Source organism: Cervus elaphus, chromosome 16, assembly GCF_910594005.1.
Source record: "Cervus elaphus chromosome 16, mCerEla1.1, whole genome shotgun sequence".
In the NCBI taxonomy this organism is placed as follows: domain Eukaryota; kingdom Metazoa; phylum Chordata; class Mammalia; order Artiodactyla; family Cervidae; genus Cervus; species Cervus elaphus.
The window spans coordinates 37135975-37280153 of NC_057830.1; the positions used below are offsets into that span (position 1 = coordinate 37135975).

The window sequence follows — 144179 nt, forward strand, 5'->3', positions numbered from 1 at the left end:
AATACAAATTCAGATTTGTTAAGTCCAAAAGATACAGTAATTTTATTACATATAATTTCTCCTGTGTGCTAAAAATGTTAACTTACAGGACACAGTATTTGTATACGTGTAGAGGGGATTACGGTGGAGTCGTTCAATCATTTTTCATTGATGAGAACAGAACAACAAGGTGGTGGACAGATAAGCACTTGGGTCCTCTAAAATTCAAGGCGGTGTTATTACTGCTAAACCAAAACACACTACCATTCTGTTACTATGAATGCCTACTCATTTATCTTTTAAAAATAAAGTCCATCTGTTTTTCCCTTAAAGCTTCTGCAAGGTTGACACAAAGGTTCCTTCTACCTGTTAAAATAGGGGTACTCTTCATCTTTGGACAAGGTATCACCATTTAGGGAAAATGTAATCATATACATTACTAAATTTTTATTTGAGGCAGCTGTTGCAGTCCATTAAGCACTTTTGGAACACTGTACCTTTAAAGTTTGTCTTTAATATTAATTGCTTTGGAAAACCAAAAATAGAAGAAAGACATCTATGGCAAAGTACATTTCATTCAGATTTGACAGCAGTAAAATACATCCCCTCCCCAAAATATTAGTGCAGTGTCAATTTTGTCTACGTAAATCACTTGAGGATAGTTTTGTTATGGTATGACTTAATAACCAAAAAAGTTTTAACTTGTTTAAAAAGTTTGTCTTGGACTTAGTCTTCAGTAATGCAAAAATGAAATTAAGCACTGTAAAAAGTCTTTAAAAATGAAGTTCTACAAATTTGCTTCCCATTTACAACAGTTTTCATTAACAGATAATGAATTAAGTGTAGACACAATGTATCCAGTACCCTTATAACTACAATAAAAAAAATCTCTAGTAGCATGTATATAGATCGTGATATCTTTAGGAATACCAATATATAGTCAAAATATGTTCATACAGAACCAATACCTCTCCTCAATGTAAAAGAACACTTTTTAAAAATAATTAACAAAAATACCAATTAAACAGTGGAACCTCATTTCATTTCACTGCGCCCAAAAGTATGACACAAAATATTGGCTTAAAGAGGTAGATTAAAAAGAAAAAGGAAACCAGATTCTCCATTCTTTGTCACTTTTATTCAGTAGTAGTATTTTTTTTTTCCTTATTTTCAGTGCCAGACACGGCAAGGAGTGATTACAGCCAACTGTTATTAAAACATTTGTTCGCAACATGTACCCCCTTTACCACTGACCCCAAACTGACTCGTTTGTGTGCTTTCGTTCTTTCCTTTTTATACCACCACCAAGACTGGGTGGAGGGGCAAGGGGAAGAGAGATGAAGGGGAAGAGTCCAGGAGGCCAGAGAGGAGGAATGCTACAAGCCACAGTAAGAATGAGCTGTATTTAATTTAAAAAAGGGGAGGAGGGGTGTACCCCACAAATGATACAGTAATGAGGATACACAATTAAATCCCATAAGCATGACTGAAGGCTTTCACTGTGTTTGACGTCATCACAATGGAAGGCATAAAAAGTGGAGTAAATCAATGTTGACACAGTCCAATCTAGTCCATTAGGCAAGATGGTGCAAGAAGTCATTTAAATTAAAAGTGCCCTACCCTTACCTAAATGGCTAGCAGACATGGAGAACACCACAGGGAGGGATCCACAGAGCTTTCTCCATGTAGCTATGGAAAATGTGTTGTCGAATGGCACATTGTCAAACACTGGAAAAGGGGCGCCACAATGGACCTCTCTCTTTTTTAAGTACGAATGCTAGATTCAACTATCTCAACTAAGCAGGAAGTGGGTTCTTCTGCTAGGAAGGCCAACCCTAATTCACTTTGTCTTGAAATATATACAGATTGTTTGTAGTAGCTACAGCAATGATATTTTCCTTGGGGTGCCAGGCTGTGTGCAGTATTTTCTTGTTGAAGTCTAGGCTGTCAACACTGATTTCATCTTTCTTTCGCTTGCCACTTGCACACACTTTGCGTGGCTTCAGAACCGTGCGAGGTTTATTGTTTTCTCGTGATGCTTCCAGGGTTATGTCTCGCTTTGTGTTCCGGTCAAACATTCTGAAGAAATTATTGTAAGATCCAGTCATGACAACACTGGAAAAGGAGACAGAGCATCCAGTCAAAAAAGGAACATGAGTTTTTGGTGAACATTTTGCTGGTGAAATTCTGCCTAATGCTCCAAAGCAAGAGCTACTGCAAGCAGATCTGGGTTTAGGGAGAGGGCTGCTGGCACCAACCCAGAGACCAATCACTGGAATAAACTAGGAATATGGTATTAGTTAACTTGTTGTCTATTCATGACTCCTATCATGACTGCCCAAACTGTCACCAAAGTTGAAAGCATCCTCAAGTAAGGCCTGTAGGTAGTAGTGAATGGTCTTAGTTGAAAACATTTACAACCCCAGTCTATGCAGTCCTCCAGACCAGCCAACCAACAACAAAACACAAAACTGTGGTATACACTTCTAAAAAAACAATGCTTTATTCTGATTTACATTATAAGCTACTGATGTTCCCAGGACATGTCAGGTTCAGACAATAGCTTCTTATGAATGCTTTTAAGAAATCTGCTTCAAAGAATATAAAACAAGTAGCATATATCATTTTTATTAAAATAAATCACTTAACCTAAACACTAAGTATATTGTAAGCAAGTATTTTTGACAGATATTTTTATAATTTGTGTAGTTTAGACTGGCATCCCCATGTTACCTGCATTTGTGAGGTCTTAATGGATTTTAATGGATTCTGACACCTAGTCTATAGCTATTTAAAAGGTGTTGCTAGCCAACATTTCTATGGTATTCTTGCCAAAAATGTATAACCTGAATCTAATCACGAGGGAGTATAAGACAACACTCAAATGAAGGAAAATTCTATACAATGAATGGCCTGTGGTTCTAAAACAAGCTGAGATCATGAAAGACAAGAATGAAGAACTGTTCCTGATTAAAGGAGACAATGAGATGGGACAAAGACCACGACTGAGGGAACGTGTGCTATTTACAGGGGTCTGAGCAACTTCACTTTCACTTTTCACTTTTATGCATTGGAGAAGGAAATGGCAACCCACTCCAGTGTTCTTGCCTGGAGAATCCCAGGGACGGGGGAGCCTGGTGGGCTGCCATCTACGGGGTTGCACAGAGTTGGACGCGACTGAAGTGACTTAGCAGCAGCAGTGGGTTAGACAGCAGTGCTGCACCCATGTGAATTCTTCTGCCTTAGATGCCCGCACAGTCATTATATAGGAGAGCATCTTGCCAAAACAAGTTTTCATGTCAGGGAAACAGTTTCCCTATGACGGAAGATGCTGTTTAAACACACGAAGATGAGCTGGCGCAGCTGCGCACTGCACCCTGCTCCAGCAGCACCTTCTCCTTTGTCTCCCTGACGCCTCGGGGGGCAGTGGTGTTCAAAGGCGAAGCCTGCTTGCTCCTCCAGGTTTACTGTGGTCAGCCTACTACCTGGCCTCATATAACCACCAGATAAAAATAATTTAAAAAATCAGACAACAGATAAATGATTCAAGTTCTGTTATCTTCAATAGCAGCATGAAACCTGAATCATTTCAGGCTTCAGTGATAAAACTATTGTTGAATAAAGTAATGAATACCTTGAAAGTAGGTTTAGTGATTCCAGAATTATGTTTTCTTTTAGTATTGTCTGTTCTCCTGGAACATAATGAATGGTAAATAAATACATGGAACAATAGACTGGTTCCAAATCAGGAAAGGAGTATGTCAAGGCTGTATACTGTCACCCCACTTATTTAACTTATATGCAGAGTACATCACGTGAAATGCCGGGCTGGATGAAACTCGAGGTGGAATCAAGATTGCCTGGAGAAATATCAATAACCTCAGATGTGCAGATGACACCACCCTAATGGCAAAAAGCGAAGAAGAACTAAAGAGCCTCTTGACGAAAGTGAAAGAAGAGAGTGAAAAAGTTGGCTTAAAACTCAACATTCAGAAAACTAAGATCATGGCATTTGGTCCCATCACTTCATGGCAAATAGGTAAACAATGGAAAGAGTGACAGACTTTATTTTTTTGGACTCCAAAAGCACCACGATGGTGACTGTAGCCATGAAATGAAAAGAGGCTTGGGCTTGCTCCTTGGAAAAAGCTATGACCAACCTAGACAGCATATTATAAAGCAGAGACATTACTTTGCTAACAAAGGTCCGTTTAGTCAAATGCTATTGTTTTTCCAGTAGTCACGTATGGATGTGAGAGTTGGAAAGTTGAGTGCCAAAGAATTGATGCTTTGGTGTTGGAGAAGACTCTTGAGAGTCCCTTGGACAACAAGGAGATCAAATCAGTCCATCCTAAAGGAAATCAGTTGTGAATACTCACTGGAAGGACTGATGCTGAAGCTGAAGCTCTAATACTCTGGCCACCTGATGCAAAGAACAGACTCACTGGAAAAGACCCTGATGCTGGGAAAGACTGAAGGTGGGAGGAGAAAGGGATCACAGAGGATTAGATGGTTGGATGGCACCACCAACTCAATGGACATGACTTTGAGTAAGTTCCGGGGGTTAAGTGATGGACAGGGAAGCCTGGTATGCTGCAGTCCATGGGGTCACAAAGAGTCAGACATGACTGAGTGACTGAACTGAAATGAATAATACTGACAACCAAAACTGAAAAGATTAAGACTTATCCTTTGAAGTAATGGTACACATTTTGATGACACAGTAAAAAGGAACTGTACTATGGCAAAGCTGTGGATTATAACAAGCCTCATCACTCATGGTAATATGGTTAAAATAATACCTAGAAATTACCTCTTCTCTGCTATGAGGTATTGATGTAGTATCCAGAAAAACTGGTGTGTAAAACTGCAAATGAAGTATCTCCACCTAAATATTTCTAAAACCAATTTAACAGCAAAGTAACAAACACACTGAAATTTCACTATTTTAACTACTGGTATATTAAAAAGGTGATTGATCTGGTCCATTAAAGGGAAAAATTAAAATTTATATATTAACATTATATCTAGAAGTTTCTGGTGTATTTTCACATTTACTTAGTGAAACACAATGTTTAATTTTTATCTCCCAATACTGCTGTAAGATTTCAAGGAAACCATGGGGGAAATGGAGTTGGGAAATGTAATTTATGTCAGTCAAAAAAACACATCGGCCATAAGTAAATGTGGCAATCATACTAGGAGTGAAATAGTAAATTTCTTTCCTCTAATAGAATTCACATTTGAATAAGATGTTCAGTTCAAATTAAAATCAACTTACCTGTCAGATCCATTCCAACAACATTCAAATTTGTCAAATATGCAGTCATTTTCATACAGTGAACAAAGTTTACTTCTGAGGTATTCATGCACCTGGGGGGGGAAAAATTATTATACACACACACAAATGTGTACTTAGCTTACATCACACGATCTACTGCTCTTGAAAGTGGAAAATGATTTAACAAGTCTATCTTTTTAAGAAGGAATATATAAACACATGGATTGAGTGAAGTCACTCAGTCGTGTCCAACTCTTTGTGACCCTATGGATTATACCCACCAGGGTCCTCCGTCCATGAAATTCTTCAGATCATATACATACTTTAATCTCATTAAAACTCAATTCTCAAAACAAAAACTCAATTCTCAAAACAAAAACTCAATTCTCTGAGAAACAGTAAAGGTATTGAGCTCCCCGTTCCACCAATACACATTTTTCTTTCATACAACTGAGAAATATACCCTCCTGGGGATGGCACATTTACTCTTCTTAAGTTTGACTAAAACAGTAGGCCAGAAAATATTTAAAATGGCACAGATGAGACACTGATTAAAGAATATAGAGCAATATTTGAATTTTCCGACACTTGATTTTCTATTGTTGATTAAAAAACATACAATACTGTGGCTTTACTTCCTTTTTAACTACCATTTTGGGGTATAACTAACTGAAGCCTACAGTATCATTAAGTGCATATGTTATACACTGCATGATCCTGCCCTGATCCAGTGATAAATTATATGGTTACTTCACATATGAATCATGGAAATATTTGACACACTTGTTATTACTTCCACACAGTATGTGCTCAGTCACTCAATCATGTCCAACTTTCTGTGACCCTGGGACTGTAGTCCACCAGGCTCCTCTGTCTATGGAATTCTCCAGGTAAGAATACTGGAGTGGGTTGCCATTTCGTCCTCCAGGGGATCTTCCCGATCTAAGGACTGAACCTGCATCTCCTGTGGATTCTATATTGGCAGGTGGATTCTTTACACTGAGCCACCTGGGAAGCCCGTTTCTTATATAGTATCCAAAGCTAATGAAAATGGCTGTTTTTTTAAGTTCAATTCTATATTCACTAGTTTTTCACAAAGGGATCAACTAGAAAATAAATTGAAAAAGTATTCTTAGAAATGATACATTTCTGTATTAATATTAGTAAATTACAAAGCAAAGTTCCAAAGTATTTGTTGTGATCATAAGGGAAAAAAAGGAGTCTCTAGCTCACTGTTCTTTTTCATTTAAATGAGAACCTTAAAATGAAGTAATGACAGAAAAGAACAAGTACTTTCTCAAAGCTTAGAATTCTCTAGTCTTTATGAAACAACCTAACATCATTTTAAGTGTCTGTTTTATCTTTAAGTATAATGGAATGATTCAGACCACTCTGTGTGACATTTTAGGTGAAAATCTGTTAACACAGAGGATTTACAACATTTGTGGGTTAGGACCCACAATGAGTACGTGAGGCAAATAGTAATGTTAACATTACCCTTCAATCACATAACCGGTCAGCTAGATGCTTATACAAACTCAGTGGGAGTTGAATCTGCACCTGCTACAGTGAGTGTGATGTGACTACTCCAATCACTAAGCCAGGTCAGCACAGGTTAAAAGAAACTGCACCCTGTCCCCGCTGTGCACATCTTCATTCTCTTCTCCAGAATAAAGGGACCCACGGGAGCAGCTTGGCTGACGAGGAGAATCCAGAACTGACATTCTACGACAGATGGGCAGCTTCCAAAGCTGTCTGCTGGGTGCTCACAAGCCCCTCTGCTTCAGCTTAAGACAACAGTTACCAGCCAGTTCACCTGACTGGGCGACACGCCAGGGTTAACCTCTCATTCAGCTAGCACTGTCCACACTCTATCTGGGAGCCTCTAGCAGGCCTGGCCATTCTCCCCGCAGCTCTCCCCAGACACCTTAATTCCATCCTCACTTCAAATGTCAATAACAGTAGTAAAAAAGTTATTATTGAAACAAATTGGTAGCTTTACATTTTAATTGTAAAACTACATAGAAAACACAATCTATAAAAGTAGGTATAAATTTAACATAAGGAAAAGCAGTGCATTCATGGATCTCTGAAGGAAAAAGCCCAATGGTGAACACGCACTTTGTACTGGGATTAACACATATAGGCTATATACTCATTGAAAGAAAGAATTCCAAATACCTGGTATGTTTCCACAGGCCTGTTTTCCATATTTAAGTCCCAAATTTTGACTGACAAATAGTCTCTAGTCATCATATATCGACCACTATGGCTGAATTTTACATCAGAAATTGAAGAGATGATTTCAGAAAAAAAAGACCTGTTACTGGGATCTTCAGGTTCTTCAAACACTAAAAACAAGCACAATAGGTTGGGACCATCTGTAATTACTCTGGCCTGGACAAAGCATTTACATAAAACATCATTCACAAACTTCCTAGCAGTGAGCTAAAAATAGGCTAGTAAAGAACTGGAAAACGTCTCTAAGAACATCTGTAAGACTGTAACCTCCCTGAGAGTGTTTCTTAGGAGAATGAGGATGACCCAACACTGAAGCTGAAGAGGCAGAAGCACATTATGCAGCACAGCACGTCCCAGAGTCGCACGGCTAATCCACCAGAACCAGACTCGGCTGCCACATCTGGCATGTGTCAGGTGTGTGGTCCTACATACACCTCACTGACTTTGCCTGTACCGTCACCACGAGACACAGACCACCTTCGCCATTCCCATGCATACCCAAAGTTTTGAGTGGTCAGGTAAAATTAGTTTGATAAGAAGTATGTTAACAGTCTTTGTAAGTTTTTAAAAAATTCAACATGAAGGTAAGAATAATGCAACCCCTGAATTTCTTAACCTTGTACTCTTCAAACTTAAACGAGTCAAAGAAACCTCTTCTCAGGAAAAACTCTTCCTAGGAAGCCCAAAACAGGAAGGAAGGGGGTGGGGAGAAGAGAGAAGGGAGGCAGGGAAGAGAGGAAATGTTCTACTTGCAGACAGGACTGGGGAACCCAACCCAAGTTCCCAAAGAATAGCACTCTATTAAAGTACATCCACTGGTACTCAACAGACGTACCCCACAGACAGTCTTCTGTGTTCTTCCAGTAGAACCTGTAAGGTCTCAGGCTGAGTCAGGCAGCTTACCAAAAGGTACAGGAGGTTAAGACTCAGGTGCTGTGCTTAGCCGCTCAGTCCTGTCTGACTGGGCAACACCATGGACTGTGGCCCGCCAGGCTCCTCCACCATGGGACTCTCCAGGCAGGAATACTGGAGAGGGTTGCTATGCCCTGCTCCAGGAGATCCCCCCAACCCACTGACTGAGCCCAGATCTCCTGCACTGCAGGTGGATTCTTAGTATACTGTTTGAGTCACCAAGGAAACCTATGTACATGTAGTTACCATGTCTGAAGACAAACAGAAAATGTTATCATTTGAAAATAAACTTACGTTTAGAATGCCTATCACAGAGGGCGGATGCCCTCATGTCACATAACCGAATTGTTCCTTTACTGCTGCTGTATACAAATGTGTTACAGCTGTTTGGATGGAATTCTGCAGCTGTAATCACCTCTGTCAGCTCTTCCATATTGGCAGGCTTGATATCCACAATATCTGGAGAGCATTTTATTAAGGAATTTCCACTTAAAAGAAAGGTCAAGTATAATTTTATATTTCTCAGATCTACAGCTCATTCACAGACACACGTATTAATTCTATTTTAGAATGTAGAGGGGTTTTTTTCCCTGAGTATGATATAAATCCCAGAAGACATAAACAAAGATTGATAGGCCATCATCCTAAATATTAAGAACTTACCATATTTCCAAACAAAACAAAAGGAAAAATCTGCAAGGCAGCACAACGGGGAAGCTGCACACAAACAATGGAGCTGATTTACTTGATATTAAGAAGGTGCTTAAAAAAAAAAAACTCCAATAAGAATACATGCAAATCCAAGAAAATTTTGGAAAAGAGCAAAAAGATGGTTGAAAAAATATGAAAAGTCTACTAAGGACGAAAGAAGCAAATGAAAACAAGAGGCCCTTTCACTGACTAGACCACTAAAGGTACAGGAAAACAGGCTCTTCGTGTGCATTACAGGCAGACCTTGTTGCTTTGCTTTGCTTTACCGGGCTTCACCTATCAGTTCACTGCACTTCACCTATGATTTACTGCATTTTTTATAAATTGATGTTTTGTGGGAACTGCGCATCAAGCTAGCCTATCAAACACCATTTTCCTAACATCAGCTCAAACCTTTACGTTATTATTACATTTGTTTCAGTGATCTGTGATCAGCTCAGCTATCTTTGATGTTACTACTATAATTGTTTTGGGGTGCCATGAACTACACACATAAGGTGGTGAATTTAGTCAACTGCTGAAAGGACAACCAAGGGCTTAGAACATTACATAAACTTAGTTGATAAAGCAGTGGCAGGGTTTGAGAGGGCTGATTCCAGTTTTGAAAGAAGTTCCACTGTGGGTGAAATGCTGTCAAACAGCACTGCAGACTACAAAGAAATCATTTATGACAGGAAGAGTCAAAATTGATGTGGCAAACTTCACTGCTGCCTTATTTCAAAGAAAACTGCTAGAGCTACCCTAACCTTCAACAATCACCACTCTCATCAATCAGCGACCTTCAACGAGGCAAGATCCTCCAGCAGCATAAAGATTACCGCTCGCTGAAGGTGCAGGTGATGATCAGCATTTTTCAGCAGTATTTTTAAACTAAGGTATACACTTTTTTTTTTTTTAAGACATAATGCAACTACATACTTTAACAGACTACAATATAGCGCTAACATTTATATGCACTGGGAAACCAAGTAATTCGTGTGACTTAATTTTAGGGCAGTATTCACCTTATTCTTGTGGTCTGCAACTGAATCTGTAGTATCTCTGAGGTATGCTTGCACTGGTAGAGTATGAACTATAGTACAGTGTTAATTTTTCAAATGATATCTATTTGGAAAGATATACATTAATAGCAGTCATGATAATGGCCATTTATCAAGAACTTAAGTACTTAAAAACAAACATGTATATACATTTCTATATATGTGTGTGTGTGTGTGTATCTCGTAATCACAGAAAATTTCTAGGAGGATAACATAAACAATGAGAAGTATTTAGACCATCATGCATCATGACTTGTACGAATCCTTTTCCAACCTTAATGAGATACTTTTATAATTAAAAACACTTTAAAGATAATACTCCACATATTTGTTTCTGTTACAAGAAACAGCTATTAAAATTTTTTTTTCTATTTTCATAGGTACAAAGAGAAAAATTCGTTATAATTCCAAGAATCCAAGTTTTAAATTGATACATTATACCTTTTATCAAATAATTTCACCCAGTGTTAAATAACTCATACACAAAAAAAGTGCTATAAAATAATAAGCTACTATATAAGAATCAAAACACACTAAGGAGAGAATGAAGCTAATTCCAGTATGAGGATAACATGCCTTCTTTACCTAACACCAAAAAAGGAAACCAAATGGATACTAAAACTCCTGTCTGTTATTTCCAGATGCCAAAGATTAATCCGCAAATCATCTGCAGATAAATATGTTTCATAATCACTATTAATAGAAATTGAGTTGATGTGATATGTATGAGCATTGGCAAATATTCTTCGTGGACTGGCCTCAACCATTAGATCCATGGGCCGAAAGACTGGCACCTGTCAACAAGACATGAAAAAGAAGTGATTACAAAACACTCCATTTCTACAAGAGGACTGAAGGCTCAGGAGACTTCATTACTCCAGTTTCTGAGGTAACATTAAACAGCATAATACTACACAAATTTAGTTTTATAAAGCAACTGATATTGATTGCTTGAAGTGTTGACATGGGAAGAAAAATGAAAAACAAATATGCCTTCCTTTACAGACAGCAATACTATCAAAATTTGTAGTTTTTCCTAGTTTCAATCTTTTGTTTGAAAGACTTGCAAAGCTAATAAATGTTTATAATTTGCAAAACAGAAAAAGAGACACAGATGTACAGAACAGACTTTTGGACTCTGTGGGAGAAGGCGAGGGTGGGATGTTTCGAGAGAACAGCATTGAAACATGTATATTATCTGTGGTGAAACAGATCACCAGCCCAGGTTGGATGCATGAGACAAGTGCTCGGGCCTGGTGCACTGGGAAGACCCAGAGGGATTGGGTAGAGAGGGAGGTGGAGGGGGGATCGGGATGGGGAATACATGTAAATCCATGGCTGATTCATGTCATTGTATGGCAAAAACCACTACAATATTGTAAAGTAATTAGCCTCCAACTAATAAAAATAAATGAAAAAAAAATAAATAAATAAAGTGGCTAAAAAGGAAATCAGCCCAAAGCATCAAATTCTTGGTATTTCTCATTGCAACTAGAAGATTTAGTCCATTTTTACTTTTTTGATCTCCAAAAAAGTTAATCTTGAAACTTAACCTTCTAATAGCTGATAACCAAACCATAAGAACAGGAGAGTGTGGTGGCATAGTAAAAAACAAAACAAATCAAAACACAGTCTTGTGTTGAGTCCTGGTTCAGCCCCTGGCCACAGTGAGACTCGTCTGTAGGTCGGGATCTGTTTAAAATTTGAGTCTTTAATGTTTTCTCTGGTTACAGAATCTTGGGAAGCAGCAGAGTGTAATTATTCCTATTCATGTTCTGTTGAGGATCTAGACTATATAATAACAGTACAGAAGACTATTCATTGGAATCAGAATTTTTTTTTAACATGTACTTACACGTAGTGTAGTGACTGTAGTAGGATCTCTATACCTTCCATCTTCCTCTTTCAAGTTATACCCTTCCGGTCTTTTGTCCCTTTCACTGATTTTCCATAACTTTATTGTTTTATCTGGGGAAAAAATAAAGAAAGTCTTAAAAAATGAGAGATTAACCTTGACAGAAGAAAAACATTTTAATATCTATTTAAACATGTGATTTCATATCTGACCCAAAAGGATCCCAAGAATAAAATCCCTGACCTGACTTAATAAAACACAAACTTTTTACTACCAGGTGAATAAAAGCATCTGTACATATAAAAATAGCACAGAAATAAAAAATCTGTTTATGGCACTCATTAAATATCATTTAATATTAAAGTCAGGTCACAGCCAGGTCCCTACCCTTCAAAAATTATTATAGCTAGAGTGGGCGGGGGAAACTGTGTGTGTGTGTGTGTGTGTGTGTGTGTGTGTGATTATAGCTAGAGGGGGCAGGGGAAACTCTGTGTGTGTGTGTGTGTGTGTGTGTGTGTGTCATTATAGCTAGAGGGGGCGGGGGAAACTCTGTGTGTGTGTCTGTCCATCCCTTGGAGGAGGGCATGGCAAGTATTCTTGCCTGCAGAATCCCCATGGACAGAGCAGCTGGCGGGCTACAGTCCATGGGGTCACAGAGTCGGACACGACTAAGTGACTAAGTACATGCTTAGTCATATGTCTATACATGCGTAACGCTTAATATTAAACTTTTACACAAAAAAGCAAAGTCGGTTAAAATGGCCTAGGTGTCAGCCACTCTGTCATGTCTAGCTCTTTGCCACCCCACGGACTGTACAGCCCACCAGGCTCAGTTCTTCCTAGTTCACGGATTTCTCCGGGCAAGAATACTGGAATGGGTATCCATTCCTTTTCCCAGGCTATCTTTCCGACATAGGGATGGAACCTGGGTCTTCTGCACTGTAGGCAAATTCTCTACCATATGAGCCACCAGGGACTATTTAGAATAAAAATGGTAAGGTTATCTATCTCCCTTGGTCCCACACTTCCTAGCAGATGCTCTCAAAAACTCCACAAACTTCTTAACAGGTATGGATGGATCTGTTTAAAATCTTTCTTTTCCTCTGTTATATTTGTGATTCAATTCAAGTAAGTACAAGGGCCTGAAAATAGTTTACCAATTAAAAGCATACGTCCCCAAGTCCTTCAAGACAAAATTATTCAGGATCGAGAATATATAGTGTTTTTTACAATAAGCTTTGCCTCCGAAGTAAGTCTAGAGTTAGAGAAAAGTTGCAAAGAGCACTCAGTGTTTCCATATACTCTTCACTCAGTTTTTTCCTAATATCAGCATACATTTGTTAAAACTAAGAAATTACCATTCCATGTTACCCCATTCGCTAGACTTCAGACTTTACTCTGACTTCACCAGGTTTTCCACCAACGCCTCCTTTCTGTTCCAGGATTCAAACAACACTGTGTGTAGCTGTCAAGTCACCTTAGTTTCTCTGCAACAATTTCTCAGACTTTCTTATTTTTCTTCTTCCTGACAGTTCTGAGAAGCACTGGCAAAGTGTGTGGAATGTCCGTCCACTGGGCATGTCTGTTGTTCCCTCATGATCTGATTGGGATCACGGGGTATCAGAAGAGCTGAGAGTGAAGTACATGTATGCACAGTACTGACGTGACTTCCACTGGTGATCACTTGGTTAGGAAAGAAACTGCCAGGTTCCTCCACTGCACACTCAGTGTCTCCCCCTTGGAAATGAGGCACTAAATCCATCCATGTCTGATGGGACCAGTTACAGTCGGGCAAGCAGGAGTGTCCATCCACATGTTATTTGGAATTCTCTGTAACAAGCATCCTTTCTCCCCACTTATTTATTTACTCAATCAGCCATCTACATCACAATGGAATCAAGCACATTTATTTAACTCTGTGTGCCCAAGTGGCCCAGTGTAAAGAATCCACTTGCCAACACAGGAGATGCAGGTTCAATCCCCAGGTCAGGAAGATCCCCTCGAGTAGGAAATGGCAACCCACTCCAGTATTCTTGCCTGGAGAATCCAATGGACAGAGGAGGCTGGTGGGCTACAGCCCATGGGGCTTCGAAGAGTCAGACACAACTGAGCATGCATGCCCATTATAAGCTTAAAACTGCACTTACAAAATGCCACATCTTAATGGCCCTTCATAAACAAATGGGTATACCAGAATATGAAAAGCAGTGTACAGAGTACTTTGTAGTGCTCCATCATATAGAGACATGGCAGGACCTCCGCCAGCCTGGCCACCCTCTGCCCAGTGGAGAAGCATGCGTAGCACCACTGTGGGTGCCCCCGGCAGAGATGACATGTACACAGAGAACAATGGCCAGTTTACTGGCTTGTGGCTGACTATTGCATCTGACGCCTATGTAACTGGGGTTTTCAATTATACTGCAGTTAAGGTATATGTGTTTTCTATGTGCCATTTGGTTTACATATATTTATATAAATTAGGTAAAGAACGACAAATTTTAAGAGTATTTAACCTGTCCGCAAATCTATCATATAAATGAGCCATGCCTGAATTCTACATTTTGGGAGAAATTATCATCTAAAGATTATGAGGATGAACCCCCTCCAACACCACCACACACACGTTCCCATGATTTCTTATGGCCTGCTCAAATTTGTCATCCTTATTAAAGATCCAGATAAAGAAATCACAATAAACTTATCAAACATTTCAGATAAGATGTAATTAGTTTGTGGTTCCCAGTAATGTTACAGAAAAAAAAAAAAAGAAAGAAAAAGAAAAAAAATACTGGGTAAACAGATTTTTTAAACAAATTAAACTTCAGAACAAAAATTTTAAGATAATAAAATCTGTGCCTTAGAGTGTGCTAAAAACTTTTAATGGCATAAACAGAAGACCAAGAAGTACTACACAGTATCAGTGCAGTGCTTGTGAATAGGCAGGTTGGGAATTAAAAAAAAAAAAAAAAAATCAAAACTTTTATGCTCTACAGTATTTTTAAAAACTTTTCTTGGCTGTGCTGCTGGGCTTGCAGGTTTGTTGTTTTCTTTTTTAAAAAGATCTATTTATTTATTTATGGCTACACTGGGCCTTGTTACTGTGAGCAGGCTTTCTCTACTTGCAGCAAGCGCTTGCAGGGGTGGGGGCGAGGCCTACTCTCTGGCGTGGTGTGCAGGCTTCTCACGGTGCTGGTCTCTCTTGTGGAGCATGGGCTCTGGGGTGCTTTAGCGGTTGCAGCCCACAGGCTCTAGAGCAGAAGCTCAGTAGTTGTGGCACAAGGGCTCAGTTATTCCACAGCATGTGGGATCTTCCTGGACCAGGGAGCGAACTCGTGTCTCCTGCACTGGCAGGCAGATTCTTTACCACTGAGCCACCAGAGAAGTCCAGCGGTTACTTTTACCAGGAATTTTGGGCCTGTAGTTGGAGGGACATGAGAATAATCAAGCTCCAAAAACCTGCACACAAGAGTATGTACATATACTCATTTTCTGTGAAGAGGGTTATTAGACTCCTCAGAGAGAATTGTTAGAGTTAAAAAGTTAAGAACCACTGCTCTACCTGTTTCCTGACACTGTGAATACTGATATCCAAAGTGTTTCAGAAGCTCAGAGTCCCAGTATTCCCCTCACCACAGAGGGTTAGAACAGGGAAAACAAATGCTACCAAGTTTCCTTTGTAGATGTGTGGCTTTTACATACAATCCAAAAAGCTTCTTATTAATAAGCTGTTAAGACAACCTATTCACAAGTGAACTTTTATCAGTCATATGTTCAAAGACCCATGGTCAACAGATTTTAGAGCTGGATGTTTTTGCAACATAGAGAAACTGAAGAGAAATCTGAGAAAGGCAAAGGAGGTTAAAGAGAAAGAGAATAAAGTCACTTGAAGAAACATTAAATGAATAAAGTTATAAGAAGATGACTATGAAATTATTTAAGTAAAAACCATCTGGGAAATACTTGCATAGTGATGATCACAGAAAACCAATGCAAAGATGAAGATTAATTCTGATTACTCAAAGTTGGAACGTTTGCTCCCATTTTCCATCAGTCTCCCCAGTAGTTTTCTAACCTTTCTGTGAGTATAAAGACCCATTACACTATGAAGAGAGAAAGTACAGATATTATGCTGTCTGTCAGAGAAAACTATACCAGATAATATAGAGATACTGCTCAGATTTAACAGAAGTTAACATTTTTCCTATTTGCCTTCTCCTTTTCAAAGAATAAAGCTTTTCAGATGCAGCTCAAGTACTTCTCCTCCCATCCCTTTTCCTATTCTCAGCACTCCCAGATACTGTGGTATGTAAAATTTTGATACTTGTTACATTCTTCCACATTGGACTCTACTTTTAGCACATAAAATAATACAACTACCATCCCAAAAGCTGTGTTTTACTTAGCATTCATTAATAACAACAAAAAACCCCAAACATGTGCAATGCATTGTGTATTGCCCTTAAAAATAAGCTGTATTACTAATCAATGATTTTTCAAATTTACATACTCCTATTTGGGGAACACTGTTTATTCTGCCCACACAAAAACAGTACTTAGACTCACATGACCCCTGACCCAGTCCCTGGAATTTCCAGTGGTCTTTCCTCCCACTGAGCTCTTGCCGAGTTCAGTGTCTAGAAAAGCTGGGCTGATTATATGATGCCTTATTTATTTCACATCACAGAGGAAACCTGCATGGATGACATGCAGAGATATAAATGAAAACTGAGAGATGAAATGGGGTTTGCTTTCAAATAAGACTGAAAAGGCAGGGTAAGAAGTACCAGCGAAACACAGCTGGGGATGAACTGAGAACTGCTGAAGCTGGGTGTTTGGTATATGGGACTTCATTATGCTACTCAGGCTTGTATTTTAAAAATCCCCCTCTATAAAAAATAAAACAATTTAGCCTGTAAGAAGTGAACTGCCAAAATTACTATGAGCAAACACACCTCCTGAGACATTTACTTCCAAAGCAGAAACACATACTGCATGCGCGCTTAGTCGCTTCAGTCGTGTCCGACTCTCTGCGACCCTATGGACCACAGTCTACCAGGCTCCTCTGTCCATGGGATTCTCCAGGCAAGAACAGAGAAGTGGGTTGCCATTTCCTTCTCTACAATAATACATATTATTTGATGTCAAAGAGCAGTACCTGAAGTGCTATTTGAAAAAACTTAAAGTTAACTGTACAAATCTAAACTGAACCAAGATTAGAAACCGATGTACAACACAGCCTCCATTTACAATGCTGTAAATTACATGCTTAAATCATTATCTCTATGTATTTTTCTTTTAATAAGAAGAGAGGAAAATGCAGTTCATGTTATCAGCCAGTGGTATCATTTTGTGGAATGCACTTCCAAGAATTTGACACAGTAGGTGAGAAGGCCTAAGGTGGATGAAGCCAGCACTTAATGTTTTCTACTGTGTCAACCAAAGTCACCTGAGTTTGGATTCTGCAAGTGCTAAAGAATGGTGAGTTCTAGATGCTAATATCTGATTTTACTAATACCAAGAGGATGTGAAAATGGAAGTCTCCCCCAATCCTTGTTCCAGCATCAAGAAGCTTCTAATTTAAATTTTTACAGACTGGCTACCCAAAACACCTGAAGTACTCCTCAACCATGCTAATGACTCTCTCTTAGACCCAAATCCACAGGGATAAGCCAAGTCACAACTCAGGTAAAAATAAGAACAAAAGGAAATGACCCACTTCTTAACCTGTCTTAAAGGACTTTAAATTCTGATAGAGACATTATATAATTCTAACCTTCATTTAGTAACTCTTCCTACAGAAACAAGACAGTATGGCAATGAGGCAACTCCAGTTTGTGTCCTTCTTGAACGAGGATCAAGTAAGACGAGTGCTCTCCTAGAGTGTCCTGGAGTGGGGACCGTCCTTTGACAGTGTTTTGCATTTACAGTATGAAATACTCTTTGGAGAGTTAGGCACACTTAAAAAGGAAGCGGGAAGGAAATGAACACATACTGAGCACTCACTGTGTACACCAGGAGTCATCGGCTGTACTCACCTCAACCAGGTGGTAACGCAAACCCACCACCCAGAGTGTGCAGACGAGGAGACCTGAGCAGGGTCAGCAACCCGCCCAAGCCTCCTACGCCAAGAAGGAGCAGGAACAGGATCTGACCCAAAGCAAATGTAAATCTCATTCTTTTTACTACAAACTGTGTGTGTACTAAAGAACAAGGACACCTGAGGAGCTCTTTCTGAGAATTTAAAAACTGAAAGAAAATAAAAAAGGAAAGACAAAAAAAGAAGAGTTTACATTCTATATGGGGAAGAAATATTTCCAAATGTCTATCTCCAGAGCCCTCTTAACAATTACTCTTCTTTGAACAGGGGAAAGGAACCCACAGGACATGTGCACACAGCAGGTTTATGAAAAGAAGAAATGTACACTCACCGTTGGTAGACAATAAAAACTGAGCAGCATTTTTCTGGGGCAACCACCTAATTTTGTTGATCTTTTCTTCTATTTCTAAACTTTTCAAGTAGTCAAACTCTGGTTCATGGCTCTGAAAGGTGCTGTAAACATTATATTCTCCTCTGCTATGAGACTGGATTTTGTTCTAAAATGGAAACAAAAATATTTGGACCGGTTGAGAAATATTTCAAATTAATCAAACACTTAACCAGTTCTAACAGACCTTGTATCATCTTATATACAATTCTATTGTTTTTTGTATTTAAAGCTTCCAAGGAATAAATACAAATGCTTGAAAGATAAATCCCTTTACTTAATTAGGCCCAATTTATTAGGAAAAATGATATTAAAATATGGATCCTTTTGACTGCTACTTTACCATTATATATGACATACTTAATAGAGGACTACTGAGCATACATAACAAGTTTCATCCAAAAAGTAAAGACTAAATAAGAAAAACTCATCAGAAACAGCAGAAAGAAGGATGAGGCACACCTTCTTTCTCTGCCTTTCTCATGCCTGCCTTTAGGTCATTTCACTGCTGGAAAGCTCTTGAAGAGAAGAGCCCTCATAAGTGCAACGGCACATTTGACTCCAACCTCCCCCACTCAAGACCACATTTACAGGGCTGTTTTACTCACTGAAACCACATCCAACTCTACTCAGCAACAAACACTAACCCTCCTTAAATTATCTTTCTTAATTATGAGCCTAGCACACACCAATGATTTATTTCATTTAGTATCAGTGCGAATGAATATAATTTAAGCTATTGGAGAGAGACTACTTGTGAACTTCTTCAGTTAACACTAATATCTTAGCAAAAATGAAAACTGTAACCATTTCTAGAGTTTCACTTACTAATCCATCATCACACAATCAAAAACCTTTCCACCAAAAACATTAAATGTCTAGTTCAAAGAACCAATGTAAAAATAGTTTAAAAGAAAGGTAGTATTTATAATCAACTATTTTAAGTAAATATGAATTAACAAATGAAATGTTTAAGATGAAGTGATACTAAGAATGGCCTGTTGGTCATTATTATTACTCTCCTTATAAAAAGAAAATCTTACTGAATCATTATCTCATAAGCATAGGTTTTAGGTTGTTTTTTCCAGTAGCTTGATTATCTGGATTGATCATTCATGGTCACAGTTGTATTTGGATTAATTATTATTGAGTGCGTTTACCAATACTGAGAATGCAGAACACATCACAGAACATAATGCACACTGGGGATATGGAAAGGGTAAAATTCAAACTGAGAATCTTGGTCTCATTATAATACTCTTACACCAAATCTAATAACCCAACCCATTTAATAGCTATATGCCAATATCTCTTTAGAAGAAATTCCATATATCTTCCACTGAAAATTACTCAGCCTCAAAAAATTTGTCATATTATTCTCCAAGAAAGTTACAATCAACAGCAATTCAATTTTTAATATGAATGCTATTTTTAATGTAAGCAAAAGACTACAGTACTATGTACACTGGGTCCCAGAGATATACAGAGATTTAATAACACAGAATCTCTGCCTTCAGGTAACTTGTGTATATGAAACTTTAGTCAAAAGTAGAAACTAAAGTCCATATAATTCAGGTAGGCCTGAATTCAGACAAAAATGGAAGTGCTGGACCAGGATGGTCTTTTCACTAAATAGTTTTTGGTTAATTGGTTATTCATATATTCAATATAATAAAACAAACCCTGACCCCTACTACACCCACCTTAAGCCACTCATATAAACTGATTCCAGGTGAATCAGGAATATACCTGTAAATGCTTCTAGTACAACACCATCCAAGAGAGCTCTCTGCAACAATGGAAACAGTCCTCATCTGCGCTGTCCAATATGGCAGCCACCAGTCATATGTGGCTGTTGAGCACCAGAAATGTAGCCACTGTGACTAAGGAAGTGAAGTTTACATTTAACTAATTAAATCCTAAATAGCCACATGGAGCTAGTAACTACCGTACTGGAAAGCACAGATCTAAACAATAACGGGAATATATTATCTTCCTGGACCTCGGGGTAGAGAAGTATTTCTTTTACAGGAAAGAAAACACAGTAAGTCTAGAGAAAAACATAGATAAACTGAATTATATTAATAACCTCTACTTATGAGAATATCATTCAGAAAAATAAGACGGTAAGTCACAGAATTGCAGATACTTCCAACAAATACAACTGACAAAGGGTTAATATTCAAAAGGTGCTAAGCCTACACATCAGTGAGAAAAACAACAGACAATCCAGTAGAAAAAAGTGCAAGAAATTTTAGTAGGTACTTCACAAAAGATGATACCCAATGGCCAACAAACCCATAAAAAGATGCTGAAACTCAGTATTAATCAAGAAAGTACAAATTAAAACTATAACAAGACACCCTCATAATCTCAAAATGTTTAAATTATAAAATCACAAAGCATTGGCAAAGACGTGGAAGAGCCAGAATTTTCACACATTGTTCATGAGAATAAAATGGGCAGAACCACTTTTTACTATTGTTCGGTTGCTCAGTCACGTCTGACTCTTTGCGACCCCATGGACTGCAGCACACCAGGCTTCCCTTATTACTATGTTGTTGTTGTTTTTTTTTTTAACTATGTTATCTTAACAACTTTTTATTCTTTATAGCTGAAAACTGAACCAACCAAAACATACGCATCTGTAACAGAATGGATAGATTGTGGTACAGAAATACAGAAGACCACAATATAGTAATGAAAGTGAGCAAATTATTACACCAACAAAAACTGAGCAAAAAGGCCAGATACAGAATATTTAGTGTAGATTCCAAACAGTTCTAAAACTACAGGCCAAATTAAGTGTTAAAAAACGTATAAGGAGGAAAGAGAAAGGAGTTGCTTGGAAGGGGAATGAGGAGGGTTGATGGAAGTTGGGAAGTTCTGGCTCCTGACTGAGATATCTGCTGCATGATAATCCACTAGTGTTTTGTGCATTTTTCTGTGTATATTTCAACACAGTTAAAAAAAAAATAGCATACAAATTGTGTAGCCACTTTGAAAACAGTATGGGGGTTTCTCAAAAATGTAAATAATAGGGACGTCCCTGGCATTGCAGAGGTTAAGACTATGCTTCCACTGTAAGGGCCATGGGTTCAATCCCTGGTTGGGAACTAAGATCCCATATGCCACATCGAGGAAAAAAAAAAAGAACTACTGGATGATCCAGCAATCTGGGTATAAATCCAAAAGAAGTAAAGAGGAACCTCAAAAGACATTATTCAGAATAGCTAAGAGGCAGAAATAACCTAAACGTTCACTGATGGAAAAATGAATAAAGAAAATGTGGTAGGTGGGTATATGCACACACATGTGTATACACATATAAATTATTCAGCCTTTAAAAAAAAAAAAAAAAAAAGGAACTCCTGTCATAGGCTACAACATGGATGGACCTTAAGGACATTATGCTAAATAAAATAAAGCCGGTCATTAATGATAAGTACTGCACAATTCCACTTATATACATGGATTGTCTAAAGCAGTCAACTTCACAGAAACAGGAGGCAGAACGGTGACCGTCAGGGACTGGAGGGAGGTGGATGGCAGGAAGCCGCTGGCCAGCGGGCACAGAGTCCAGTCACACTGGGGGTCTGCTGCACGGTCGTGTGCATGTGGTTGGCGAGACTCTGCTGCACACATGGGAACTGCTGGGAGTCGAATGCTATACTTAATGCCACAGATAAACACAGTCCAGCACACAAAAACAAAATGAAAATTACAACAACACATTCAAACAGTTATCTGTGAAGTGACAGGTGAATGGCAGCACATCATGCAAATAAAAGTTAATGTGTGCACTGCTGCGCACCTATGTGCATGTTTGCGTAAGTAAAGGGCCTGACTGTGGTCTCTAGTGGTAGCGTCATGAATTCAAGTATGCCCCTGAGGTTCAACGAAACCAAAACAGAAAACAGCAGTAAAATCCAGTGGTGTTAGAGCCAAACAAACATTTGGGATGAGAATTAGAACTTCATTTCTTACACAAAAATAAATTTCAGAGGGAAGAATCAAATGTTTAAAAAGTAAATAAAAGAAGCTAAGAGAAAGTACAATAGTGAATTTCTATATAATTCTCAAGTGAAAAGGAGCTTCTAAGTATAAAAGTGAAAGCAAAGAGCAAAGAAAGGTTGACTTTTGACAAGGTAAGAAGAAAAATATTTAAAAGCTTTTAAAAAAGCATACTAGGGAGAAAAGTGCATCATAAGACAAGATTACTACCTTTCATGTGTAAAAAATGTTACTATCTTTTCAAGTCCTTAAAAATAATTAGAAAAATATTAACAGTCTCCCCCTTGAGACATGAAAAGGCCAACAGTTGGTAGCTTACCTAAAAAATGGTCAGCAAATATATAACTATTCATTGTTAGCATGCAAAATTAAAGAATAATGTTTTGCCTTTAAACAGATGAAGAATTTAAAAAATGATAATGATCACCGCTTTACTGATGAGAATATGGACAAAAATTATACACTACAGACAGAAGTATAAATTTACACAGCTTTTCTGGAGAATAATCTGTCAATACTTATTGAAAGCCTTAAAAGATGTACTCAACAATTCCACTTCGAAGTATAACCGAATGAAAGACAATGTACGCAAAGCCGTGTTAACACGGGTTATGGGCGCCAAGTCTCTGCACAGTGGGAAGTCCAGGCGTAACTCGTTCTTGGTCCTCTGAATTGTGGATCCAACCACCCATGGAGATGTGTAGGTTACAGTTAGCACAGGTGATCCCTGAACAGCGCAGGACTGCTCTCACATGTGTGTTTTAATAGTGAATACAACTGTACTATGTATCAGGGGACGCAGACAGTGACCATAAATTATACAGGGATTAACTCCATGTTGTTCAAAGGGTTAACTGTAACGCTTTAAAATGTTATAAAATCTAAAAAGGTTCAAGTGCTGATTCAGCCTATATAGCTACCCAGAATAATTTAGTTCTAAACCATGACACAGAATAAGAGCAAGGCACAGAGCAATTTTAATTACTGGGAATATTAAGAGGTAAGACTGAAACTAGGAATCGAGAGGACAGACAGCTGAACAAGAGAGGTGCTTGGACAAGTTAATGGCTATGAATGAGGGCTACAGCCCAGGTCTCTACACTCTCAAGGCTTCCTAACTCCAACTTTTCTGTCACTAAACTTGTACAAAGAAAACATCATTCCTTAATGGCTGTTATTAAAAAGCCTGAGGACCAACTCTTTTCTCATTACTATAAAGGAAACTGATTTTCTTGATTCATACCACTTAGATTCATTACTTAGAGGAGTTAAGACTTGTTTTTCATTGTGGATATTCATCCCAATTTATATCGAATTAGCTTTTTTTTTTTAACCCACTTGACTAGTTGTGCGATCTTAGAAAAGGCATTTAACTTAGGTCTCAATTCACTTATAAATTTGTAATAAATTGAGATGTAGTAAGTCAGCATAACATCTCTGTTATTTTACTGTGAAGATTAGTAAGATTTAGGGAGCTTGGCAGGGAGTGTGGCACATCAACTGTTGTTGCTAAACCCGGGTCAGAAAGGGGAATGCAATGGGCAGGGAATCGGGAGTAACAGCAAGGGCTCTAGAGGAAGAGTTCACGTCGTTGTTAACGGTATGACTTCTGACCAGTAACCTGTCTGAGCTTCTCCATTTCTTTATTGGTAAAAGCAGATTGCATTGCCAGGAGTTGCAAATCTAGGGCCCACATACTACTCAACTCTCAAGAGAACGCTACCCTGTCACCCTAAAACAGCAGGCTCTGTTCCTTCACATTAATAAAAAATACACTAAGCCAAGCCCTTTGTATACATGATATTAAATTCTATTAAAACAATATCGTGTGGCTGAGTCTCATTCTAGTTTTTCCAAATAATTTAGAAAAGGGAATACAAACATATAAACAATACCATCCAACTTTTGAGATAAGCATGCTAAAGGTTTCTTCTAAATCGTGTTAAGTTTTGGGAATACTACATGAAGAACAGAAAAGTGAGACAGAAATCCTAGTAAGTAACCAGAAGTGGTAGAAAACATAAAACAAAGGCTGCATAACAATCCAGAGAAATCAGTTAAGAACAACCATTCTGTTCACCTTTCTCCTTAAGTCTCTTAAAAATGTTAACCCTCCCCCAACATTTTAGCTTATATGTATCAAAAAGCCTCAGAGAAACCAGAAGGAGGTCTGAGCAATCCAAAGCCAACAGGAAACCAGTTACTTCAACAAGTGCTGACCACCTCCTATGAGCATCCCTAGAAATAAAAGATCCCTTAAAAAGTATGGAACACCAGTCTGGCAGCTGCTTGGGCTCTCCCTCCACATTACCATCATCAGAAAGAATATTGCCCCATCCACTTTGATGTCAAAAGCTATTATTTAGGCTGTTACAAAAGCACTGTAGTTTTGCACCTGTTGAACTTTGCCGTTTTGATATTGGAATCAATTCAGTTCAGTCTCTCATCGTGTCAGACATTTTGCAACCCCATGGACTACAGCATGGCAGGCTTCCCTGTCCATCACCAACTCCTGGAGCCTACTCAAACTCACATCCATCAAGTTGGTGATGCCATCCTACCATCTCAGCCTCTGTAGTCCCCCCCTTCTTCTCCTGCCTTCAATCTTTCCCAGCATCAGGGTCTTTTCCAATGAGTCAGTTCTTCACATCTGGTGGCCAAACTACTGGAGCTTCAGCATCAGTCCTTCCAATGAACACTCAGGACTGGCTTCCTTTAGGATTGACTGATTTGATCTCCTAGCAGTCCAAGGGACTCTCAAGAGTCTTCTCAACACCACAGTTCAAAAGCATCAATTCTTTGGCACTCAGCTTTCTTTATGGTTCAACACTCACAACCATACACGACTACTGGAAAAACCATAGGTTTACCTAGACGAACCTTTGTCGGCAAAGTAACGTCTCTGCTTTTTAATATGGTGCTAGGTTTGTCATAGCTTTTCTTCCAAGGAGCAAGCGTCTTTTAATTGCATGGCTGCAGTCACCATCTGCAATGCTTTTTGGAGCCCCCAAAAATAAAGTCTGTCACTATTTCCATTGTTTCCCCATCCATTTGCCATGAAGTGATGAGACCAGGTGCCATGATCTTTTTTTAAATGTTGAGTTTTAAGCCAGCTTTTTCACTCTCCTGTTTCACTTTCATCACGAGGCTCTTTAGTTCTTCTTTCCTTTCTGCCATAAGTGTGGTGTCATCTGAGGTTATTGATATTTCTCCTGGCAATCTTGATTCCAGCTTGTGCTTCATCCAGCCCAGCATTTCGAACGCTGTATACAAGTTAAATAAACAGGGTGACAATATACAGCCTTGATGTACTCCTTTTCTGATTTGGAACCAGTCCATTGTTCCGCATCCAGTTCTAATTGTTGCTTCTTGACCTGCATACAGATTTCTCAGGAGGCAGGTCAGGTGGTCTGGTATTCCCATCTCTTTCAGAATTTTCCAGTTTGTTGTGATCTACACAGTCAAAGGCTTTGGTGTAATCAATAAAGCAGAATAGATGTTTTTCTGTAACTCTCTTGTTTTTTCTATGATCCGATGGATGTTGGCAATGTGATCTCTGGTTCCTCTGCCTTTTCTAAATCCAGCGTGAATATCTAGAAGTTCTAGGTTCATGTACTGTTGAAGCCTGACTTGGAGAATTCTGAGCATTACTTTGCTAGCGTGCAAGATGAGTGCAATTGTACGGTAGCTTGAACATTCTATGGCATTGCCTTTCTCTGGGATACATCCGTAAATAAATGTGGTTATGTAATATACTATTTTAATGTGCATTTCTTGCTTTATGTTTTTCTCTGCTAATGAATTATTACTAAGTGTTTATTTTATATTTATTTTAGACTATGGAAATGATGTCAGACAAAAAGCAAATTCGAGCTATTTTTCTGAGTTCAAAATGGGTCATAAAGAAGTGGAGACAACTCGCAGCATCAACAACACATTGGCCTAGGAACTGCTAACGAATGTACAGTGCAGTGGTGGTTCAACAAGCTCTGCAAACGAGACAAGAGCCTTGAACATGAAGAGAACAGTGGCTGGCCATGGGAAGTTGACAATAAGCAATTAATTCAAAGTCATTATCAAAGGTGATCCTCTTACAACTACATGAGAAGTTGTAGAAAAACCTCCTTAACATGGACCATTCTCTGGTCATTCAGTATTTGAAGCAAACTGAAAGGTGAAAAAGCTCAGTAAGTGGGTAACTTATGAGCTGACCAAAAATAGTTGTTGTGAAGTGTCGTCTTCTCTTATTCTACACAACAATGAACCATTTCTCAATCGGACTGTGACATGCAACAAAAAGGGGACTGTATACGAAGCACTGGCAGTGCTTGGACCAAGCAGAGGCTCCAAAGCACTTCCCAAAGCCAAACTTGCACCAAGAAAAGGTAATGGTCACTGGTGGTCTACTGTTGGTCTGATCCACTACAGCTTTCTGAATCCTGGTGAAATGATCACACCTGAGAAGCACGCTCAGCAAATCAATGAGACACACCAAGAACTGCAACCCTTGCAGCTGGCACTGATCAACAGAAAGGGCCGATTCTTCTCCACAACACAGGCTTCAGAAGTGGAACAAACTGGGCTACAAAGTTTTGCCCCATCTGCCATATTCACCTGACCCCTTGCCAACCAACCAACCACTTCTTTAAGCAACTCAACAAGTTTTTGCAGGGAAACTGCTTCCACAATCAGCAGGAGGCAGGCAGAAAATGCTTTCTAAGAGTTCGTCAAATCCTGAAGTATGGACTTTTATACTATAGGAATAAACATACTTATTTGGCAAAAATGTGTTGACTGTAGTGGTTGCTGTTTTGGTTAGTGAATATGTGTATGACCCTAGTTATGATTTTATGACCCTAGTTATGATTTAAAATTCATTGTCTGAAACCACAATTACTTTTGTACCAACCTAGTACACACAAGCTGTGAAAATCAGCAAGAGGGGTGCCTTATTTCAGGACACACTACACAGAACACTGGGTGAAACTCCAAAGTCTGGACTCTGACTGTGTGATGCCTCCTGGAAACTTGATCTACCCTGTGCCTCAATTTCCCTGCATGCCCTGCTGCTATCTCAGAGACTCTGTCAAACAATCATTCAAACATGTTAGTTTAAAACACACACACACACACAAACAGGAGAACATGCTACTGAATCACCAGGCTGAAATACACTCGAACCAAATGAAAATCTTGTAAATGAGCACCCGGTTTCTTTGCCTGGGGAACAGATGGACAGGCAGCAAAGTGTGCCCGACAAGATGACAGGAAGGGGACCTGCCACGCCTTGAGAGTGAAGTGAGACAGAAAGGCAGGATGAAGCTGTCAAACTCTGATGTGCAAGGTCCACTGCTACCATAGCAAAAAGAGTGAGTGGAAACATTTAAGTCTCCAGTCAAGTGAATTTTAGCAAGGAACCCTGCCACTGCAGACATGATAGTTCAAACATCATTGCATTTTGCAAAGAGAACTAGCAGGTTCTAAAACCACTCACTTGTTAAGTGCCAGCATACCCTGGAATGTATGTGTAATAGCTGTGGTAGTTAGAAGCTACTGAAATTTAGGGATTCGAGTTCCAATCCCAGGCCTTTGCTATTAAACTCAGCAATGTAACTTTATATAAACTTGTGCTGAGATTTATCTAAACATTAGAAAAAGACTATCTCTAAGTTCGCTTCCAATTTTCAAACTCTTAACACTATTTTACAAACATTTAGCTAAGAATTCATAAAATCTAACAGTAAATATGTTGGCTACTGATATAAGGCACATACATTTATAATTAACATAGGTACTGAATGTCCTGAAGACAGCATAATATTAGAAGCTCCAGAATAAGGGCTTAAAAAATGTGGAAAATATATTGGGTAAAAGGCATCAAATTAACATTAACAACATCAAGTTTCAAGAAGGAGGATAATTATCATCTTTATTATTTATCACTAAAAATTACACTGAAATTTACACTAAGTAATTCTCAAAAGACATACTATTAATCTGAGGTTCTAGATAATGGATTTCTGTCTTCAACACTTCCATGCAGTTAAGAATGACAATTTATACTTTTAAATAACATAAAGCCCCCATTAAAAATGTAGGCTCAGAAACCCACAATGTAAAGCCCTTCAAGATGGAAATGCTCGGGAAGCAAACTTAAATTTAAATGTTTTTCTCCAAACACCTTTTGTTTTTAAAACAAAAAAAATACAGAATGCCATTAATTTCAGTAAAAAACAAAACCAAACCACAGAAGGGCAAAGAATGTCTACAGGAAATCCAACTCTAACTTCTAAAGAACGTTAACACTCACATTTTGGTGACTTAACGTAAAAGGTGCAGGAGTGCACCAAGGGGACATGCTGGAGCTCTGGGCTCTGGCTGTGAGTCTGGGTAACCAAGGGATCTCTTATCAATCTGCTTTCTCATTTGGAGATAAAGGTAAACTGTAATGATCTGTAAGGCTCTATTTCGACTCCAACTTTTCCTAGATTGTTATGGTCAAGTTTTTAGCTGCTTGAAAACAGGAACAGAAAACTGATTTTGCCCCCACTTCCCACAAAAACATCCTTTGTCAAGAAAACCTTGAGTCTTATTTTCATATTTCCTTCCAACCAATAAGAAAAATAATAAAAGGAGACATATTTAGTGCTTGTGCATCTTCTAATCAGACACTATTAATCATTTCTTTTAAAATTAAATTACCTACCTCACTGGGTGTTGTGAGGATTAATTCATTAGTGTTTGTAAAGCACTTTGAGATCCTCAGGTCAAAGGCGCTATAGAAGTGCAAAGTAGTAGTATTATTACTAGATTCTTGCTTATTTAAGGAATTTCACAATCCTTTAAAAGCTAACTCTGTGTTATGATTTAGACATCTGTTCATAAAGCCCTGCATTTTATCCACATTACTTTTAACTCTTTTTGAAGATAGTATAGAGACAGGGACAGAATGTTTGGAAGCAAATGATAAATTAACTTTGATCTACAAATGGAGGGGGAGACTAAGGGAAAATCTAGTGTGACAAATTTTGTTTAGTATAAAATTTTAGTGAGAAATCTAGTCAATCAGGTTCAGAAGTGTGCCTATGTTATACACAAAACCAAACCAACCCTACTTTAATCACAGATTCTGCAATGAGAAATGCCTTTCTTCAAAGAGAAAGGAAAACAATTTTCAAATCCACTTTAAAGAGGGGTAACTAACTTGTAAATTACGTACATTACATGTGTACACATGCAACTATCATTTAAAACCTTTATACTTAAATTGCAGTAACGGTATTAGTATAAACTGATTATCAAAATAGTTGAGCAGCTTTTTCCTTTAAACCAGGCTCCCACCCCTAATTACACAAGGCAAATTATACACTGAGAAGAGGTCAAAACAATTTTACTTTATGGAATTTTAGGAGAAAAAAAATGAGGGCCAAGGCTATAAAACCAGTTAAAATCTTGTATAACACACTTCTCACTCCTTTCTCTACCCAAATCCTCTCACAATTAAAACAACACACATATGGACACAGACACACAAAGTAAAAGAACTAGAGCTATTTATACATTCAATATTCTGCTTGATATACAACAAATTTTTAAAGAAAAATTTGCCAACATCCTCTGATGAGATTCTCCAGCATAAGCTGCAGTCCCAAGAGCCAACTGAAATTTAGATATCAAACTTTAAACACTTACCTCCTGCTCCTGCTGAAAGATGACAACTCTACCACCTTTATCTCCGGTTGCTAGTAACTCTCCAGAATGATTAAATTCTACTGTAGAAATTATATCTGCTGTATAATTGAAACAAACAAAAAAGACATTAGTTCTTCTCTCCCAACTCACAACAGAGTTTCTTACTAAGAACTCAGCTATGTTTTCCTAATATATTCCAAGTCTATATTCCAAGTCAACCTGCCCTCAGAAATAAAGTAAATCTAAAGTTCTTTCATGAATATTTTGAGTCATGAATATTTGGTTCACTCCTCCCACAAAACTCTCCCCGAAATAAACCAATGACACTATTTTTGTTTAAAATAGGCACATAACCAACAAAAAATATCAGTGCTTTATTAATAATTCACTAAATTCATGAATATAAAGAAATAACGCATGAAACATTCCATGATAGCACCATTAAACATTAATAATTATTGTGCTAATTTTTTCTTATATACTTCTGATAAGCTGATATACGCAAACCCAAAGAAGGTCTATAAAATTAAGACAGATATAACTAAAATGGGGAAATTCTTTAAATGCAAAAATAATTTCAGATAGAACTTTTAACAATCATAAATAAATAAATTCAAATTATGGTCTCAAACAAATATTTGTAAATAGAACACACTTATACCAGCAATGCTTTGTGCTATGCACCTTCAAAATGCACAGCTCTTCTTGTGGTTCCCACACACAGACACAGCAGGGGCTACTAGAATCAGTCATGTTACACACTCAAAGTCAGTGCTAACTTCACAGTCAAGTTCAAATGAAATTATCAGGTTTTTTTCCTTGCTTTTTGACACCAGTCATTTTCCTAAAGAAAAAAATCTAAGTTACAGAATTGGGCATTAAGATAAAGCAATCACTCTACACAATTCCCCACTGTTACAAGTTCTTCACTACTAAGCATTATGCTAAATTAGGGAAGACCCCATCAAACGCATGTTACATAAAAAAGCAAACTCTTACTATGGGCGAAGGGTTATTTTCTTGCCAACATTAGCTCACTGTAAGAATTTAAAAAGTGACTTTATATAATAATGGAGAAGGAAATGGCAACCCACTCCAGGATTCTTGCCTGGAAAATCCCATGGATGGAGGATCCTGGTCGGCTACAGTCCATGGGGTCTCAAAGAGTCGGACATAACTGAGTGACTTCACTTCACTTATATGATAAAGAACATTATATACTTTAAATTTTAAAACTTACTGACCAACATAGCACATCAATAAACTGACCAGCACTGCATTTTATCATTTTCATTTCAGTGATTTTTCCGAGTTGAGTCTGAGTCTGCAAAGCTTTCTTTGCTTCTTCCATTGTCTAGGTCCAAGGCACTTTATCTTTCTGGAACTCTGAGAACTTACTGAAAGTTATACATACTCTCCTAAGGAACTGTACACATTTAAGTACACACAAAAATTTGCATGTAATTTCAAAAGGTCTGGACAGCACCCCATCTCCAGCTTAAAACCTTTGGCCCAGACAACTCACCATGGCTGGTGCCATCAGGAGGAAGGAATAAATCTAGCGTTTACGCTACATGTATATGTAACACCAAGGTGTAAAACTGAATATACTGTACTATTCTATAAAGCCCAACATCAACCAGTACTTAAAAGTCATTCTATTAGGTGCTCTGTATTTACTTCTGTATTGAGTATAGTAAGGGATTAAAAGTACACAGTCCTTGCACTAAAGTACACTATAGCACAGTTCCAGAGAGGAAGTAAGCAGGGCTAACTATTGGACAGAGCAAATAGCGACATCTTACTTGTAGGTCAGATTCTAAAATCAGGGAATAAGGGGGGAAAAAACTCCCACACACAGTAAAAATTATCTTTAAATTCAAATCCCTCAGACAGGCACCACTTTGGAGATGCAAACTTTCTCCTGTTCTTTTAAGTCCAACTCAGCCAGTTTTCCCTACAGCATTCATACTTTGTATTTCCCATGAAATGAACTAGTTAATTTGGCTACAAAGTCATGCTATACCAAAAACTCCTGACCTCTGGACTCCAGTATATACTCTTGGCTTGGTAAAATGCTCACACTTCATACCAACTCCAGATTCATTCTCCTGTTCACTCAATGGAGTAACAGGAAGTCATATAGGCTGAGGAACCCTAGAAACAACTGACCTAAACAGCAAGAGGCTGACTGTCAGGAACCGACAAGAGCCAAAGATTTACACTATAAGTCAACCCACATTAAATCCTTGAGGGTGGGAAATACAGAGAGAAAGGCAAATAATTTTTTCATTTCAGCTATTTTTAAGGTATTATTGTTTTGTGACTATTTATCTTGCCAAAAGCCAATGAATAAACATAAAATTTCAGAAATAGCTAACTAAGACACTGATGCTTAGGTGAATAGTACAGTGGAATTTTATCTGGGGGACAGGTACGCAGATTCACGGATTCCTCACTGATTTTTTTTAACTGCATATTTCAGATAGGTAAGTTATTTTCATGACTTGTGTGGTGAAATTAAATAGGCACATGCCCAGGTGTTCCTTCCTCCTTCCCATCAAATGAAGCAGAAATGACACGCCGTGACTCCTGCAGGCTCGGCCGTCCACACGTGAAGTGAGACAGCCACGGTGCACATAAGCCCCTATTAAACCTCCAAGTGTATGAATGCTTTCAAAGTTGTTCTCAGTTGTAAAATGCCTAGATCTTACAAGGTCTTCTTGGGAATATGACATATAAAAAGGATGAATAACAGGGAGAATAAAATCAAATTCTGCTTTATAGTCCAAGAGAAATTTATCCAGGAATCCATTAAGGAGTACTCTATGAAAGTGAACTTTGAGCTGTATGTGCCTCTGCAGCACACTAGCATGCGAGGAAGGGGATATGGGTTTGCAACCACCCAAACCTGAGACCTCCAGCCTGGAGCCCGCACTTGACCTCAGAGTGCCATACAAACATTTTTGCTCTCAAGTATGCCACGATGTGGAAAAGATAAGGAAGCATGGCTCTAAAAATAGTGCTCCCATACTGTGAGTAGCGATACCCAGATGAGACTGGTCAAATACTGCTATCTTGTGTTTTTGAAAATAACAATAACCCTGCTCCTAGAAAATATTCTTCATTGCTCTGATTTCTATACCATTAAAAAAAAATTACACAGTAGATGATGGCAGGAATAGCACTGTTCAGCAGAAATCTGTTACCATACAGAGGTCCTGTATCTGCGCTGCTCAGTAAGCCACGTGTGTCTCCTGAATTTTTAAGTTTAGCCATATATGGCTAGGGGTTACTGTACTGGAGCGTTTAGGTCTAAAACATTACAGAGTAGACACTGACTTTTAAAAGACAAGAATGCTGAAGCTAAGAGAATTCTGAAACTTTAAACAGGTAAAATAAAACTACTGTGTACGCACACTCCCAGACTGTTACCTCAAGGAGCAGGCTGAAAATATGAATGTACTTTATGAAAATTCGGATTCCTGGATACTATTTTTAAAACAAAGTATTAATGAAAGCCTTGGAAACTTCTGAACACTTTACTCTTGAGATTAATAAAAAGGAAGGACTCTGGATGAGAACATCAGTCAAGGATCCTCTACTGTGCATTATATTAAGTCAACACACAGCCATTCTATGCACCTTAAAGACAGGGATCGAAAGGCACAATCTGACTGCTGGTAAGAAAACTTAACCACAGTGTTTTCAACCTGTGATGTGAAATTCTACATAGTATTAATAAAAACCAGGAAATTTATAACGTGTTATATAAAATGGAATTCAATTTCTCCCAACCTTTTTTTCCTAAACCATCAGCATCCAGGTTTCATCCTAAGAAGATGCTATGACTGCTTTCTTTTGGGGGCAAGAATGGTTAACTGGTGGTGGGGGGACGACAACAACGCAATTTCTGGTCTGTCTTTACTTCATCAGGCACACCACACCGTTTCCTTGTTACTCACCTTCTCTATTTCTTATGTACTCTAATCAGTGGAAAAGGACACAGACAGCCAATGGTTAAAAAATACAACACATTCAATATAAAAATCTCATGATGGAAAATTAATAGACAATATACATGCATAAATGGTAGTAATTAACAATAATTACTATATATTAAGTGATCAAATTATTATTAGCTCTGACATTCTCTAAATACATCAACTCCTGCACTGTAAGACACTTTATGGGTTACTCAGTGATTTTATAATTCCACTTGAGGACTATAGTTCAAACAAATTATCTGAAGAAACCAATTAAAATTAGCACCAACACGGTTATATGTGAATTATCTACATACAGGCATACTTCATTTACTGCACTTCCCTTTACTGTGCTTCATAGATACTGTGCTTTTAACAAATTGGAGGCAACCCTGTGTAGACAAAGTCTATCAAAGCTATTTTTCCAACAGCATTTACCCTCTTAATATCTCTGTGTCACATTTTGGCAATTGTCTCAATATGCCAAACTTTTTCATTATTATGCTTTTAACAGTGATCTGTGATCAGTGGTCGTAAATAGTACTATTGCAAAAAGACTACAATTTGCTGAAGACTCAGATGGTAGTTAGCATTTTTTTCTAGCAATAAAGCATTTTTCCAACTACGATATGCACATTTTTGGGGACGTAACTCTATCTCACACTTAGAGACCACAGCACATTGTAAACAACGTTTATATGCGCTGGGAAACAGGAAAATTCATGTGACTCTACTTACTGCAGTCGTCTAGAGCCACACCCTGAATGTCTGAGATGTGCCCATAATGAAATAAACGTATTTCAAACATCCAATAATGAGGAGATATAAAAGCAATCTTAGTACCTAGGTTGGAAAATTATGGCCTGCCAGCTATTTTTGTAAAGAACCTCTTATTGGAACCCAGCCATGCCCATTTGTTTACATATTGTCTTTGGCTGCTTTCAACTGACAACAGCAGGGCTGAATAGTTGGAGACAAGACTGAAAATATTTACTATCTGGTCCTTTACAGAAGATGCTTGTCAACCACTACTCAAGTATATTAACACAAATGAGTGCTGCGCTAAGTCGCTTCAGTCGTGTCTAACCCTTTGTGACCCCACGAACTGTAGCCCACCAGGCTCCACTGTCCTTTGGATTCTCCAAGCAAGAATAAATGAATATTAACATTAAAAGAACAAGTATGATTTATCTGGGGACAGAGACCCGATAAACTAATGTCAAAGCACACACTATCTACAGAAAGATTCACTATAATATGCCAAGCAGTGTACTAAATGAGCATTTATATATATATTCTCATTTAATCCTTATAATGCCACCGTGATAGAGACATCACTTTCAATTAACAGGAGAGTGTACAAAAGCACTGAGACATTAAGTAACTTGCCTTTCACACCTCTGTCAAGTGTCAAAGCCAGGAGTCAAATTTAGCAGGTGTGAACAATCGTATGTATAAGGAGGCAGCACAAAATTCTAGAAGTCACTGGATGATGAAGAAATAAATAAGTGTTCAGTTTACTGCTTCTTTTTTGCTGCCAAAATGCCTGTGTTCAATAAAACATTTAAGGTCAAACTACATCGACTTTACACTATTTACTAATGATCTCATTACAATTACTGGTCTGGCCCTACAATAAAACTAAGCATTTTTCCAGCACCTGCTATACTCCAGGGGCTGGGTGATCCAGAGTCTAAACTGTACCCTTTAAAGAGGTTTAATAAGCAACATATTATTAAAACAGATAAACAGCTAACCAAGAAAAGACTTAGTAAATGTTTAAAAGAACCAAAGAAGGAATATTGTAAGCATTATAAAATGAATTCTAAGATATAAAGACTGAGTAAATATATAAAGAAGCTCCCTTTATTCTAAAAATAAAGGGGGAGGAAATCAACTGGAAGAAACTGCTCACACATATGTTTAACATTCTGGATTATACAGTCCCCAAAGTTTCACTTGAAACAGTTAACATAGCATCCATTGAATGCTGACACACCTGATTCTGTTATTTTTGTCAATAGGCTTACTATTTTTTAATTTTTGCTGACTTGGAATTTTTATTGTTAAATATATATATATATAAATGAAACAGGAATGTGCAGTATTCTTTCAATAAAACTGTCAGGTCAGAAACATTTTACTTAACCCTAAATTCAACTTTATCTTTCTTCCACCCAGAAAACAATGCAAACTGTAACTTATCTCTCAAATTCACCTGCTCACAAAAACTTTACTTCACCCTCCCTGCGCTGTCACTGAGACATCAGTAGTATAAGCCGCCTATAAAAGCAGCTCATATTTATACACTGCTTGCAGGGCACTGTGCTCAATACCCTCAATACGGCTAGTCTTTAAAGCTAAGCAACAGAGAAGAAAATTTTAAAGGTTAATACTCACAAAATAATATAAACATTGTTACAGTAAATAGTTCTAAAAATTCAGGCACATTTGCCTTATGCATCACGAGACAGCATAAATCTCAAGACAAGAGGTTTGAAATATTCACACAGAAAAACATGAAGTTCACAAAAATTCTAGGAATAATCACTGCTTCTTAATATTCTACATTCTGAATATTATCTCAAAAGGGACTGCTCTGGGGAGAAAGTGAGTGTCACCGAAGACTCGCTGCAAGAGCAGCTGCCAGCATGGCCTTCTAGGTATCAAAGGAAACTTTCAGGTCTGGAAGAAAACAAGTTTATTAGCGAGTTGGCTATGCTGAATCTTACCTTTCTGCAAATAGTACTTAATTACCCTTAAAACTCTACCAAGGTAATCAGTCTTCTTTCCTTTTTGTTATATTTCAGTAAAAACAAAGAACATTAAAGCTAACTGCATAAACTGTCTCCACAAAGTACCCAATGAAAACATGAAGTAACTTTTAGCACTTCAAAAAGGTTGAAGTGAAAGAGAAAAATCAAAATTAAAAGTCTGTAATTGGTCTTCTGCTTCTAGCCATGGGGAAGCAAGACAATCTGGATTCAGCCTCTAGCTGGGAATGACTAGAAAATGAACAGAGAGAAAGTTCAAGGGATCTACAGAAATCACTTAGAATCTTTGAAGAGTTTAATACTGATTGAGGATAGCAGGGCATGGCAACCCACTCCACTATTCTTGCCTAGAGAATCCCTTGGACAGAGGAGCTTGGCAGGCTGCAGTCCATGGGGCCACAAAGAGTTGGACATGACTGAAGCGACCAAGCATGCATGCATGCACACACGTAATGGTATAACACTCCACAAGGCCTACAAAAGAACTATCCGGAAGCTTACAAGGTCTCAAAATAAACAGAGATCCCACTCAGCCAGAGGAGGCTGGTTGACAATGGTTTAATCGATAATTTGTGTCTGACTCTTGCAACACCATGGACTGCAGTCCCCCGGAATCCTTTGTCCATGGGATTTTCCAGGCAAGAATACTGCTGTGGGTTGCCAATTCCTTCTCCAAGTGATCTTCCTGACCCAAGGATCAAACCCAGGTCTCTTGCATTGCATGCAGTTTCTTTACCAACTGAGCCACCAGCCAGAGTAGAGAAATGTAATTAACAAGACATCAGGTGGAGCCCTCAGAAGAGTATCACCTCAGAGATCAAGTCAGCGCAAAACTGAATTCATCCTGACAAAGCTTCACATTGAAGAATTGATCTCAAGTAACTTAATTATGTGCAAGAACAAAACCCAACACTCAACAATGCAAATTCACAATTGTCTGGGGTCTAAAATCATCAGGAACATAAGAAAGCAGGAAAACGTAAGCCATAACCAGAAGAAAAATAAGCCAATAGAAACAGAACCAGAAATGCCAAAAATGACAGACGAATCATTTCTGGAAGACAAGGACCTTAAAATAGCTGTCATAAATACACTCCATATGCTTAAGACAAAGGAACATGTTAAAATGAAAAGTATACTATCTGAAATGAAAGATACATTGAATGTGATTAACAGATTAGATGCTGCAACAGAAAAGATCAAGAACTTGAAGGTCTCATAACAGACTCACAACAAAATGATACAGAGGGGAAAAGAACAAAGACTTGCCTTGCAGGAGAAGATCTAGTGTTCCAACATGCGTATCACTGCAGTCCCAGGGGAAAAGTTGGGGAATATTTGAAAAAACGACCAGCATGGAAGTGCTCCAGCATGATGACATTACATGCAGAATAATCAAACCAAGGTATACACGCAGCCTTACAAAGGTACACAGTAGTGGCAACTCAATCAATTTCATTAGTCTTGTTCTTTAGGATTTGACTGCAAAATCATGAAGAATTCCGACATTTCAAAGCATAATGTTTCCCTAATTTACAAAGTAAACTTTAGTATATAAACACATGCAAAAACAAAAATAGAGTTGGGTTTTTAGGCTTAGAAAATAGTTTTTTTCAACACCACAAACACGGCAAAATATTCTAAATAATGCAGACTATGGGATAACTTCTTCTAGTTCAAGACTGTCCTGAAAACTGCAGAATAGCTAGTACAATCAAGCCTATGCCTAGTAAATGCCAATAATGCCTTCACTCATTGGTAAAATTAGATAAAAAAAAGAATTCAATAGGACAAGAGTTTATATTATGTTTATATTTATTTGATAAAAGGTATGGTGAAGATGTAGCAGTCATAAATCTTATGCCCAAAGATTGTTACTTTATATATTTCAGGGTTACCAGGAGTAGAAGAGTTGACAATAATTGTCCAGAAGCTGGACAAATCCTTTTCCATGCCTGACAGATTAAAAATAGGTGGGGCAGGAGGCAGGGAAGGGGGGAAAAGAAGGGACAGACACATGAAAAATGTAACTGATACACACACAGAACTTTATACCAATACAAAATATATTATTTCTTCAAAAGAGCTTTTTTTTTTAATCTGAAAAACTCATGTTTACTGAGAGAGTCCCTTAAGGAATTCTAAAAACCACACTGTCTAAGCATAATAAAATTAGCTAATGATAAGTAACTACTGGTTCCAATCAACTACTTAGTAACCTTAAAACTGTAAGGACAGGGACAAAAATCAGTACTGCAATAAAAATATTTTTGAAGATTTACAGGAACATAAGTATATAAATATTTAAGATAGTATTGTTCTTCTTAAAAATAAAAAGATACAAGAATCACTATAAAACTAACTTAAAAACTGAAATAAAAAACCTGAAATCCCACCACAAGGAGTAACCACCATAGGTACTAAATGAACAATCTTTTAGCAAACTCATGCAAACTGCAAAAAATGTATCAGATGTATTCATATATGCTATGATTTCTGAAGATCAATTTCAGTAATGAAATTACAATTAAAATTAACTTTACCTTTTTTCTGATCACACAAATTACTACTACTTTGTAAAATAACTACTTTGTTAAAAAAGAAAAAAAAAAAGATAACCATTCACTCTTAACCCCACTTCTGAGAGAATTTCAGTCCAGTATACCCTTCCAAAGTTTGTTCACATGTACTTCCCGCGCTTAGTACCAAAAAAAAAAAAAAAAAAAATCTATTGTACTGAGAAAGAATGTTATCTATAACATATATATTTAAAAAGTTACAAATCATGCTTGATCCTGTTGGTGTAACATAAATCCATCAGAGCATCATGGAATTGGTGACCAGAGCTTAGACAGGGAGACCAGGTACAGATAGATTTTCTCATTCACATAACAGTAACAGAAACGAATGGACTAATCTCTACAAAGTAAAAAAAAAAAAGTAGTGAGGTTAGCACTACACAGTATTCAAATGACTAAACTTTTATTTAAAAACTGACAATGGCTGGTGCTGGTATTGAGTAACTGCAACCCTCCCATATAGCTGGTAGGAATGCAACCCTCTTGGGGGGAAGAAAAAAGGTTTTGAGTACTGCCAAACACAATGCAACCCAGCAATCACTACGTATTTACCCAAGTCAAATGAAAACTACTATTCATACAAAAAATCTGAATGCAAATGCTTACAGCAACTTTATTTGTAATCACCAAAAACTGGACACAACCCAAATGATTCTCAACTGGTGAATGAATAAACAATATGTGGCATATATCCGTACAATGAAGTACCACTCCACAACGAAAAGGAACAAATTATAGATACAAGCAGTAACATGAATAAAATTGAAAATGCATGATGCTAACAAAAAGAAGCCAGATTCAAAAGGTTGCACACTATATAATTCCATTTACCTGACATTCTGGAAAAGGTACAACTAGAGAGATAGAGGGAGGGTAGAGGCCAACTTCAAGGGGACATGGAACTCTCTGGAGTGACAGAACTGCTTTTTATGTTGACTATGGTAGTGACTATGTTTTTTAATTAAAAGTTGAAGAACTGTACATAAAAGGATAAATTTCACAGGATGTAAATTATACCATAAGAAAACAACAAAATCCTGGAATCTCAGACATGCCATGTGTTTCTTCTGTTTTACTTACAGGTTACAAAATGCTTTCCTGCTCCAAAACCTTCAAGGTCCTCTAAGGATTACAAGATCTGTGAAGTACTGAGTGGCATTCCATCTCCTCCATACTATGAACCCTTCCCTTAAGCATACCAACCTACTTCCTAGGACCACAGCACTCGCCACATTCTCCAGTGAAGCTCATGTTTACACCTCCCACATACATACTTATTCCCAGCCTCACTACCTCTTCTTTACCCTGGATACACTGTCTACCTTGCCTGAAATACCTTCCTTCCTCTCCTAGTTCCTTCAGCCCTTCCCTATGTGCCCCATCAGGGGAAGTTTTTTTAAAAAAGTATTAATTCACATTAGAATTCTGGTGAGGTAGAGCTACACCGGATGATTACAATCTACAGGTGTAATAAAAGAAAAATGCGATTTTTATATAAATAAATAGAAGCCAAATGGACTAGGAAAAACACTTGTATTTTTAGAAACAGTTCTTACAATGCAGCAAAACAATTCACAGAAGAAGAATACTAGTAAAACATAAGGAAACAGCCAGTCAAATTAAACTAAATACATTTTTTAATAAGACACCATTTTCTATCTCCTAGAGGGAAAATACAAATTGTTCATAAGCCTGCTATTTGCTCTATGTGCTCAGTCACTTTATACTTTTATCTACAATGCAGGTTACCTACCTACATTGTAGACAAAAGTATAAATTATTACTGTAGAAAGCTATTCCATAATTTATATCAGAAGCCACAAAACATTCATTCCTTTGGAACTTGATCAGTTCCAGAAGTCATCCTACTGAAATAATGCCCCCCAAATTTTTTAATGTATAGTCACTAATGCCTTTATAAATTATTTAAAATGTTAAAGAATATATGAGAAACATCAAATGTTCTTACTCTGCCAATGTCCTTTCACATTTTGCTCTAATCCTCCTCCATATTCACTACAAGCTCTGGCTCTTCATTAACCATTACTAGGCAAGAGCAACAAGACACCTGGGGAAACAGTCTCAGCTCTGCTATTAAGTAATAATTTGACTATGAGTAAGTCATTTAATCTTTATGAACTTCAAATTTCTTGTTTGCAAAGAAATATGGATAGATGATCTCTTCAGAGAATGTCTTAGGGCATGTACACAACTCAGATACTTAAAATCAACATATTTAAGGGAGGAAGAAAACAGAATAATGGGTGGAGGAAAATAACAAGCTTTTATTAGGATGCATGAACATCTAATATCTGAAATTAAAGACTGAAAGGACAACCTTTCCGCAAAAGCTGCATAGCTCTACCCAGGACCAGGATCTCTACTGAAGATCACACACTGACAAAAATGGACCCCAGACTTATTTCTTCTTTAATGTGGAACTAGTTAACAATAGTGATTTACTTCCAGTCAGTTCTAAGCTACTTGATGGTGAAATAGGAATGGAACCCAGACAATGAGGCTGCTCGGCTCAACGTGCGGGAGCCACTGCTGCCACGGGGAAGCACCAGAGATTCTCATGTCATCTGTCATCACACAACTTCAGGAAATGGCATCTTCCTCACTTTTACACAAAGTCAGAGACTGCTCAATACATATACACAAAGCGGCAAAGTTCCCCATTTTTCCAATGTCACAGAACAAAAGCTGAATAACACAAGAGTTAATTGAGCTGGATCTTTTTGGCTTCTGGAAGTTTATTTTAGCCTAATTTCGGATCTACAGAAGACTTGCAAAGACAGTACAGAGTATTCCCATCTACTCTCAAGTGGCTTCTCCCACTGTTTATATCTTACATTACTATGCTACATTTGTCACAAACTAAGGAATTAATACTTGCATGTGATTAACTAAAGTCCACACTTTTGTTCAGATTTCATTTGCTTTTTCCTAGTGTTCTTTTTCAGCTCCAGGATACTGCAATTAGCTTCCTATGGTCTGTGACAATTTATCAGACTTTTCTTGTTTCTGATGACCTTGACAGTGCTGAAGAGTACTAGTTAGGTACCCTGCAGCAAGTATCTCAAGTGAGATTGCAGTGTGTTTTCCTCAAGGCCAGGCTGCAATTATGGGACTTACTGGCAGAAAGATCACAGAGATGAGATACCATTTTTAACACATCGTAGCAAGGGGACATGCTACCAGTATGACCTACTGATGATAACCTAGATCATCTGGCCAGGTATGGTCTGCAAAGCTTCTCCACCACTCACTTCACCCTCTTAAGGTACTCCAGAAGGAAATCACTAAAGGGACTGAGTGTACATGCATTAACTAAGCTCCATCTACTTGAGGGGGAGTAGCTAAATTATCTAGAATTCGTCTGGGAAATTTGTCTCTTCCCCCTCATTTATTTATCCAACCAATCATTTATCAGTAGGAATTTACAGGTATTAATGTCATACTTTGGGTTATAATCTAATAGTATGTAATTTATTGTGCTGCTCAAACTGTTCCAGATTTGGCCACTGAGAACTTTTTCAGGTTAGTTCCTGGGTCCCTTTGACATTTTCCTATTCTTCTGCTTTTTGAGAAATTTTGGAATATTCTTTTTAATGTAAACTTTCAGATAGTCTTAATATCACCACAAATTAAAAATGACTTCTCTTTCATCCTATAGTTACATACTAAATTTTAAGAACTGAACTCTCAATTCTGAAGTATAAACATACTGAAAACAAAAGGAATAACTAAAAGAAAGATTAGCACCATAACTAACTCTCATCCTTGGAGTAAGTGACCATGAGTAAGATTTCTATATGGCCCGGTGGCACAGCAGTGAAGAATCCACCTGCCAACCCAGGAGACACGGATTCAATCCCTGGGTAGGGAAGATCCCCTAGAGGAGGGCATGGCAACCCACTCCAGTATTCTTGCCTGGGAAATCCCATGGACAGAGGAGCCGGGCAGGCTACAGTCCATGGGGTCACAAGAGAGTCAGACACGACTTAGTGACTAAACAACAACAAAGATTTATATCCTAGAACAGATTCTCATTTGGTCAGCTAAGGTTTTAGAAGTTAAGAAACTGTGTGTGTTAGCCAACAACCTGGATTTCTTAATTCTAATCTTCAGGTACTGTTTTTTTTTCTTTTCAGATGTTGGGGAGACGGGGTTAAAACACAGCAGCAAACTACTCTCTGTTACAGTCAGGGGCCTGCTGTCAAAACATTCTGGCACCTTAACAGCACAGAAGTGAATTCTCATTTTGATCCAGTTTCAACAATTAGAGCTCTCATTAAGAAGCATGTTATCTTGTTTGGAATCATGACCAATTTTTACAATCTTTTCTCCTCTATTCATTAAATACAACCTATATGGCAAACAGTGGACTTCAGGATTGGCCCCACATAGCTAACTAGAATATAATTCACCCAGATTTCTTCCCAAAGGTAACTAATTCCTCCCCAGTATAAGAAAGTATTTTGTTGGATAATGCAGCCATAAAATGCTAGTTTCTTGATAAAGGGTTGGCAAGCTTTAAGTATAGTTATTTCCCTTCAGACCACTATGATGTTTCTTTATCTCTGTTGACCTCTAGAGGGAGCTCAAAGTTCTTATTATATTTTCCCCTCAAGGTCAGGACACTCCTCCCACAAATTTGATGTGTTCAAAACTTAAGAACATTTTATTTCAGCACTCCGAAGGGAAAGCTAAGTGTGTGGCATCCCCTTAGGATTGCTTGCTTCTCAGGGCTGAGTATGACAAGACCTGCTCACCCGCTCCTGGGGTGAGCAGACCGCAACCATTTCTTCCTCCCCCTCCCTGACTCCTCTCTCCTGCCTGGCACTGACTAGGGCAGATCACTGCCGTCTGAAAGGCTGTGAGCACTCCTGCTGACGCCAGTGCACCACCTCCTCCCTCCAGCCAGAGAACGTGAGCACGGAGGGGAGGGGAGGCTGCTCCCATCTGCACTCAAGCACCCACCTCCAAGGACTGAGGCACTGTTATCCTACCACACCTGTACCCCATTCTTGGGGCCACATCTGCAGGGAACTTGGGCAGTAAGTGACCAGATGCCAGATGGTCATTTCCCCACTGTCAAATCACTACTTCTCCTGTCCATATGATCCTGAGGAAGTAACTCAGCACCTTAGACTTAGTTTCCTCATCCTAAAAAGACAACCTCAGAGTTGCTTTCAGGGCTAAACAGCAGTAAATGCAAAGAAATGAGCCTTGAACGAGTCACACAGCAGGCACATTGGTTAAAAAAAAAAAAAAGACATGGGCTGGGATCTAGGCTTTGTTGCATGAAGCAGAAACAAGAATTTAGCCTTATTCGTTTCTAGACTATTCTGCGGAATCCTAGTCTAAGTAAAACAGTTCTTCAAACGGTCCAGCATAGCTCCCAGGAGCCTGAGGCTAAAGCCCAAGATAGGAACAAAGTCCTGCCACGGCCTGGCTTGCTGCTTCTCTGCAGAGACACTTACGAGGCCGCAGGCTGAAGCACAGCTGACGGGGAACAGGATCCGGTACTCCTATCTTAGTCCAAACACCCCTATGATTTCTAAGAACAACATAAAGTACTAGCGGCCTACATAATAAGCCTTTCCTCCGCCTCTGCCTCAGTGAACCAGAACATGTTATGAGATAAGCTCCATAAAGACCACTGGCTGTCGATGCTCATACAGAACCTACATTGTAAAGCTGCCACGAGAGTCAGGGTCCATAGTGTAATTTCCAGAGATGTGTTCTGGAACCAGTCTCCCTTCTTTTTAACTTGTTCCTGGATAATCTGATATCATGTTTGGATAAAATGGAATGGAACCATACCCTCCTGCAACAAAGAACAGAAAGATAAACAGTTGCTAACACATTTAGTCTACACGGGTGATCTTAACAAACAAGCCCTGGTGTATGAATGTTACATACAATGTCTTAAAGAAGAGCTCTAAATTGACCATTCTAAACCGAGTTACCATATTCATTAGATGTTCACCAACTTTTAAGGAAGTCATAATTAAGTCCACTAAACAAATGATCTCATTAAGTTGCCTTATCAAAACAGACTCTAGTTCCTCACTGAGATCATACAAACAAGCAGTACTGCACGAAGCCCCTGCATCTTCGCATGTATGAAGATACTTTTACAACCAGAATGGTTATCTGGTTGCTAATCTCTCTCTGAAATCTTTACAAACTAGGATTATTATAGCCATCTGTAAGAACCAGGAAGCACTTCATTGGACAGGTCTTAGCAGACTCACAACTAGAGCAAATGTGTTTTCTGACAGGATTCCTTCAGCTCACCTACAGACTGGGTATAAAGAGGCAGAATATTTTAGAGAAAGAAGTTAGAGAACTTTATGATAGAAAAAATGTTACAGACTTTATTCCAATGACAAAAGGAAGCCCACTGGGAAGATATGCACCTTAGATTACTCACGGCTGATACAGGCTGGGAATTAGAAGAGTAAGCAGGGGGCAGTCTGAAGACAAACCCAGAGTCATTCCAGAAATCCTGGTATGTGATGACTATGACCCAAGTGAATTAGTATTAGCACAGTAACGATATTATCAAAAGGAGCCAACATTTGAAATTCACTTTATGTTAAGTATTTAATCTTCACAACAAACCTCTCCAACTGGTTATGTATCCATTTAAGAAATGAAGAAACTAAAGCATGGAGGCAAAAGAGGGGACAGAAGTCTTCAGACTTTAAAATCCATTTATGAAGTATATAAAGCAAGGCTTGATCACTGCTGAAGTGTGGAGAACTGAAGATGAAAGCAAGCACAATGTCCTGCTTCTCAAGCTGGCTGAATGTATTAACACTTGCTATCATCAGTAGACAGATATTTACCTTACATTATGTTTTATTTAACAGCATCTATATGGCAAGTCCCCTGAAAAAGAGGAAATGGCAACCCACCCCAATTTTTGCCTGGGAAATCCCTTGGACAGAGAGGAGTCTGGCAAGTTACAAGTTACAGTCCATGAGGTCACAAAGTGTTGGGACACGACTTAGCAACTAAACAACAACATAACTCGTAGGTCCAACTTCAGGTAAAAGAGAAAAGCTAAGTTCCATTAGCTAAGTTAAAGACTATGTCAAGAATGATTTCATGAAAACTCTTGAACTCAAAGGGATATATCTTATTACTAAAAAAAAAAAAAATTAGCTCAGAACATTCTTTTTGCTCATCTTTCCTGTCTTAAATCTTTTTCTTCTCAGTTCTAGATTAGCCTGCTCAAGGTGATAATTCCCTGACCTTGTTTTCAATTGTATTTACATTGTAATCATTGTTTCTACTATACTGTTTAAACAATTATAGTCACGTTTCTCAAAAATTTGAAATTAATTTCACAACTCCATTTTCAAATATGCAATTTCTTTCATGGATCTCACCGAAAGAGAATTAAACATTAAAGTTTTTCTCCACTTAGCTGAACAAAAAGTTTATTCCTCTGACAACTGATCTTATTTTTTTTTAAATAAATCTTGTACATTTTTGTTGTTCTGCTCATTCCTTCAACAAATTCTTAACAGTCATTTCTTCATCTAATACATGCTGGACACTCCAGGTTACGCCAGCATTTCTAAGTGCTAGGGATACAGGAGTTCCTAAGACAGCCCAAAAGATCCCCAGTCTCATGGACCATAGATTCTAGAGATGGCGGCATATTATACAAATAAAAGATAAATATAAAATGTAGTGCTAAGTACTATACAAACACAGTAGGGTTGGAAGAGAAAGCCTCTCTGAGATGACTTAGGTAGAAACCAAAATGAACAGGGAATCAGTCGTCCTAACTTACAAGGAAAGCATTACAAGCAGAGGACCTAAGTAGAAATGAGTTGATGAGACTAACGCAGAACAAGGTGGTAGAAGAGATGGCACATTTAACAGATGCCAAACCATATTCAGCCTATAAGTCAAGGGAGGACTAAGACTTTGTCAAACAGTGATAAGAAGCCACTGAAGAGTTTTAAATTTGTTTTAAAACCCTTATCTGGTTCTTAAATTATTGAAGTAGCCTAAGCAAGAGATAACAATGGTCTGAACTCAGGTGGCAGCCAGAGAAATGGATGAATTCAGAATACATTCTGAAGACAGCACTGCAAAACTTGCTGAGGTCTCAAAAGAGGTGTCCAAGGATGATTCCAAGGTTTTAGTACCGCATCCAATGGGACAGTCAGTGCCGTTTACTGAGGAGGCACATACCGGGAAAAGAGTAGGTCTGGAGTAAGAAAGGAGCCCAGAATTCCATTTTCCATCTGTGGTGCTGATTTCGACCAGACACTAAGTGGAAATGTCATCTAGGAAGCTAGACAGATTTGACAGCTTAGGGAAGGAAAAGGAGATATAAATTAGCATATCATCAATTAATAGAGGCATTTAAGGACCAAATGTGATTTCCTAGTGAGCAAGTACAAATAAGAAAACAAGAGGTTCAGCCTAAGGACTGAGCCTTCAGGCTCTCCCATGATTAGCTGAAAAGGAGAAAGCAGAGAGGAAAGAGTACCTAGGTGCTACTGGTGAGGTCAGGAGACGTTTCTAGAAGCCAGGTAAGAAAATCTTTCTAAAGGGAGGCAGTAATAGGGACTTCCCTAGCGGTTCAGTGGTTAGGACTCCACGCTGACACTGCAGGGGGCACAGGTCTGATCCCTAGTTGGGGAACTAAGATCCCGTATGCTGCGGTCATAAATAAATAAAGGAGACAGTGATGAACTGTGTCCCAAAGTGCACAGAAATTAAGCAAAGGTTGAGAAATTAAAGTTGGATTTGGTGACATGCAGATTTCTGGGGTGATTTCAACAGAAGTGGCTTCAGTGGATTGGCATCCTTAAAAGTTATTTTCTGTGGCTTTATTCTACAGTTGTCAGGAGAAGCAGCTCTGGAGCTAAGCTGGAGAGGTTGAAATCAGTGCTCTGACAGCCTGAAATGTGGTTTACAGAGGGCATCCTCTTTATGTCTGACATAGATGAAGATCTCCCCTCACTTTTACTGAATCTATGTCTTGGGTTATTGGGGGAACCAGAGGGTTAAGCAAACACTTAAGCTGACTCACCATGCTCCTGAGCGGCTGACTTCTCAGGGGGCTGGGTGCACTGAGAGCAGTGCTTTTTCCCAAGAAAAGCACTTGAGTGATACACTTAGAGTCACAAGAAGCCTGCAAAATGCTATTTTGTTGCCCCATGTGAAGGACAGTCTCACCAACCAAAGATTCTCAGGTTACACAGCTTTCCTCTAAGTTCTCTAGATGCCACTCCACTGTTTTTCACCAACACGGCAAAAGTGAGGAAGAGAGCATTTTCATGTCAGAGGTCTAGCTGCTCCCTTGAGCTTCAGCACTCTCTTCTTTCTGATCTTATACCTTTCAATAAAGCCACTGAGTAGGCATATTTGGATTAAAGGAGGGAACCAGAGAAGGGCCCCCCAAGTTTTTAGTCAGGCAAAATGCTACAGTCTAGCTTTTCACAACTCTGTTTTGGACTATGAAACACAAGCTAAATTAACCTAAGGCTACACTGCTCTCCTTTGTCATTGCCCCTTATGAATACATCTCTTTGTTAAGTCCCATGGGAAAACGGCACGGCCATGTTCAACAAGGTACTCCTGCATAGTTCAACAAGGCTTTCTGATCACAGAAATGTTCTATTCTGCACTGTTCAACACGGTGGCCACTAGCCACACATAGCTATTTACTGAATACTTGAACTGAGAGGAGTGAAACTGAGGGAATAAAATGAATTAAATTTAACAGCTACATGAGGCTAGTGGCTACCACTAACTGAACAGTTCTAGCAGAAAGAAGACAAACTCGATGTCTACCTGATATACCTTCCTTCCTGTCAATACTTGTATTATTTATTTCCACACCCTAAAATTTAGAAATCCACTAGGTTATTTCTAGGTGTGGATCCCACTTATTTTGCTTGGTATGCACTTCAGTTATCTGTAAAAGAGTAATATTAACAGGTCCTACCACATGAAAGCTGTGTAGACAATTTTAAATGAGTTTCAACTTGCCCAACACAGGGTATACACTAAGTGCTCAATAAATGTAAAGTATGTCCCTGAACCCTTTTGATCTGTTCTGACTTTTCACTCTGAACTCTCATTCTAAACGGAAATCTATTATTTATGTTTCTTACATTTGTGTCCACATTATTCATCTTTATTTCCCGAGTTGCAAGAATATTTCTAGAGCCCTGCAGCTACCCGCCTCCGAAGAGTCAATAGGTTAAGAATCGCATATTTCACCAAAGAACTTTTTCTGCTCTCTGATACTTCTTCAAATGCTCATGAGTCTCCTTGAGAATACTAACTAGCTTTTCTTTAAGTTTCAACATTTTCTCTTATTTCTTGCAATAAATCTGTCACCTTTTCTTAGACTGAGTCTATGTCTATCTTCTCGTGTATTTAACTTTAAAGAGAAAGGTCTACGTTTATGCAACACTGGGAACTGTACTGGGTTCAATCAAAAACCATTCAGAAAACCAAATTAAAATCTTTAAGGATGGGGAGATGTTTATATGGTTACTTCCTACATTATTGATAGCTCTCAACTGCTGCCTAACAAATTATCCTCAAATTTAGCCGTTTAAAACAACAAACTGGCATCAAGAACATGGGTGTGCTGGGGGGTACACACTGACTCAGGATCTCTCAAAAGGCAGCAATGTGTGAGCCAGGGTCGCTGTCATCTCAAAGCTCGATGCAGGCTGGTGGAAGGAGAATTGGCTCGTAAACCAAGCTCATGCACACGGCTGCTGGCAAGCCGTCAGGTCTTCACTGGCTGCTGGCCAGAAACACCAGCTCCTTGCTGCACGAGCTACACAGGGAAGCTCACAAAATGGGAGATGGTTTCCCTCAGAGTAAATGAGCAGCAGTCCAACGTGGAACCCAAAGCCTTTTCATAACATAACCTTGAAGGTGACATCCCATCACTTCTGCCACACTTGTGGAAGCAAGTCACTACATTCAGCCATGCTCAGGGGAGGGAATGACACACAGGCCATGCGTACCAGGAGGCAGGGTCACTGGGGCCACTTTAGAAGCTATCTGCCACACCTCACCCTTAGTCAGCTTGTCGACCCAGTCATGCGCAGTCGGGAAGCAGGATTACAAAGCCGAGAAGGCGGCATCAGAGCAGGGAGCTCCAGCACTGAGCTTCATGGTCAGTCTCTCTCCTTCAACCACAGGGAGTCAACCCCTCTCCACTTTGTCACGCTCTCCTTGGTAAGAACTGGTCTGTATCACTGCTTTTTTTGTTTTTGTTTTTAAGGAGTACTATTTAAGTTTACGAAATAAATGAAACAGAATGCAGGGGGTATGTCTGATCAGCTAATATATCCAAGTAGGTGGCTTCCAGATAAGACCATGGTAAGGACACCAGTTAAACAATGTTTATTCCATTTTATTTCTGGGCTCAGCATCTGATCACTTTTCATACTTATCATTCAGCTTTTAATCCAGCTTCAAGTACAAAACATCTCACCAACCAACTGCCCCATGAACCACTTTCAATTCTAGCTTTAGCTGCTCGAAGTAGGTCCCTTTACCGCACACCCTAGGAGGGCTTCTCAACCACATAAATGGACCCAAGTCAGCCAGTAAGGACTTTCCTCACTGTTTCTCATCTGCACGGTTTCCTGACAAAATTCTTTGAGTTTTGTTACGGCACTTCCAGGGTTTCCAAGGAGACGGCACTCTCCCCATTATGCCTGTCGGTCATGTCAGTGTGTCTGTCTGTCTGTTTTAACAATGAGCTTAGAGCATCATCTTCCACTGGGTGTCAACACAGCTATTTGTTGAACTAAAGCACTTTACACATAGTTTCGAAGACTCTGTTTTGATAAATACAACAAGAAATACTTGTTGATTTTCTGAGTCATATAATTCAATTCCATTGTTGGATAAAACAAAGATTTCAATCTATACCATTTCCCAGGATTTATTCTAGGGTAATTTAAGTAACTAAATTTTGCTGATTTCTAAAAAAATGCAGTGTCACCAAACTTAGTCCAGCTTAAGATGTGACTAATTAGAAAACTTAACTTCTCTGGTAGCCCAGCTGGTGAAGAATCCGCCTGCATGCAGCAGACCCCAATTCGATTCCTGGGTCAGGCAGATCCACTGGTGAAGGCATGAGCTACCTACTCCAGTATTCCTGGGCTTCCCTGGTGGCTCGGATGGTAAAGAATCCGCCCGCAATGTGGGAGACCTGGGTTCAACACCTGGGTTGGGAAGATCCCCTCGAGAAGGGAATGGCAACACACTCCAGTATTCTGGCCTGGAGAATTCCAAGAGGGCTTGCAAAGAGTCAGACACAAATAGAAAACTTAGTAAGCACAGAAACACTTTAACAACATCTTTAGCAGAATCACAACACACAGCTGCTCAGCGGGAGGAACTAACCAGAAGAGGGCTGCACAGACACCCCTGCCGCTCCGCGCCCAGCAGGGGGCACCGAGCTCTGCGGGACGGACACACGACACTGGGAAGACAGACGGCGCTGCTGTCTAGTCGCTCAGTCGTGTCCGGCTCTGTGCGACCCCATGCAATCTCACATGGGCTGCAGCATGCCAGGCCTCCCCGCCCCTCACCACCTCCTGAAGTTTGCCCAGGTTCAGTCAAAACACCAACAGTATTCTAATTCACAAACCAAAATACCCATTTTTGGTTTAACAATAAAAAAAGATTTTCCTATACCATATTATTCCTCTTCCCCCATCCTCATTCCCGTGAAGACAATTTATTTGCCCTATTTGCTTACAAAACTAATAGAGAGAACAGGAAGAGAAACAACAAAAACTCAAGGGACATCCCCGGCAGTCAAGTTGGTTTAAGACCTTGCCTTCCGATGCAGATAGTGCAGGTTCAATCCCTGATTAGGGAGCTAAGATCCCACACCCCTCCTGGCCAAAAAAAACAGAAAACACAGAAACAATATTGTAACAAACTCAATAAAGGCTGTAAAAATGATCCACACGAAAAATACTAAAAAAAAAACAAAAAACAAAACCAAACCCTCAATCAGATGTCAACAAATTTTTCAATCTGATACTCTGGTATTGGACAACCAGAACTCAGGTTCTTTGTCTGATGAATGTGTGGAAAACATAGTTAAGAAGGGACTTAACACAAATGCCTTAAGTAGACACAAGGCTGCCGCACAGGATCTAACCTACACAAGCAACCATTCTGCACAAACACAGAAGGTCCTGCGCCCCAGGGTTAGACCGGTATCTCATCTGATCAGATTTCTAGGTGGTATGTTTTGAGTCAAGCAGAATTTTCAAACATTTTAGCACTTCACTTATTGTTCTGCATCCACCAATGTAATAACTGCCTCAGGCAAGGGCCATCAATGATTTACTTATTGATACAAAAGAGGGAAATAGGGCCCTTTTTTGGCAAGATTTAGCATATACTACATGACCAAGTGATCTGGCCAGAAATGTTTAGCATGGATTTCCTTATGGGAAACAATTGGTGAAATCCAGAAAATGGGGTATTTTATAATAGGCCTTGACTCTTCAAACTTAACCGAATGCTTTTACTGGATCCTGAATTGAAAACAAAGAAAAAAAAAATTTTTTTTAAGGATGATTTTTAAGTCAGCTGGGAAAGTTTAAAAATGCACTGTGTAATAGAGCATTTCTGAATAAATTTCTGCCAAATTTTTTGGGTAACATAATGGTATTGTGGTTGTAAGAGAATATTCCTATTCTTAAGAGATAAAAGCTGAGTTATTTAGGGGTAAAGCATCATGTTGTTTCTAATTTACTTTCAAAAAAATTTAGAGGCCAAAGTGCAGGTATAGATAAAGCAAATGTGGCAAAATGTAATTTGTGAATATAAATAAAATAAAGAATGGTTATCAAATTTATTTTTCAACTTCTTTGTGGGCTTAAAATATTTCAAAACAGAAGATGGAGAAGGAAGGGACTGAGTGAATACAGCAACTCCAGATACATTCTCATACATCACAGCCAAAAAAGGGAGTGCTCTCCTCCCTGGGTCTCTTTCTAATGGGCTGCAAAGCCTCTCAGGGAACCCACCACCCCTCTGGTTCCTGCCCCCAGGAGACAGCACTTCATATTTCATTGTATAGATCTAGTATTATCTATCCGACCTCATTTCACATTTAACTGAGTCCTAAAACTATGAATGGCTATAATGGCTACGAGCGGGCAGGCGGGCGGGGGGGAGGCGCAGACTGGCTTTTTCCTAACTAACCAGCATGAAAACCAAGATCTAAGTTGGTGTATTTCACTCAAACCCTTACTAAACCAGAAAGATAATCTCCCCAATTCTAACCAAGCTATACAGGGCACTCATGACTGGGAAAGACGAAGTCACACCTCTAAAAAATGAGAGGTAGGCCTACTCAACCCCACTTCAAACAAGACACAACCAAAAGTTCTAATTTTAAAGAGATTTAATTTTATTTTAATTTTTAGAAGATTTTTAAATGTTACTACTCTAGAACCTATTCCATTCTGCAAATAATCAACATTTTATCTGACGATGAAAATTACAGTAACATTTTTTAACTTTTTTATGCCTTGAAGAAAATATCTAATGTTAAAGGTGCAGATGATGTAGGTAGGAAGGAAAGAGCACTGAACTAAGGAGACAACAGGCGGGAGTAACACTGCTAAGAATGACAAGCTGTAACAGGCTCACTGACCCTGCAAGTGGCCATTTCCACTTTTCTCTTCTTAGTAACAGAACACCCTAGTACTCCCCATAGCCCCTCACCCATACCCCCAGCAAAACCACGCACACAGTTTTAACAGGAAAGTAGAGATTACATTTCTTGGGCTCTCCTAAGGCCATGTGACCAAGCTCTGAACAATGGGATATAAGTGTAACACTCCCATGTCACATCCTTAAAAAAAGCTCCGTCTTCCTCTCTGGCTCCCTCGCAATGGAACAAGCACAGATGTGACCCAGACCTGGCCATGCAGACAAGAGCAACACACTGTGGAAAGGGACAAAGACAGAAGGAAGCCGGCGTGCTGGATGATCCCTGGGAAAAAGCAGCTCATCCATTTACGACCCCTCTCTACCACCAGTGGCTATGAGAGAAATAAGCTTCCAACTGGGGAGCCGCTGTGTATTTGGGTCTTTTACAGCAGCATGGTCTGTAACAGCTTGTACGACTTGGGGTATTTTTCTGGGTCTCATTTTGTGGAAGTGAAAGTCGCTCAGTCCGACTCTTTGTGACCCCATGAACTAAACAGTCCATGAATTCTCCAGGCCAGAATACTGGAGTGGGCAGCTGTTCCCTTCTCCAGGGGATCTTCCCAACCGAGGGATCAAACCCAGGTCTCCTGCATTGCAGGTGGATTCTTCACCAGTTGAGCCATCAGGGAAGCCGAAGAATACTGGAGTGGGTAGCCTATCCCTTCTCCAGAGGATCTTCCCGATCAGGAATCAATCCAGGGTCTCCTGCATTAAAGGCAGATTCTTTTTTTTTCTTTGTAAGAATCCGCCTGCCAGTGCAGATGTGGATTTGATTCCTGGTGCAGGCAGATTCTTTACCAGCTGAACATTTTACTGGTTCACAAAGCTGATTAGAATGATACGAATGCTATTAACTTCTTTAGCCGGCTGTATCTTGTTATTAAATAAAAGCACAAATACATGCCTTGGGTAAAATAAAAACTGAAGTTTTACAGATATCTGAATAAATGGGATGACATATGAAAACACTGCACAATTTATCTACCCATTCAACAAATAATTACCAAATGCCCACTGAGTGCCAAATACTGTTACATACCTGAGACTACTCAAGATGTTAAGAAAAAAATAGTAGAAATAAAGAAAGGAGTTCACTGCCTCATGCATGAAAATTTTAATAACTTGAGAGGAAGCCTACAGTAAACAAATAGTAAGATTATTTCATATAATAATATGGGGAAAAGGAGGGGGGAAAAGCAGGCAACACTGAGTACACTTCGGAGTTGGGAGGGGACTCAATTTACGCAGGTGCTGCTGCTGCTGCTAAGTCGCTTCAGTCGTGTCCGACTCTGTGCGACTCCATACATGGCAGCCCACCAGGCTCCTCCGTCCCTGGGATTCTCCAGGCAAGAACACTGGAGTGGGTTACCTAAAGCCATGCAAAAATTTAAGATATGCCAGGTTAGAACAGCAAGCTCAAAGCCTTCAACAAGTACAAGACTGTGCACGTTCATGGAACACAAGGGTGAGATGACAGACAAGATCTCAGAGGCAGGCAGAGGCACCCTAGCACTAAGTGAACAAATGTACAGAACTAGTTTCAGGGGATGAATGCTCCGGATGAAAAACAGAGAAAAACTATCACTCCCTTAATTCTGTCTTGGTTTCAGGAGTAAGTGATGTTCCCAGGAGAAAATTATGAACTCAGCTGCCCTGCAGCCAGTAACTGACTACAATCTTATCCTATTTACTTTGAGACAAATATTTCAATTAATTAAGTGATCTTAGGAGTTGGGAAAAAAAGTAAAAGTCATCTCTAATAGAGCAAAAGCTTTCTTTTGATATTTTTAAAATGTGATTAAGTTTCACATATGACTTTAGTCAACAAATTATCTCACGAGCATGCAGACACTGCTGCACGCGCTAAAGGTATCACAGTAAATAAAGAACTGGTCCTTGTAGAGTTTAATGTATCAGAATACATTTCAAAGTTTAAAAATGATAATAGTGAATTTTTTAAAACTTCACTCATTTTGGCTGACTCCTTAACGTCTAAAATTTGGTTTGAAAACACTGTATCTTAATTTCTCTCTTTTTCTGCTGTAGGCTTAGTATATTGAGAATAAAAGGACACAGTGTTAGAATTTAAATCTGAGAAAACAATTAAATTTACCTTTACACTAAAAGAATGAGAAATACTACTGTGAATTCTCCTATTGCAAGACAGAGAAAGTGATTATTAAGTGTCCTGGCACACAGAGGAAATAGACCTATGTTTAATGATCTACCTGTTACATACAGAGACTCAAAACACTTCATTCATCTCTCCCCTTTAGAGCCCACTAAAATGACAATAAATGAATAAAAACAGCTTGAGACACTAAGAACAAAAGAACATGTGGGCAAACAGCAGAAGACAACAACAAATGTGCTAGAAAATGGAAAGATGTAACTTAGCAAATAAAGGAAACTGAAAACTAAGAGCATGCGGAGGGAGTTGCCAAAGAGGCAAGCAGACGGTGCCAGGGGTCAGGAAAAGACAAGAGTGAGACATGAGATTCAACATAAGGCTGTTGGTTGAAGCATCTACTTAAGATGCAGAGAAGTCTAATTCTCAAGGAGAGAACTAGTTTCTGAAGAAACTGAACCAGAGAAGAAATGGGTTGGGCTGAAGGCCAAGTAACTGAAAATGAGACCAAGTGAAAGGACGCATAGTCAACCGTGAGCTGACCTGCCTGGCTCTCAGAATGTCAGCAGCCAGGCTTAAGACACGACACGTACCCACCCCCCCGCCAACTCCCTCTGAACGCGGTTCCTTCTGTTGAGACACTGAGAATCCCCAGTTCATCACCTTACAGTGAGCCCACCAGCTGATTCGCTCTGCCAGTGAACACCGCCCTTCCAATCCCCTGTGAGCATCTCACAACAGGATCATCAGATACTGCAGTATACTAACACAAGAAAAAAATGATCGCAAAGGAAACAGAATGCCAAGATTAGAATTGATCCTCTCAAAGATACTCTAATCTACAAAACAGAGGTTGCTGAAAAAGGAATACACCACAAAAAGCTTTTAAAAATAATCGGATTTGTAAATACCAGTGAAAGAGTTGGAAACAAAAGTGGGGAACTCTCACAAAAAGAAACAAAATGTAAAGTTGATGGAAAATAGAAGGGGGGGAAACCCACAAAAACTAGAGGATCAATGCAGAAAGTCCAAGATGCACATGTCAGGAGTTCCAGAAAGAATAAGAGAATAAGACAGAGAAGGAAAAAAACACTGAAGAAAATAAATCTACAATTTGAAAGGGGCCAATGAGTACTAGCCTAACTAATGAAAAAGATACACCATGGCACATCGTCCAGAGGCGGAAAAAAATAGTGAACAGAACAGCACGAGATTTCTTAAATGCCACACTGGACTCTTTAACAGACAGAAGAAACGCCTTTCAAAGTCTGAGGAAAAGTGACTTCCGATAACTAGGCAAACCCAAAAGTGTGAAAACAGAAAGACATCCTTTCCAAGCAGGTAAAAACTTCTACCAGTGGAGAAAAAAGAAAAAGTGAAACAAAACATGCCACCCCAAAACTGGAAGATTCAACACAGGAAAGACAAAGGGAACTCCCACAATGGTGATGTGAATATGATAAGAACAAAGAAAAATCCCAAAGGTATGCAATAAACTTAGAAAACACCCTGTCTCAGAGGGACAGAGTTCAAGGAAAAACTGAAACTGGGAGAACATCCTGATGTACTTCGAAATACTATCAGGAAAGCTAGTCTCTTAGAGGATTTGAGGGTGATTCAATGACAGATTCACAGAAAATGAATCACTCCAGACTGAAACAACACTATGGAGAACTCCAGGGGTCAAGGGGAGATAAACGACTGATTATCTGATTCTTTTAGCCACATAGAAAATTATATTGAAAAGCTGCTGAAAGGTCCAGAAAGAAAACAGGGATGGCAGATTGAAACAAACAATAACAAAAAAGGAAAAACATGATAATTATAAACTCTAGAGAAAACAGTGTCATAACAGCAAAGATATAATTCATCATCTGACAGTGGTAAACAGTATTTATATGGACATAATAACATCTACTTCTGTACTTCTTTCTCATGATTACTTTAACAAATTAACCTTAAATCTGGTGGCTGAACACAACACAAATTTATTTTCTTACAGTTCTGGAAGCCTGAAGCCCAAAATCAGTTTCACTGGAATAAAGTTATTGGCTGGCTAGCTCCTTCTAGACACTCTAAGAACGAACGTGATTTCTTGCCTTTTGGAAGCTGCTGGAGGTCACCTGCATTCTTTGGCTTGCAATCCTTTCCTCACATCACTCCAATCTCTTGCTTCTGGGGTTGCATCTACTACTTCCTCCTTAGATCCTAATCTCCTCCTCTTTTCCTTACAAGTACCCTTGTGATTATATTCAGGGCCTAGGAGGATAAACCCAAATAACCATCTCATCTCAAAAAATTCTTAATTTAACCACATCTCAAATTCCTTTTTCAAGTAATATTCACTCATTCCCAGCGCTACAAAGTAGGTATCTTCTTTGAGGGAGGGAGGCCATTATTCAGCCTGCTACAACTCTGAATACTGGTGTAAACAGTCATAATGGTACAACAATCCTGAGGAAACAGCAAGAGTGGTAAGAGGCAGAACAGAGCTCAATTCTTAGCAACTATTTACATCTCAGGATGTCTAAAACTGATAAAAGAACAACTATATGAGCATACTGTTTAGAAACAGGAAAACAAATACCAGAAAAATCTGCTAAGAGAGTCTGAGAGAAACTCAAGGTGAGGAGCGACAGAAAACTTTTAATCTTCCTCAAAGGCATTGTGAAACTACCAATTTGTTAAATTATATACATAAACTATATGGATAAAATGAAAATCAACCTAAATAAAACTAAGATTAGGTGGCTGGGGAGGGAGAGATCCTGGTAGAGACTGAAAAGGTAACTCAAGGCTAATGAAGCAAACAGAGGAATCACAAACATAAAAATTAAATGATTCCTCATTTATACTTATTAAAAATCTGTGTTAGAGGTAATGAAACAACCAATTAAGGAGTTAAGACTTCACTTCTTAAACTCATCCTTTTCACAGAACTGGAAGGTCATCTACTTATAAAAGTAAATCATTAGCAAAAGCAAGACTGTAAGTATAGTAAGATCTTAGCCTGAGCTGAACTGCACCTGCAAATACAAACTTAACCCAACAATTATGGATGGCTGAAGCACAGTACTATGATGCAAGCTGTTCTTTTAACACTAGTACAAAGCTTTCCAGGAGGTGTTTATTCATTTATTGAACAAATGTTAACTGATGTGACAACAGTACAATGGATCTATTCAGTCTGTCACAAATGCTAAGTCAACAAATTAAGTTACTACCCTACCTGTTCTCCTTCCCCTAAAAAAGGCTGTAAACCGCCTGGTCGCACAGTCTGTGGACCACAGTCCACCAGGGCAGCAGCAGCAACGTGGCCATCACTGGAGCTGGTCACAAACGCAAAACCAAAGGCTCCACCCAGGAAATTCATAAGCACATAAAGCTTGACAAGTACCTGTACTGGGCTAACACCATCCCTTCCGACAACAAAACAGCACACTTCTAAACAGGAATGGACGAGACAAATAAAGGTGCTCACTGGTATAATAAAACTTTCTCTTCAGACTCGTGTAGAATTTTTTCTGAGTTATACATATATTCATCAGTCTACTCAAGGTTTGCTAAAGGATTCAGATCATCATAGAAACAGCTAAAGAGTGGAGGAAAGAATATTGGGAACAGTTAAACAATATAAAAGAATAATGCACTTATAAAGTTGCCTTCGAAAGCTTTTTAGAACCTTGGTAATTAAAGGGTCAATACTTCTAAGAGGATTTTCCTGGTATCACAACCTCAGGTGTCCCAAACTCCACTCTTACATGCTAAGGAAAAATGAACCCAAAGGTGAAGGGCGCTTCTGGGCCTACTGCTTGTCTCAGGTTCCCCCTCACTCCCAACTGTATTCTCCTTCAGAGAAGACGCAGAGTATACAATCAGAGGGAAGACAAAACATGGAGGAACTTGAGATAAATAGGAAAATAAAGCCAAAAAAAAAAAAAAAGGTTTGAAATGTTGTCGCCACACAGTAATTTAGTTAAATTAACAGGCAAAGTGCCAAACCCCAGCCTAACCCCAATTCTGATGAAACTAATCTTCCCACTTCTGTGTTTGGATTTTCCGAATTCCTAACCCAACCAAGTTACAGCTGCATTTATGGCAACGTACCCTGGTTGAAAGTGTCTATAACCTGCCCCATATTTCAAAATCAATTAGGCTTTTTTTTTTTAATTTATGGGCTCAAATAGGCTTTTATTCTTATGCTAAGCACTAACCTGTTAGCATTAAATAACTGCACTTCAATTTTCTGAGCACTTAGTATGTGTCAAAACTAAGGACATACATGTGCTTAATCTTCCAACTAACAAAGCAAGTCTAGTAATTATCTCCATTTATAGACAGAAAACACAACAGTAGTTCTCAAATGTTTGGTTTCTTACCCTGGCTTTCCTTTGCCTGTCAAAAACAAACAAAACCACTTCTTTTAGAAAGTTTCCCCCATCTACCGTAGACATAAATTATTTCTTCTCTGTGCTTCCATACAACCTTCCTCAGGTATCACATGACGGAGGGGGGCGGGAAGGACAGGGGGAGAGGTGGGGATGCTCATACATATGAAAAAGACAAGCATACCCAAAGAACAACAGACAAAGGACAGGAACAGAATCTACACACTTAAAACATGCGCAAATAAGTGGAAAAGATTTTTCTGAATGGTAGTATTGTGCCAGACATTGTCAACAGGTCAGGAAATGGGCACTCCCATTCACTGGTGGAGAAAGGGAAAATCAACATCATGTTCTACTGAAATTTTATAAAACATACCATTGCGCGCGTGCCAAATTGCTGTAGTTGTGTTCGACTCTTTGTGACCCCATGGACTGTAGCCTGCCAGGCTCCTCATCCACGGGATTCTCCAGGCAAGAACGCTTGATTGGGTGGCCATGTACATACCATCAGCCATTAAAAAAAAGATCACACCTTTTGACTACTAGCTTCTACTGCTAGAAATATGCCCTAAAGTAATAATAAGATCCCCACAAGGATGTTCATCATAATTTATAATAGCAAAAATTATAAATATGTCCAAATTAAATATATTAGGTATCCCTGGTGGCTCAGAAAGTAAAGAATCTGCCTGCAATGCAGAAGACCTGGGTTCAATCCCTGGGCTGGGAAGATCCCCTGGAGGAGGGCATGGCAACCCCACTGCAGTCCTGCTAGAGAATTCCATGGACTAAGGAGCCCAGCAGGCCACAGGTCACGGGGTCACAGAGTCGGACACAGCCGAGCAACCAAGCACAGCACAGACAGTGAGACTACAGACATTCATCTTCCGGACTGCTAACTGGGGAAAGCTTACTACATGACTATGCGTGCAATGCCGGCTGTGAAAATACATATCCACAGCAGAGAAAGCGCTGTACACTGGAAAAATCCATGCGAAAATGTTAACAGACGTTACCTAAAAAGAGTGAGATAACATGATTTTCTTCATTTACTTATGATGGTTTTGAGGTCAAAAGAACCAGGTTCATCCCTGGCTCTCCCACTTACCAACTGTGTGACCTTGGTCAAGATACTTTATCTAATCCTTGATTTCCTCATCTACAAAATGAAAATGATAATACCACCCACCCTCGGAGATTAAATGAGACAGTGCATGCAAAGTGCTTACACTATAGGTAATCAGCTATGTTTCGTGGGGCTTCCCTGGTGGCTCAGCTGGCAAAGAATCTGCCTGCAATGCAGGAGACCTGGGTTCCATCCCTGGGTTGAGAAGATCCCCTGGAGAAGGAAAAGGCTACCCACTCCAGTATTCTGGCCTGGAGAATTCCATGGACTGTATAGTCCATGGGGTGACAAAGAGTCAGACACCACTGAGTGACTTTCACTTTATGTTCCTTGGGCACTTATTTTTTAGAACATATTCAGAAAGAATAAAAATTTGTAACAGCATATAACCACATAGCAAGAATTTGATGAAGCTATATTCTCATCAACCTGAGCAGTACACTAACGTTAACCAAATTTTGGCATTTTACACAGTGTTAACCAAATTCCCGAGAAATTCAGTTGAGAATTAGAGATGGTGGATATATGAGCTAAAGGACCCATGCATTTACTCAACAGACAGAAAAACACGTTAGAAAAAAAAAATTAGGTCCTTGGGAACCAGCCTACTCTATAACACCTAGTGTAAGCCTAATGAAATAATCACCAAAAAGACCAGGTCGGCTTCAGACTCTACCAGGAACAGTAAAATTCAACTAAAAACAGCTCAAGGTCTAATTTAAAAAGCAATAAGACATGGACACCAGGAATCAATAAACCCAAATGTTATTTTTAAAGATACTGATATCTTACAAGCTAATTATTATAAATTTTACTTAGCTATATTTATTAACATGCTAATCACATATCTAGATTCACATCTCAAACATGTACAATCTTCTCAGCAACTCTTCAGACTGAATCTACAGAAATCACAGACCAGTTAAAAGAAATGGTAGCTACTTGGGCAATTCATTAGATCCTCTCTAAGCATCCTGCCTACAGACTCTGCCCATCATGGACTTCCGGAATATATTTACCCACTTTAAATCTAAAGTGATGAACACGCTGCATTAACTCAAAAACATGCAAATATTAAATATTTCTGCAATAATAAATGTGAAAGTTGTGACAGTGTATCTGGGACACAGAACCTAGGAGAATAGGTAAGAGGGAGAAATGTTTATACCATATACCTCCTGTACTGTGTGGATTTACCATTGTATATATGTCTATGTGTATGCAGTGGTGGTGGGAGGTGTTTATATTAAATCCTGGTTAGTAAAACACAAAAATAATTGTCTTACATTTGGTTTGTAAAAAAGATATGCAAACTAGATTTGGTTATTACAGTAGGGAAAGTCAGATGAGGTTCAAAGAACTACCAGTCTTCCCTGAGACCCGGGTTTGATCCCTGGGTTAGGAAGAGTCCCTGGAGGAGGGCATGGCAACACACTCCAGTGTTCTTGCCTGGAGAATCCCAGACCCAGGGATCGAATAGTAGATGTGCTGTGTGTATGAGAAGTACTACAGAATCAAAGTTTTTTCTTTCGTGAATGGGAGTTTTTTATTGGCTCTAGAAATTTTTTAAGGAAGAGAATCCTACTTTGTCTCTGTTAATTTTTTAGTTTATTTACAATTATTATGTTTCAAATTTAGTGTACATTATAGCAGTTATTACTAAATTTATAGAATTTTGTGACCATCATCACTTTTCTAATTCCAGAATGCTTCCATCATCCCTTAGAGAAATGCTGTATCTACTGGTAGCCACTTCCCTTTCTCCCATCCTTCAAAGCCCTAGCAACCACTAGTTTATTTTCTGTCTCAACATATTTGTCTATTCTGGACATTATGTAAATACAGAACCATGTTACATGTGGGTTCTGTGACTGCTTCTTCACTTAGCATGTTTTCAAAGTTCATCCACATTGCCGCATATACCAGTCCTTTGTTCCTTTCTATGGCTATACAATGTTCCAGTGTGGCTACAAACTAAAAGATGCTTGCTCCTTGGAAGGAAAGCTATGACAAACCTAGACACACATTAAAAAGCAGAAACCTCGCATCACTTCGTCGACAAAGGTCAGTATAGTCAAAGCTATGGTTCTTCCAGTAGTCATGTATGGATGTGAGAGTTGGACCATAAAGGCTGAGCACCAAAGAACTCATGCTTTCAAACCATGGTGCTGGAGAAAACTCTCAAGAGTCCCCTGGACTGCAAGGAGAGAGCAAACCAGTCAATCCCAAAGGAAATCAACCCCAAATAGTCATTGGAAGGACTGATATTGATACTTTGGCTACCTGATGTGAAGAGCCAACTCACTGGAAAAGAAAGACTGAAAGCAAAAGGAAAAGGGGGTGGCAGAGGATGAGATGGTTAGATACGATCACCGACTCAAAGGACATGAATCCAAAGAAACTCTGGGAGATAGCAGAGGACAGAGGAGCCTAGTGTACTGCAGTTCATGGGGTCCCAAAGAGTCGAACAAAACTTAGCGACTGAACAACAAAAATCCTGTGTTAGTTTGCGGGGGCCACCATGACAAAATACCACAGGTGGCTCCAACGACAGAAATTTACTGTCTCATAGCTACTGAACAACAACAATAACAATGGCTACATCACCTTTTCTTTATGCATCACCAGTTGGCAGATACCAGCTCTGTTTCCACTTTTTGGCTATTCAGAACAATGTTGCTATAAATATTCATGTACAAGTTTTGTGGACACAAGTTTCCAATTCCCTGAGGTATATACATAGAGGTAGAATTGCTGGGTTATAGCAAATAGGTGTTTAACTTTTTAAGGAACTGCCAAAATTTCAAATGAAGGTTTTGAAACATAGGATACAAAGGAAAGAGACAAAAGGGCATGTAAACTACCACAAACATCTGTCTGGAGAAATCTTCAGTTTTATTCATTAGTAAATCCAACTCACAACCATTTGTAACCACAAAGACATAGTTATGTCTTAAAAAAGACTTGAGATAATTGTGATTTTTTTTGAACAACTAAGTATTGTACTAAACACCATCTCAGTATCAGGCAGAGTAACCTCAACCTGGAACGTGGGAATTAATTTACTACTCACACCCCAGCATTATCTATAAAACTTTTACATAGGGTTAGTCAAGGATCTCCTGGTAATATGAACTAGTTAATACCAAAGGCCACAGTGTATTATGGAGAATGCTTACTGTAATAAAACTGACCTTTCTTAATATACCTAAAGTGACAGAACCATGTCTTCGATTTCCCTCACATTCTCCAAAATACTGGGCACTCAACAAATACTTTTTGACTGGTGGATGAATAATTAGGGTCTCACCAGAGCACTACTCCCTATGAGAACCAGTGATTTAGATTTAAATAGTATTTTTTAAAAGTGAACCACGGAGAAGCAACATGGGAGCCTTAAAGGCAGACAGAATAGTTTTTCTGACTAACTGATAATCTTAGATTAACATTCCTCAACTTCTTTCAGCTTCAGTGTCCTTCTGTACAAAATGACTATATCGACCTCAAAGGCTTGTTAAGAAATGCAACCTTGGTCATTCCTTATCTACAATTTCATTACAAAGAAATGCAATGTAGTTATCAAATTTTCCTATTATGCTGAAGACTTTGCCTAATTAAAATACACACAAAACAAAGTACTGTCTTTATTGTTTTACAGTAATGAAATGTGACATAAAATCCATGAGATTTTCTACTTTTAACCAGAAACTGCAAAACAAAGTGAAACTCTGGTCAAAAATGTAGATTTTGCTTAATCTTATCCTGAAATGGCCTACAAAATAACCCAGTTCTTGTCCCCAAACTGTTAATCTGGGATAACAGACTTGTATCACAGCAGTAACAACCTGTATTTTTCAATATTCTCTGACACTTCCATTTTCTGCTTAGGGCTCTTCCTGTCTACCTCCAACCACTTACAGAAACTTTAGGACGCCCCTCCCCACAGAACCCCAGGTCTATCTATAAAGAGGTTGGCAGCACACAACAGCTAAGGGGTGGAAACCACCCAAGTGTCTGTCAAAGATGAATGAAAACTGTGGGACACACACACAGGGAATGTGGTTCAGCCTTGAAAAGGAAGGAGATGCCGCCGTAAGCTACAGCATGGGTGAGCCCTGAGGACATGAAATAAGCCAGTCTCGAAAAAACAAATACTATGATTCCACTGGTATAAAGTATTTGAAGTAGTCAAATTCACAGAAAGCAGCCTGATGGATACAGGAGTGAGGGGAGGAGAGAATGGCGAGTTGTTTCAAGGGTCCAGTATCTGTTTTGCAGATGAAGTAGTTCTGGAAACCTGTTTCACAATAATGTGAATACAGTTGGCACCACTGAACTGTACCTTTAAAAATGGCTACAATAGTAAACTTGTGGGCCTTTTTACAGTGCAAAATACATAAAAATATCAAGGTGCTAAAAAATACTTAAAGAAGTTTTGCTGTTAGGAAAAAATAACTCTCCTTTCAAGGAAAGAAAGAAGACCAGGAGCCATTCCTTCTCTACCACCAAGTCTGATAATAATCACTTTTAATGTTGCATCCCTAGGAAAGGACTTTGACAAGAATTACTGATTGCTTACCACAGCTTGTTTTCTTGAAATACAGCCTTCTCAATCTATTAGCCAATAGCAAATATTAAAGATTCCACTTATGCTATTTTAAAAACACACCTACTTCAGGCCCACAAGACTCTCACCTTGAGATAAACTGGGCGGAGTGGGGAGGTGGGAGGTGTGTGTGCATGCATGTTTAACACCAAAAAGGTTGTTTCCACTTTCACAGAGCAGACCTGAAATTCTACAATGGCAAGTTCTAAAAGGTAACATTGTTTCAGAAGTCCAAATAATTTTAAAAATGTTCCCACCAATCCCTTTTTAATATACTGAGGAAAATTTAGATTCCTTCTGAATGAAGTATAAACAAGAAGTCAAGTAAAAAATCCAATATATCCTCTAATATTTTTATCCACTGTTAAAGAGACAACAGCTTTTCAATTAAAAAAAATTAAAATGAGACTACACTAAAGCTGTCAAATCCAATATCTTAGAAGATTCATCCCTCTAAAATTATATGAGAGTAAATACTAAAAAGATTCCTAAGAATAATCCTCTTAATAGGCTTATTAAAAACTATCATTCTCATATAAAATATCCTTGACTCCTCCAAATTAACCATATAGGCAAATTAGACACAGACAAATTTTTAGATTAAAGTGGGGGTTCTTAAAGAGGGTCACTGGTCCATGAGTCCCCTCAAACTGGACAAAAGAGATCATTCAAGGACTTCGGAAAAGAAAATTCCAGTTAATATGTGAGCATTCAGAAAGAAAGTCAACATACAGAAACTGAAATTACAAAAGTCTGACCATGGGACAGTATACACAGAAGCACTCAATAATAAATTGCCAAGAATTCCACATATGTCACAGGCAAAGATCTAGATGACATTTTAATCAACTACAGCTAACATTAAAAATGTCCATATTAGTAAAAAATTAATTGGTTTTTTTAAAATAAGCTCGGTGTTTAAACATGGATGGAAAACTAGTAAAGCTAGTTTTAAAAGTCATACACAGGTTGACAAATTTTTAAAAAGGATAGAAAAATACCCACAAAAATACTGAAAATACTAAGGAATAAATAGTTGAGACTGCATTCTTAGAATGGAAAACTCAGCAACTATTTAAAAATAGGATTATGTTGTACTTTAAAGCAGAATTTAAAGAAAAACACTGTTCCTTCTCCTTTCCTCTCCCTTAAGAATTGAGAAATAGTTACCATGCCAATTCTGTGCAGCTCTCACAAGGGGAGGAAAAAAAAGAACCACATAAAACTGCTACATGTTGGGTTCAAAATAAAACACAGTGGCAAGGGCACCAACTCATTTCTAATGACCAGGCAGCCAACCCAGAAATGGCAGCAGACTAGGCATTAAGGAATTTTTAATCCTACATAAAGTATTAATGATAGTGGACCTCATCAGAGATAGTGACAAAAACCCCTAAAAAACTTTAGGCATATTTAATTTGGTACCTAAACAGCAGCAAGGGAGTAAGCTGAAACAATCTGAAGTTAAAGGAAAGCTTTAAACATTCACGCACAAAAGCAGCACTTTATGATTCTTTCTGTTTGTTCACTTATCTTCTAGTTCAGGAGACTCATCTAAAGCAAAGGTACAATGAAATTAACAGACTAAACCCACAGTTGTAAGCTATTTCTGGATAGCAGGATTTCCTTACACTATTAAAATCTGAGGACCCCCCCAAAGGCCTTTTAAAATATTTATTCATTTAAAAATGTAATAAGCAGCCCTACACATTAACAAAGAAGTTACAAAAAGAAAAAGACTATCTCCCCTCCCCCCAAATTTAGTGTGAAGAATGGCGTTTACATTGCTGCAAATCTTTTCAATGTCTCGCTTAACAAAAGATGCTGAGATTCTCTCAACTGCTTCTGCATTCAACATACTACATCATGTTGTGTAAGTTAAATATATGAAGAAATCCAGCCTTACTCAGGTATGTGGTTGGGAAGGCAGGAACAGTTTCCAGGATTTTCAGGTAGTTACAGATATCCCTTTGATACTATCACAAAACTCAACATGTGACAGTTTCTTAAAGGTTTGTGGAATCTGAAATCATTACCAGTTGTCTGTTATATTAAAATCCAGCCTGGAAGTCAGAACGTCTGAGGCCATGTGCTGCAACTACTGAAGCCAGTACACCTCAGGCTGGTGCTCCAATACAAGAGAAGCTACCACAATGAGAAGCCCACGCACCGCAACTAGAGTGGCCCCTGCTCACCACAAAAGCCCAAGCAGCAACAAAGACCCAGCAGAGCCAAAATTCAACAAATAAATAAATAAAATTGCATACATTAAAAAAAAAACCCTAATGCTCTTACACTTCAACTCATGTGTAATTCTTTTTTTTTTTTTCATGTGTAATTCTTTAACATCACAGGCATTGGCCATTTGAAAAATACTGATTCAGTTATGCAGATCTTCCAAATGTTGACACATTTCATTACACAGTATCAAAAATCACTGTCATTAATATTACTACTGATCTCATCTAAAATATCTGTAAGTATTCAGAAGTTATCAAATTCAGGAGATGCATGTTTTCCAATACTTTCTGAGTTTTGCTTGGAAACTCAAATTTTATCAAGAGCAACAAACACTGTCCACTGCAATAACAGATTCACTGTTCATTTGCGAAAATGTCTGCCAAATATTCAAGTCTGAATAGTTTGTCAGTATGGGGGCTTCCCTGTTGGCTCAGATGGTAAAGAATCTGACTCCAATGCAAGAGACACAGGAGACGTGGGTTCAATCCCTGGGTCAGCAAGATCCCTTGAGAAGGGCATGGCAATCCACTCTAGTATTCTTGCCTACAGAATTCCATGGACAGAGGAACTGGGTGGGCTACAGCCCATGGAGTCACAGAGTCAGACATGCCTGAGCAACTAACACACACATAGCTCTTTCTAGTAAAAATAATGTCCCCCAAAAGCAGCTAGTCAGCTCATCTTGAAACTCAAGTGACTGCACTAACGCTTTTCCTCCCACCACTGTCCTCCAGTTTACACTTCAGGTGCACTTTCCATCCTGTTACACAGAATGTCAACACGTGTACTCAAGAATCAAGACTTTCAATAGTAGAGACTTGACAAAACCCATTTTTACTGCTTCATCAAAGACATTCTTAAGTATAGCGAGCATCTTCAAACGGCTGATACATGGCAATTAAGGTAACCGTGGGGGTGCTGGTACCACCCTTTGGTGCCAAGGCCTTAACACATGCCAAGGAGACAGCAGATCGACCCACCACTGCTTGTGTATCGTTGGTGCAAGCGTGAACATAATGCAAAAGGCAAACAGTGTCTTAGTATGATTATGAAAACAGTTTCAACTTCAGAGACCTTTAGAAAGAGAGGCTGCCAAACCACACCTCAAAATGGAATGACCGCTGTTTTGACAATGCACCAATGTACAAGGACATACATTACATGTCGTAGCTTAAGAATTCCATTTGCAGAAAATTCAGTAAATCTCCAAGTTGGATTTAATTACTTCAAAACAATAATCTACTAGGCATTACAAATTAACTCTAAACCATTCACATTCCAACAACCTCAAACACCTTCACCTTAACTAAAAGGAGTTCAAGTTTTTAAGTAAATAAACTTACATTAGGGAAATCTAAAGTTCTGAGGTGAGAATCCCAGCTCCACCACCTGCTTAAGGACACAGTCAGTAAATTAACCTTTCCGGCCTGTTTCCTGTCTCTGTGGAAAAACAGCAGCATCTATGTATTTCACAGACTAATAATATATATAAAGCACCTAAAACAACACCTGGCACATAATTAAGAGATCTAATTTATATATGACCAGGCCTTTACTTCTCTTTCCTTTTACTAAGGGAGCAACTTGCAGACCTGTGATTACTCAATTTTAATCTCCATTATCACCCAAGAGAAGGGAAAAAAGATGACAGTTGAGGGCATTAGTTAAAATATCTATTTCCAACCCTTTCATTTTCCTATTTAACAACATAAGAAGCTTAAAATAAAGTTTACCTTTCTCCCTGCAACTCAACTAACCTAGGCAAATACAGATGTATAAATACAAATTATATGGCAATTTTTTTTAACTGATTTAATAAAATTAATTCTTTGCTTCAATCTCTCATCATTCTGCTTATTCCACAATTCTCAAGAATTTTAAAGTGTAGTTCACTAAAAGAGAGTACTGAGAAATACCTAAGTGTCATTTTTGTTTTATTTTAGTAGTCTGAGACAATCAACACCATTATTTCGTTTTTCCTTTTTTAAACCAATAAAGGAGTATGAAAAAACTCCTTAGTACCTTAGGAGAAAACAAGGATACTGCCTACTACTAGTGAGAAATAGTCATCCATGTTGTTTAATGGGCAAAGTGACACTACTTTATGTGACGGCACTGTATTAGTACCAGACTTCTGTCAGCAGTAATGCTAGTGTTAAGAGAAAGAAGTCACGTGTGTTACAAAGTGAAAATATTAAGTAAGACCTTTGCCGCGAGTCATTAAGTTCTGGAATACAACCAATGTGCCAATACTCTAAAATTTGCAAAAAACTAGGTTCTACTAGTTTTTTCTACTAACTGACCCTAGTGCCTAAATCTAACATGCCTACTGCTCTAAGAAACATAGAATACAAATGATAAGTTCTGTTATACTATAGCACTGAACATGCTGAATGGATTTTAAACTGTGAAATTCTGTGATGCCCCAAAGATTGTTTCTCAAATTTTATTTACTTCATTACTTGGGGAGTATTTAGACTCTCCCACTGCAGATTTTTTTCCCAAGAACTAGTCCACAAGTCTAAGTCCAAAAATAAACAGGAAGTAGTGTTGAAAAGATGCAATGCATTTGTATCCAAGTTTCACTGGCTCATGTAGGAAAATCATACCCTAAAATCATACCCTATGAAAGAAAGTTTAAGATGGTCAAATTTGGAGATAAGAAAAATTACACTTACATTAATGAAAATAATAAAAATTCAGTATTTAATATTCAATATTAAATAGTGAAAATTTGCATTAAAATAATTAAAATAACCATATTGGTTAAATTTTTCTTATTTTTTTTTACTCAAAATTACACACTTCAGATTGCCCACATGTATCTGAATTTTTAACAATCCTATGTTCACAAGTTAAATTTGAACAAATTAATGAATTATGAGAATTGTCACTGCAAAAAATCATTAGGAAAAGTTTCTTACTGTTTCACATTAAAATGATGAACTTGATTTTCAAGTCTGTTGAATCTAGATTTTAAAAACAAAACCAATGATATTTCTGTTACTAAATAATAAGAGCTGGGAAGGAGTCAAGAGATCCACAGCACCAGCCACATCTCAATGTTGAGTGATGGGAGTTCATTACACTATTCCACCTACTTCCTGTAATGTTCAAAATCCCCACTACGAAGTTTTTTTTAAAAAACATTTTAAAAGAACTAAGCAAATTATAAAACAGGCAATCATTAGCTTCAGGGAAAATAAAGGAATGCACAAGAAGTGAGCAACATCACAGAGCAGTGTTGGCTCAGGAATGAATTATTTGCATCCTCATGACAATGCAAGCACTGATTTCTAATCTGACCATAACATGTGATGTAGCACTGGGGCACGGGGACAAGCACATCAACAGCTAAGTCTTCATCTACCAGGGAAGAAAGTCAATCGGAAATGTTTAAAATCAACAAGAAAGAGAAATATCATTTTATTTACCAAACAAAATGTAATTAAGCCCAACGGAATACAGCTAGAAGAAGAGTTCAATGTAACTGCCCTTACGAGAGGGACTAGAGAGGATATGAGACAGAGTGTGGAAGGGACTGTTGTTTTTCATTCTAAACCCTTCAGTACAGTATTGGATTTTTTAGAAACTTTTTTACTGTGAAATCTACCAAATATAGAAAATTAAAATGAATCAATTATTACAAACGTCTGTACAACCACCATCCAGGTCAATTCACCATCCCATTTATACATATTCTTTGATTCCACTCATACAGAGTTCAAACACACACACACCGTTCTCTCACTTTGGTAAGTTTTCAGTTGCCTTTAAACACAACTGCCCAGTTTCCTCCTGTCCCTTACTCACCATAAATGTTCAAGTAATAACAAGAGCTAAACCCTTATTATGTGCTGGGTTTCTTTTCTAGGAATATTAGCTTATTTAATCATCAAAACAACTTCATAGGACACATTTCACTGTCATCCTCGTTTCACACAAGGAAAAACAGGTACAAAGAGGCTCAGGTACTTGCCCAGGACCACACAGCTAGCAAGCAGTGGGCAGTATTCCAACCATGCAGCCTAGCACCGGAGTCTGTGCTCAAACTACTGTCTCATGAGAGAACAGCCGTCAACCAAGGAAAAACTTAAGCGGAAGATATGGTAAAATGCAGCTAAAGCTACCATGAAGGCTAAAATAAAAACTACATGACATGCGACTACGTGAGTGGTAGGCGTTTTACTGCCTCATCCTTCTCCAAGACAAGCAGCTACATCACAGGTAAACGACTTGAAGTGCCTAAAGAGCACAGGGCACGGAATAAGTACCCCAACACTGGCTGTAAACGTCCAAGGGCCTACTTGGACCAAAGGACAATAAGAGTATATGATCAAATGTCCAAATTCTGTCTCAGTTCTGAAATGTGACATTCGCCCAGTCGTGTCTGACTCTTAGCGACCCCATAGACTGTGGTCCTCCAGGCTCCTCCGTCCCGGGGATTCTCCAGGCAAGAATACTGGAGTGGGTAGCCATTCGATTCTCCAGGGGAATCTTCCCAACCCAGGGATCGAACCTGGGTCCCCCGCATTGCAGGCAGATTCTTTACCATATGACCCATCAGGAAAGTCCCCCTGAAATGTTCTGAAATGTACTTAAGGAAAAATCCTGAGTCCTGAGTAACCAAGACCACTGTCGTCTTCTTTTTAAATGAAGGCCCCGAGAATCCAACATCTCAACCAACTTAACTTACCAGTAGTAACACTATGAGGCTGTCTCTTTTCTAAGACATCTTTGAGAATTAATAAGATTAGAGGACCAGAAACAACAGCAATCACCTAATCCAGTTCTGTTTTCTTAAGGCTAAGCATACTGGAACCCAGAGTGACATATACTAGCCTGTTACTAGGATAGAAACTCACGGTCTCCTCACTTCTTCCTATTATACGGCTATATATGTATCATCAATCCACTTAAAAAGCTGCCAAGTAAAAAGTGTGTCTCAATCATCCTATTTTTCACCCATATTTGTCTTCCTTCATAACCCCATAACAGTACATTTTTATCCCTTCATTCAATAAACACTGAACACCTACCGGGTTCCAGGCTTTGCTCTAAGCACAGCAGTTTTTATGTAGAAAGTCCCACATAGAGGACAAAGATACAGCAGTCCTGCACTAAGCTTACAGTGCAACAGTGAAGGTTGGGGGTACTAAATATTATAGATACAAAGTGCTAAGAAGGAAGATTTTAAATATTTCTGGAAAAGTGAGATGAGTATAAGGGTTACAGACGTGACTTGAAGGATGAATATGACTCTGATAAGAGAAGAGTGGGAGGAGTGTCAGGCATTCCATGGGAAGAAGCGCGAAAAACGAAAACAAAACGAAGACCTCAAAATAAGAATGTACAGGACTTGTCTGAAGAACAGTATCCATTCACCTGGATAGTAAAACACACTGGCAAAGAAGCTTAACGAAGTAGGAGTCATACTGGTGAGAAGTCTCATCTCACATTCTACGCTAAAATATCTGAGGGTAATTCATAATCCTGTGGATACAGTGACCACTAAAAATGTCTAAGGAAAATAAACTTGGGCAGCACTTAAAAAGCAAAACGTTTAACAAGAAGCAAGGAATCATTTAGGAAGTTACAGCAATCCTGACGAGAAATACTGAGAACCTTAACCAAGGTGAAAGTGGGCACGGAAAGAAGATTAAAGCATTACAGAGGTAAAAAGGGTACGCCATGACAGCTGACTGTGTGTAGGAGGAAAAGACAATCTGGAGCCTTTGATGGAAAAGAACTTGGGATGTATCGTTAACAGAAAGCAGGCAAGCCAAAGACTGACCCAGATGTAATCATTTACAGATCACACTCTGAAGCCAGGGGGAAATGTTATTAATCTTATTTTATTTCAGAAAAATAAACCTTTTCTTAGTAAAATAAACACATCAGACCATAGTATGCAAACTATAGTATGCAAAAATACCCAAATTAAAGCTTGAAAACTGAGTGTTTTTTATACTTACTACATTTGTATGGACACAGGTACTAGAATAAATCATGTTTTTATTAAAATAATACATACCACATTTCAGCAAGTTAAAATGCCAAGAGTGTACTGTGTGTTAAAAGTAACTTAACAACCTCAGATGAAAATTATGTAATGAATCAGTAGCAAAATGCAGCTACTAAGTATTAGCAAAAGAAAACTCTTACTGATCCATCATATATGTCACAAACTATCATTTGGTTCAGTTACGTTAAGTTTGAACTCATCAATTTCTTCTGATTAAATAAAATTCATGTGGTCTTTGCCTGTTTAACAAGCAAACTATGAACTCCTTCAGGGCAGGGTTTATATTCTAGACACATTGGACCCCTAGCATGTTTAGCAGGCCCCCAGCAGACCTCTGATAAAGGGAATAAATGGAAATCAACAAAGGAATGTTTTTCAAGGATCCAGCACTTTCATAACTTGGTGTGTATTACACAACAGCACAGAACTAATGATCCAATATTTGAGTGCCTACTGTTCAACAGGTAATGGAGTTACAAAATGAGTAACACATGACTCCTCCCTGGAACTTAGGATTTCTTTCTCTGCACAAGCTGGACGCCACAGGCTTCACCAGACAACCTTGATTTGCACTATTGGTATGACCAGCAGTGAGTCTCAACTCCTTTAAGCTTCCAGTTTCTCATCTGCAAAACAGATGAGGATTCAAGAGAAAGAAACGTGACAGACCTGTCTCAAGTGCCACGGAAGCCAGCTGGCTCCCCCACAGGACTCCACGAGCTCTGATCAGGTATTTAATCGGAATGACACTGACACAAGCAAACCCAAGCATTCAACTGGCTCAACACAGGCCATCATCCTAGCATCACCCGGAAAACTGTCAGAACCAACAGCACACTGACAGGAGGTCAAACAGGATCTTATCATGAGGACAACACAATCCAGAGAATTTATAAATTTTCACTAAACAAATTTTTGAAAATTAAAAGTACCTATTTTAATTTATCTGAGTTTTAGACAATTCCTACTGTAATTCAAGACACAGAATACTATTAAAATTCATACCTTAATATTTCTGAACAATGATGTAATACAACTACTTTATGAAAAATGTCTCCTCCATCTAAGACCATCTCAAATGCCACCAAAAATCAAAAATCTTGAAGTTTCAAAATTTGAGAATTCTGAAATATGCTAATCAACAAATCTGGGAGAAAAATAAATACTTAAGCAATTCAACTGATCAAATCCAGTTTCTAAGAATACAGAAGACATGTTCTATATCCATTACACTTGTCTCTTCTTATCCACCTAAATTAACCTTTAAAAGACAATTAAAGGCATCATTAGAGCCAGCACTTCTTCACAGAATACGCCAATTTCAACACCACACTCTCAAAGTAGGCAAGTAAAAAAAAAACAAAACTAAAAACCCCCCTTAAAAATGAAAAATGCTATCTCTAAAAATACGGTGCATAACCATGAAAGTGTATCACCATTTATTGGTACACGAAATTTACACAGCAAAGACACCTTTACCATATGGACCTTAGATTCTTCTTATGACAGTTTTATATACATCATTATCTAGTGCTACTCATTTTAATCAGGAAAAAAAATAATAAAACACAGCATAAACAATAAAATATTTTAAGACTACCTTTTAAAACTGTTCTCCCACTGCTTGGACAACAAACATAAAACGTCCTTAAACTAATACAGACTCAGCTGCTAGGAAGTCCTTCAGCAACCGAGATTTTGAAAAGATTCTATATCCAAATTCTGCATTATTAAAAGCTCTCTTACCTTCTGCTACATCATCATCTACTGCTCCTTTCACCTGAGAAAAACACCACTGAATATCATTCCCTCCTCCAGCTCCTGGAAAAAGAAAACATACCAATTAAAACTGAGTTCTGTTCATGTTTACTCTCGTAAACACAGCAATGGTATCCACGGTCGGCATGAGACTAACCGCCTGGCAGTTCCCACAGATACAACCACCACCCCAGAGCACTAATTTGGAAAAAGGTTAGTCCCCAATAGTTGGTATTGTGTTCAAAAGAGAGATTCCAGGTCTGAAATATTTATCGTCCGTGTACTATCATCACCCCTGTATACGAGTGCAGAACTTTCCTTCCAGTTTTCCTTCCCCTCAAATACAGTAAAAGCCTCACTTCAAGCAAGACCTACCAGAAAAACGTAAATACCAAAAGTCAGAGTTTTTCTTTAGGGGTACAAAAGCCTGTAGAAGAGTTAATAAGGTTAAGCTACCATAAAACACGGAACGAAGAGAAAACTTCAGGAACATTACTGCCTGGGTGAGGAGCAGTGATTCATATGAACCCTATCACCACAGGCGCACATACAGCAAACACAACCTCACCACCCATTTCTTTGCAGTTCATTACCAGCAAATCACTGGCTCCAGACTGAGAGGAAGAGAAACTGAATTGAATGCTCCTGAAGGGACGGCCACAGGAAGCTTGTTTCGCCTCCCCTTCACCTAATCCCTCAGAAGCCCAAGGACCTTGCAAAGAATGAATTCTGCTCATTTGTCATCATCTTGTGCAAAACAAAACAACTGTAATTTCACATAATTATTCAACGAGGCCAAAAAGCAACTTATTCACAGCAAACCCTAAGCCGATTCAACGTGTTAACTTTTTTACAGGTTTAGTGATCTGTCTAAATATTGATGTAAGCACAGAAAACGGGTTTAGTCCCTAAATGTTTCTATTCCACTTTCAAGCACGGAGGAAAATGTCCTGCATCTATCAAGACACTGGATCGAAATCTAGAATTGATTCTACTACATGAAGGACGATATTCAGCAACATCAAAATGTACAAAAATAATCCTCGAAGCAATTGCCTTTCTCCCCCTTCACCTCCATTCCTTGCTAAATATTCCAACCTGGTTTTCTCTCTGCATCTTTTTCCCCCTCCAAGCTTTTACCTAAATCTCTCCTCCGTTGGCTATTTATATCTCTGAACTCCACAACTATTTTAACTAACTCCATGAAACCCTTTTGGGAAAAGGACATCTGCACAAAAGCTAACATGCAAAACCTAAGTTTAAATTACATTTTTCACACAACTTGCTGTATTAGAGGCCTTTACATCTTTGGATGTAAAGGGTAAGAAACCAAAGGGAGAATGGTTCCAGACCCCCCAAAAAATTCAGGCTTAGTCTCAAAAATATACGTACCCACAGTGGAAAGAAATACACTATGTCCCCATTGTATTTTAACTTGTAAAGCACTCTTCCTTCTCGGTGCAAAATAGATTTATTTGTAGAAACACCGGAGAAGGCTTGCAGAAGGGAGAAAAATAGGAATTACCGGAAGGAAGAGCCGCAAAAAAGCCCCCCAGGGGGGCGCGGGGGCGGAGGTTTCTCCCGGCTCCCAGGCCGCAGGGACAAATCGGCGGTCGCCCCCACCCCGCCCCACCCACGCCTTACCCCTCGGCTCGCCGGCACACACCCCACCCCCACCCATGCCCAGGCGCCAGCCCTCATTTTAAAAGCCACTGCGATGCCACAGCGACCACTCGCCTCCCCAGAACCCTCCCCACCCCCACCCCACCCGACCAATTCCCTGAAATCCGAGGGGCGCCCCGTGGCTCTCCGACAGGCGCAGGCGGTCGCTAGGGGGTGATGGAGGGAGGAGGAAGGAAGCGGTGCCTTGTCAGTGGAGAGGGTGATTTCTCCTTTACCTGCCATGTTGCGCTGCAAATGGTGACCCGGCTGGGTTCCTCGGGGTCTCCGCTTCCTGAACTCACCCCCCTCACCTGGGGATGGGGGGGTAGAGAGGGCGGATGGCGGCGGATGGCACCTGTGGGGGGAGGGGGCAGGGGTCGGGGGAGAAGGAAGGAGGGGCGGGCAGACCAGGCGGCGGGATGGTGGATTTCACTCAGGGGCTTCCCCACTCTTGCTCCTTCTCCAGCGGCGGCGGCGGCGGCGGCGGCGGCTACGACAGCGACGGCGGCGGCAGCGGCAGGGCAGGCGACTCCACTTTCAAAATGGCGCCGGCTGGCCTGGCCAGTGACGTCACCCGGAGGGCGGAGCCGCCGGGCTGGGCCGGAGGGGCGGGGCGGGGCTGTGGAGGGGAGCGGAGGGGGAGGGGCGGGGGAGCTGCCCGGCGGGCTCCTGGCCCCGCCCCTTCCCGCCCCGCCCCGCCCCGCTCCGCCCGCTGCGTCCCAGCGGGCCTGGCCCGAGCGTTTCTGGTCCCTGGCTGTAACCTCCACTGTGCTCGCCCTGTCGGTCCCAGCCCGAGGTCCTGCTGCGCTTCGGTGCCCACACCTTCGCGCCAGTGCCTGCACTCTGGGCAGGCTCAGTGGTCCATTTAACGTGCTCGCTCGTAAGAGTTGATGGGGACCTGTGTCTTTTTAGAGAATACTCGTACTGTATTGCTACTTAAAATAATGACTATCGGGCAGCTCCGAGACCGGTAAAATAAAGGGACGGTGGTGCAGACTCGCTGCTCAGCCAAGGTGAAAGTTCGCGAATCTGAGAAGGACGTGGCTGGGCGGGTGCCATCTGGGTGAATTAAATTACCTTCTCTTGGACCCGGGAACGTAGGCGAGAGCCCTTGCTAAGTGAAGGCAGTTGAGAATGGTTTCAAAAAGGAAAACTGAGTTTGCTAGTAGATTATGGTCGAAAAGGTGACCCAGATCTGTTCCGCCAAAAGTGCAGAAACAGTAGTTAAGTGCTGAGCTCTGAAACCACGCAGCAGATTCTGACTCCACGCAGGAAATGAGGGTAACAATCCTACCTTATAGGATTGTTTCAAAGATTAAATGATTTGAGTACGTGATAAACGTGAGCTGCCGGTATTATTAGATTTGTATTGAAAGCATCTTCAGTGGAGTTAGAAGGTTTAAGGATAAAAATAAACTGGAAACACCCATCAGTCCAGAGAGGATGCGTACTTCTTTAAAAGATGGGCTAATAATGCATGCAGCCCCTAAAGACATACACATTACATATCTCAGTCTTTGCAATACTCCTACAGAATAGAGAACCACGATTTCCACATAAAAAACACCTCGAAAAACATCCAGGATTTGACCTTAAGGCAGAAAAGGGTGATAAGGCATTCAGAGACCAAAGGAAAGTTTATGATTGTCTGCACCTCCTCCACATTATTTCCACTTTCTGCGTAATTCTTCTTTTTGGGGGGGCGGAGAGATGGCTGTACTGGGTCTTTCTTGCTGCTGGGACTTTCCTCTAGTTGCGGGAGTGGGGAGCTTGGGCTCCTCTCTAGCCGCCGAGCTTGGGCTTCTCTTTGCTGTGGCTTATCTTGTGGAGCACTAGCTCTAGGGAGCCCTGGGCTTCAGCAGTTGCTGCTCCGGGCTCTAGAGCACAGGCTCAATAGCTGTGGCTCACAGGCTTAGTTGCTCCACGGCATGTGGAATCCTCCCAGACCAGGGATCAAACCTGTGTCTCCTGTTTTGGCAGGCCGACTTTTTACCACTGAGCCACCGGGAAAGCCCAGCTGCCTTATTGTTGATCTGCAGAAGAGTTTGATTGTAAACTGTTAGTCACTCAGTTGTGCCCGACTCTTTTTTGCAACTCCGTGAACTGTAGCCGTGCCAGGCTCCTCTGTCCATAGGGTTCTCCAGGCAAGATTACTGGAGTGGGTTGCCATTTCCTTCTCCAGGGGAGCTTCCTGACCCAGAGATCAAACCTGGGTCTCCTGCATTGCAGGTGGATTCTTTACCATCTGAGCAAAAAGCAAGTTTCAAAATTCCTCCAGATGGAACAGCTGCAGTGTTGTATTATGTCTCCATTTCTACATTAGTATTTCTCGCTTAACCAATGAACAAACCCAAACTAAAAATCCACCCTGTATAACTTTCAGCTACCTGTAAGATACAAAACTTCAATGCAAAAAAAGAAAAAAAAACTTCAATGCAGTGTGTCATCTAGATTGTTGTACAGTTAATCTTCAGTTCCAGGGTCATTTGTTCCCATTTCTTTGTGATCAGTTCTTGGAGTTGTGGCAGCTCATGCCCTGGGTATACTCTTGTCATCAAGTAGTTTATGTCTCCACATGGTGTTTGAATATCTATAAGACAGCTTACAGATTATGGCTCAGAATATTATCTATGGCCCTTTGAGAAAGAACTAAAAGTCCTTAACTATGCTTAATGAGTACGTTATTCTTATTTAGTCTCCTTCGATTGTTTTCCTTTGTTTCCCTATTTCTCTGATTAAATTTATTCTTGACTAAAGTTTTCCACAGACAAAAGACAGGTTGAGGACTCAGGAGGGGTTGGGGGGGGGTGCCGAGGGGGTTCGGGCAGGACCATAGGATCCTGCTCCCTTTCACCTTCAGCTGTGTTGGGTATCCTTCCGATCTAATGCCCTTCTCTCTTACTTGATTATGTTAGAATCACCTAAATATGTGTCTGTTACTAGACTGAGTTCTGTGAGGGCAGGAGATTTGTTTTAATCATCTCCATATCATCAGCCACATAATTTGTTGGATTGGTGGATGAATGAATACATCTCTCTGGTTTAGGAAGGAAAATGCTGACCTGTTGGCTCCTTACTGCTTTGCTGTTGTTTAGTCACTCAGTCATGTACAACTGTTTTTGTGACCCCATGGTCCGGACTGTGGCTCCTCTGTCCATGAGATTTCCCAGGTATGAATACTCGAGTGGGTTGCCATTTCTTTCTCTAAGGGATCTTCCCTACCCACGGCTCCTGCATGGCAGGTAGATTCTTTACTGCTGAACCACCAGGTCATATTATAAATTGAGTGGGTGTTTTCACTCACCCTTCTTAATCCTGGAAGAAAGAGACATTTTACAAATTATCCTGGTCATGCCAATCTACATTTGTTAGGCAGTAATTGTTTCAATATGTAAGTTGCTTCTAGGTAGTCATCCCCACTACTTCCACTGGTCCTATGTCCCTGAATACATATTACCCAAGAGAATCCCATAGGGCACCGTTCCCTCACTCACATGAACCACGTACTATTATGCAAGCATTTTTCCACGTGAGCCTGAGCCAGAACATCAACAACTGACCGCATGTAAGATGTACAAAGTAATAGTTGCCAGCAGAACTGGGTTTGGCTTAGTTAAACCAAGAGAAAAATTCCCTCTGGGTTTTCCTGAGGTGGTCCTACAAAGACTGTAAGGCCTGGACATGTTTTGCTTACAATCTGAACCGAAGACTTGAAGGACAACCACAATCTCACCAGTAGGACATAGATAACAAGACTTATCTGTGGGTTTTTGCAAGACGGCTTTTTAAAGAATATTATGTGATGAGGGGAGAATCACTTGAAGGTTGTTCTTTTCCTAGGAGTTAGATGAACACAAACCTCCTCCTCAGTAAATAGAAGTGGCATTATTAAGTGCTCCTTTCCTCTAGGCGATTAGGACTTACGGTGCCTAGGAAAGATCATCAACTCAAAGGTAAGAGGAGAGGTCCCTGGGGATTCCCTGGCTGTCCAGTGGTCAAGATTCCACACTTCCTCTGCAGAGGGCACGGGTCTGATCCCTGGTTGGAAAGATCCTGCATGCCATGCAGTATGGCCAAAAAATAAGTAAAAATGAAAGTGAGAGCTTCCTGATTAGAAAATGATTTGGTTTAGGAACTGTATTCAATATCCTGTGATAAACTATAATGGTAAAAATATGAAAAAGAATATATATGTGCTTAGCTGAATCACTTTGCTGTACCACAGAAATTAACACATTAGAAATCAACTATACTTGAATAAAATAAATTTAAGAAAAATAAAATAATATGGTTTAAAATTCTGGCATACCCATCAGGGTCATGCTTTCTGATATGGAGCAGGTTCAGGGACTTTACAGGGAATATTATAAGTGGTGCGTATGTTCAGACTCTCAGTCACGACCGACTCTTTGTGACCCCATGGACTGTAGCCTGCCAGGCTCCTCTGTCATGGAATTCTCCAGGCAAGAATATTGGAGTGGGCTGCAATTTTCTCCTTCAGGGGATCTTTCAGACCCAGGGATCAAACCCCAGTCTCTTATGTCTTCTATATTGCCAGGCAGATTCTTTACCCCTAGCATTACCTGGAAAGCCCATTATAAGCAGATGTCAGCATTTTTTACATAATTTCTTAATATTTACAAATTTGGCCTGAAAGACAGTTTCCCAAAACTATTCATTCCACAATATTCATGATGTAGACCTCACTGTCAAGATGCCCTCCAATGTTCATTTTGTCTTTGCTTAGGAACTTCCAATTAACCAAGAACTAAAATCTACTCTATTTTTAGATAGCTATAATCACTGTCATTCTTCCCTATATTATACAGAAATGTATTAATACCTCACTGCAGCTTTATTCTGCAAACTCTGACCCTCCCACAAGGGACCTCTTCAACGTGAACGCAAATGTGGTTTAGATACTGGAATAGAACTACGTCTCCCACATTTTCTCTTTTCCACAATAATCAACTTAACTTCTTCAAAACCTCCTTCCTTGATCCAGATTTGGTCTATGTATCAATGCATTATCTCAGTCAATATCCTCTGTATAAAATCGAATTATTCCAAATGTATCATACAGGGATGCTCAGAAATAAATATAACAATTCAGGCCCAACAATTACCCATTTGAGTAAAACTGTTACCTGCCCTCTTCTGTGCAAACTCTATTTCCCTTAATGGTGCCAGGAGCCCATTGGACTTGATAATCAAATATTGTAATTTGGGGAACTTTCCTGGTGTTTTTTGGTTTTTTTTTTTTTTCTGGTGGTTAAGATTAACTTTCCTGGTTAAGATTTTAGCTTCCATTGCAGGGAGTATGGGTTTGATCCCCAGATTGGGGAACTAAGATTCCACATGCCTCACAGCCAAAAACTAAAGCATGAAACAGAAGCCATACTGTAAGAAATTCAGAAAAGACTTAAAAAGTAGCCCACATCAAAAAGTCTTTAAAAAAATATTGTGATCTAGGCCCTTTTATATGCATAGGTGTTTATACATAGCTCCTTAATCTTTCTTCCTAATGGCTCATTTTTTGGATTGATACGTATTATCTGGAACATAGTAGGAACTTGATAAATATTTGAATAAACAAATACAAAGTTCTTTCTTTTTCTCCTTCATAAGTGATACCTTAAAAAATATTTTATTTATTTATTTGGCTGCTGCCAGGTCTTGCGGCTCACAGAATTTCTAGCTGTGGCATGTGGGACCGGGGATTGAATCCAGGCCAACTGCACTGGGAGCTTGGAGACTTATCCTCTGGACTACCAGGGAAGTTCCTATAACTGAGATTTTATTGGTAATAGTTTGGTGATCAATTCATAGAAATGACAATTAATTTGCACAGAAAGTCTAAAAAGCCATGTAGTTGTAATTCTTTCTAGAGAATTATTCCAAAGATTTTTCAGCTTAAGATTTGGTGGCAAAATGTTTTTTAAAAGAGGATATCAAGGAATTTCCTGGCAGTCCGGTGGTTCAGATCAGTTCAGTTCAGTTCAGTTGATCAGTTGTGTACAACTCTTTGCGACCGCATGGACTGCAGCACGCCAGGCTTCCTTGTCCATCACCAACTCCTGGAGCTTGCTCAAACTCATGTCCATCAAGTCAGTGATGGCCACCCAACCATCTTGTCTTTTGTTGTCCCCTTCTCCTCCTGCCTTCAATCTTTCCCAGCATCAGGGTCTTTTCCAATGAGTCAGTTCTTCACATCAGGTGGCCAAAGTCCAGTGGTTAGGGCTCCACAATTCTACTGCAGAGGGCATGGGTTTGATCCCTGGTTAGGGAACTAAGATCCCAGCAGCTGCCTGGTGCAGCCAAAAAAAAAAAAAAGAAAGATTTCAGATATATTGTCTTAAGGCATTTATAAGTTCTTATATCCAGAGCCCTGTTATTTCATGATTATCGGTCACATTACATGCTCAAAAATTTGTACATTACACATTAACAAATTATTAGCAAAAAGTGTACTACCACAACCAAAGATAATATGTCTAACAGGGTAAGCCTCTTAAAAAGAGAGCTTCCAGGCTCCAACTCCAAATATTTTGATTTACTAGGTCTCTTAAGCTTCTACCAACCCCATTTCTGAGTATATATCCAAGGGGAATTAAATTAATTAAAGAATTATCTGTGCTATCAAGTTCATTGTAACATTATTCATAATAGCCAAACTCCAAAACAAATCTTAGAGTCTGTCAACAGAAGGATGAATTTTTAAAATGTGATGTACATATAGGAATATCATTCAGCCTTGAAAAGGAGATCCTGCCGTTGGAAACAATATAGATGAAACTGGAAGGCATTATACTAAGTGAAAAGCCAGATGCAGAAAGCAAATACTGTATGATGTCAATTATAGGTAAATCTAAAACTGTGAGTCAAACTCACAGAAGCAGAGAGTAGAATGGTGGTTGCCAGGGGCTAGAGGTAAAGAGCAATAGGGAGATGTTAGTCAAAGGGTACAAAGTTGCAGTTATGTAGGATGAATGAGTTCTGGAGATCTGATGTGCAGCATGATGACTATAGTTAATATTACATTTAGGGACTTCCCTGGTGGTCCAGTGGTTAAGCCTCTGCACGTCCACTACAGGGGGCACAGGTATGATCGATTCCTGATCCAGGAACTGCTGTAAGATCCCGGATGCCATGATCTTTTTTGGCATGGCCAAAAAAGAAAGTTTTGCCGAGACAGTAGATTTCAGATGCGCTCATTACACACACACACACACACACACACACACACACCAGTAACTATGTGAGGTGATGGATACATTAATGAGCTAGATTGTAGTTATCATTTCACTCTTTGTGTATAAAATGCCATAGTGAATACCTTACATATATACAGTTTTTATCAGTCACTCAATCCTCTAGGTGAATCTGATGTGCAGTCAAATTTGAGAATCACTGATTTAGTATATCCACACTTTTGATCAACATGCTATAAAGTGTCTGATGGAAATCATTAATAGCAAATGTTGAGGGTCAGGCTGCTTACCGCAGATATACAGAGCAGTGTTCCTCCACCTATTTTCCACCTGTTTTCTATTTTAAGTATTCTATGGGAAAAAAAGGATTCTATGGTCAAAAATGTTGGGGAACATGAGGTATAAATGGGTTCTTTACTGTGTGACTTTTTAAATATACAGTTGACCCTTGAGCAACACTGGAGTTAGAGGTGCCAACCCTCTGCACAGTTGAAAATCTGCCTTTAGCTTGTAGTCGGCCCTCTGCCAATGCATCTCCTCCCATCCGAGTTTCTGAGCCACGGATTCAACCAATCATAGATGGTGTTGTACTGTAGTATTTACTATTGAAAAAAAAATCTGCCAATTAGTGAAGCTGTGCAGTTCAAACGTGTGTTGTTCAGGGGTCAACAGTACATTGTGAATCTGCAGCAGAAAAGATCTCACATGGAAACATCACCAAACTTAGGGGACAAGAGACTTTGATCCATGAGCCAGAGTTATTTGAGTATAATCATTCAATAGTGAAGTAGCTTAAATGAAGAAGAACCTAAACTCACATTTCTCCGTATTTTCATATAAGTAAAAAAATATTTCACTGTTATTCCTTCCTTTTTTTTTTTTTTTCCTTTTTATCTTGCCCTAAAAATGCTCTGATGTTCCTTCACTCATTGCTGTGGTTGCTTACACTGGCTTTTAAGAGCTGATTGTTAAAATTTTCAGGAATTTTGTGAGCTGGTTGTTAAAAGAAAGAAATACATCCATTATTAAAAATAAATTAGATGGACTTCCCTGGTGATCCAGTGGTTAAGACTCCAAGATTCTACTGTAGGAGAATGGATTCAATCCCTGGTCAGGGAACTTAACATCCTGGATGCCTCTTGGAGTGGTCAAAAATAAATAAATAAATAATAAAAACTTACAATTAAATCATGTAAGTTACAAACAATGGTAATAAGTAATAAATATTCAAATTTCATCATTTCCCAATTATTCTACTACATCTTACTACTTATTAGGCTCTTGGGGTTATTTATGTCTGTTGTATTTGTAGGGAACTGGGAACTGGTCTTGATGGGAATATTTACACCCCAGAAATAAGCAAATTCTAGGGTCCCCTCCATCCCACATCAAAAAGTTGGGAAAAGTTGCTAAACATTTACTGGTACATCACTGTCCATTCACTGGGCAGCAGCATTCCTACATAATAAATCTCTATCTGACAGTTATCCTCTGCTTTCCTTCCTAATCAGCGTTATTTTTTACCCTAAAGTGTTTCATTGCATTGATGTATTTCAGTTATGATGAGCCTCATCTCCATAATAAGTCTGAACTTTTTATTTTAAAATTCCAATTTTAGGGTAGTTCCCTGGTGGTCCTGTGGTTAAAACTCTGCGCTCTCACTGCTGGGGTCCTAGGTTCCACCTCTAGTCAGGTAACTAACATCCCACAAGCCACTCCAAGCAGCCAAAAAAAAAAAAAAAATTTCGGTTTTAAGATATTTACTGAAACAAGCCTGTGCATTGGGTATGAATCTTTTTCCTATCAAGACGGCAAATAGGGATGTTTGAACATGTGTGGTCATGAATAAAGATGACTAAACAACATCAAAAGGTATCAATGCTTACAAATTAAAGTTGTTTTTGAGTTGCAATAAAGGTCAATTTGACATTCTTGAAACTGTTACTTATTCATTTCTAACTCTCCTGCCAGTTAGTGTTGCTTCCATAATTTCCCCCAGACATCCATCCATGACTCTGCTCCAATGTTTGATAATGTACTTTAGGACTTACTTAGGTTATTGTTTCTATGCTTCAACCTCAGTTTGGACATCTGTTATATAAAGTTTATTGTTAATACGTTACCTTTATCCTGTCCTATGCATATCTAACTCAGAGCATTCTGTAGTTAAGTCATAAAAAATTCTTGAGTGCTAATTGTTCTTCCGAGCCCTCTGGCAGGAGAATTGGCATTGTCCTTCATCCTTGATAGCTTAGTTGGTAAAGAATCCATCTGCAATGCAGAAGACCCCGGTTTGATTCCTGGGTCAGGTAGATCTGCTGGAGAAGGGATAGGCTACTCACTCCAGTATTCTTGGGTTTCCCTTATGGCTCAGCTGGTAAAGAATCTGCCTGCAATGTGGGAGACCTGGGTTTGATCCCTAGGTTGGGAAGATCCCCTGGAGAAGGGAAAGGCTACCCACTCCAGTATTCTGGCCTGGAGAATTACATGGACTGTATAGTCCACGGAGTCATAAAAAGTCGGACATGGCTGAGTGACTTTCACTTTCACTTTTCATCCTTCTACCAGATTCATCAACAACAGTGATGAAGCAGCTCTTCCATGAGTTCTTTTTTTAAAATGTTTTTTTGTTTACTTATTTTTGGCTGTGCTGGCTCTTCACTGTTGCACATGGGCTTTCTCTAGTTGCAATGAGTGGGGGGGATTATCCTCTAGTTGAGGTATAGGGGCTCTGTAGTTGTGGTGCTCGGGCTTAGCTGCCCGAGTCATGTGGAATCTTCCTGGACCAGGGATTGAACCCCTTGTTCCCTTCATTGGCTGCTGCTGCTGCTCAGTCATTCAGTCGTGTCTGACTCTTTGTGACCCCATGGACTGTAGCCCACCAGGCTCCTCTGTCCATGGGATATCCCAGGCAAGAATACTGGAGTGGGTTGCCATTTCCTTCTCCAGGGGATTGTCCTGACCCAAGGATCAAACCCATGTCTCTTGCATCTCCTGCACTGGCAGGCAGATTCTTAACCAATGGACCACCAGCGTAGTTCCTGTGAGTTCTTAATTACACATACTTCCTTACTTACACACATTCTTAGCCATGGAACACTCAACCCCAAATCCTAGATCTTTGATGTAGGATGAACAGACTTTCTATTCATCAGTTTCACACTATTTAGATAAGCTATTGGGTCTGATAAGCTATTGGGTAATTACTGTGGCTCAGACGGGAAAGCGTCTGCCTACAATGTGGGAGACCCAGGTTCAATCCCTGGGTCAGGAAGATCCTCTGGAGAAGGAAAGGGCAACCCACTCCAGTACTCTTTCCTGGAAAATCCCATGGACAAAGGAGCCTGGTAGGCTACAGTCCATGGGGTTGCAAAGAGTTGGACACGACTGAGCAACTTTACTTTCACTTTTCACTTTCATTGGGTCTGATACATTCAAGAACCTGGGGGTTCTCTAATATTGATCACTGGATCCTATTCAACCATATCCAAGTTCAGTCCATGTTGCTTCGAGGCCCTTCAGCAACAGTCAGTTTAATTGTCATTTAACCACCCAGAAAATAGCCTTTGATATTGACACACACGTTTGCCAGTGTCCAACCTCAACAGTAGCTCTCCTGAATTCAAACACTGGTCCAACAATGAGTCTGCCTTAAGCACTGAAAGCTCCTGAAGGATGGGGGGCAAGGGTTGCCAGTGCAGGTCTTCCTACGTTCACCATGCAAGTATCTGAGTGAGCTGAAACCCTGCTCATCTCAGCTTTTACCACAATTCAGGTTTCAAACCTCACATTATTATTTATGACAACAAAATCAGCAATAATATCTTTCATTTGAACAGCTTTGCCATGTGCATTATCTCAAAGATGTTCATAAGATAAATGAGGACACCTTGGGGTTCTAAGAGATAAAGGCATTTGTTATTCAATGCTGACAGCTTGTTTGAGGTCACCCAGCTGGTTAGTGGAGAGGCTGGGAGCTGGGAACCAGTTTTGGGCTCTATCCACTCAATCTAGTGTTTCTCCTGTCATCCCTCCCAGTTGCTTATTTCTCTGTTATTTTCCTTGGTATCGTATTTTGTCCAGAACACTTACGGAAGATATGTCCTCAAATACACATAGTTTAAAAACAAGCTGAGACTTCCCTGGTGATCTAGTGGTTATGGTCTGTGCTCTCAATACAGGGACCCTGGGTTCGATTCCTGGTCAGAGAATTAGATCCCACATGCCACAGCTAAATTTCTATGTGCTGCAACTAAGACCCAGTTCAGCCAGGAAAAAAAAAAAACAACAACAAAAACACACACACACACAAAAACACTCAAACTAGAATTGGTCAAGTAAAAATTCCTTGAGGGTAACACATATAAACTCTCTTGTGACCCCCATGGACTATAGCCTGCCAGGTGCCTCTGTCCATGGGATTCTCCAAGCAAGAATTCTGGAGTGGATTGCCATTTCCTCTCCAGAGGATCTTCCCGACCCAGGAATCGAACCTGGGTCTCCTGTATTGCAGGCAAATTCTTTACTAACTGAACTTTGAGGGAAGCCCCAATGCACATAAACTCACCTATGAAGCTCCAAAATAATAGTCTAATATGAGTGTACCTCTCATCTTTAGTTATTTGTTTTTTTAATATTTTTTTTTTATTTGACTGCACTGGGTTTTAGCTGCAGGATGCAGGCTCTTAGTTGCGGCACATGGGACCTAGTTCCCTGACCAGGGATGGAACCTGGGCCACCTGCATTGGAAGCTTGGAGTCTTAGCCACTGGACCATCAGGGAGGTTCCCCCTTCATCTTTAGAACAGACTTCCCTCTCGCCCCCTAAAAGCTTATAAACACTTCCACCAACACTTGAAGATGGCTTTAGAGAAAATTGAAAGCTTAATGAATCACATCCAGCTTACACTTAATAGACCTGCAAAACCTCTCTGACATGGTATGTTGGTAGCTTTGCAGGAAAAATTTAAATATAATGACTTCTTAATTTGGAAGGCAATAACGCTACAACAAAAGTTAAACTTCAAAATTGCTTTTGGCAAGGGAAATTAGCTGAGGCACCTCTTTGCACATGCTATTTGAAGCACCCACCTCCACAACCTAACCTCCTCCACCATAGCAAAGTTCACAATCCCCACCAAACTTCAAAAGAAAAAATCTATGGTTCTTTAGAAGGTCACAAGAGGATGCTATCAAGTGCCCCACCTATGTCTGCTGCCAGAGTCCTTTCCAACCTAAGAAGGTTTCCATCCATCTCAAGTACTTGCCTCAACAATTTGGCCTCTTTGATTAAAGAATCAGATTGGATCCCCGGGTTGGAAGATCCCTGGAGAAGAAAATGGCAACCTACTCCAGTATTCTTGCCTGGGAAATTCCATGGACTCCAGAGGACCCTGGTGTCTTACAGTCCATGGGTCGCAAAGAGTCAGACATGATTGAGCGCACACAGACATAAACCCCACTATAGGTTTCCTGGCCCCAGGCAACTCATTCAGGGGAAAATACTGCTTTGTGCCTGGAGGGAGAGGCTGATCAAAATGACGCCGTGATAAGGTAGCAATCAGTTCAGTTCAGTTCAGTCACTTAGTCGTGTCTGACTCTTTGCAACCCCATGGACTGCAGCATGCCAGGCTTCCCTGTCCATCACCAACTCCTGGAGTTTACTCAAACTCATGTCCATTGAGTTGGTGATGCCATCCAACCATCTCATCCTCTGATGTCCCGTTCTCCTCTTGCCTTCAATCTTTCCCAGCATCAGGGTCTTTTCCAATGAGTCAGTTCTTCACATCAGGTGGCCAAAGTATTGGAGTTTCAGCTTCAGCATCAGTCCTCCCAATGAATATTCAAGACTGATTTCCTTTAGGGTGGACTGGTTGGATCTCCTTGCTGTCCAAGGGGCTCTCAAGAGTCTTCTCCAACGCCACAGTTCAAAAGTATCAATTCTTCGGTGCTCAGCTTTCTTTACGGTCCAACTCTCACATCCATACATGACTACTGGAAAATCCATAGCTTTGACTAGATAGATCTTTGTTGGCAAAGTAATATCTTTGCTTTTTAATACGCTGCTAGGTTGGTCATAACTTTTCTTCCAAGGAGCAAGCATATTTTAATTTCATGGCTGCAGTCACCATCTGCAGTGATTTTGGAGCCCCCCAATAATAAAGTCTGACACTGTTTCCATTGCTTCCCCATCTGTTTGCCACGAAGTGATGGCACCAGATGCCATGATCTTAGTTTTCTGGGTGTTGAGTTTTAAGCTAACTTTTTCACTCTCCTCTTTAACTTTCATCAAGAGGCTCTTTAGTTCCTTTTTGCTTTCTGCCATAAGGGTGGTGTCATCTGCATATCCAAGGTAATTGATATTTCTTCTGGAAATCTTGATTCCAGCTTGTGCTTCCTCCAGCCCAGCATTTCTCATGGTGTACTCTGCATATAAGTTAAATAAGCAGGGTGACAATATACAGCCTTGACATACTCCTTTCTTGATTTAGAACCAATCCATTGTTCCATGTCCAGTTCTAACTGTTGCTTCTTGACCAGCATACAGATTTCTCAGGAGGCAGGTCAGGTGGTCTGGTATCCCCATCTCTTGAAGAATTTTCCACACTATATTGTGATCCACACAGTCAAAGGCTTTGGCATAGTCAATAAAGCAGAAATAGATGTTTCTCTGTAACTCTCTTGCTTTTTCGATGATCCAGCGGATGTTGGCAATTTGATCTCTGGTTCCTCTGCCTTTTCTAAATCCAGCTTGAACATCTGGAAGTTCATGGTTCGTGTACTATTGAAGCCTGACTTGGAGAATTTTGAGATTACTTTGCTAGTGTGTGAGATGAGTGCAATTGTGCGGTAGTTTGAGCATTCTTTGGCATTGCCTTTCTTTGGGATTGGAATGAAAACTGACCTTTTCCAGTCCTGTGGCCACTGCTGAGTTTTCCAAATTTGCTGGCATATTGAGTGCAGCACTTTCACAGCACCATCTTTTAGGATTTGAAATAGCTCAACTGGAATTCTGTCACCTCCACTAGCTTTGTTCATAGCGATGCTTCCTAAGGCCCACTTGACTTCACACTCCAGGATATCTGTCTCTGGGTGAGTCATCACACCATCGTGATTATCTGGGTCATGAAAATTTTTTTTGTATAGTACTTCTGTTAGTCTGCCACCTCTTCTTAGTATCTTCTGCTTCTGTTAGGTCCATACCATTTCTGTCCTTTATTGTGGCCATCTTTGCATGAAATATTCCCTTGGTATCTCTGATTCTCTTGAAGAGATCTCTAGTCTTTCCCATTCTGTTGTTTTCCTCTATTTCTTTGCATTGATCACTTAGGAAGCCTTTCTTATCTCTCCTTGCTATTCTTTGGAAATCCAATAAAATTGGAAAACAGTGCCACAGATAAAGAATAAATGGGCTTGGGACTTCTCTGGCAGTCCAGTGGTTGAGAATCTGCCTGCCAATGCAGGTGACATAGGTTTGATCCCTGGCCCAGGATGCTCCCGTATGCCTAGAGGCAACTAAGCTCATAGGACTGCGCCCGAGTCCTAGAGCCCGTGCTCCACAAGAGAAGCCACTGCAAGGAGAAGCCCATGCACCACAACTAGAGAGCAGCCTCTGCTCATTGCAACCAGGGAAGGCCTGTGTACAGCCACAAAGACCCAGGGCAGCCAAAAATAAATAACTAGGCTTAAGCTATTTCCATTTAGCAGAAGTACTCTAACAGCCAACTCAGTAAAGAGCACCAGTGCTTGGTAAGTTGCTCATTTAAGATCATTGAATTAACCAGATGCTATGTTAGGAAATCTGAAGGTGAGACAGCAACACCTGGGTGGATGTTGATGTATTGATAACCGAGAGCTAAATATTTTAAAGGGGTTGTGTTGACTGACTCCTGTTCCCAGTTGGTCCCAACCATGATGAGAAATGGAGCCCCAAAAGCCAATCTCATGAGTTTTATACTAGCAATTCACTCCATATTAATGCAGTGAGATCATAAAGGCTTACCAAACATCTGAGTCTGATAACTACATTGGGCCCCTTGGGGGAAAACCCAGGTGGTACAAGAAAGATATATAATAAGATGGCACTCTGTTCTTGGAAGGTCCCCAAAGGGTAAAAGCCAACAATTTAACCCATGAGAGTTAGCACCTATGGAAAACTGACTGGAGGTCCCACTGATGTTGCCCAAGATTTGGCAGATGTTGAAATCCAGCCCTAACCAAACAGAGCCTAATTTGGAAAGAAGGCAGATCTGTTTTTCTTTCTTTTTTTTTTTTTACCTTTCTAGTATATTTTAATTTTATTTATTTAAAAATATTTTTGGCTGCACTGGGTCTTTGTTGCGGTTCATGGGCTTCCCTAGTTGTGGTCTGTGGGCTTCAGAGTGCACGGCCAGACCTAGTTGTTGCAGTGCTCACGCTCTAGCTGTGGCTCCTGGGCTTAGCTGCGCCACAACATGTGGGATCTCGGTTCCCTGACCCGGGATCAAACCTGTGTCCCCTGCACTGAAAGGCAGATTCTTAACCACTGGACCACCAGGAAAGTCCCAGCTCCATTTTTTAACAAGCAAAAAACTTACAGAAATTGAAGCAGCATCTTCTCAAAAAGAGAACCTCAAAAGAAAAGAAAAGAAAAGAAAACCTCTGGTGGGAAAGAGAACCAGTGCACTCATCTGGGAAGCAACACTGCCTCTCTGGGAAAGAGAAGTCAATTCAGAGAGACTTCATACAGAGTGAGAGTTTCATAACCATAAACTCCACAGGGAAGAAGTGAAGCAGGAGGTACAGGACACACATCTGAGATTTTACTACCAAGGAAAATGTGTTCATGAAACCACTCTCTGATAAGTCCACATGTTACTGCCTTGGAGTGCTAGGGTCCAGATGAAAGAGGGAAAAAAGAGCAATAACAGGAGTTACCAGTCAGTTTGATTTTTTTTTTTTTCTTTTTAAATGTTTATTTATTTGGCTGAACCAAGTCTTGGGATCTTTGCTCTTTATTTAGTTGCATGCAGCATGCAAACACTTAGTTGTGGCATATATGACCTAGTTCCCTGACCAGGAATCGAACCCTGGCCCCTGCATTGGGAGTATGAAGTCTTAGCCACTGAACCACCATGTAGGTCCCCAGCCAGCTCTTCTTTTATTGAAAACTTAGTGTTCTCAATGGAAAGAGCTGGCAGATGACTTGAAGGGCATTGAAAAGATACTAACAGCCACTCTCCAGAATTATTGATGGTAGAATTATTAATATGATGACAGATAACATCAAATGACAGATAATGGCAAATGGATTTTAAAGGGAAATAAGTCTAGGTTTGCCTGTTTGTTTTTTTCTTTTTCCTTTCAAAAGTGCCTAGGTTTGGATGATAAGGTGTATGGTCACCTTATTAATGAGTTACATTAGCTTTCTCATTCACCAGATCTCTTTCTGCCATAGGAACCCCAATCAGCCTGACATCACAGAAGATGAGGAAACACTGAATTCAGAAGATCTGGGCCCTGTGCCTGATCCTGCCACTCCAAGCTGAGATCTGAGGCAGGGACATCACCAGCTTGGGTTGCTTTCTCATCTATAAAATAAAAGAAATGGAACTTGACTGTCTCAGTGGTCTCATGGATTTCTAAAATTATGACTACAGGAAAAAACTTTCTGTTTTTTGCCTGTTCAATCCCACCTACTCAGTCTTTACCTTACTCTTCACCTCCTACAATGAAAGGAACATCCCTCCTTAGATGTTTCTGCCTTGTCTCTGGACGTCATGCAGATTTAACTGAGTCGTCTACCTTTTCAAAATCAGCTTAAAAAAATTTTTTTTGGTCACCACCTCCTCTTTGTCTTTTGCTTTTTCAGTAAAGCATACTCTCATAAGATTGGATGGAGTTCAATAATCCAGCAAAGGTTTTCTTTTGCTTCTTTTTTTTTTTTTATCTGTTATAACTTCTGAGTCAAATGCAGTCTTTTTTAAGTAGAAGTTGAACAATACATTTCTTAGTGACATGAGGTGAAAGACAATTATTAGCTTAAAGAGTATATTGTACCAAACACAGAAAAGGTACAAAGTCCCTGGTGGATCAGTGGTAGAGAATCCGCTTGCCAGTGCAGGCAACACAGAAGATTCAGGTTTGATTCCTGGGTTGGGAACATCCCTTGGAGAAGGGAAGGGCAACCCACTCCAGTAATTTTGCCTGGAGAATTCCAAGGACAGAGGAGCCTGGCAGACTACAGTCCACGGGGTTGCAAAGAGTCAGACATAACTTAGCAACTAAATAGCACAATTTAGAATAGTAAATATCCTTATATTGGTAGAATACTGCCCCTTTCAAGAATAGACATTGGGAGTCATTGCTCCTGGCTGAAAAAAGTATCACTCACAAGAAAGTAATGTATTTTTTTTCTAGGTCCTCTACTCTGATGAAACAGGGTTAATGCCACCTGGGTGTGTCATGTGAAGCAACAGCATGGCCGGTGCTCAGTGGAAATGAAGCACTTTCAGGAGGAAACAGCAACAACACAGGGCAGCAAATATTGACCTTGCACTTACCAGCAGTGCCAGACAGCGATCTAAGCCCTTGACGTACATTAACTCGTGTGTGTTTTCCAACAGTCCTAGGAGGGAGGGACCATCACTGTCATTGTACAGGCAAGAAAATGGAAGCACAGAGAGTATAAGTAACTCGATGAGGTCTCTCAGCTAATAAGAGACAGAAGTGAGATTTAAACATAGATAGTCTGACTCCAGGGTCCATCTTTAACTAAGTGTCACAGAAACAAAATGACCGATGAGACTTCCCCAGTGGTCCAGTGGCTAAGATTTTAAGCTCCCAGTGCAAGAGGCCTGGGTTCAATCCCTGGTCAGGGAACTAGACCCCACATGCTGCAACTGCCAGGTCACATGCCACAGCTAAAGATGCCTTATGCTACAACTTAAAAAAAAAAAAAAATTACCCATACACACTGCAATGAAGATGCTATGTGCTGCAACTAAGATCCGGCACAGCCAAATAAATAAATAAATATTTTTTTAAAGATAGATTAAAAAAATGAAGAAATGATCAGTTGAACAACCAATAGCAAAATCTTTTTTGGAAACCTTTCACTGCTGCAAAGCAAGTCATGCTCTTCTTTCTCATGACCACTTTTGCTGGGCTAAAGATTTCTGGGGACAATAATACAACTAAGATGACAACACCGTGGTTGAAGGAACTGGAGTATGAAGCAATGAAGTGTGCTCTTTTTCTATTAATTTGCCAAGAATTTCTACTCATCAGTTGCTGCTGAGAACATGACCTTCCTTCTAAGGGCTCATGGAAGACAGGTCTAGGAAGAAAGGCAGATCAATTACCCCACACCTTGAACATGACAAGCAGGCTGCTTTGGTTTGGTGTTGTAGAGTCACCCCCACGCTTCTTTGTCACGGGACTGAATTCCTCTGCAGAAAGCCTGACAGCACAGTCATGATGAGAGTGCCATTTCATACCACCCCCATCCACTGGCACACCATCAATGATTCCACGCTAAATACAGGTCCTACTGGTTACCCAAGTAGCTACCGCCTCCAGGCCGTGCTTGGAGATGTGCTTCACAGCTCACAGGAGGAAGAACTTGGATATTCTTTAGGGTGAACTTCAGGTCCTTTCAGGGAAATTGACTCTTGGGTCAAATCTAAAATATCTGTGAGCTCCATCACATCACTCCAGCTCCTAAACATTGACAGAAAGTGCTACGGTATTCATTCATGTTGCTTTCAGGTTTATTTGGTCAACTGAAGCTTTGCAATGTGGAGTTTCACCGTGAAATCCTGAACTTTCTTCTGCAACTCAATAGCATATGCTGGCTTTATCAATGACATCTAGGAGGACTCTCTCCAGTATCCCTAAGGACACGCTCTCCTCTGTCACCAGACAGAAAATCCTGGGGAAACTCTGCAGCCAGGTTACTGATCTCATCTGCCTGTGTTGCCTTCAGAAGTCATAGAGCAACACAATCAAAGCACAGGGAAGGGCAGACATGTGACAACCTCAGCCTCCCAGGAGAGTTGAAAACATTTCTGCAAGTGTCAGAAACATAATAGAACTGTCAAAAGTTGACGGAATAGCTTAGGTGTTGTGAAATGTCACAGGTTTTTTGTTGCTGTTGTTCGGTGACAATGTAAAAGCCGCAAGATTTTTCATCCAACTAGAAAAGAAAAATGAAGAAAAACTATAAAGGTGCTGGGATAAGTCAACAGATGATTGTCCCCACGTGGCTGTCACCACATTTGTTTACGTATCTGCTCAAAGGCTTTGCATTTCTACATGCACATCTTTCTGATTCTCCCTCTGGATCGCACTGCTGAGAGATGCTGAATCTCTAGAAGGACTCCTTGGGTTCTAACCCTCAGTTAGTTGGTTTTTTTGGAGGATGTCCTGACTACTCAGTGGGAGAGAATTTGATCCAGTTCAAAATAGACCTGGTTCCCTCCTCCACTCCAGCACTCCCCACCCCCAACTGGTAGTAATGTAACAGATGAAGTCTAAAAATTGACCTGGGAGAGAAAGAGAAGAAACATGTGTGGGGACACAGAAGGGGCCTTTTTGTGATCTGATTAGTCTGTCTCTCAGGTGATGAAGACTAACGTACCAGTGAGTTAACTGGATACCTGGGACATCAATATAAAAGATGTGTTCAACCACCACTGGAGTAGAGTTGAATAATCCCACCCCGTTAGAACAGGTCTGTACTTAACTGATGAAATATAAATCAGTCCTGCTACCACCAAAGGATAAGGCTTCCCAGTGGTTCAGTGGTAAAGAATCTGCCTCCCAAGGCAGGAGATGAAGGAGACACAGGTTCGATCCTTGGGTCTGGAAGATCCCTGGGAGGAAGATATGGTAACCCACTCCAGTATTCTTGCCTGGAAAATGCTATGGACAAAGGAGCCTGGTGGGCTATAGTCCATGGGATCACAAAGAGTTGGACACAACTTAGCGACTGAGCATGCACACACCACCAAAGGAGAGTGTTTTGTTTGGAGAAAAACAAAACCCTCCGCCCTTATTCTTTTAGCATTTTTGTGGCACATGCATGTAAGGCCCAGATACAACTTTATTCACTTCCTCCCCTGGCCTTGAAGGCAGTCAGTTGACAGTTGTCTGAATAATGGATGACACTGTGTTGTTTACCTAGAATGACTTATTTTTATTTAAATTGGAAACTATGCTCTCTGCCTTCTAAGAAGCTATCTGGTTCAGAAATTCAGAAAAAAAAGTTCTCATAAATCTATTATTTTGAACACAAAGAGGTATACACTATGTATCTATTTGTTTAAAAAAATGAACTCCTCTTTAACCCCACTGAATATATTATATAAAAAAACACATCTGTTTAAAAGGTACATAATCATGAGTCTCTGGGAGATGGTGAAGGACAGGGAAGCCTGGGATTCTGCAGTCCATGGGGTCACAAAGAGTCGGACATGACTGAGTGACTGAACAACAATAAATCACTAGTCTGCCTAAAGTCCATTTATTTAAATCAGGTTCTATGTTATTCACAGTATATCAGCCTAGTAAACCACTTTGATGACTTGTAGTCTTTTGTTTATTTATTTATTTGGTTGTGTTGGGTTTTAGTTTCAGCACACAGGGGTCTTGTGTTGCAACACACAGATTCTACAGCTGTGGCTTGAAGGCTTAGTTCCCCTGCAGCATGTGGGGTCTTAGTTCCCTGACCAGGGATCGAATCCAAGTCCCCGGCATTGCAAGGCAGGTTCTTAACCACTGGACCACCAGGAAGTCCTGATCCGTAGTTTTTTTTCAAACAGTCAAAATGTTGTATCAAATCATACTACTTGAGAACTGTTAGAAGTACCTGGAATAGTGAGGTTTACGCTGTGTCCTGTATGAGTAATCTGGAAAACTTTTCTCTCTTTTTTTTTTTTTAATTTTCCTCTCTTCTTTTAAACTACAAATGTATAGGTCCTGACTGAGACCTCCTGAATCATTCAGAAATGGAGTCTGGGAATCTGTATCTTTTAAGATACCTTCTTTGGGACTTCCCTGGTGATCCAGTGGCTAAGACTCCATGTTCCCAAATCAGGGGGCCTGAGTTCAACCCCTGATCAGGGAACTAGACCCCACATGCTATGACTAAAAGATCCTGTGTGTGGCAACTAAGACTCAGAGCAGCCAGAAAAAAATCCCATTGTGATTCTTCTATAACCCAATGGAGAACTAGCATTTGAGAACCACAAATTCAATCAATGGACCTTGATGAACCAACCTTACATAGATGACAAATGCAGCCCTGGAAGGTCCCAGGCCTTCTTCTGGTGCCTGTCAGAGGAATGCTTGCTATATGCCAGGTACTGTTCTTTGTGTATAAGCTATATCAGTGGACAGAATAAGACAAAATCTACTAGTTCAATGGTGTGTTCAAATTGTGGACTTAAAATACATTCACAGCCTTCCTGGAGAAGGAAAGGGCAACCCACTCCAATATTCTTGCCTGGGAAATCCTACAGACAGAGGAACTTGGGCTGAAATCCATGTGGTTGCAAAGAGTCATACATGATTGTGTGTGTTGCAACCTCCTTCTCACAAATTATTAGGGATTTTAATTGTATGTGTGGTTAAAGTGTTGTAATTAATAAAATGTGCCTATATCATATCACATGCAGAAAAATATTCACAACCTAAAAGTTGAGAATTACGTTTTATTTAGTGAGAATCTTTAGGACTTCAAGCCTAGGAGACAGCATCTCAAGTAACCCTGAAGACTGCTCTCCAGAGGCAAGGGAAGGAGCCAGGTTATACAGAAATTTTGCAGCAAAGGGCAGGTAGTCTGAACATTAAAAACTTACTGTTAATTAAAGAAAAGTAGATAACTCAAGCTCATAAATTTAGTGCTTTTCTATGTATGGGACTATGCAAGAGTCTGGGCTCACTGAAATCATCCATTTGGTATGCACCTCAGTTCTCTAGGGCCAGCACCCTGTGTTTTTACATCTTGAGCTTCCTCAGGACTCACCATAGGGAGTGGCTGCCGTCTGATGGCAGATATTCTTTCCTTCCTTAGTTCTCTCAGGGCTCACATGCTCATGTTGGAGGGCTGCAACTGCTGGTCACTGTGACATCCTTTCTACTGAGATGGCCGGAAATATTCCATTTCTCAAAAGTTATCATTAGATTATTGCATGTGCTTATGCTCAGTCACTTTAGTCGTGTCTGGCTCTTTTGCAATCCCATGGACTGTAGTGCACCAGGCTCCTCTGTCCATGGATTTCCCAAGCAGGAATACTGGAGTGGATTGCCATTTCCTCCTCCAGGGGATCTTCCTGACCCAGGGATCATACTTATGTTTCCTGCATAGCACGTGGATTCTTTACCACTGAGCCGCCAGGGAAGCCCCCAACTTATTACATACCCATCATGTATTTTGTTAAGTTCTGGAAATACAAAAATAAAAGAGGCATTGTCTCTGTCTTCAAGAAGCCTTTAGTCTAGTGAGAGACAAGTATGGGAACACATTATTACAACACAGATAAATTCTGTATAGTAGAGATACACATGAGGCAGGACAAATACAAGTGGAAACAGGGAGGACCAGAAACCATTCTTGCCCATGATGCTTTTTACATCACTCTCTGTTTTTCTGTAGTTTTATGATTCTGTTAGTATAGCAATTAGTTAGTCATTTGAGAGCTGCTAATGAGATATAAGATTGGAATGCTGATTTAAGTTTTCAGTGTCACTAAGGCCTCTATGATTAAACTATAATACAATGGCATGAAATTAATTGCTAAGCTGGAAGGTACTAATAAAAAGTGCCATTAAGGGGTAAGCAAATAGTACTGTGGGTTGGACTAGTAAGTGGAGGGAATGCTAGGTGGGAGGGGAAGGGGAATGGACTTCTTTTACAAGATTTTTTTTTTTTTGATGTGGGACTTTTTTTTTTGGATTTGTTACAACATTGCTTCTGCTCTATGCCTCAGTTTTATGACTTCCAGGCTGGTGGGATCCCAGCTCCCCAACCAGGGATCAAACCTGCACCCTTGCACTACCCCATCCACGCCCCATCATTGGAAGATGAAGTCTCAACCATTTGACCACGAGGTTAGTCCCAAGAATGGACTTCTATCTATTCTACTCCCCCGGCACATCGCACCTGCTGCCTTATGAAAACTTCATTCTAACCTTCAAGGCAGTTATTATTACCAGTCAGTGTTGCTGTTTAGTTACTCAGTCACGCGTGAGTCTTTGCAACCCCATGGACTGTGGCCCGCCAGGCTCCTCTCTCCATGGGATTCCCCAGGCAAGGATACTGCAGTGGGTTGCCTTCTCCTTCCCCAGGGTTCTTCCTGACCCATGGGCTGAACCCACATCTCCTGTGTCTCCTGCACTGGCCGGTGGGTACTTTACCACCGAGCCACCAATGAAGCTCTGTTGTTACCAATTATCCCTCCTCTTAGAGAGGAAGATTCGGAGGTTCAGAGAGGCTGAGAAACTTGCCCAAAGTAACATAGCTCCCAAATGACACAGCTGGTATGTAAATTCAGGTCTCCAGGGCTCCCAGTGATGGGATTCTACTAGTCCATCTCCCTAGGATCTTGCATTTCCCCAGGTCCCCTTCACTGGTCTCACAAAGCCTTAGGCACGATCCTCTGCGCTGGATTTTTGACGTGGAAGTTGCACTGGCAAGGAACTCAAACCATGCACGGGGCGCCCTGAACCTCTGAGCACGGAGCTTTCCTAGGCGTTAGAGTCATCACCCAGGGTTCAGCCAGAGGAAAGCATTGTTTGAGGATCCAGGCGCCTGCGATGGCCGGGGTGAGATAAGGCTGCTGACGATTGCCGAGAGCCTGCTGCAAGGCCTGCTCCATTCAAGCAGGAAAATGTGTCACTTCCTCCTGACTGCTATATCATTTCTCCGCGGGGGAGGAGGGGAAGGGAACCGAGCCTTGAAAGAATTTAGAATGGGGCCTGGTGGGGTGAGGGGGAAGGCCGGTCGGAGTGGAAGAGTAGGATTTAACCGGCTCTGGCTACACCCTATTTAAAAAAACCCCTGCATATTTTTACTTCTTGGCTCCTTGGCAGCCTACCCTCCTAACTGCGTCTTCATCCTTTTTTTAATTCAGTGCTGGAATCTCAGCGCGGTGACTCCTCCCCCGTCTCCTTCTCATATGCAAAAATCTCACTCCTCTATCTTGGCTGCATTTATTTTTCTGCAAAGCTGAAAACATGGAGAGCTGGCTGAATGCGTTCCCCATCCCCCCGCCACCCCCCACATCCCTTCTCGGCCCCACCCCAAAGAAATGTACACACACACACACACACACACACACACACACACGGCGCCCAGTGCCTCACACACACACACACACACACACACACACACACACACACACACGGCGCCCAGTGCCTGATTCCCACAGAACAGCTCTTTTCAACAGTCCTGCTTTTGCTAATGGCCCTCATGATCTCATTGGAATAGTAATGAAAGGCAAGGAAAAAGTGGAGTTAACGCTCAATCTGTATTTGCAGAGGAGCTACAGTATTTTAGAGATGGAAGAGCTTATAGTGTTTAACTTTGTTTCTGCGGAGGAGAAAACTGGGGCCCGCAGAGATTAAATGACTTATTCCCAGGCTCACAGCTGGGGAGGAGTGGAGCCCCGGCTGCAGCTTGGGTCCTCGCTGTGGACTTCGCTCGGTTGTTAAGAGATCAGGCGCGAGTCGGTCGGGCAGTTCCAATGCCCACAGCTCCTCTTCCTGTTAATTCACTACTGCGTGCCTAATTGCACCACTTTGGTGGCATGTCAGGGCCTTCCTCGAACCCTGCTTTATAGGGTTTTTTCCTCACACATTCTGTGTTTGCTGCTCAGGTGCATTTTCAGTTTTCACAGGAGGTAACTCCTCCTCCAACCTCTCATCCTGAAGTCACTTAGACTTTGGCAACAGCTAGTTCCCTTATTTGTCCAGCTCCTAATTAGAAAGCCCTTCAGCTTTCCCTCAAACGTGTCGGGACCATTTTAATTGGTGAGGTGTGTGTCGGTGCTTCCAAGCGTCCTGGCCAACTTGCATTGTTCACCTTTCAAAGTGGTTCTAGGAGAGAAGCCGGTTCCCTTCCCAGCCCTCGCTCGATACCACACACACCCAGCCCACAGGATCAGAAGGGCTTGTGCGAGGAGAATTTCCTGTTCTGCTGACTCATCTCCTGCTACAAGATGGAAGACAAGTTTATGTTTTCTTTTCCAGCTTTTAAAGGGAAATGGGAGTCTTAACATGTTTGAGTCGCTTGGAGATGAAGTCCAGCCTAGGCAATGCCTGGCACGTAGTAGGGCTGATTACACCAGCATTGTTGAATAGATTTCTGGTGGCGCAAAGAGTCCTGGTGGCTCAGATGGTAAAGAATCTGCCTGCAATGCAGGAGACGTGGGTTTGATCCCAGGGTGGGAAGATCCCCTGGAGAAGGGAATGGCTAGCCCCTCAAGTATTCTTGCCTGGTGATTTCCATGGACAGAGAAACCTGGCCAGCTACAGTCGAAGAGTTGGACACTAACACTTTCATTTCACTTTCAAAGAGCCGACTTAGAGTGGGGAGCCCTTAGGGGAGGGGTGTGAGACTGGCTGGGGGTGGAACAGGGCTGAGAGGCTCTGACCTTCCATTTTGAAGGGAAGCTTTTGACTAATGGCCAAGGGGACAGTTTCAAGAAGGCATTCCTGGGTTGCACTTGTGAATGGGTAACAATGCAGCAGCCAGACTTGGTACCCATATGCTTTTCCACTGAAAACAAAGGCATTCCTCTTTTCTAAGCAAATCTAAATTGAGGGAAGGATGATTCAACTCCTTGTAGGAAACAGCAGGAAATCCGTCAATAGCATTTACATCTGGGAGGCAATTGAGCCAGATTTCTGCCAAACAAGACTGAAATTAAGGGGGAGGGGGGAAAGGATCCTGATAAGATTTGTGCATTTCAGTGTACATTTTACCTGAAAAAAAAATGTATATACACACATAATAATGATAATGGAGTAGGGGGTGGGGAGTGATGGATACACGAGGTTCTATTATAATATTGTCTATTTTGTAACATTTGAAATTTTTCATAATAATATTTTAAACACTTGGATCCTAATTTTGGCTCTAATTGTCAACGTTTCTTCATGACTTTTATTTCTGTACTTCACCATCTTCGTCTGTAACATAGGAATAGCTCAGTGTATTGCTTTCTTGGTAAGGATGTTCAGAGTATTGGTGAAATCATGAACAGGAAAGTACTTGGTAAATTATAATGGTCTAAGGAATGTGCTGGTTAGAAAGGATACACGTTTACCATGGTAAAGGTAATCTGCGGACTTGCCTGGTGGTCTAGCCATTAAGACTCTGAGCTTCCACTGCAGTGGGCATAGGTTTGCATCCTGGTCAGGGATCTAACGGGTGGCTCAGACAGTAAAGAATTTGCCTGCAATGCAGGAGACCCGGGTTTGATCCGTGAGTTGGGAAGATCCCCTAGAGTATGGAAGCCTACTCCAGTATTCTTGCCTGGAGAATTCCATGGACAGAGAAGCCTGGCGGGCTACAGTCCATGGGGTCACAATGAGTCGGACATGACTGAAGCGATTAACACACACAGGGATCTAACATCTCAACTGCAAAAAATAAAAAATAAAAAACAGAAACACACATGCCAAAAAGCTAATCTGGACATATACAAAAAAAAAAAAAAATTCAAGCCAAACAAAGATAATGTTGAAGATTCTCCCAGTACTTTCCTCCAAAAGCAATTGTTATCATAGAGACCTACAGATATGAAATTTCTATTTTCATATATGATTTTTAAGGTAACTTGAAACTTCTAGGCCAGGGGATCTCAGATTTTAGGAAAGATTGAATGGAGGAGAAGCCAGAACTGCACCTTTCTCAGCAGCCTCTCAGTGGTACAAGAATCCCGGGCGGAACTTGTTGTTGAAACGCAGATGATGAAGATGCAGTAGTAGGTCAGGGGTGGGGCCTGAGAGTCTACATGTGTAACCTTGTTGATCCAGAGTCATAATTTGAGTGACAAGGCTTTGGACGTTTCTTACTTTTCCTGGAAAACTCCTTAGAAAAAGAGGCTTATTCCAAATACTTACAGTGAAATAGTAAAGCACAGAGATTTAAAGAATCAAAGCATTCCTGGAAAAATGCCCTAAAATAGACACACAACCCCTCAAAAACACTCCGGACCTGCTCTGGTCCTGAGAACCAGAGAACATGCTTTCAAGGAGGGCAGGTTATTATAACGTCATTTCTTCTGGGCTCTAGACTCCACAGCAAAAATCAAATCCTCTGTGCCCTCCGACAGGGCACCCCCGCTCCGTAGGTATAAAATCACATTTTCTACCAACATACAGCTCCTAATTTTTTCACTTCACTGCACCCTCTCCAATGGCAACTGATCTCAGAAGGTATTTTGAGCTTTTAGCGTCTGTTTTTTGTGGTTTAAAATTGAACAAACAGAGAAAGTTGGCAAATTTAAAATTGGGACTCCTTGTCAGGAGGAAAGAGGTTCATGTGACATATATATTTTTAAAAATCTTTTTATTTTGTATTGGAGTATAGCCGATTAACAATGTTGTGATAGTTTCACGTGGACAGCAAAGGGACTCAGCCACGCATACATATACATGTATCCATTCTCTGCTAAACTCCCCTCCTGTCTAGGCTGCCATTTGCCATATATTTTGATTAAAGCTTAGGGAAATATTACAAAGAGCACCTCCTGAACATCTATGAAAGAATTCCTATGAAGTAATCCAAAATTATGCCACAGTGGTATAAAAGTTATTTTTCTCCTAAAAACCCTTTTGTTTTCCCTAAAGAAACGCATTCGATCTTTCCAAAGAACCATGTTTTCCCCCCTCCCTTTTCCCTATTAAATTATTTAAATAAGTCCCTAATGTAAGGTATCGAGCCCCTAATGTAATGAGTTGTAGCCAACTCATTGGAAGAGACCCTGACACTGGGAAAGATTGAAGGCAGGAGGAGAAGGGGGCGACAGAGGATGAGGTAGTTGGGTGACATCACCAACTTAATGGACATGAGTTTGAGCGTGTCCGGGAGAGGAACTCCAGGAGATGGTGAAGGATAAGGAAGCCTGGCATGCTGCTGTCCGTGGGGTTGCAGAGGGTCAGATACGATTTAGTGACCCAACAACTTCCTAGGTGCGCTCCTAAGCACCTGTGTAAATGAACATTGTCTTCTCTCTTGCAATTCTGGCTTTCATCACCTGAATTCACAGGCCCTCAAGGACTTCATTTACCTCCCTGATTCCTATTTATAGCACCTCAGATATGACAGAAAACTCTTGATGGAAAGTATTACTTCTTTTCTATTTGAAAAAAAATTTTAATTGTGGTGAAATGCACATAACATAAAATTGACCATTGCAACCATTTTTGAGTACAGTTCAGCACTATGAAATATATTCACATTGTTATGTCATCCATCACCAGGACTTTTTCACCTTGCAAAATTGAAACTCTGTACCTGCTAAAAAAACAACTCCCCATTTCCTCATCCTCCCAGCCCCCAGCAGCTACCATTTTACTTTCTGTTTCTATGCATTTGAATAATCTAGATGCTTCGCATAAGTGAACCATACTGTAACTGTCTTTTTCAAACTGGCTTATTTCTCTCAGCATAACGTCCTTAAGGTTTATTCCTTTATTTGGAATTTCTTAACAAAATGAATACTCATTCATAGAGGTGTTTCAGAACCAGTGTCCTGTCAAGTTTCCTCTTGTCAGATTTTATTTTTGTGAGGATGAGTTTTACCTGAGAGTGTGTGTGTGTGTGCACGTGTGTGTACGCATGTGCTCACGTGCACGCCTTGTGCCTGTCTGTACGATTTGTTTTATTTTTTCTTGTTGAGGCTGGTATTTCACCATCTGAAAGGCTCTAAGTGATTCATGTCATCTTAGCTCACACTATTCCTGTTAAGTCATGAAGCCTAAATAAATAGATATTTCAGAAACAAGTGAGTCGTTGGCTGAAAGTCAGATAGCTGGGCTATGTTCTGCTTGTGGCTGAATTGTCTCTAGCACGTTTCTAGAGGAGACGAAGTTTTCTTGTAATCCCTGAGTAGGTCTGCTGGGTGTGTTCCGTGGGTGCGTGGCCACTTCTAGCCCTGCTCCCCTCTTGATTTATGAGGGTGTGTGTGACCATGACTATAGGCGGGTATCTATAAGTCACCCAAGGCTTGAGTCCTATGGGTGCTGGGATGTGGCATTATCTTTACAAATAAGGACACATTCGTGTCCCTGGCTTCCTCCCAAATGACCTTAGATTCCTGCCAGAAGGGACTGAGAAAAATGAAGTTCCATCTTCCTGGAAACTGTAGTATTTTTATCACTGTGAGTGTGGATCCTCTGAGGAGGCAAGGCCAGAGGTCTCCCCATCACCACCCCAGGAGACTGCGATGGAGTGGGGAAGGACAGAACCTGATTTCCAGCGCTGGCACTGCCGCTCACATCCCAATCACACCAACTGCTGGGCCCCAAAGCCTGGGCCATGCCGGACACTGAGTAGGCACCCAGGAACTACTTTTGTTTTAAGTCTTTACTGAATTCGTTACAATATTATTTCTCTTTTCTGGTTTTTTTTTTTTTTGGTCTCCAGGCATGTGGGGTCTTAGCTCCTCAACCAGGCATCGAACCCTCACTCTCTGCATGGAAGGTAAAGTCTTAACTTTTGGACCACCAGGGACATCCCTACCTAGGAACTATTTACTAAGAAAATGGAGTGAGTTTTCCCACATGACCTTGACACACCAGCCAACCTCCCTCATCGCTAATTGCCTTTTCTGTAAAACGAAGTAACAGGAGGGCCCGAGCTCTGTTTTCCCTCTCAACCTGAGTATTCTTTAATTTGAGAAAGAACTTTCTAAATTTAATCATTATCACTTCTATGTCAGCATGTTCTGGGTAGGGATAAATTCCAAGAGAATGGTTTTTTAAAATTTATTCTCCCAGAGAAGTAAAAAAATTTTTTTCTCCTTAGGGTAACGCTTTGGAGTTGGGGGTTGGGTGGAGAAAAGGAGCAGAATTTTGGAGATTAATCATCAGCCTAGAAGAAGAGTCTACAGCCTGTCACTGCCTTGGGTCACTTTTGGGACAGCAGGAATGTCCTGGTAAGAAACACAAAAAGATGCTCTTAAAAAAAAAAAAAAGGCTCATTACTAAAGTGAGGAATCAATAATCAAACTCTCCAAGTTATCCGACAAGGATAGTATATGCTTATATGCATTTGAAAGACCACCATGCCTTTTACAGTTTACTCAATATATCTGTTATACAGGAGTTTGATCAGTTTTGTGCTTAAAGCAATTTGCTCTTAGAACAACAACAAAAACAAAACAAAACAAAACAAAAAAACCCAGAAAAGAAAGAAAAGGAAATCTGTGATCAGCAAGGTTTTTTTCCTCTGTTAAGTCAATTGTTCTGTGAAATGCTGGAAAACTTACAAAGACTGCTGCCTTAGGGCAGGACAATAAGACAGCCTGTTGTGGTCTTATTTTATAGCTGGGACATTTCCGGTGTAGGCAAATTCAGTATAAAATGAAAGTATAATCAGCGCTGTTCAAAATGATGTTCTTTTCACTCTTGGAGAAGGATGTGTAGTTGTCATTAGCAAACCCTGAGAAAGAGACCCTGGAGCTAGAAGTGTAGATACTTGGGAGCTCTAAGTTGAGCTTTATTTTTTTTCTGTATAATTTTCAAGTGCTTTCATTATTTAAAAGGGATAGAAGGAGGCACAGAAATTTGTTGGACAAATACTCAAGAGATTTGGCACAGAGCCTGCATCTGGGGAAGTGGATTGGTGACTGGGAGACTGGAGTCGGGGTTGAAAAAGAGAAACTTAGTTCTCATAATGTACTTTTTCTAAAACTACATGCATGTAGTACATTTTCAATTTTTACAAAGAGCCATACATTATTACTCAAACTGTCAGATAAAGTTTGGTCTAAAAACAGGGACCAAACCATCAACAGGCTAATATGTAATAAAGCCTAATAAGACAGCAGAGAAAAGTAAAATTGAAAAAGACACTAGAGCACAGTGAAAACAACTTTAGCATGGTAGTCAAGAGGGACCCTACTTCTGTCTGGTTTGGTTATTTTTCTTTTTCAATCCTCAGTTTTCCATGGACTAATAGGGAGTTGATTTGGGTCAGTGGTTCGCAAACCTGGCTGTGGATTTTTCTACTACAGTAGAAAATATATAAAACAGATAACCTACAAGGTCCTACTGTATAGCACAGAAGATTACATTCAATATTTTGCAATAACCTGTAAGGAAAAAAAAATCTGAAAAAGAATATATATATATATATATATTATATATATAAATATATATTTATATTTATTTCTACACCTCAACAAATATATATATATATATTCTTTTATACATATGTAAATATATCTATGTAAGTATATATTTGAATCACTTTGGTCTACACCCGAACACCTGAACATCACACAACATTATAAATCAACTATACTTCAATAAATAAACAAATTTTTTAAGAAAAAATAAATAGTTTAAAAAATACTATTGGGAATTCCCTAGTGGTCCATTGGTTAAGAGTCAGCATTTTCACAGCAAGGCCCCTGAGTTCAATCCCTGGTCAGGAAACTAAGATCCAACAAGCCATGCATCTCAGCCAAAAACAATTAAAAAAAGTATTGCTTGGATTCCATGCCTAGATTCTGATTTAATTTGTCTAAAGACACTGTTCTGTTAGTGTCTCTCAATTTTTTTTCGTTACCGCATCCCTAAGGAGCCATTTTAAAAATATATTTTCCTAATTTCTCTTTCTTATAGAATTTTCATACCACCAGATATACTGTATATGTTTATGAACTGTGTATACATTTATGCTTTATATATAAAAAGAGTAAGATTTTTTTTTGGCCAGTATTCAGAATTCATGATATAGATGAACTTGGAATTCCCTTGTAAGTTTACCAACAGAATAACTCTGTAAGTTTAACTTATCTGAAATCACAGAAGGGAATAAAAGAGGATACACTACCGTGTAAATTCCATCACCATCTCCACTGGGGTTTGTTCTCTATTCATATAACATTCATATCCTGTGTCCTATAGAGTTGGACCTGCCTTGGCAGTTCAAGACATTATACCTGGGGCTTCCCCGGATGGCTCAGTGGTAAGAAATCTACCAGCCAACGCAGGAGACGTGGGTTTGATCCCTGGTCTGGGAAGATCCCATATGTTGCAGAGCAACCAAGCCCACGTGCCACAACTTCTGAGCCTATGCTCTAGAGCCAGCAAGACACAACTACAGAGCTCACACGCCGCAACTACTGAAGCCTGTGTGCCCAGAGCCCACGGTCAGCAACAAAAGAAGCCACTGCAAGGAGAAGCCCCAACACTGCAACAAAGGCCCAGCACAGCCAAAAATAAAAATGTATTTTAAAAAGACGTCACATTCAATGAGGAAGGAAGAAGGGAGTGGGGAGGAAAATTTTCTGACACTTCTTGGGAAGTGTCCCAAGTGTCCTTGGGAAGATCCATCTCACCGGCGGGACATGGCCTAAGCCCTCATGGTGTGCATCCCTGGGCAGAACCGCCTCACACGTGGTAATCTGCCAACACCAGGAGTGGTCACACAGGTCAGACAGAAACGGAGATCCCAGAATTCCTTGGGAGTGTGAATTAAAAACCTTTTATAGACAATTCTACGCCCAAAGCGAGAACGGATAATCTGAATAAAAGATAAAGCAGTCTCCTCGCTAGGACTTCACAGCACATGATGTGTGCTCCCCGGTCCTAGCCGCCACCACTGGTACTAGAGTCGTTTATAGACATGTTGGTGGGCCTCCTACACATAAAGGGAACATGAGAAAAGATCAGCTGCTGTCCATTTGATGGGTAAGACCCATAACAGCTCTGTTACTGAGAGTGGAGGAATAACCTCCAATAAATGAGTTAAAAAAAATTTTTTTTAATATATTTTAATTGGAGGCTAATTACTTTTCAATATTGTGTTGGTTTCTACCATATGTCAACATGAATCAGTCATACGTATACGTATTAAACCTCCCTCCCCAATAAATGTTTTAAATTAAGTCCTTTTTAAAAAAATTTGCAGCCACATCACTAGGCATAAAGGACCTTAGCTCCCCGACAAGGGATCAAACCCACACCACCTGCAGTGGAAGGGCAGAGTCTTAACCACTGCACCTCCAGGGAAGTCCCAAGTTTTTTTATTCTAAAGGATCTTTTTACATGTAGACTGGACCCCTCACAATAACATTTGTTTACTTTAACAACAACAATACAAAAAGTTCATGGAAGCCATTTGTAGATACATAGAGTCCTAACTTTAGAACTCAGGTTTGATCTGAGATGCTCTGGGCTTCCCACATGGCTCAGTTGGTAAAGAATCTGTCTGCCATGCAGGAGACCTGGGTTCAATTCCTGAGTCAGAAAGATCCCCTGAAGAGGAAAACAGCAACCTTCTTGCCTGGGAAATCCCAGGGACAGAGGAGCCTGCTGGGCTACCATACATGGGGTCACAAAAGAGTCAGACACGACTTAGCGACCAAACCATCACCACCAAACTTGTGATGTCATTATTTGCGGACCCTGATCCAGAGTTCTGGGGCTTCCTTCCTTCTGGTAAAGTAGGAACTTTCTGTTCCTCGCCTCATTTTCATCTGAATGCACCTGTGGAACTTTTTTGGTCTAAAGTTGAAGATTCAGGGTCAAAGGAGGGAGTGAGAGGTGGAAGGAAGATGTCAGTCTGTAATAGAAAATTAACAAATAAGCAGCTATGTTAGGGGAAACAGTGACTGAACGCACCCACCCTGGCCTGGCACCACAGTAACCAAAGCATGAGTTGTTTTATGCCAAGAGGTCCTGGCAAGGAACACAGAATTAAGAAGCCACTACCAACCAGAAGAAGTCGGAAAAGGTCATGAGGAGATGCCACATGTCCTACAACCTCTCAGAATCCTCTTTGCTGGCATCTATCTTGACTGAGCAATGCATGCGCTACCAGGAAGGACCCTGAGTCAGAATGATTGGCTAGAGACAGTTCAGACTCTAACCCCATCCCATAAATCCTGAGACTGAGATCGGGGGGTAGAGCAGTTCTGGGTTCCCTTACCCAGCTGCTCTCTGCCCGGGCAGCTCGTTCCAACAAAGTCTCTTGCTTTGTCAGCACGTGTGTCTTCTCAGACAATTCATTTCCAAGAGTTAGACAAAAGCCCACTCTCAGACCCTGGAAGGGGTCTCCTTCCTTCACCAACAGCAGTAATAACACATCTGGAAACATGTTGGCTTGTGTTCCTCCAAGGATCTGACAATAGAGTTGGTACTGGTAAATCAGTTGGTAAATCAGATAATTTTTATGAAGAACTGAGTAATAATGTCAGTGAATCCAAGCTCAGTCAGCTCCCTGCAAGACAGGCCAATAACTGGAGGCCAGGAACAGCAACTTTATTCAGAAAGCTAGGTATCCGGAAGATGGTGAACTAATGTCCTAGTGAAAGTGAAGTTTCTCTGTCGTGTCTGACTCTTTGCGAACCCATGGACTGTAGCCTACCAGGCTCCTCTGTCCATGAGATTTTCCAGGCAAGGGTACTGGAGTGGGGTGCCATTTCCTTCTCCAGGAGATCTTCCCAACCCAGGGATCGGACCCTGGTCTCCCGCAATGCAGGCAGACGCTTTACCACATGAGTCACTGGGGAAGCCCAATGTCCTAGAGTACCATCTAATCAGGGTCTGGATACCAGTTTAGGAGGTGAGAAAATAAAGTAAAAAGGCCATAAATCTAGGAAAGTATCTCTTGGCTTGGCCAGCATTGGGGCAGGATATGTGCTAATTTCGTCTTTCTGGCAGCCATTCACAGGTGGGCAGGGTAAGAAAGTCTCCCTGTGAGCTGAACAAAGGCATCAGGGCAGGGTTCCTTTAGGCAGGCTTACAGCTTACAGACAGTGCTTAGAGCTAGTGATAAGCTGTAGGCTTACAGCTACAGACAGTGCATCCTTCTAATGATTATAGTAACAAACACAAGGAAAAGCAAAGAAGGTCAAACCAGTCAATCTGAAAGGAAATCAATCCCGAATATTCATTGGAAAAACTGATGCTGAAGCTAAGCTACAATACTTTGGCCACCTGATACAAAGAGCCGACTTGTTGGAAAAGACTCTGATGATGGGAAAGATTGAAGGCAAAAGGAGAAGGGGGTGGCAGATGATGAGATGGTTAGAGAGCATCACCAACTCAATGGACATGAATCTGAGCAAACTCCGGAAGATGGTAGAGGACAGAGGAACCTGATGAACTGGAGTACATGAGGTCGCAAAGAGCTGGACACAACTTAGCCACTGAACAACAATAAAGTGAAAGAAACAAATCCAACACGGAGTCAGATTTTGCTCTTCCTGCTTACAATAATATAAGGTATCATTAAATAGGAGGTACAGATAATAAGGAATTTAGAGGAGGGAGTGATCCCTGAGATCTTGTGTCAGAGATATTCAGGAATGCTGGGGGTGGAAATACCTGAATATGTATGAAGCAGGAACAAAAGCCTGCTGAAGACTGAAAAGGAACAAAGCTCTCTGGGTTAAATTATTCAAGAGAAGTTTGGAGAGAAGTTTCTTCCATCATGGCTCAATTGGTAAAGAATCTGCCTGCAATGCAAGAGATGCCGGTTCGACTCCTGGGTCAGGAAGATCACCTGGAGAAGGGATAGGCTGCCGACTCCAGTATACTTGGGCTTCCCTTGTGGCTCAGCTGGTAAAGAATCTGCCTGCAATGCAGGAGACCTGGGTTTGATCCCTGGGTTGGGAAGATCCCCTGGAGAAGAGAAAGGCTACCCACTCCAGTATTCTGGCCTGGAGAATTCCACGGACTGTATAGTCCATGGGGTCGCAAAGAGTCGGACACGATTACTCGGACACTTTCACTTCTCTGAATTCTGGTCCTTCAAGCTGCTGCTTCTGGAGCTGTCCCTCTGCCTAATAGCACAAGTCTAGAAGAAAATGACGTGGTGTTGGCACAAAGATGTGTGTGCTAACTCGCTTCAGTCATATCTCTTTGCAACTCCAAGGACTGTACCCACCAGGCTCCTTTGTTCATGGGATTCTCCAGGCAAGAATATTGGAGTGGGTTGCCATTACCTGGTGGCACAAAGGTACCTGGGCTCCTTTTATAGCCTCCTCGTGGAAAGAACTTCTGTGCTCAAAATGAGAGTCATTAGTAACTTAAAAATCCAGGAAATGCGACCATTGTCCTTGGGCCCAGATGTGACTTCTCCTCTGGCAATGGGGCTTCCCAGGTATTGCTGGTGGTAAAGAATCCACCTGCCAATGCAGGAGATGCAGGAGACTTGGGTTCGATCCCTGGGTTGGGAAGATCCCCTGGAGAAGGAAATGGCAATCCACTCCAGTATTCTTGCCTGGGAAATCCCATGGACAGAGGAGACTGTCAGTCTACAGTCCATGGTGTCGCAAGGAGTTGGACATGACAGAAACGGAACAACGGCAGCCACTTTCTTTACAATTAGAAGAAAAAATGTTTTTTCTTTAAAGATGAGTTCTTCTGGTGGAAGCTTCCTGAGCTATTAAGGCATGTATTGAATTGGAACCAGGAGGCAGTTTTTCTTTTTAAAGATGGCAAGAACTGGTTAATCAGCGATTTAAAAACTACAAGTCAGGGTCTTCCTTGATGGCCCAGGGGCTAAGATCCCACGCCCCCAGTGCAGGTCCCATCCCTGGCATGGGAACTATGATCTTGCATGCGGCACAGCATGGCCTAAAAAATGAAAAAGAAAAAACAAATGCCCCCCAACTATACCAAGAGCACACCTTGTCTGGGCTTTCCTGATTCTGTGATAAGACTGGTGCTGTTGGTCTTAATCTGTTCCTCTACAAGGCTTACCTGTTTGTGGATAAATAATATTGGAGGTGAGATGAGAGAAGGTAATACATGGATCTTGGTTATCCCATACTGATTATTGAGAAATTCCCAAGAATTGGACCTAATATTCATGCAGTCTTCCACTCCAAAAGATACAACTATTTCTTCCAAGAATGCAATGAACCTGAATCTGACAAGCTATCCAATTGTGTCACCAAAGGTTGAAAAGCAATAGTAGGTTTGGTTTTTAGGAAAGGTGCAACTAATGCAATTTATCAATTTATTTCATTTATTATATATTTACGGCATGTGGATTTTGTGGCTGACATGTCTTTATTTGGTAGCATCTTAAGAAGGTAAAATTTTTATATAGGTAATAGATTCATGACTATGAAAAATATAAATTGAATTTTTATAACATATTCTAATTTTGAAAACCTCTAGGATATAGTCTCTTCATTTCCAGTTTTTTATTAAGTTTGAAAATAGAAACCCTCAAAGATCAAGAAAATACCTTTTGGAGAATACTCAGTAAGTTGGTTCATGAAATCCTTGGATGAGAAATTACAATTATCCCTCTCTGGTTTGCCTAAAATTATGAAATGATGTTTCCATGACTGTTACAGTTTCAATAAGGGCAACATTTTAATTAAGAGTGAAAAGAGAATACACCTTAGAACTCAAAGAAAAATTATAATAATATAAGCAAACTCTTTAAATGGTGATAATATAATTTTATTCTGTTTCAAGATTGACTTTCTTAATATTACATATAGTGTATAAATAGTGACTTCCCTGGTGGTCCAGTGGCTAAGACTTTGGGCTCCCAATGCAGGTGGGGTGGGTTCCATCCCCGGTCAAGGATCTAGATCCCACATGCTGCTGCTAAGACTCAATGCAGCCAAATAAATAAATAAATAAATAGAAATACTACTAAAAAAAAATGTGTTAGTCATTCAGTCATGTCCAACTCTTTGCAATCCCGTGGACTATGGCCCTCCAGGCTCCTCTGTACATGGGACTCTCCTGGCAAGAACACTGGAGTGGGTAGCCATTCCCTTCTCCAAGGGATCTTTCTGACACAGGGATCAAACTTGGGTCTCCCGCATTGCAAGTGGTTTCTTTACCATCTGAGCCACCAGGGAAGCCTCTTAGATCCCCTAATCCTGTGCCAAAGCTTTGACTTATTTTGAATTTCTGGTCTCCACTTTGAGGTTCACCCCGGACCTGCTGTAGCCTCTGCCTCCCATGGCCAGCTTCAGCCTTCACTGGTGGATGGCTTGCAGTGAGGTCCTCCCAGGACACACCTCCATGACCATCTCTCCTGTGGGACAGAGGCAAGAAGCAACTGGACCCAGGCCTTGTGGGCAGCGTAGGTGGGTGTGGGGCTGAAAGGAGGACATTTCACGCTGAAAAAGATGCAAGATGGAACATGGAAAGGTGTTTGGGCAGCTATGTATTGGTGGGTTTGCCTGAAACATTGTTGTGGGGAACATTGAAGGAATGCTGGAAAGGGAACTGAGAATCCCATGAATGGAAGCTTCCGGATGCCCAGTCAAGGCCTTTAAGATCCAAAGATACAACAGAACTCACCCTCAGTCTCTAGATACTTCCTGGGGGAAGGAACATAACATGAACTGCAATGTCTAGTTCCCTAGTTTAGTTCCTGGATCTTTTGGCACAATTTTTTTCCCCTTTTTCCTGTGGGTATGCTTAGTCGCCCAGTCCTGTCTGACGGTGACTCCATGGACTGTAGTCTGCCAGGCTCCTCTGTCCATAGAATTTTTCAGGTAAGAATACTGCAATGGATTGCCATTTCCATCTCCAGGGGATCTTCCAAGACACCCACGTCTCCTGTGTCTCCTGCATTGCAGGTAGATCCCTTACCTGCTGAGCCATCGGGGAACCCTTTCCTGTGGATTTATTTATTTAATTGGAGGCTAATAGCTCTGTAATGTCATGTTAGCTTCTGCTGCACAACAACATGAATCAGCTCTAAGTATACACAGTCCCCTCCCTTTCGGATCTCCTTACACCCTCCCATTCACCCGCCCCTCTAGGTCATCACATTGTACCTGGTTGAGCTCCCTGCATTATAGAGCAGCTTCCCACTAGCTATTTATTTTACACATGGTAGGGTACATATGTCAATTTGCTACTGTCTCAGTTCATCCCCCCTCTCCTTCCCCCACTGTGTCCACAAGTCCATTCTCTATGTCTGCGTCTCTATTCCTACCCTGCAAATATGTTCATCACTACCATTTTTCTAGATCCATATATGTGTGTTAATATACGATATTTGTTTTTCTCTTTCTGACTTACTTCACTCTGTATGACAGACTCTGGTTTCATCCACGTCACTACAAATGACCCAATTTTATTCCTTTTTATGACTAATATCTCATTGTATATATGTGCCACAACTTTATTCATTCATCTGTCAATGAACATCTAGGTTGCTTCCATCTTCTGGCTTTTTTTAAAAAGATTTTTGCACAATTTTGTAGTCACACGTTTTGGGAAGGAAAGGGCCAAAAGCCTGGTACATTCTTTCAGTTCTCCTAATGTCTGGGGCAAACCCGCATGTCATCCAGTTTGTAGAGTCAGAGACTCTGAGGAAGCGAAAGAGCCTTAAATCTCTGATACTCCATGACCTCATCCATTGTTTGAAAACCTGCAACAACAAAAAAAAGAAAAAAAGAAAACCTGCAACATCCAACAGCAGGGCATCTGACCTCGGCTTGAATTCCTCCAGGGTCGGATGGCTCTCTACCTCTCAGAACAAGCTGCAACTTTCATCCTTTTCAGCTTCCCCCAGGAAGTATCTAGAGACTGAGGGTGAGTTCTGTTGTATCTTTGGGTCTTAAAGGCCTTCACTGGGCATCCGGAAGCTTCCATCCATGGGATTCTCAGCTCCCTTTCCAGCCTTCCTTCAATGTTCCCCATGGCAGTGTTCCAGGCAAACCCACCAACACCCAGTTGCCCAAACACCTTTCCATGTTCCATCCTACATCTTTTTCAAATCATCCCCTTGCATGAAATGCCCTTCTCTCAGCCCCACACCCACCTACACTGCCCATGAGGCCTGGGTCTTTAGGGTTCAATAGAGCATCCCTTATTCTCTCTGACTTAACACAAATTGCCTCTAGGTTTTCTCTCCTCTTTTCCCCTCACCTCTCCAGGTGGAAGGAACATCCCAGGTCCTTGAAATGTTTCTCCACTAACACAGTGCAGTTTCCTCCTTTTCTCATTTCTGTCCTTTCCATATCTTTCTTTATAAAGAATAATGTTTTATGGGTATGGACAGGAAGAAGCATTTATATAGGCTTTTTAAAAAAAACTTTATGAGATGTAACATATATATCATAAAATCCACCAATTGTCAAGTAAATTTCAAACACTTCCGCGTTGCCTTGTGCCAATTTGCAGTCACTCCTCATTCCCACCCCCAGCTCTGGGAAACCACTGATCTGCTTTCTATCTCTATAGTTTTGGGGATTTTTTTAAGGTTGCTTTTTATATAACAAATTTTTTATTTTCTATCAGCCATCTGAGAGCCCATGGAAACAGCTTTCTATTACAGAACTTTCCTTTGAGATGGTTTTTCGGGGGAGGTTTTTACCTATAGTTGCAGACAGGGTTAATGAAAATTCATGACTGATGATTCCATAATGGGTTATAATTTATCTTCCTAATCACTAAAGATTAGTGAGCATTCAAATAGGACAATCAGAGGGTCTCCCAGAATATCCCCTTGAGCTACAGTCCAAATATAGAGTGAGTGCTGAATGGACTTATTGATCCAACCCACTGGTGGTACTTCAGATGATTCTGATGCTTTGCCCAAGGTCAGGGAATGAGGACTCAAGGGAGCCCAGTGACCCCGCTCTGCCCTGCTCAGCATCTCCCAGACCCTCCAGGCTCAGTCCCACTTTGTTTCCAATCTCCGCCCTGTAAAGAACTCACTTCCTCTTAGCCCCTAACCTGAATCCCACCTGCTCAGCAAGATCCAGGTCTCTGATGCCTTCTCCACCTACACTCTAGAAAAGCTCTCTGTGCTCAAACATGATTTCAGTCATGCCGACATTGCCTGTGACCATAAATGCAGATGACTACAAATAGCCGGAGGATGGGGACCTTGTCATCAAGCCTCCTTCAAGCCTCCCACAGCCTTATAAGATGGCCCGTCCTGACCCCTGCCCCCTGACCCCTGATTTCTCCCTCCTTTGAGCCCCTTGAGGTCTTTGAACTCCTTTCATTATTTTCTGCCTTATTTCACAGTTCCTTGAGTGCCTCATTATTTGTGAGTGTCCTGTGGGCAGTAGCTCCCTCTTCTTGAAGTCCTCCTTTGAGACCTGATGCAGTACCTTGTACATAATAATTAAATTACGATCACCCCTTTTGCTTATCATGTCACAGTTTTCAAAGTGCCTTCATATCCATTCTGCAACTTCACCCTATGGCAATTTGGTGATAAAGGCAGGACTATTATACTCCTTTTACAGACAAGGAAATTTGTGCCCAGGGTCCTCGCTTCTGAGATAGTCTGATGTAAAGTGCCAGGGCTCAGTTACACTGCCCCATGGCTCAATAAGTCTTTGTTGAATGGATTTCATGCTACTTGGTTGGTCGCATAGATATGGATGAGGATACAAGAAGTAAGGAAGAGCTTTGGCTTGTTCTTTGCTGTAGTTTTGTTGCTGTTCATGTATTCATTATACATTAATCCATTTTTTCACTCAACAGACAAGTACGGAGGGCTGACTACAGTTCAGAACCAGGCACTGGTTAAACACTGGGGAGGCACAAAAAGTTTCAGACACTACCCTTCGGTTGCCCATCAGGCTGTGTGGGACAAACACAAGTAAACCCACAACTGAAATATAAAAATTCCCTGGAGACATTCCTGGTGGTCCTGGGGTTAGAACTCAGCGATTCCACTGAAGGGGCCCAGGTTTCATCCCTGGTGGGTAATTAAGATCTCACATGCCTTTATACGTGGCCAAAAAAAAAAAGAGAGAGAAATATCAAAATTCATCATGTTAAGGCTGTGGGAACCTGGAGGAGTTCTCCAAGTCAGCTTGGGGAGATCGGCAAGTGTTTCTTAGCAAAGGCATCTCTTGAACTGAGTCTTATAGGAGAGGCGAGAGTCAGCCAGGGTTTTCTCGTGAGAGAAAAGGCAGTCTTAGGCTTGTGACTGTGGTTCGTGGTGGGGTGAGATTTCCTCCAGGTCATACAAAGACTTTAGCTGTCTAGGAGGTAGTGTGGTCCAGTGGCTAAAGGCTTGGTTGTCAGAGGCACTTGAATTTGACACCTCTGTCATTAATTAGCTGTATGACTGAACAAGTCACTTAAACATTACTTTCCTTATCTGTGAAATAATTAAAGCCTTCTCTAGTGGACTGTTAGGATTATAAGTGGGACTTACATTTAGCACAGTGTCTTGTACACAGAGGGCTTCCCAGGTGGCTCAGTGGTAAAGAATCTGCCTGCCAATGCAGAAGACACAGGTTTGGCCCTGGGTCAGGAAGATCCCCTGGGGAAGGAAATGGCAACCCACTCTAATATTCTTGCCTGAAATTCCATGGACAGAGGAACCTGGTGGGCTATAGTCCATGGGGTCACAAAAGAGTCGGACACGACTTAGGGACTAAACAATAACAACTGACCCACAGAAACACTCAATAAAGAAGACAGGACTTCTTAGGAAATTGTGTCATCCTTTGTGGTATCATTGAGAGACGGAATTAACAAGACAGCTGAATGGATCAGCCACTGACTTCCCCCTCTGCTTCTGTGGAGAAGTTCAGCACCTCCATCTCATATGCTGCCTGGAAATGCCCAGGGTAGCAAAGAGAAGAGGAGGAAAGTGGAGAGATGATTACACCACGGAAACATAGGCAGAAGCTCTGAAACAAAATTGAAAGCCTAAAATTGAGATTAGGGACCAAAGGAGCGGTCATCTTGGGGCAAAGCAAATTCACAAAGTTCAAAAGCAAAAATACTTATTTTTTGGGGGACAGTTTTCATGCAGTCTGTCCTTTGACAAGAAAATTGATCCCATGGGGTACTTCCCCAGTGGCCCGGGGGTTAAAACTATGCACTTTCAATGCAGGGGTGACCAGGTTTGTTCCTTGGTTGGGGAACTAAGATCCCCCACATGCTATGAGGCCAAAATATAAAGAAAAATTAAAAGAAAAACATTGATCCCACACTTGTAGTGTTTGGTACCTCAACTCGCCTTGTGCATTTTCTCCTGAAAGGTGAAAACGCTGCCGCATACAATGTCTCCTGGACATCTCACAACAAGCCAAGGCTCTGTCACTGGGACGAGGCGGCTGCTTCGTTTCACAGGTGAAAACAGAAAGCCAACTGCTTTGACCCGAAGGGGACAAAAATCTCCCTGATTTTGAGCTTCCTCTACAAACAGACCTCAGGGACACCCGGCGGAGCACGCAGGCCAGATTCTCAGGCAGGAAAAACTCTTTGACTCAGAACAAGAAACCCTGAGGAGAGTATGTGTGTTTCTGTCGATCGTTGCTGAGTTTATGGCTCTTTAAACATAGAGGCTGCGGGAGGGTAAACAGTCTTTCCAGGAAGCACCAGGGTATCACCGAGGTCGGCGTTTGACCACAAGTATGTGGGCCTGAAAAGCCTGTCTAGGTCAGAAAGATGGAAAGGTAGATCCACTTTGGCTGGTTTCCAAGGTGTTTTCTCGGCTTTGTCTCTGTTAGAACCTTCCTTTCCGGATTTATTGAAGTATAATAGACAGATACTATTGCTTAAGTTTAAAGTGTACAATACACATATATAATATGAATATATATGTACAATACGTCTATACATTGGTTACCATGGCCAGGCTAGTTTACACACCCTTTCCCCCGTGTGTGTGTGTGTGTGCGTAGTCACTCGGTCACGTTCAATTTTGTGCGACCCTCTGGACTATAGCCCAACAGGCTTCTCTGTCCATGGGATTTCCCAGGCAAGAACACTGGAGTGGGTTGCCATTTTCCTCCTCCAGGGGATCTTTCTGATCCTGGGATAGAACCCGCATCTCCTGTGTCTCCTGCATTATAAGAGGATTCTTTACCTGCTGAGCTACTGAGGAAGCCGTTTACCTCACATGATTACCATTTTGTGGTTGCTATGGTGAGAAAATTAAAGCCCTATCCTTTAGAAACTTTCAAGGATACAACAGAAAATATTTTTAAAAGGATCTCTCATGATATGGTTCTATAATAACCTGCAAGGACTTCCATGGTGGTCCAGTGGTTAAGACTCCATGCTTCCAACGGAGGGGGCATGGGTTCAATTCCTGGCTGGGAAACTGAGATCCCACATGCTGGGCAGCTCAGCCAAAAGATAAAAACAGAAAATAATAATAAAAAAATATAGGGGACTTCCCTGGTGTCCAGTGGATAGGAATCCACCTACCAATACAGGGCACATGGGTTCGATCCCTGGTCTGGGAAGATTCCACATGCTTTAGGGCAATTAAGCCCATTTGCGGCAACTACTGAAGCCTGCTAGCTCTAGAGTCTATGCTCTGCAATAAAAGAAGCCACTGCAATGACCAGCCTGAGCACTACAACCAGAGAAAGCCTGAGTACAGTAACAAAAACTCAGCGCAGCCAAAAATAAATAAATTAAAAAAAAATAACCTACAGGAACACTTTACTTTCTGGAAGCAGGTAAAACAGGAGCTCTGTGAGTGTGTGCAATGTTTTTACTTCTGTGGCCCACACCACACGTAACGTTCAGTGCCTTCTAAAGCAGCTTGTGTGCTTGTCTCATATAATCCTCACTGTAAACCTATGAGATGAAAATTCTTATCTCCAATGACAGATAAGAAAGCCGAGGTCTCGGGAGGCTCTTCCAGGGCTCAGAATGCATAGGTAGCTGTGACTGGATTCCAAACCAGGTCTTTTTTTTCAAAGCCAGGGTCCTGGTTATTCTCCTCCATTCATTGTCTCCCAAGGAATTTAGCTTTTATGAGGAACTTTGTGTTATTCTCTTCTTGTTTCTTGATTTCCTGCCTTGATTTCATCTCTTTTTCACCAGAGGACATAATGGTTAGCTTTTATATGTAATACTAACTTTTATTGAGAAGGAGGTATTTAGTCATGACTGTGCTAGTCAGGATTTTTTATACAGTAATTTATGAGGCTGCTATTATTTTTATCCTTTTATGTGTTTACCTAGGTCATTTTAAGCAATTCCAAATGAAATAGAAGTACATTGGGTACAAATAGAAGCCAATCAGTTCCATTCTCCTCCTCTTAAACTTTTAATGGATTTGTGAATTGTTTTCCAGATGTTTTTTTCTTAGGATTTAAAAATACATGTTGAAGGACTTCCCTTGTGGTCCAGTGGTTAAAACTCTATGCTCCCAGGGTGGGGGCCCAGGTTCAATCCCTGGTCAGGGAACTAGATTCCACATACTGCAACTAAGAATTTGCTGCCACAACAAAGAACTGGTGTAACGAAATATATTAATAAACATTTTAAAAAGATGCGTGTTGAGTCATTAGAATGCAAGCCCCACGAAATGAAAAAACAAATTCTCGTTGAGAACAGATACAGAGACATCATATTGTTTCCATTTGATGGATGAGGAAACTGAGGTTCAGTGGGATTGAGTGATTGCAAAACCCAACAGTGGGCAAGGGGTAGAGCCGGGATCAGAACTGAAGTCTTAAGATGCCGCGTTTCAACCTTCACCCCACCAACTCTTTAGCTGACCCTCAGTCCCAAAACAAGAGTTGAAAGCTCACAGGCTTGGGTCAGTCCTCAGTGAGACTTTAGACATGTCACTTGCTCTCAGGTAAACTGCTTAGGATACCGTGGGGGCTTCTAGTTTGTTTGTTTGAGAAAAGAGTGTAAACATGGCTTTGCAGGACTTCAGTGGGCGCTGAGGGCATGAAATACTGTCTGCCGTGCGTGCTGAACTGCTAGGAAGAGACACTGCAGACGCCGGAGTTCTGGGTGGGAACATGCTGTCCCTGCTGCAGCCTCCTTTAGAGATGAGCAGCCCTTGTTCTAGGGTTTCTCTCCAGCTGACTCATCCTGTGACCTTGAGAAAGTTCCCACTGTCTCTGCACCTTTGTTTCACACTGGCTGGAAAGCAGAGCTAATAATACTTTCTACCTTGTTCATAAAAGAGAGGAAATTAACAGACAAGCCCTTACACCACATTCCCATGGAGTTGGGGCTCAAGTCTTAGCACCTGCTTGAGTCAGATGAGAGGACTAAAGCATTGTTTTTAGATGAAGAGATCGGAAAAAGCGACCCTGGAAAAAGAGAACACATTTTAGCCAAAATGTGCTTCTCTAGGGGAAAATGAGTGGTTTTTGCTTTTTAAGACTTTTTTTTTTTTTAAATGAAAGCCATTTTTTTTTCCTCAAAAGAAGTTTTTATTGAATGTTACAATACTGCTCTGTTTTATGTTTTAGGTTTTTGTCCAGGAGGCATGTGGGATCATAGCTCCCTGACCAGGGATCTAACAAAGATAATCATATTGTTTCCCTTTTATGGAAGGTGAAGTCTTAATCACAGGACTGCCAGGGAAGTCCCGCTGCTGCCTGTTTCTTAGCCTCACTTTTTCGAAAATGTTCCCCTCCTGCCTTTGTTAAAATGCTTTGCGTCTCCTGAAACGTCCTCCCCCGTGTCTTTTTGTGAAATGTTTCTTGTCATTCAGGGTCCTGTCGAAATGCCATGTTTCCGCGAAGCTTGCCTCTATTCTTTAACTAAATACCATTTCTGTCTTCTCTGGGCTCTTTGAACACTGTCTGTTCTCTCTTAATTTCATATTCTACCAAGAATTATAGTGATTTTTGAAATACAAATTCTATTCTCCTATTAGATGATAAATATATTGAAGGTAAGAATAGTGTCTATTTCTGTAACTTGGTGAGATATTGACACAGCATCTTACACATGAAAGTCTGAAAGTGAAAGTCGCTCAGTCGTGTCCGACTCTTTGTGACCCCATGGACTGTACAGTCCATGGAATTCTCCAGGCCAGAATACTGGAGCGGGTAGCCATTCCCTTCTCCAGGTGATCTTCCCAACTCAGGGATCGAACCCAGGTCTCCCACATTGCAGACAGTTTCTTTACCAGCTGAGCCATAAGGGAAATCTGAGAATACTGGAGTGGGCAACCTATCGCTTCTCCAGCAGATCTTCCTGACCCAGAAATCAAAGCAGGGTCTCCAGCATTGCAGGCGGAGTCTTTACCAACTGAGCTATCAGGAAAGCCCCATTCCTACACAGAGTAGTTGTCTAATAATCAATTCCTGAACAAATAAATGAATGAATGTAATATTCACAGAGGAAAAATATTAATTAGTAGCGAAAGTCTGGTGAAGACTGACACCACCAAGTGTACTGAAGTGTTTCTGCTCATCAGTGGCCACTGTTAAGTTCCTGCTCACTGATGGACCCACCAATGCACTGATCCCTTGAAAAAAGCATTATCTGAGCATCTCCTTTTGAAGGATGCTGTGCAAAGTCCTTCAGGAAAGAACATTCCAGATTCCGAGTCTGTGAAGTGAGCCCTTGCTGCTCTCATCCCGGTCATCCTGGGCTTGGGTTTCCGGGCAGAATTAAGGAGTTGTGGATGTGGTGACAGACCTGGGTTCTGGTCTTGCTTCTGATCCTTGCTAGCTTGTCACCTCGAGCCAATGGCCTCACAAATCTGTTTCATCTCATATGTAAAGCTAAACTGATAAAAAGAAGATAACACCATAGCGCTGGTTTCCCTGGCTCCTAGAAATATGGAGGCAAAGTGCAATAATGAAGTGAAAACATTTTGTCGTCTCTGAGAGCATTTGAAAGACACACGTATACATATATATTTGTGCTTCTCAAGTGGTGCAGGTGGTAAAAAATCCACCTGCCAGTGCAGGAGACATAAGAGATGCAGGTTTGATCCCTCGGTGGGGAAGATCCTCTGGAGAAGGAAATGGCAACCCACTCCAGTATTCTTGCCTGGAGAATCCCATAGACACAGGAGCCTGGCAGTCTACAGTTCATGGGGTCACAAAGAGTCAGACATGACTGCAACAACTTCATACACACACATTTTCATACATATATATTTTTAAATTAAAGGAATGCAATGCATCACATATATACAACAAATTATAAAACAGCCCTTAGGTACCTTAGAAAAGCTTAATAGTTTCAACTTATGAGACACACTTCAGATACAATGCCTCACAATTATTACCAATTTTTATAGCAAAAGCTGAAAAACATCATAAAAACAGAATTCTAAGTTTCATTGTAAAACAACCAGTATTCATTAGAGTCTATGAGACAGCATGTTTCAGTCATTGTCATTGTACACACACAACATTGCATAGTTGTTGTGTTTTTGTTTTTTTTTTTGCATGGTTGTAATCCATGTGTTGATTCTAGTTGGGGTTCTGGTCTTAGTTTTAGGATTATTTCGAATAGCCCTTTCCCTATTTACAATGTTAATGGGAGTATTATTCATCTAACTACCTACCTGTCTAGCTAATCCCAGAATTTATTTAACTATTTCCTAATTGTTGGTCATTTGAGTAATTTTCAATTCTTATTATTACACATGGTCTATTTTTAATCATGTAGTGATTCCTAGCTGTCACCTAACACATTCTTGGCTTGGCTCCCTCTACTGTCAGTTGATATATACCCAAGAAATGCCAGCTCATTTTATTATTAGCCTGAGCAAAACAGAATTAGGAAGGAACTACAAACGTTTTATTTTTAAAATCAGATTGTGCTTTTCCAAGATGGTTTGGGAATGATCTCCTTAAGGAGAACAGAGATCTGGACCATTGCACCACAGCTTTAATCTCATAAAGAAGAGGAGTGATCACCAGGGACTTTATATGCTTATCAAATATTTATTGGGAACCTCCAAGACGCCAATTTCAGGTTGGGGAAGAAAGGCATAACCCTTACCTTCAGTGAACTTCCATGTTTTTAAAGGATCAAGACCAGTGGGACTTTTCTGGCAGTCCAGTAGTTAAGACTCCCAGCTACTTTAGAAAACAGGAAAACAGTTTCATGCTTTCTTAAGAAGTTAAACATAAATGTAACCATTTGACTCAGCTATTTCTCTCATATCTAGCCAAGAGAAACAAAAGGACACATCCATACAAAGACCAGTATGTGAATGTTCACAGCAGCGTCATTCCTAATGACCCAAGGTAGAAACTACCCAAGGCCTATCGCCTTTTGAACAGCTAAACAAAACATCATCTATCCATAGGATGAAATATTATTCAGCCTTAAAAGAGGGATGACGTTCTGATACCTGCTACAACATGGGTGAAGCTTCAACACATTGTTAAGTGAAAGTAGTCAGTCCTAAAGGACCACATCTTGTATGATTTTATTTATACAAAATGTCAAAACAACAGACAAATTCATAGAGGCAGAAAGTGGACTGTTGATTTCCAGGTCTTGAGGAAAAATGGGAAGTGATTGCCAATGGGTACAGAGTTGCTTTTTAAATATATATTTGATTATTTATTTGGCTGCAATGGGCCTGAGTTGTGGCGCTCAGGATCTTTATTGCAGTATTTGAACTCTTAGCTATAGCATGTGGGACCTAGTTCCCTGACCAGCAATTGAACCCGGGCCCCTTGCATTGGGTGCTCAGTCTTAGCCACTGGACCTCGAGGGAAGTCCCTTGAATTTCTTCATGGGTGATGACAGTGTCCTAAGATGGATCATACTGATGGTTATACAACTCTGTTAACATACTAAAACCTTGGAACTGTGTCCTTTAAATGTTTCTTCATGGGTGATGACAATGTTCTAAGACAGATCATATTGATGGTTATACAATTCTGTTAATATACTAAAACCTTGGAACTTTGTCCTTTAAATGTCCTTTAAATCTTTTAAAGGACACAGTTTAAAAGACACAGTATATCTCAATTCACATATAATTGAGATGTGAATTATAGCTCAATGAAGCTGTTAAAAAAATATCTGGGAGCGGGCAATAGGAAGATCATTTGGTTTTAAGAAGAATGCCATGGTTAAATTTACTGTTTTGGCGGGGAGTGGTGGGGAGAGGGGGTGGTTTGCCAGGGGGGCCTGCTGCACTGCTTGCAGAATCTTAGTTCCCTGACCAGAGGTCAAACCTGGGCCCCTGGAGGAAAAGCACCAAGTCTTAACCACTGGACTGTCAGGGAATTCCCTAGACTTCCTCTTTAGAACTTTTCCTCTGGAATCAATGCAAAGATGGTTAGGACAGGGCAAGGGAAAAAACATGAGGTTGGTGAGTGGGTGAGTGTAGCAGTGGGAGAGACATAGAGTAGGCAAGGCAGAGTGGACACGTCTGAGACATTAAGGAATAAAACTGACATGACCTGGTTAGTGTCAGATGTGGAGAATGGGAAGTTACGGATCTCACCCCAGTTACCGACTCAGGCTCTTGGGGAGCAGGAAAGGCTATTCACGCAGATGGAAAAGCAGGAGGTATTTGGGGGGAAGTTCACCCCTTCAGTTCAGTTCTGGATGGGGTGAGCTGGGGCATCCGAAGGCACTGGTTACGATTCTGGAGCCCAGAGGAGAGAGCTAGTCAAGAGATGTTGCACAATATGTCATCTTAGCCTCTTACCACCCTATGAGGGAGCTTAAGCCCCTGGATAAGAAAATAGCTACGGATGCTGCAGCAGGCGGGCTTCTCTGGTGGTTCAGTCGGTGGCAGGAGATGCAGGTTTGATCCCTGGGTCGGGAAGATTCCCTGAAGAAGGAAATGGCAATTCACTGCAGTATTCTTGCCTGGGAAATCCCACAGACAGAGGAACCTGGTGGGCTGAAGTCTGTGGGGTTGTAAGAGTCGGACATGACTTAGCAACTAAACCACCCAATCACCTCCACTATAGCGGGCAAAATATACAGAATTGGCTCTCACCCTCCTTCCATTAAACTCTGACATGAGACATAGCAATGCTTTTGACTCAGGGCACAGGTTCAACTTCTCCTATTGCTTTACTGTAGCCAGCATTTGAATAGCTTCAAGGACTATTATTTTTAATTTTTTTTTCATCTTTTAAACTTTTAATTTTATGTTGCAATGTATAGCTTTATTGGTTATGCCCAAAGCCTTTGACTGTGTAGATCCCAACAAACTGTGGAAAATTCTTCAAAAGATGGAAATACCAGACCACCTTACCTGCCTCCTGAGAAATTTGTATGCAGGTCAAGAAGCAACAGTTAGTACCAGACATGGAACAATGGACTGGTTCCAAATTGGGAAAGGAGTATGTCAAGGCTGTATATTATCACCCTTTTTATTTAACTTATATGCAGAGTACATCATGTGAAATGCCAGGCTGGATGAAGCACAAGCTGGAATCAAGATTGTAGGTAGAAATATCAATAACCTCAGATATGCAGATGATACTACCTTTATGGCAGAAAGTGAAGAGGAGCTAGAGCTTTTTGATGAAAGTGAAAAGAGGAGAGTGAAAAAGCTGGCTTAAAGCCCAACATTCAAAAAATGAAGCTCATGGCATCCAGTCCTATCACTTCATGGCAAATAGGCGGGGAAACGTTGGAAATGAGAGACTTTCTTTTCTTGGGCTCCAAAATCACTACAGGTGGTGACTGCAGCCATGAAATTAAAAGATGCTTGCTTCTTGGAAGAAAGCTATGACCAATCTAGACAGCATATTAAAAAGCAGAGACCTTACTTTGCTGACAAAGGTCCATCTAGTCAAAGCTACGGATTTTCCAGTAGTCATGTATAGATGTGAGAGTTGGACTATAAAGAAAGCTAAGTGCCGAAGAATTGATGCTTTTGATTTGTTTGAGAAGACTCTTGAGAGTCCCTTGGACTGCAAGGAGATCAAACAGTCAATCCTAAAGGGAATCAGTCCTGAATATTCATTGGAAGGACTGATGCTGAAGCTGAAGCTCCAATAGTTTGGCCACCTGATGTGAAGAATGGACTCATTCTTGACCCTGATGCTGGGAAAGATTGAAGGCAGGAGGAGAAGGGGACGACAGAGGATGAGATGGTAGGATGGCATCACCGACTCAATGGACATGAGTTTGAGCAAGCTTCGGGAGTTGGTGATGGACAGGGAAGCCTGGCGTGCTGCAGTCCATGGGGTTACAAAGAGCCGGACATGACTGAGCGACTGGACTGAACTGAACTGTGGTTGACTAATGATGTTGTATTAGTTTCAGGTGTACAACAAAGTGATTCAGTTATACTCATACATGTACCTATTCTTTTTCAAATTCTTTTCTCACTTAGGTTGTTACATAATATTGAGCAGAGTTCCCTGTGCTATAGAGTAGAGGACCATATTTTTTTTAGCTCAAATTAGGACCTGTGTTCTGCCAGGGCTTGAAAGTGAAAGTGTTATTCGCAGAGTCTTGTCCAACTTTGTGCGACCCTATTGTCTGTAGCCCGCCAGGCTCCTCTGTCCATGGGATTTTCCAAGCAAGAATACTGGAGTGAGTTGTCATGTCCTCCTACAGGGGATCTTCCCAACCCAGGGATTGAACCCCGGTCTCCTGCGTTGCTGGCAGATTCTTTACTGTCTGAGCCACCAGAGATTATGCCCAGGCTTGAATAAGGGTGCAATTAAAAGAAATATTTGAATCTGAGACTCATTTAGAATGTAGGCTGTTTGTTTAACCATGACGTGTATCCCTCTTGATAGTACATCCCAGGAGGTAGTCTGGTCTGGTGAACAGGGCGGTTCCCACTGCTTCCTTCTAGTGTATTCTTAGCAAGTTCCCTGATTCTCAGATGTCTCATCTGAAAAATGAGAATAACTGTATTTCCCATGTGGTAGGACTAAATATAAAAATTTCTCAGAGTTGGCACAGGGTAAGATCTCAATAAATAGAAGTTTATATTATTGCTATAATTTTCTTCCTTCCATTTTTAAAAGGGGGCTTGATACAGCGCAGTAAAGGAAATGTTCGGAGTGTCTAGGTTTTGTGCTCTCTGTGGTTCCTAGATGTGTTCTAACTACCAAAATCCATCCTGCCTCTTGGTGACTGTTATTTTAAACTAAGGATATTTTAAGTTTGTTCTCTTCATAAGTGGCACGATTTTATAAACTGACAACTCTTTGATCTAATTTGCTGACAGCTTATGCAAGAAATAAATATTTTATTGAAATGCAAAAGCTAGTCAGTGTTTTCCCTCTCTTTCTCTCCACCCCTCTTCCCCTGGGGCATTTGGGTTTGGTGGTGGATGGCTTTCCAGGTAGCTCGATGGTAAAGAATCTGCCTGCCAATGCAGGAGACGTGAGATGCGGGTTCAATCCCTGGGTCAGGAAGATCCCTGGTGAAGGAAATGGCAATCCACTCCAGTATTCTTACCTGGGAAATTCCGTGGACAGAGGAGCCTGGTGAACTCTAGTCCATGGGGTCAAAAAAAGTCAGGCACAACCTAGTGACTTGAAACAGTTTTTGTCTCTGACTCAGACCCACATGGCCCGTGTACTGGTTGATTTTGGTCCCCATGCTCTCTTCCACCTGTTTCTACACTGTCAGCAACTTTGTTTCTTTACAGTGAATCTTTATCTCCTGTATCCTTTTGTTCTCCGGAGTGCCCATCACTATTTGGGGTTTCCAAATGGTCCAAGAGGGCAGACTGAGATCCTCGCGGGCAACCCTAAGGACATTAGGGAACAGCTAGGGTTTCCTCCAGCCCAAGGCAGGGAGACAGGCATGTGGGGGAGGGCTGTGGGAGACCTGGCTAGCTTGCTGGTTTTGCCTTTGTCCTTTCTCCAAAAGATGCTCCTGGGAGCCAACCAGAGAGCTTTCTGTGTTCATTTTGCATCCTGAGAGCAAACACATCACTTTGGCAAGGGAGCATCAGACCTAGAGTAATAACACAGTTCTCTGACATTAAAGTGCAGAAACATTTTCCATGACAGCTTAAAATGAATCACCGTCACTTGGTGCTATAGATCCCTCTCCTTTTTATGCAGTGCCAGCTTCGGGATGACTGTTAAGGCAGCCACATGGCTTCCAAGAGCAAGAAGTCTGCAGAGACAATCAGCAAAGCCACTTTCCCCTTTTGTTCTGGAGAAGATGTGCTTTCTTGCTAGCAGGCTGAAAGATGGGGCTGGTAATTGATCACAAAGAACAAACCACAACTGACTCTTCTGGGTGGCATTATAAATGCATCTGGATCCCTTAGTGACATTGATAAACCACTGGAGACGCCTGTTGTGCAACTGACTGTTCCAGAAAGTTCCTGTGGTCTATGAACTCACATCAAGGGAAAAGAAAGGGGCTTCAACACCTCACTAGCTTTATCTCAATGATGGAAATAAATAATCAAACACATGTTACCCAGACAATCTCACAGTAGAGTTGTCTGGCAACTATTTATTGGTTTACTTTATTATTTTAAAATTTCGGGAATTTCCTGGCAGTCCAGTGGTTAGGACTTGGCGCTTTCACCACTGGGGCCCAGGTTCAATCCCTGGTCGGGGAGGTAAGATCCCTCAAGCCACATGTCACAGCCAAAAACAACAACAACAACAACAACAAAATTTCTAAACTTAGTTCCTGCTCATGGGAAAAGTTTAAATTGTTTTGGAAGGTATCAGTAAGCATGGAAATTCTTCCTCATTCTTCTGATTCTTTGGCCCCACTCTGTAGAAGTTACCACTAAAAAGAGTTTCTTATATATCCTTCAAGAAATTGTTCTTGCACGTGCAAGCTCATACACTTGTGTATGTGTGTTTGTATTTTTTTTTCCATTTAACAATGTGTATTAGATATCCTTTCAAAACAGTACCTAGAGGTCCACTTCACAGTTATTAACGTTACAAAATGTTTCTAGGTGTGCATGTATTTGTTTATTTAACTGAACCTCTAATTTTGGATGTTTGAGGTATCTCTTGTTTGCTTTTTTTTCTTTTGGTTTGCAACTATGAACAATACCACAAACCACATTTTCTTGGACTTCTCTGTTTGTACTTGTGCAACATATCCGTAAGATAAATTCCTAGAAGTGAAATATTCAGGTCAAAGGGTACGTGTAATTTAATTTGCAAAAGATTGTGAAATGGTCCTTCAGATAGATAGTAAACATATACTGAAAGTGTTCCCTATGCCAATCACTGAGCTGGATGCTAGGGACAAAAGGTCATGGTCTTTTCCTTAAGAATCTTATGGTAGAGACACAGCCAGGTGGCTCAGTGGTAAAGAATCTGCCTGCGTAGCAGGAGATGTAGATTCAGTTCCTGCTTCCCCAGGAAGATTCCCTGGAGAAGGAAATGGCAAACAACTCCAGTATTTTTGCTGGGAAAGTCCCATTGACAGAAGAGCCTTGCAGGCTATAGTCCCTGGATTTGCAAGAGAGTCCGACCCAACTGAGCAATGAAACACCAGCATGGGAAGCATTATAATGAGGGTTTTGTAACACTTGTTGTTACTTCACTGTGTTAGCTACTAGTTATATTCCCTCACTGTGATTTTTTAAAAGATTTTTGGAGTGTTTCTCATTCCAAAGTAATTTTTTGGACTATAATACATTTCCAAGACTAAAAAACTGAAAACAAAAGTCGAGGTGGGCTTGATGGTGACGGCATGAGGCAGTCCAATCAATATCTGAGAAGCTTCCAGGATCTTCCCTGGTGGTCCAGTGGCTAAGACGTCACCCTCCCAATGCAGGGGGCCCTGTGTTCAATCACTGGTCAGGGAACTAGATCCCACATGCCACAACTAAGATTCAGTGCAGCCAAATAAAGGAATATTAAAAAATACATTTGAGAAGCTTCCAGGTCCAAACACTCCTGTGCTTATGTCTTTTAAGCTTTGTAATGTTACAATTATTCTGATTTTACTGATGAGGAAACTGAGTATGAAGTACGTTTAGGAATTTGCCCCATTAAAGAATGGTGTCCTTTGGTTTTAAACTTCAGCCTCTTTGATGGCGAACCCAGGGCCCTTTCTCCTGAGCAGTTCGGCTACGCCACATTGAGCCACACTGTCCCCAAAGATTCTGCATCACAGACTTCACAGTGATCTTAAGTTTACCAGGCAGAGACACGGTGCTAGGAGTGAAGAAAAACAGGTAAGAGGGGGACCCATGACTTGGTTTTGAAAAAAATCACTGCTTCATGGGGAGAAAGGTCTCCATCTAAACATATATGACATGAACAACATTGACATTCTTCCAGACCAACATTGTAGCCTGAGAAGCGTATGATTTCTCAAGTTAAGAAGATTGGTTGGTTTGAGAGGAGTAGAGGGAAGGGCAATTGGATGAAAGTGGTCAAAAGGTATGAACTTCCTGTTAGGAGATAAAGAAGTCCTAGAGATGTCACGTACAATATGTTGAATATAATGAACACCACTGTCTGTTACATATGGAAGTTGTTAAAAGAACTCTTAAATCTTGAGTTCTCATCACAACAGATTTCTCCCCCTTTGTTTTGTATCTGTATGAGATGATGGTTGTTCATTAATCTTATTGTGCTCATCATTTCACGATGTTTGTAAATCAAATCATTATGCTGCCTACCTTAAACTTATACAGGGCTGTATGTCAATTATATCTCAATAATATTGGGGAGAAGAAAGAAGACTGGTTGGTTTAAAGGATGAAAAGGTGGTTCAGGAGGACAGGGGAGGCTGGAAATGATGGGACCGCGTGGGCAAGCTAGGAGGAGGGCCAGCGTGGTTAGGTGGCTGGATCTTTGCTTGTTTGTTGTTATTGTTTCGTTGCTAAGCTGTGTCCGACTCTTTGTTACTTCATGGACTATAGTCCGCCAGGCTCCTCTGTCCTTGGGGATTCTCCAGGCAAGAATACTGGAGTGGGCTGCCACGCCCTCCTCCAGAGTATCGTCCCAACCCAAGGATAGAACCCATGTCTCCTGTGTCTCCTGAATTGGCAGGCAGATTCTTAACCACTGAGTGGTTCTTGATGTACATGGGGGTTTAAGTGGGAGTTAAGGCAGGGAAGTTAATTGAGGCATATTATGGAGATTTTCACATTATGGAGATTTTCCTTGCTAACTATAAAAGTTTTTTAAACAAAACAAAAAATGACAAGAGCTAATCTATATTGTAAACAAATGAAAGTCAACCGTATGCAAGAAAAATTAGAATGAGGAACTCTGGGAGGCAGGGAAATCAATGAGGGGAACACTCTGAAAGTCCACTGATGGTTTGGACTGGGGAGATGGCCACGGAGACTGGATGGATGGCGATGTTGTAGGGATATTGTAGAGTTGGGTTTGACATGATCAGATCTAACAAGTTTGCTGAAGGATGAAAAGTGAAAGTCGCTCAGTCATGTCCAACTCTTTGTGACCCCCATGGACTATACAGTCCATGGAACTCTCCAGGCCAGGATACTGGAATGGGTAGCCTTTCCTTATCCAGGGGGTCTTCCCAACCCAGGGATTGAATCCAGGTCTCCCACATTGCAGGCGAATTCTTTACCAGCTGAGCCACAAGGGAGGCCCTTGCTGAAAGATAGAGGGGGAAAATTAGAGTTGCCTAGCCCAAGGTGAGTGGTTAGGCTTTTAATGGAAAAAGGGGAGCACATGAGGCAGAGCATTTGGTGGGTACAGATCAGGAGTTCAGCTTTAATACTTGGAGTCTGAAACCAGGCTGGACATTCCCGTGAGATGCCTATAAGCCAGGGGGAAAATACAGTTAGGAGATTGGGAGAAGTATCGGAGCCACAGCTGTAGACTGAGGAGTTGTAGTTAAAGCTAAGGGAGGTTGTTTGGAAGAGAAGGACCAACATGACCTAAATTTAAGGCATTATTAGGGAAAGAAGCTAGGGAAGAAAACTGAGAAATAGGGAGGTAAATAGGAGAAATAGTGAGGATGCAGGCAGTATGGAACCTAAGTGAAGAGTTTTAAGAAGGGATGGTATGATTTCCCTGGTGGTCCAGTGGTTGAGTCTCTGCGCTTCCATTGCAGAGGGCATGGGTTTGATCCTTTGTTGAGAAAGTCCTATGTGCCTTGAAATGTGGCCAAAATGGAAAGAGAGAAAGAAAAACAGAAGGGATGGTGAATAATTTGTAAATTGCATAAAATTTGAGGTGCTATGAGTTAAATGTCATTAATTAACATGTTGAGGGTCATGATTAGGAAATTTTTGAGATAATGGGTCTATAAACAGTAGTTGAAAGCATTTCTAAAAGGAGGTAACCGGGTTATAAACCAGCAAGTCAAGTATAATTGAGGGGAGAGTGTGGGGCCCTGGACTTCAGAGTCCAGCAAGTGGGTTATGATCATTCTGGATGGGCAGGGCTTTCCATAAGAAAGTGAACCTACCACCATGCTAGGAGGCTTCCTAGGTGGCCCTAGTGGTAAAGAAGCTGCCTACTAATGCAGGAGACATAAGAGATGCAGGTTCAGTCCCTGGGTTGGGATGATCCCCTAGAGGAGGGCATGACAACCTACTCCAGTGTCCTTGCCTGGAGAATTCTATGGACAGAGGGGCCTGGCAGGCTACAGTCCATGGGGTTGCAAAGAGTCGGACATGATTGAAGTGATTTAGCATGCATGCACACACCATGCTAGGGTTCACGGTGAGAAAGCCAGGGAAAAAATAACTGTCAAGAGTCAGGTAGACAGGGACTTCCCTGGTGGTTCAGTGGCTAAAATTCCATGCTCCCAAAACAGGAGGCCTAGGTTTGATCCTTGATCAGGGAACTAGATCCCACGTGTGGCAACTAAGAGTTCACATGCCACAACTAAAAACCACACATGCTGCAACTAAGACCTGGGACTGACAAATAGATAAATAAATAAAATAAATATATATAAAAAAAAAGGTAACAAGAAAAAGCAGGAAATTTGCAGAAATTGGACCAAGGATGTGGGAAAGATAAGGTTGATTAAGAAATTGCCCTCTGTCACAGGTCTGCTTGTGTTGGTGGTGTTGGAATGACCATGGGCATTCTGGGGATCCAGTTAAAGGGAAATTGATTTTCAGATTTAATGGGATTACCCTGGGTTTAGTGGGATGTATTTATTTGGCTCACAGTCACTCTCATGGTCATCCAGGTGTGGTGACATGGAGGTGTGTGGACAGAGGACTTACGACACAAGTGGATCTCACCACACCCAGCCCCAAAGTGTGAGGAGGGTGGAGGAGAAACACGCCTTGAAATGTAGGGTCAATTTAGGTCTGGAACATTCTTCCAAATTCTGTCACTTGTATGAAAGAAATGTCATAAAGGACTTTTAGAATTCAAAAACAGTTTAGGAAACTGGAATGATCAATAATTTAAAAAAGTTTTTTTCAAAAAACCATGTTAGGAAAAAAACAGGGGTTTATCTTTCTAGTCTCTCTATAAATTATATTACAAAATCACTGCCAGGTAAAGGTGTGGCCAAAGATAATGCAGTAAAAAATGTAGGGAAAATGTGTTATAGAGGGCTGGTAGGCAGCAAATTGATAAAAATACTGTATTACCTTTTCTGGATTTTGGAGGTTCACTTTCCTAGGTGTATTGACTTTAAAAGATTGCTATTTGTTGTAACTTTTCTTATTTGGATTAAATGTTCATTTTCATATCTAATTTAAATTCTATACTTCTTCTCTATCACATGCATAAATATGTGAGGTTCTGAATGCCCTAAATTATATAAGCTTGAGACTCCATAAAACCCAGTTCTGCCCCTCTTAGATCCTTATATTTTTATGGTAGCAGGAATATTATTGGTTGTGAAAGAACCTTTGTGTGTCTAAACAAAGAAGAAAATCTGGATATTCAAATATGTGGGTTGTATTCTACTGTAACCTCTTTACTCGATACCACAGAGATGCAGATCTATGATTCATCCTGCATAGTAATGAAACATGACTGAGAATGCATTCCAAATGCTTTAATAGGCAATTTCTTTTTGGAGCAAAGGTGCACTTTGCATAAGTGTACAATAAATATTTGCTGATTTGAGCAAAAAAGGTGTGTAAATACTTAGTCCCTAATGAAAAAGACAGCAATTTCTTTCATCAAATGGAGGTCAGTAGCTGCTGGATATAATCATTATGGTTCCAAGAGAAGCTCTTCCTTCTCATTGCCCAGCCCCTCTCTTCTAATAGCCAGTACCTTCTAGGGCAGGGGTTCCCAACCTTTTTGGCACCAGGGACAATTTTCGTGGAAGACAATTTTTCCACAGATTGGGGGGTTGGCGGTGGGGATGGTTTTGGGATGATTCAAGCTCATTGTATTTATTGTGCACTTTATTTCTCTTACTATTATATCAGTTCCACCTTAGATCATCCCAGAGGTTGGGGACCCCTGCTCTAGGTAAAAAGGTCAATCCAGACAATGAGACAGAAACGATGACAACATGCATTCATTTGTGCAACTTCCAAGGAATATCTACTGAAGCTAGCATGACCTGGGTCAGCGACTTGGGTGTGCAAACATGATCACCTCTTTTCTATTTTGCCAATTAAGCATTCGAGATCCCACATGCCCAACTTATCAGGAAATGCACTTTCTCCCTCTGGAGGCATCTCTGATTTGTCTGACAGCATCAGATACCCATTCAGCCCCAAATGCTAGGCTAGTCCTGGTTCTGTCAGGCAGAGAGAACGGTAGTTGAATTGGCGTACTGTTAATCTTGCTTCTTCCATAGCCTCACTCTTGTTCTAAGAATTGGACCCATTCACAACTATGGATGCTCTTACACTATGTTGATGTTGTGTTGCTTCTTGAAGCTCCCCATTAGTGGTGGTGGTGCCTCAACGTTGGACTCTAACTTTATTTATTTATTTATTTATTTTATTAGTTGGAGGTTAATTACTTCACAACATTTCAGTGGGTTTTGTCATACACTGATATGAATCAGCCATAGATTTACACGTATTCCCCATCCCGATCCCCCCTCCCACCTCCCTCTCCACCCGATTCCTCTGGGTCTTCCCAGTGCACCAGGCCCGAGCACTTGTCTCATGCATCCAACCTGGGCTGGTGATCTGTTTCACCATAGATAGTATACATGCTGTTCTTTTGAAATATCCCACCCTCACATTCTCCCACAGAGTTCAAGAGTCTGTTCTGTATTTCTGTGTCTCTTTTTCTGTTTTGCATATAGGGTTATCGTTACCATCTTTCTAAATTCCATATATATGTGTTAGTATGCTGTAATGTTCTTTATCTTTCTGGCTTACTTCACTCTGTATAATGGGCTCCAGTTTCATCCATCTCATTAGGACTGATTCAAATGAATTCTTTTTAATGGCTGAGTAATATTCCGTGGTGTATATGTACCACAGCTTCCTTATCCATTCATCTGCTGATGGACATCTAGGTTGCTTCCATGTCCTGGCTATTATAAACAGTGCTGCGATGAACATTGGGGTGCACGTGTCTCTTTCAGATCTGGTTTCCTCAGTGTGTATGCCCAGAAGTGGGATTGCTGGGTCATATGGCAGTTCCATTTCCAGTTTTTTAAGAAATCTCCACACTGTTTTCCATAGCGGCTGTACTAGTTTGCATTCCCACCAACAGTGTTAGAGGGTTCCCTTTTCTCCACACCCTCTCCAGCATTTATTGCTTGTAGACTTTTGGATAGCAGCCATCCTGACTGGTGTGTAATGATAACTCATTGTGGTTTTGATTTGCATTTCTCTAATAATGAGTGATGTTGAGCATCTTTTCATGTGTTTGTTAGCCATCTGTATGTCTTCTTTGGAGAAATGTCTGTTTAGTTCTTTGGCCCATTTTTTGATTGGGTCATTTATTTTTCTGGAATTGAGCGGCAGGAGTTGCTTGTATATTTTTGAGATTAATCCTTTGTCTGTTTCTTCATTTGCTATTATTTTCTCCCATTCTGAAGGCTGTCTTTTCACCTTACTTATAGTTTCCTTTGTAGTGCAAAAGCTTTTAAGTTTCGTTAGGTCCCATTTGTTTAGTTTTGCTTTTATTTCCAATATTCTGGGAGGTGGGTCATAGAGGATCTTGCTGTGATTTATGTCGGAGAGTGTTTTGCCTATGTTCTCCTCTAGGAGTTTTATAGTTTCTGGTCTTACATTTAGATCTTTAATCCATTTTGAGTTTATTTTTGTGTATGGTGTTAGAAAGTGTTCTAGTTTCATTCTTTTACAAGTGGTTGACCAGTTTTCCCAGCACCACTTGTTAAAGAGGTTGTCTTTTTTCCATTGTATATCCTTGCCTCCTTTGTCAAAGATAAGGTGTCCATAGGTTCGTGGATTTATCTCTGGGCTTTCTATTTTGTTCCATTGATCTATATTTCTGTCTTTGTGCCAGTACCATACTGTCTTGATGACTGTGGCTTTGTAGTAGGGACTCTAACTTTAGAGCTCTTTTAATTCACACCTACATGGTCAGGGACAAATTGAGTTCAGTTCTAACTCCAACTCTTTGCGACCCCATGGACTGCACCACACCAGGCTTCCCTGTCCATGACCAATTCCCAAAGCTTGCTCAAACTCATGTCCATTGAGTCGGTGATACCATCCTACCGTCTCATCCTCTGTTGTCCCCTTCTCCTCCTGCCTCTAATCTTTCCCAGCATCAGAGTCAAGAATGAGTCAATTCTTCACATCAGGTGGCCAAACTATTAGAGCTTCAGCTTCAGCATCAGTCCTTCCAATGAATATTCAGGACTGATTCCCTTTAGGATTGACTGGTTTGATCTCCTTGCAGTCCAAGTGACTCTCAGGAGTCTTCGTCAACACCACTCTTCAAAAGCATCAATCCTCCAGCACTCAGCTTTCTTTATAGTCCAATTCTCACATCTATACATGACAACTGGAAAAACCATAGCTTTGACTAGATGGACCTTTGTCAGCAAAGTAAGGTCTCTGCTTTTTAATATGCTGTCTAGATTGGTTATAACTTTTCTTCCAAGGAGCAAGCATCTTTTAATTTCAGGCTGCAGTTACCATCTGCAGTGATTTTGGAGCCCAAGAAAAGAAAGTCTCTTATTTCCATTGTTTCCCTGCCTATTTGCCATGAAATGATAGGACTGGATGCCATGATCTTAGTTTTTTGAAAGTTCAGTTTTAAGCCAGCTTTTTTACTCTCCTCTTTGACTTTCATCAAGAGGCTCTTTAGTTCATCTTTGCTTTCTTCCATAAGGGTGGTGTCATCTGCATATCTCAGGTTATTGATATTTCTCCCAGCAATCTTGATTCCAGCTTGTGCTTCATCCAGCCCAGCGTTTCTTGTGATGTACTCTGCATAGAAGTTAAATAAGCAGGGTGACAATATACAGCCTTGATGTACTCCTTTTCCTATTTGGAACCAGTCAATTGTTCCATTATCAGTTTTAACTGTTGCTTCTTGACCTGCATACAAATTTCTCAGGAGGCAGGTAAGGTGTTCTGGTATTCCCATGTCTTGAAGATTTTTCCAGTTTGTTGTGATCCACATAGTCAAAGGCTTTAGCGTAGTCAATGAAGCAGAGATAGATGTTTTCCGGAATTCTCCTGCTTTTTCTGTGATCCAGCGGATGTTGGCAATTTGATCTCTGGTTCCTCCGCCTTTTCTCAATCCAGCTTGAACATCTGGAAGTTCACGGTTCACATACTGTTGAAGCCTCACTTAGAGAATTTTGAGCATTACTTTGCTAGCGTGTGAGATGAGTGCAATTGTGCAGTAGTTTGAACATTCTTTGGCATTGCCTTTCTTTGGGATTGGAATGAAAACTGGCCTTTTCCAATCCTGTGGCCATTGCTGAGTTTTCCAAATTTGCTGGCATATTGAGTGCAACACTTTCACACCATCATCTTTTAGGATTTGAAATAGCTCAACTGGAATTCCATCACCTCCACTAGCTTTGTTCATAGTAATGCTTCCTAAGGCCCATTTGATTTCGCACTCCAGGATGTCTGGCTCTAGGTGAGTGATCACAGCATCATGGTTATCTGGGTTGTGAAGATCTTTTTTGTACAGTTCTTCTATATATTCTTGCCACCTCTTCTTAGTATCTTCTGCTTCTGTTAGGTCCATACCATTTCTGTCCTTTATTGTGCCCATCTTTGCATGAAATATTCCCTTGGTAGCTCTAATTTTCTTGAAGAGATCTCTAGTCTTTCCCATTCTGTTGTTTTCCTCTATTTCTTTGCACTGATCACTGAGGAAGGCTTTCTTATCTCTCCTGGCTATTCCTTGGAATTCTGCATTCAGACTGATATATCTTTCCTTTTCTCCTTTGCCTTTTGCTTCTCCTCTTTTCTCAGCTATTTGTAAGGCTGCTTCAGACAATGATTTTGCCTTTTTGCATTTCTTTCTCTTGGGGATAGTTTTGACCACTACCTCCTGTACAATGTCACAAACCTCCATCCATAGTTCTTCAGACACTCTATCAGATTTAAACCCTTGAATCTATTTGTCACGTTCACTGTGTAATCATAAGGGATTTGATATAAGCCATACCTGAATGGTCTATTGGTCTTTCCTATTTTTTTCCATTTAAGTCTGAATTTTGCAATAAGGAGTTTCTTAACTGAGCCACAGTCAGCTCCCAGTCTTATTTTTGCTGACTGTATAGAGCTTCTCCATCTTTGGCTGCAGAGAATATAATCAGTCTGATTTCGGTATTGACCATCTGGTGAGGCCCATGTGTAGAGTCGTCTCTTGTGTTGTTGGAAGAGGGTGTTTGCTATGACCAGTACAACCTCTTGGCAAAACTCTGTTAGCCTTTACCCTGCTTCATTTTGTATTCCAAGGCCAAACTTGCCTGTTACTCCAGGTATCTGTTGACTTTTTACTTTTGGTTTCCAGTACCCTATGATGAAAAGGATATCTTTCTTGGTGTTAGTTTTAGAAGGTCTTGTAGGTCATCATAGAACTGTTCAACTTCAGCTTCTTCGGCATTAGTGGTTGGGACATAGAGAGATTACTGTGATATTTAGTGGTTGCCTTGAAAATGAATGGAGATCATTCTGTCATTTTTGAGATTGCATCCAAGTACTGCAATTTCAGACTCTGTTGCTGACTGTGAGGGTTACTCCATTTCTTCTAAGGGATTCTTGCCCACAGTAGCAGATATAATGGTCATCTGATTTAAATTCACCCATTCCGGTCCATTTTAGTTCACTGATTCCAAAAATGTCAGTGTTCATCCTTGCCATCTCCTATTTGACCACTTCCAGTTTACCTTGATTCATGGACCTAACATTCCAGGTTCCTATGCTATATTGTTCTTAAAGCATTGGACTTTACTTTTATCACCAGTCCCATCCAGAACTGGGCATTGTTTTCACTTTGGCTCAGCCTCTTCATTCTTTCTAGAGCTATTAATTACCACCCTCCAAACCAGAACAACCACCAAACAGCTCTGCAGACTGAGGGGGTAGTCAGTAGAACTCAGTCCATGAGTTGACAGCCCAAAACATGGATACAAATGTGAAGTTCTGAATCCCCAGGCACCCCAGGCATCTATAATACCTCGGGCACCAGAGTCAAGGATCAAGACCCAGTCTGGCCTTCAAGGAGTGCACAGCCTACAAATAAATGTTGCAATCACGCAATACATGCATATGCAGCTTGCAAAGTGTTCATTGGCTGCTGGGGAACCATAAGGGAGGGGTGCTTGAATCAATCTGGTGAAACAGCTATCTAATTGACAGACTCTGTACTGAGCTCAGAATCCTCCTTCCCCTCCAGGGTTGGTCCATCACCTTCAGACGAAAGGGCACTCCACTCAGTTCCTGGGAGGCTCCTTAGCACATCTTCGTGATAGTGATAGAGGGGTCCCCCTCCAGGGCTGGGAGGAGGGTGAGGCAAATTTTAACAGTTCACCAAAAGCTTCAGAAATTGAGATTAATATATTTTTTTAATTAAAAAAATTTTTATTTTTGGCTGCAGGATCT

General features: G+C 40.6%; 1 protein-coding gene across 4 annotated transcripts; it reads right to left on the reverse strand.

Moving 5' to 3' along the window:
- Positions 1–1095: 1095 nt before the first annotated feature.
- PPP2R2A (protein phosphatase 2 regulatory subunit Balpha) lies at positions 1096–78804 on the reverse strand. 4 transcript variants are annotated; one of them, XM_043927171.1, is made up of 10 exons: positions 78483–78804; positions 76573–76647; positions 30211–30308; positions 18448–18613; positions 12020–12132; positions 10781–10958; positions 8708–8872; positions 7442–7611; positions 5261–5352; positions 1096–2094 (listed from the first exon to the last, which is right to left on the reverse strand). In XM_043927171.1, exons 1-10 carry the CDS (start codon positions 78487–78489, stop codon positions 1815–1817), a joined length of 1344 nt encoding a protein of 447 aa, XP_043783106.1. In that variant the 5' UTR covers positions 78490–78804; the 3' UTR covers positions 1096–1814. The 4 variants fall into 4 exon arrangements, with proteins under 4 accessions (XP_043783106.1, XP_043783105.1, XP_043783104.1 ...); XM_043927170.1 differs by lacking the exon at positions 78483–78804 and adding an exon at positions 77041–77103; XM_043927169.1 differs by lacking the exon at positions 78483–78804 and adding an exon at positions 76960–77092.
- Between the last annotated feature and the right edge of the window lie 65375 nt (positions 78805–144179).

What these genes read in the sequence shown, in the direction of transcription:
- PPP2R2A (XM_043927169.1), bottom strand. Translation starts at nt 77,077, where the DNA reads ATGTTCCTGAAGTTTTCTCTTCGTTCCGTGTTTTATGGTAGCTTAACC. An exon ending in AGATGATGATGTAGCAGAAG is followed by an intron (nt 30,309 to 76,572) that starts GTAAGAGAGCTT and finishes TCAATTATACAG; the next exon opens with CAGATATAATTTCTACAGTA. An exon ending in AATAACAGACAGGAGTTTTA is followed by an intron (nt 8,873 to 10,780) that starts GTATCCATTTGG and finishes AATGCTCTCCAG; the next exon opens with ATATTGTGGATATCAAGCCT.